The sequence below is a fragment of the Leptodactylus fuscus genome, chromosome 6 (genome assembly GCF_031893055.1).
Source record: "Leptodactylus fuscus isolate aLepFus1 chromosome 6, aLepFus1.hap2, whole genome shotgun sequence".
NCBI lineage: Eukaryota > Metazoa > Chordata > Amphibia > Anura > Leptodactylidae > Leptodactylus > Leptodactylus fuscus.
In genome coordinates this window covers 97,547,895-97,692,073 of record NC_134270.1, presented here as the reverse complement: position 1 = coordinate 97,692,073, position 144,179 = coordinate 97,547,895, and the positions used below count along the sequence as shown (strand labels likewise).

Below are 144,179 nucleotides of genomic sequence, written 5' to 3'. Positions count from 1 at the left end.
CCGTTCTCCCCCCTTCATCTGCCCCAGTGTCATGCCGTTCTCCCCCCTTCATCTGCCCCAATGTCATGCCATTCCCCCCCTTCATCTGCCCCAGTGTCATGCTGTTCTCCCCCCTCCATCTGCCCCAGTGTCATGCTGTTCTCCCCCCCCTCCATCTGCCCCAGTGTCATGCTGTTCTCCCCCCTCCATCTGCCCCAGTGTCATGCTGTTCTTCCCCCCCTTCATCTGCCCCAGTGTCATGCCATTCTCCCCCCTCCATCTGCCCCAGTGTCATGCCATTCTCCCAGATGGGGCAGATGGGTTGCCTGGCTCGCCCGGCCCTGGATCCGCCCCTGTTAACCGTGCTCAAAAGTAAAAAAGGAACAGCTTTACACAAACCTATGATAAAGCCATGGGGATCTGATGGGACTTGATGTTGAGTAGAAACCAAAAGAAAAACCTCGTATTAGCACGCCTGCTTCTTGGGGTACCTGAGCCAGGGGCATAGCTTTTTTTACACTCACTGGGGTCCCTCTGACTTAACCCGTACTTGGTTTGGGGGCCTTTTGGGCAGTGCAGAGCCGCATGGGCTCCCCTACAGATGTTGCACGCATATTTCTAAGAGCATGGGTGTAATCTACAAACTTCTTTATTGAACCCCCAGCAGACTCCAGTGTTGCGACTAGTTGCTCTGAGCCATGTTGCTCTGGACCATGTTGCTTCTTCAGGGGCTGCAGATTGAAAGAGCGTCCCTGCCAATTTTTAATTAGATGCATACACAAATGAGTGTATTTTGAGTTCCAACTAACCTCTGGGTGAAGCACTAAAAGGCGCCGGAATGTCTTATCATATTGCAACCATGCAGATCCCCATAAAAGTTACGAACTGTCAAAACGCTATCTAAATATACAAAGAGGTCATATCCCATTTCAGGATCAGCCGGCACAGTATAGATGAGAATGTAGAGAAGGCCTGCAACCAATTGGCAAAAGTCTTAGCCACTTTTGGCTTCTTACCACGTGTTTGCACTTTATCCACCTTGGCCTGGTTTGGCGATAGTAATGACCAGATGTCCACAAGGTCACCTCTCACAATTTTCTCTTTAACCATGCCCAACGGTGCCACACCACCATAATACGGATCTCTGAATGACAAACTATGGGCCGATGGAACAGTCTCGGGCTGTAGAGTAACCACTGAAGGTGTGCTTGCGTCTAACTTTTCCAAAATTTCTTCAATAATATCTAAAACATCAGGGTTAGGCCACCAAGCTTGAGAACATGTCAACCCATTGGTCTGCACATGTGGTGGCTGCGCCGGCCTGTCCAAGGGTGGAGGCAACAAAGCTGGTCCAGGCACCGCAGCTGAGTCCTGGGCGGCCCTGGGTTTTCTTCCAACACTCCGACTCCGAGATCGCACATGGTCGCGATAAGAATCTTGAGAAGAGTATGAAGAGCATGACACCGACCGTTCCCTGGGAGAGCGCCTCTTGCTGTGCAGGTGGGACCTTGAACTACGATGACTTGGCTGACTCCTGGCAGATGACCGGCCACGGGACTGACGCCGTCTACGGTGGGGGCTTGTACTGCTGTGATGGGGGCTACTGGGCCTAGCAGACTTAGACGCCAAGCCGGAATCCGAGCACTGGGAGTTGTGGGACCTTGAAAGTTTCTGGGATCGTGAAAGTACTGGTGCAACATTTTTAAGCTGGCAACGTGCTGACCAACGGGCCTGCAAGGCTCTTGCACGAGGTATGCCGTCCGACCGCCATTTCCTGCTCGCCATGTGGGGGTGGGGGACTTAGAGACAGCTGGTCCGGTGGTCTGATAGTCCTGGAGGTCACTGCCGGCAGTAGCGGGGTAAGGGAACCCTGGAATGGCAGGGACTCCAGCCAGCCGGTCCCCTCCTCACTCACCCGCCATTGCAGCTGCTGTTCCTGGCGCTGCTGCTCCATGTTGTTGCCTTGGCGGGAAAAACATGTGTGACTTGATGTTGAGGGTTAATTTCTTACCCTAACTGTACATACGTGCCCAGTTGAGTCCTTTTCTTTCAAGGACAGTCCCCAAAAGTTCTCCCTATGATTTCCCTATCAAAATTTCCAGCTCTTTTTTCCAGCGCATTTCGTGTCCCAAATCTATGGAGGGGCACTCATCAGGGAATCTGGAAGTAATACAGAAAAGAGGAAATACACTTACTACATGTCACATATCTTATTTTGTTGTGCACATGTTTAACCACATCATCCATGCATAGTAAAGCTGTAATAAAAGCTATGGTGCATGCATATTTACTGCCCATCAGCCCTACAATGCGCAATACCAGCTCACAGTTTACATATACCTATACATAGTTTAGGTGTACTACACTGAGTTACAAAAACAAAGCACATTGTGCTTCCAATGAGTTAGACAGCACAGTACTTACTGGCAGTGGCGTAACTAGGAATGGTGGGGTCCCGTGGCAAACTTTTGACATGGGCCCCCCCAACGACACCGAAGACCTCGACCGACCCCCACCTCCGCACTCTATTATGTCCCTTACTAAGCCCTGAACACGATATTATGTCCATTAGTGGCCCTTGCACACAGTATTATGTCCCTTAGTGGCCTCTGCACACAGTATTATCCCCCATAGTGGCCCCTGCACACAGTATTATGCCCCATAGTGGCCCCTGCACACAGTATTATGTCCCTTAGTGGCCCCTGCACACAGTATTATCCCCCATAGTGGCCCCTGCACACAGTATTATAGCCCATAGTGGACACCCATAAACAATTATGGGTCAAAACGCTATCTAAATATACAAACGGGTCATATCCCATTTCCAGATCAGCCTGGCACAGTATAGATGAGAATGTAGAGAAGGCCTGCAACCAATTGGCAAAAGTCTTAGCCACTTTTGGCTTCTTACCACGTGTTTGCAGTTTATCCACCATGGCCTGGTCTGGCGATAGTAATGACCAGATGTCCACAAGGTCACCTCTCACAATTTTCTCTTTAACCTCCGTTGGCAAGTGCATGCCCAACGGTACCACACCACCATAATACGGATCTCTGAATGACAAACTATGGGCCGATGGAACAGTCTCGGGCTGTGGAGTAACCACTGAAGGTGTGCTTGCGTCCAACTTTTCCAAAATTTCTTCAATAATATCTAAAACATCAGGGTTAGGCCATGTGACTCCGAGATCGCACATGGTCGCGATAAGAATCTTGAGAAGAGTATGAAAAGCATGACACCGACCTTTCCCTGGGAGAGCGCCTCTTGCTGTGCAGGTGGGACCTTGATCTACGATGACTTGGCTGACTCCTGGCAGATGACCGGCCACGGGACTGACGCCGTCTACGGTGGGGGCTTGTACTGCTGTGAGGGGTGCTACTGAGCCTAGCAGACTTAGATGCCGAGCCGAAATCTGAGCACTGGGAGTTGTGGGACCTTGAAAGTTTCTGGGATCCTGAAAGTACAGGTGCAACATTTTTAAGCTGGCAACGTGCTGACCAATGAGCCTGCAAGGCTCTTGCACGAGGTATGCCGTCCGACCGCCATTTCCTGCTTGCCATGTGGGGGTGGGGGACTTAGAGACAGCTGGTCCGGTGGCCTGGTAGTCCTGGAGGTCACTGTCGGCAGTTGCGGGGTAAGGGGACCCTGGAATGGCAGGGACTCCAGCCAGCCGGACCCCTCCTCACTCACCCGCCATTGCAGCTGCTGTTCCTGGCGCTGCTGCTCCATGTTGTTGCCTTGGCGGGAAAAACATGTGTGACTTGATGTTGTGTTGTGTGAAACAGCACAAAGATTAGGGAATGCACAATGGGAGCATACAAAGTATATATGTGGCACTTAGATATTGTAAAACAGTACAAAATAAAGCAATTTTTAGCAGCGAACATGAAAAATAGCCATGTGGAAGGGCTACATGTCCCATTTTTTGTCTGTTTTCATTGATCACTTAACAGACTCAAGTCTATGAGGGATCTGTGAAAACAGGCGCCCCAAGGATGCAAATTGGTTGTGAAAAACAGAACCTTTCATCTGTTTTTAATGACTGATTTCAATCATGGTTGTCTAAAAAAAGCATTAGTTGTAAGCTATGTATTTTTTCTGGGTAATGCCTTCTAACATCTGACACTGCTGGCACAAAGCAACATTCCTAACATGTTATTATCACGGCTAATGCAAAAATCTGCATTTAACCATGGCCAGCATGTCATCTTGCTAATTTTTGGGTCTTGTGCTGTCCATCGTTGATTTGTTTTTCACTTTTGTGAAAAACTGATCAAATTCCTTTTTTATTTCCGATGTTTTAATGTCTCTGGATGTTAAATATTATCATATTATAATATTAAGGCATACATAGGGTTAATACTCTGCTGACTTTTCTATATTTTGGTACACGGGTGCAGTTAGCATAGACCATTTTAGAGTTGTACTTACAAAGCAACAAGATGGAAGCCAACACCCCCTCTCATGAACATGTCTGGGTCATTGTGGGTGGTCGTGGAGGTGGTGGGTGTTGCTTTTCCATGGAGGATGTATGGCAGGTCTGCCTGCTATCTCTTTCCATCATACTGGACAAGACATTGTGAGCAGCCCAGAGTCCATCAACCAGATGATCAAGCATGAACCAGGCTGTCACTTTTCAAGATATCCAGATGAAGAAACCCAACAATGAGCTTCTCTGATGATGTAAGCTAATGAGACATTGACTGATATTTCTGTTATTCTGGAAGTTATCCCTGTTCCTGTGTTTTCCTTGGAGACATTAATAAACCACTACACGTGGACTATTAACACAAGTGATCACAAGTTTCACCGAAATACTGAATATTTTACACTGGGTCCATGAAAAACAGGCAGCACATAGATGCTGGTTTGTAGCATGGAACAAAACAGAGTATGTCCCTGTTCTCTTTCCACAGGCAACTGATGCATAGAAAAAGAATGCACAATGAGTGCTAAAAGTGAAGGTGTGAATAATCCCTAAGGACAGGGCCACACATTGTGAAATCTCAGCGTTTTGACCGTAGAAGATGCAGCAGCAAAATCACAGCTATGCGTTTTACATCTCCTGCAAAGTAGATAGAATTCTGACTAATTCCATGCACATATTGCAGAAAAAAACTGCAGCAGAAAAGCTACATTTTAAAAAAAACGCTGGCGTTTCTGAAAATCATAGCATGGTAATTATTCCTGGCGTTTTTCATATAGGTATAATAGGGGCAGAAAGTCCGACCAGGGAAAAGACTGTGGAAAAGAACATGAATGTGTCTGTCACAGTCTTTTCCCCAGGGTTTTTTTGCTGTGGCTCACTACATGGGTCCTTTGCCTATGGCAGGCTTCCCACAGGGCAATTTATTTATTTTTTTTGCATTTTCCTGGCTAAAAAACGCATATGAAAGTAGATGTGTTTGTAAATGAAATAATGCATAAGTAAACAAGCAGCAGTGGCACACAATGGCAAGATTAGCATTGTATATTTGTCATTTTATAGAGCAGCTGCTTTGTTCAAATGCATTTACCAAACACTAGAATAATGCCAACAACATACCCTGTGAGAACCTTGCCTAAAGGCCCTATTACACAGGACAATATCCAGAACTGGCATTAACAATGAGTGCTCTAAGGAATGCTTGTTGCCGATAATAGCCTTGTCTAATATTGCTATCCATCAGATGACCATTGATTCGCGCAGAGTGCGGAATTCCCTTCAGTTCCTCATACATTGGAAGGGGTATGGACCAGAGGAGCGTGTTTGGGTGGCAGCCAAAGACCTTCATGCTCCTAGATTGGTGGAGAAGCTTTATCCTTCTCGCCCTACTAAGCCAGGGGGTCCTCTTGAGGGTCCGGAGACCCCTCCTCAAAGGGGGGGTACTGTCAGGATACGGAGTCGCCGCGGTCTCCTTGCTGCGCGGCACCTCCCCGGGAGACGTATTAAGAGTTCTATTGGTTGTGCTTAGGTGATTAAGGGTTAATCTTTTCCTTGCTCTCAGTTCTCCATGCCATTAGTCATCACAGGTGTTGTGGATGGTTTTCTCTGCTGCTATTTAAACCCCACCCAGGCATGGATCCTTGCCAGCCATTCACTTAGTGTTTTCCTGGTCTCATGCTCTGTCAATTTTCCTGTCTGAGAGTCTTTCAGTCTGTGTTTTGGTTATTGTATACCTGGCTTGTATTTTGACTATTCCTTGTCTTCTGATTCGGTACCTTTATTATATCTCCTGGCTTGATCTCTGGCTCGTCTGACCTCGCTTTCTCTACTGTGTTTTTGCTGGAACTTGTGGTCCTCCCTTGTTCCATGCTGTTTTGTCTTTTGTTTTGCATTGCATGTTACACTGTGCTTTCTGTTTAGGTGTGACCCCGTGACTCCAGTCAGGCACTTTCAGGGCCTCCTCTCCCCTTATCCTAGCCGCCGGGATAGAAGTGTAAGGAGTCGTGGTAGGCGCACTTCAATTAGGAAGTGCATTGGTCTGCCTCATCTCAGATCTACAGCATAGTTATAGCTGCAGGGCCTACGACCCCTTTCGTCATTAGTTGCACAGTGTTGCTTTCCCAGCTGTGTCACTTTGCACTGCCTGACCCTGACTCCGGTCCTTACAATATTTTATTTGGTTGTGCACATCGTTAACCACATCATCCATGCATAGTAAAGCTGTAATAAAAGCTATGGTGCATGCATATTTACTGCCCATCAGCCCTACAATGCACAATACCAGCTCACAGTTTACATATACCTGGAGAAAGTACATCGTTTAGGTGTACTACACTGAGTTACAAAAACAAAGCACGTTGTGCTTCCAATGAGTTAGACAGCACAGTACTTACTGGCAGTGGCGTAACTAGGAATGGTGGAGTCCCGTGGCGAACTTTTGACATGCCCCCCCCCCCCACGACACCGAAGACCTCGACCGACCCCCTCCTCCGCACTCTATTATGTCCCTTAGTAATCCCTGAACATGGTATTATGTCCCTTAGTGGCCCTGCACACAGTATTATCCCCCATAGTGGACACCCATAAACAATTATTATACTCTGGGGTCTTTTCAGACCCCAGAGTATAATAATTGGAGACCCGGGGGAATAAAAACATAAAAAATTACTGTTTCTTACCTGTCCCCGGGTCCTACGCTGTCTTCTCCGCTGCCGTCTTTGTTCTATGACGTCGGACGTCACATGACCCGGGAAGCAGGCCGGGTTCATGTGACGTCAGACAAGAAGGAAGGAGGCCTGGCAGGATCGTGGAGAGGTAAGTAATAGTGTTTGTTACGTCCCCTTACCTCTCCTGGTCCGCCGATCATGATGGATCATGGTAGGGTAGAGGAACAAAATCGCATAAATGATTGCCACAAGCAACTGGTGCAGAATATGATGGAAATGTTTCCATCAACCCTCACTGGTGGCAGAGAGGAGATTTCCTCCAAGAGGCTAACAACTGCCATCCAGTCCACAACCACCAGGGAACACTCTCGGGACACGTTAATGGCCCCCCCTGGCCAAACTACTGCCACTGAGGGGCCTAGTTTCACCAGGAGGGAAAAGTATAGGTGCATGTTGCGTGAGTACGTGGCCAACCAGAGCCCTGTCCTCTCCGATTCCTCTGCGCCTTACACGTATAGGGTGTCGAAGTTGGACTTGTGGCCCTTGGGGTGAGTGGAGGCTTCACCCAGCTGAGTTTTGGGTGAGTTTGGCGAGGGGGTGCCAGTACGCCCAATAGTTAGCCTTTTTGGTTGCATAGAGTGTACACAATGAACCCCAACTGTCACTTGCTGAGCCACTCTTCTACTTGTAACATCATGATAGAACCTGCGTGTCTATGCTTTCTTTCGAGTTCTATTTAGATTTGTGCACCTGCATTTTCAGTATATGCCCCATTCTGTTGCTTCAGCCCACAAGCAGAGTTCTTTTTTCGTGCCCCTTTGTGCCAATTCTGTATTGTTTCCTTTTGTTGCTGCACTACCTTTTTGAGTGAAAATAAACTCTACCTTTGTTTCGGAGTAAAAGAAACTGGACTTGTGTGTCTATGCCACCCCACCTAGCAACCCCAGACCCTGACAGTGCCCCTTTGTGCCAATTCAGCCCTGCCACCCCCAGTTGAAATTCATTCACCCCTATCTTGGAGTTGTGACTTGCCCCAGCAGCGTTTAGAGTGTCAGGCCCATTCTGTTTCTTCAGCCCAGGTATATACTGTATACCAGCACTATGGAATTTGAGCCCTAAAAAGTACTTTTGAGAAATTGCTGCAGGATGAGCCTATAAGCTGATGGTGTTTATAGACTCTTCAAGCAGTGTTGCTGTTTTCAGAATATTTCCTGCCTAGCAGAAGCTAAAATTTCTCTCTGACGCTCAGCACGATGTCTCTCCCTAGGTCACCAACCACATCTAGCACAAATATGGCTGCCACTATTCTTATAAATCCGAGGTCACCTGATTTCTCAAGCCAATGACTTTTCCCTATTTTTTTTTTCGATGCCTATGTTTTCCTCCTTCCTGTCCCACCTCCCCTGCACAGTTATTGGTGCAAAAAAAGCGCCAGGGAAGGTGGGAGAGCATACAAATTTTTACTGCGTATACCGTGCAGTATTGGATCAAAATCGAATATGTCGAATACCCTGATATTCGATCGAATACCTACTCATTTGAACAGTGTTTGCTCATCTCTAAAGGTAATGCTTGCAGCCTCAGGGAAGTACACATGTTACGGTAACACAGCAGCCTCAGGGAAATACAGATGCTCTGGTAATGGTAGCAGATTAAGATATACACATATCCTATGGTAATGATCGCAGCCTCAGGGAAATACAGATGCTCTGGTATTACAGCAGCCTGCGGGAAATACAGTTGCTCTGGTAGTGCAGCAGCCTCAGGGAAATGCACATGCTCTCGGAATGGTAGCAGAATAAGATATACGCACATTCTATGGTAATGATCGCAGCCTCAGGGAAATACATATGCTCTGGTAGTGCAGCAGCCTCAGGGAAATGCACATGCTCTCAGAATGGTAGCAGAATAAGATATACACATATCCTATGGTAATGATCGCAGCCTCAGGGAAATACATATACTCTTATAATACAGCAGCATCGGAGATATGCACATTCTCTGGTGTGGAAAAGGAGAAAGAAAGTACTTACTATGCAAAGAAAGGCATTCTGCTGCCTGGCAATAAAGCATCCAGCACCACCGAAAATTGAAATCTCGGGCATGCGCAATAAGCATGCCCGAGCGCCATTTTCTTGTGTAGAACTCACAGCTCCACAAGAAAATGGCGCTCGGGCATGCTTACTGCACATGCCCGATATTTCAATTCCCTACTGCCCAGAATACAGACGCTAGAGGCGGTTACTCACAAGTAGGAGGAGGACTAATTAGAGCACAAGCAACAGAATTGGGCATGAGCAAGGTATGACGCTGGGGGCTGCACGCAACGCCCACGGTGCACGGAGGAACTCATTAGCATATCAGTTTTACCAGTAAATCATAAAAACGGGGGCGGGGGTCTTTTCTAAAACGATTAGCAGCACCTGAATAGCCTTTTTAAAGGCTACTCAGGCATATGATTATCTAAAATTGCTAAAATCTAATGATAGAGCCCCTATAATAAAGAGGTATTTTAATATGACCTTTAGATAGTATTTTGACTCACTTATTTGTTCTTCTATACTAGTAACAGCCATGCATACATTATATATCATAAGTATCACTGTCAGTCCTTTAAGCGCAAACAACCAAAATGCCTCCACCTAAAACCAAAAGAAGTGTGTGTGTGTGTGTGTGTGTGTGTGTGTGTGTGTGTAAGTGTGTGTGATCCATGTGTATGTGTGTAGTCCATGTATATGTATGCATGTGTGTATGCATGTGTATGTGTGTGCATGCTTGTGATCCATGTGTATGTATGCGTGTGTGCATGCACATGTGTGGTCTGTGTATATGTATGCGTGTGTGCACGTGCGTGCGTGTATTTGGGTGTATGTGCACACGGGTGATCCATTTGTATGTATTCGTTTGTGCATGCACGTGTATGGTCCGTGTATATGTATGCGTGTATGTGCGCATGTGATCCATGTGTTTCCGCGTGCACAGAGAAAGTGTCCATGTGTGCGGTAGTTGTGTGTGAGTACGCATGTGCTCTGTTCATCCGTGTGCGTAGTGTGTATCCATCTGAGTATGTTTGCATGTGTGTGTGGTCATGCATGTGTGTGAGGTATTTGTGGGGTGGTGGTGTGGTATTTGTGGGATGTTGTTTGTGTTGTGTGTCTAGAGCAGGGGTGCTCACACTTTGTAAGCATGTGAGCTACTTTATAAACTGACCAAGGCAAAAAATCTACTACCCACTTCTTGTGGGTGGGGCCAGGGCGGGTCTGTGGGCAGGGTGGGTGTGTCTGTGGGCGGGGCCGGACATGTGGACGTGGTCGAGCGGAGCGTGAGAGCAGGAGACAGCGGCGTTCTGTGGCCGCCCAGGGATCCCCAGTGTCTGCTTGTTCACAGCGCAGGCTGAGAGTTATCTCTGGACACTGGCAGGCTGGGGCTGCAGCAGGACCTTTGCCTTTAATATGTTGCAATTTTCAACAATCTCATTCTTGGATCGACAGCCATATCAATTATTTTACTAAGTTGTCTCTCCTGGCTTCCCCATGCATATGCACACTCAACAATACAATTTAGATGGTTGGCCAATCTCATATAATTTTTACAGTATCACGGAAGATCATGTAGGGAATCATAAGGAAGTGGTCAAGAATTGGGAGAGAATGTTTTGCACAGTGCTATACAGGGTCGGATTGGGATGTCTAGGGCCCACCAGTGGAATTGTTTCTAGGGGCCCACCGCCAGGACCCTGCAGATCAGCGGTACCGAGACAGGGCGGTTAAAGGTAATAACATGTTGGGAGCCATGCTACTCACGCACTATACCATGTGCACTACATATACCTACTGCTACAGCCTGTATGGCAAGTGAACAGCATGGCTCCTAGAAATGTTACCATTACCCGTAGCTGAAGTGTCCTGGAAAAGCTGATCTGCAGAGGACCTGGCTGTTGTATCATCGCAGATGTAATATTGATGGCCTATCCTAAGGACAGACCATCAATATTAGAAAGATGGATAAATCCTTTAAAGTGGTTGTCCAGGAATTGGAGCAACTCATGTGGTGGGAGGGAGGTGTAAAATAAAAAACAAATAAAAAAAGAATACTCATCTGTCCCCGGTGCTCCGTTGTCCGCCGCCAGTGTCCATTCAGTCTCGTACTGGCACTACTTGCTGGGAGTCCTGCACCTCATGTGATCGCTGAGACCAATTAGGTACAGGAACTCCAGAAATGAGGCCATGAGATCAAACACAGGCGGGGACAACAGGGGGCTGAGGACAGGGGAGAAGGCTCTTTTTAAAAAAAAAATATATATATATTTTTACACCTCCCTGGCGGCCACCACAGTGATCACTCCAGTTTATAGACAACCTGTTTTAAGGGGTTGTCTGGGCCAAATATTTTATGGCCACTTCACTGGTCCCCCATAATGTATGGGATACAGTGATGGGGCCATTATACTGTGTGGGAGCAGTGATGGGGCTAACATTGTGCGGAAGGGGCATATTAAAGGGGTTTCCAGGGTTAAACTTTTTTTATGGCCTATACTCTGGATAAGCCATAAATACCTCAAACCCCACATTGCAGAAACACAACGTCTTTGGCTACTACAGAAAAAAACAGCAAAGTGAATGAAATATAATCAAATTTACCTCATCCGCAGACTGCAGGAAAAAAGATGTGGAACAGCCACAAACTCTAAAATGTGAGCGCTTCTAAAAACATGGCCGGTTACTTTCAGCTGCGCAGTCGGGAGAAAGTGCGGGGAAAAAAACACTGTGGAAAAAATACATTGAGATTCGCCGCTATTTTTTTCCACAGCTATTTTTTTAGCCGCGTCTCACTGTTGGGCCTCATCCTTATTATCTCAATAGACTGAGCATCATACTATAAGGCTGAGCTCACACAGAGTTTTCTGGTCAGGAATTTGGTTCTATTGGGTTAGAGTTCTATTGGGAGGCTTTTTTGGAGGATGATTTTGAGGTGGATTCCTGACCAAACAACTCCGTGTGAACTCAGCCTTAGGACTCGTTCACATCTGCGCCCGGTCTCCGTTCTGCAGGTTTCCATTTCCTGCACAAAACAGAGGCAGGAGATGGAAACCTGCAGGACTCTTTCATTTGAATGGGTGAGAAAGATGTCCGGCTGTGAGCGGCGGTGAGCGTTTTATGCTCTCCGCCATGAAACCGGTTTTATTAAATCGGACACAGAGTCGGACATGCAGTACTCTGTGTCCGATTTAAAAAAAAAAAAACGGTTTTGCAATGTGTGGATGGGATTGCACTCACTGCGTTCAGTAATGCATTCGGGGAGTCCGCATGGGGACCCTCCCAAACAGACTACCGAACGCTTTAGCAAGCGGTGTGCAGTGAAAGCACACATAGACTATAATGGGGTCCATGTGCTTTCCGTGCGGTGTCCGCATAGAACATGCGTACAGAAAAGTACTTTACAATCTACTTTCCTGTCCACATGACTCGTGTGGACACCACGTGGAAAGCACATGGACCCCATTATAGTCTATGGGGTCCGCGTACTTTCACTGCACACCGCTTGCTAATGCGTTTGGTAATCCGTTCGGGGGGGAAGGGGGAGGGGGTTCCCATGCAGACTCCCCAAACAGATCACCGAACGCAGATGTGAACCAGGCCTTATACATATACCATATATACTCACACATATACAATACAATATACATATACAATACTATAACACATATACATTTATATACATTCATATACCATATAAGTCATATATATACTTGTATGAATACTATATATACACACACATATATACATATTATAGCATACTGTATATACTCACACATACCTGTATACAAACATACAGTACTCACACAGTATACAAGACACATACTTTACACAAATGTACACATATATACATATTAAACATACAGATTTTACAAAAAGAGTTTACTCACCTATTCCAGCAGTAGTGAACTTAGCAGTCGGCTCCTGTCCTCCCCACACGCTGCGATGTAAGAGCATTCAGTGTGAGGAGGAGGAGGAGGGGGAGGGGGAGGAAGTGCGTGCGTGCGTGCGTGCGTGCGTGCAGCAGGGGAAACCTCACAGGTGAGCAGCTGCAGGTAAGTGAAGGGGGAGGCCGTTAGCTGAGGCTGAAGAAGATACACATGCTGTACTCCGATGTGTACTTCTTCAGCATCAGCTAATGGGGGCCCCTGTGTGTGGAGGCAGATGCATTGGCCAGGTGCCCGGTTGGGGCCCTGGCCATCCCGATCGGGCCCCGACCAATGCAACTGCATTGGTAAAAATCAAAACTTTAAGTCAGGGCTCGGGGGCCCACCGGGGGATTCCCCTGTACACCGGTGGGCCAGTCCGAGCCTGGTGCTATAAGAGAACTGCTTTATGCTATTGATAACTACTTATGGTAATGTATTAATGCCGGCTTAATATCATTTTACTCAGTGAGGGGGCATTCACCCTTGTGCCGCTGTCTGCCCTGTGTGATTCCACCAAAAAGCCAGAAAAACTGCTTAAAGCTTGCTGGCGGTCAGTTTAAAAACCCATCATTTCAATGGGTTTTTAAAGCAAACCACCAATGTCCGTATACAGCCTCTCCACCGTGAAACTGTTTTTTTTTTTTTAGCATGGACACAAAGTCGGACATGTACTATGTGTGGTCCAAAATAAAGGGGGCATATACTGTGTGGGGGCAAAAAAAGGAGGTCATATACACTGATAAGTAAAAGAGTAAACATTTTTTGAACTTTTGCCTTTCCGGCACCATCCACTACATGTTCCACTACGGCTCAGAACATGAGACTACCATCAATTTATGGACAATCAAATTGGCTATCTCATACATAAATTTGATTTGCAATTACTTACCATATGATTAGTTATGCAGATTATTTTAATCTACCTGCATTCTTACTGTTTTGCTCCTAAAAATCTAAATTTAAATTTTTATTATTTTGTAAATCCACCTTTGGCTTCAACACTTCCTGAATCCTTCTGGGCATGCTCTCAATCAGATTCAGAACAAAAAGTAGACACCGAGAACACTCATAGTGCAGATAATCATAAATATTCTGTGGCAATTTGAAAAACCCACAAGTGACAGATAGACCTGATTGGCCTCTCACCTAATGTGACTGTGATCCCGTTCACAGTTACGTTTAGAAGATTGATGACTAGGTGGAGGGAGCAGCACGTCACAGGAACACCAATAGGAAAGGACCAGGTGTGAAAGAAATGTAAAAAACCAAAAGGACCGCGCTCACAGGTCAATAGATTTATTGGGAAAAAACTGGAGTGCACAACACAGACTCACCGTGTTTCGGGCCTAAATGCCCTTTATCAAGTGCATAAACTGTTTAAAAACACAAGACATGGAAAATATAAAACAGAGATATCACACAAAAATAACATAAAAAATCATAAAAACCAAGCCAGTAAAAAAACAAGCCAGTACAAGACCATATTTAAAATAATAGCAATGATCAAATCTAGAGATAGACTTAGTACACAATATGTGTTAACAGTAGATTAAAATAAAAAGGAATAAAAGACAAAACATCTTTCCTGAAACACCATGTTACAAGGTTTTCACAATAGCCGCAACCTGCTGCAACTCCCCGCAGCAAGACTACGCCCGAGAAACTAAGTCTTAAAAGAAAAGAACAGACAAGGAGCTGAGATTAGCCTCTTACCTTTACGCTGGATAGCTCAAACATAGTGGTTGAGGGGCTGAACCGTCCTATTTAAAGTAACGTGCCGTGTCTGTGCATAAAACCCGGCTCTCAACTCCACTTCCTATTTGGAAGACGGTGGGCCGGAAGTACGTCATATGCGTTTCACCTTGGAACGCATAGAAGATCTTACACATGTGCAGTGCATCTTTAACCCACGGGAATGAATGATATATGTTCTCAGCGTGTAAATTAGGTATTAAAAAAAAACAAAAAAAAAAACCTTAAGGTAAAAATAATAATATTTAGAGATGACTAATAGTGCAACAGAAAAAAGGTATTAATATAAATATAAACAAGGTATTTAAATGCACAAGATAAAACTAGACTTTGAACCAGAAGATATCCACACTCTGAATGGCTGGCATAGTTTACCTATTTATTCACGTCTTCTGACGCTATATTTAGTCCAGCTGGATGCATTGTGTTCAATTTAAAGAGCCAAAACATTTCCCTTTTATTCAGCGTTCCTAACCTGTCAGTAGTTTCAGGTGGAACCCAATCAATTGGTATAACTGAAAAACCACTAAAGTCCTTATTGTGAAATTTGGCTGCATGGCGAGAGACACTGTGGTTCATAAACCCATTTATAGTATTGGAGCGATGTTTGCTCAGGCGCTCACTTAATTGACGGGTGGTCCTGCCAATGTATTGGAGGCCACATGGGCACTCCAAAAGATAAATCACAAATGTGGAAGCACAGTCTAATCGATGTTTCAATCTATAAGTATCATTAGTAGTGAAACTAACTATTTCAGATGTTCGGTGTTTGATGTTACTACAACATTTACATCTATTACGACCACATCTGAAACTCCCTTTAGGGAGCTCAGATATTGTTTTCTTAGCTGGCTTAATTGGACGTAAATTGCTCGGAGCTACCAAACTTTTAAGAGTCCTTGCTCTTCTAAATGTAAAATTGGGTCTTTTCGGAAGAGTTTTCATAAGAAAAGGATCATTTAGTAATACCGACCAGTGTTTATTGATTATTTTCCTTATGTAATTGTGTGAAGAGCTATAGGCTGTAATAAAATTAAGATTAAAATTAGCTGTAGTTGTGGAGTGTTTAGGCACTAGACACTCCGTCTGGCTCATGCCATTGGCTCTTAGACATGCCGCTGAAATGATTCGGCGTGGATAACCTTTTGCACGAAATCTGTTGGACATGATCTCACTCTGTATTCTGTAATCTACATCCCTGGTACAGTTACGTTTGAGTCGACGGAACTGTCCAAAAGGTACATTACATTTCCACTTTTTGTAGTGGAGGCTGTTAAAGTCTAAAAGACTATTGCAATCAACGGATTTAAAAAAGGTCTTAGTATATATTTTATCATCCTCACTGATCAGGATGAGATCCAAATAGTCTATTTTATTAGGGTCCGATTTCCCAGACAAATGAATACCAAAATTATTGGAATTTAAATGTTCGGTAAAGACCTCAAAGGAGGCCTCTGACCCATCCCAAACAAAAAACAAGTCGTCTATATAACGTCTATAATATATCAAATTATTAGACCATTGATGTTCGCCATAGATCCACAGTTTTTCGAAATGCCCCATGAACAGATTGGCGTAACTAGGCGCCATTCTCGTACCCATGGCCGTACCTTTGTTTTGTATGTATATCTCTCCATTGAACTGGAATATATTTCTTTTCAAGATAAATTCGATGCTATTTATAATGAAGTCTCTCTGTACTCCTGGGATTGTACTGTCTGAATCTAAGATGGACCTGATCGCCATCAGACCAAGCTCATGCGAGATATTGCTATACAAACTAGTTACATCCAAGGTTGCCCATCTATATGTGTTTTTCCATCTAAATGGCAACATTTCTTGGATGAGTGTGGCGGAGTCTTTGAGAAAAGAGGGTAATTTGACCGCATAGCGTTGTAAAAGAATGTCAACATATTCTGAAAGATTACGGGTTAAGGAGTTGAGAGTTTTACCACCTCTGAAAGTCCAATCAATGACACTACACTCCTTCAAAACAATACCATCACCAAGGTATCTTTTTTAGCCCTTCCCCAAGAACTTCCGGCACGAACCACGCTTCATGCACGGGAAGAACCTCTCCTAACGAAAATATCAGATTATTTCACATCAATACAACAGAAAAGGAAGTTGAGGGACAACAGCCACTCTCCACCAAAAGAAAGAGAAGTAGGCGTGGTACAAGGGGGAGCCATAAGTCCGGGAGTAAAACAAGCCAGCCCAAACAGGAAAAAGACCAAGGGCCCCCCAAATGTGTATTCAACCTCTCCAAGCACACCCTGAGTGAGGCAGAAACAAGCCTCTTATCAAGGGGCTTATCATTTTGCCCCACACAGAGTGCAAATGAGGTCGAACTTTTTCTAGATTTGAATGCCTTTACTAGAAAGTTGACCCTCAAACGACATTTTGCAATAGTAAACATGGGGAAGAATGAAAATCAGATTATAACCCATGGAGACACGGACAATGGTCCAAGTACGTCTGTATCTAATGATAATGTACCTTTGGAACCTCAAATTATTCATACTAAATTAAGACCGAAATCTAGGTTTCATCCAATTCATCACCGTGGAAATAACATAGAGACTTTTTATTCTTTAGTTGCGGCTGACCTTAGGGCCTTAAAAAAGAATGAACAAATTATTCATAACAATCTCACTCTTGCTGAAAGACAAGCTGTGAAATCTTTAAGTAATAACACCAATATTGTTATAAGATCAGCAGACAAGGGAGGGGGGATAGTGATTCAGGATAGGGACGTTTATATGAGGGAGGCTGAACGTATCCTCTCCGATTTTGAATACTATTCGCCACTCCCTTCAGACCCCACAGAGATACATATAGTGGAATACCAATCTCTGATCAACAGGGCCCATAGGCAGGGAATCCTGACAGATAAGGAGAAAGCTTTTCTTGATATTAAAACACCAACGGTAGCACTGTTCTACCACCTTCCTAAGGTGCATAAAGATGCCTTAAACCCACCGGGTAGACCCATCATTTCGGGTCTCAACTCCTTAACCCGTAATCTTTCAGAATATGTTGACATTCTTTTACAACGCTATGCGGTCAAATTACCCTCTTTTCTCAAAGACTCCGCCACACTCATCCAAGAAATGTTGCCATTTAGATGGAAAAACACATATAGATGGGCAACCTTGGATGTAACTAGTTTGTATAGCAATATCTTGCATGAGCTTGGTCTGATGGCGATCAGGTCCATCTTAGATTCAGACAGTACAATCCCAGGAGTACAGAGAGACTTCATTATAAATAGCATCGAATTTATCTTGAAAAGAAATATATTCCAGTTCAATGGAGAGATATACATACAAAACAAAGGTACGGCCATGGGTACGAGAATGGCGCCTAGTTACGCCAATCTGTTCATGGGGCATTTCGAAAAACTGTGGATCTATGGCGAACATCAATGGTCTAATGATTTGATATATTATAGACGTTATATAGACGACTTGTTTTTTGTTTGGGATGGGTCAGAGGCCTCCTTTGAGGTCTTTACCGAACATTTAAATTCCAATAATTTTGGTATTCATTTGTCTGGGAAATCGGACCCTAATAAAATAGACTATTTGGATCTCATCCTGATCAGTGAGGATGATAAAATATATACTAAGACCTTTTTTAAATCCGTTGATTGTAATAGTCTTTTAGACTTTAACAGCCTCCACTACAAAAAGTGGAAATGTAATGTACCTTTTGGACAGTTCCGTCGACTCAGACGTAACTGTACCAGGGATGTAGATTACAGAATACAGAGTGAGATCATGTCCAACAGATTTCGTGCAAAAGGTTATCCACGCCGAATCATTTCAGCGGCATGTCTAAGAGCCAATGGCATGAGCCAGACGGAGTGTCTAGTGCCTAAACACTCCACAACTACAGCTAATTTTAATCTTAATTTTATTACAGCCTATAGCTCTTCACACAATTACATAAGGAAAATAATCAATAAACACTGGTCGGTATTACTAAATGATCCTTTTCTTACGAAAACTCTTCCGAAAAGACCCAATTTTACATTTAGAAGAGCAAGGACTCTTAAAAGTTTGGTAGCTCCGAGCAATTTACATCCAATTAAGCCAGCTAAGAAAACAATATCTGAGCTCCCTAAAGGGAGTTTCAGATGTGGTCGTAATAGATGTAAATGTTGTAGTAACATCAAACACCGAACATCTGAAATAGTTAGTTTCACTACTAATGATACTTATAGATTGAAACATCGATTAGACTGTGCTTCCACATTTGTGATTTATCTTTTGGAGTGCCCATGTGGCCTCCAATACATTGGCAGGACCACCCGTCAATTAAGTGAGCACCTGAGCAAACATCGCTCCAATACTATAAATGGGTTTATGAACCACAGTGTCTCTCGCCATGCAGCCAAATTTCACAATAAGGACTTTAGTGGTTTTTCGGTTATACCAATTGATTGGGTTCCACCTGAAACTACTGACAGGTTAGGAACGCTGAATAAAAGGGAAATGTTTTGGCTCTTTAAATTGAACACAATGCATCCAGCTGGACTAAATATAGCGTCAGAAGACGTGAATAAATAGGTAAACTATGCCAGCCATTCAGAGTGTGGATATCTTCTGGTTCAAAGTCTAGTTTTATCTTGTGCATTTAAATACCTTGTTTATATTTATATTAATACCTTTTTTCTGTTGCACTATTATCATCTCTAAATATTATTATTTTTACCTTAAGGTTTTTTTTGTTTTTTTTTAAATACCTAATTTACACGCTGAGAACATATATCATTCATTCCCGTGGGTTAAAGGTGCACTGCACATGTGTAAGATCTTCTATGCGTTCCACGGTGAAACGCATATGACGTACTTCCGGCCCACCGTCTTCCAAATAGGAAGTGGAGTTGAGAGCCGGGTTTTATGCACAGACACGGCACGTTACTTTAAATAGGACGGTTCAGCCCCTCAACCACTATGTTTGAGCTATCCAGCGTAAAGGTAAGAGGCTAATCTCAGCTCCTTGTCTGTTCTTTTCTTTTAAGACTTAGTTTCTCGGGCGTAGTCTTGCTTCGGGGAGTTGCAGCAGGTTGCGGCTATTGTGAAAGCCTTGTAACATGGTGTTTCAGGAAAGATGTTTTGTCTTTTATTCCTTTTTATTTTAATCTACTGTTAACACATATTGTGTACTAAGTCTATCTCTAGATTTGATCATTGCTATTATTTTAAATATGGTCTTGTACTGGCTTGTTTTTTTACTGGCTTGGTTTTTATGATTTTTTATGTTATTTTTGTGTGATATCTCTGTTTTATATTTTCCATGTCTTGTGTTTTTAAACAGTTTATGCACTTGATAAAGGGCATTTAGGCCCGAAACACGGTGAGTCTGTGTTGTGCACTCCAGTTTTTTCCCAATAAATCTATTGACCTGTGAGCGCGGTCCTTTTGGTTTTTTACATCTCAATCAGATTCAAGCATGTCTTGACTAAAATCTGATCCCAGGCCTCTTCTGCATGTACCCAGTGTTGGTGTATACTGGTCAGTTCACCTGGGTATGAATACAGCTTTTTCTTCAACTCTACTCACAAGTGTTCGATTGGGTTAAGGTTTGGGGATTGTGGGGGCCAAACCAGCATCTTTACTTCATTGTCATCAAATCATTTCTTTTCTAATCTCGACGTATTCTTTGGGTTGTTGTCCTGCTGGAACACTAGATCCTTTTCATACCCATAGCACTCAAGTATATGAAGTAACTTGTCATGCAGGATACTCACTGATCGTTCAGCTTTATTTCGTATTCTTCCGACTGTCATGGCACTGACATGGCACAGTTTTCTTGACATAGATGCTGCTATTGATGAGCTGGATGATGCTGTTTCTCTTTCCTTGATAAATCTTCCTCATGGCTGTTCCTCAGTTTGATTGGAAAACAACCTAATAACACTCTGAGCTATTAGGGAACGTGAGAACAGGTTGTAATTTGTAGTATAGAAGAAGAAGAATCTACACAACTAATCATAGAGCAGCACCCTGTCTACCTGGATGGCTTCAGAGTTCTTTGGGCAGTAGAACACAGTGGTAAGAAGACAGGAGGAGGGCTTGTGATGAAGGACCTTTGGGGCATTTTTTGTGGTTAATGGACAATAGCGCTGATGCAAGATACCGAACTATCAGCTGTGGGCATGAGATCTCACTACCTACCAAAGGAACTGCCACATGTTATTGTGATAGCGGCATATGTCCCCCACCTCTGCAAAAAAAAAACGTTTCTGCCTGTTATATTTACATGCTTGGACCCCTCCTTGTGTCCTCCAACCACGGTCGGGCTGTATTATCAACATCACTTCACACAGAGAACTAAATGATCCTGCAGTGTGTCTTTGTATTTTTTCATTTTAGTTGCTATGATTCCTAGTATTTCTCTATCTGCCATGAGCTTGTATGTGTTTCTCTCTTGTTATATACTACTGTACCATCTATGAAACTGTATCACTGAAATTTCCCCATTGTGGGACTATTAAAGGATTATCTTATCTTATATGCTAAATACAGTAGTTACAAGTCAAATTTATATATGAGATAGCCAAGATGATTGTCCATAAAATGAACCAGAAAAATGGATGGAATAGTAAAGATGAATCTGTGAAATGACAGACTCCAATGGATTTCAAGAAAACCACATTGACTGTAATGTAGTCCATTGGGTATTTTCTATGTTCTCTATCAATTTACTGTACAAAAAAGTCCTGCAATTTGGACGGACTCTACTCCCGACTGATCCTCTGACACAGATGTAAACACTGAATACTATTTTCTGATCTATAATGCAGTTTTGTGACTTTTAATAATATATTATGTTTACAATATTCATTTCATTGCTAAAACCCCTCATACTTAGTATAATAATCACCACTCCAGTGGCTGCAGATCCTTGTTGCCTCCACTTCAATGTTATTCTTTCAATACAAATCAAAAAAGACGTATTAGATGCTTTAATTTTTCAAGAAAAAGGTAAAAATAAAAAGTTACAAATGTTTAAAATATAACCATGATATTGTTTATTTCAAGAAATAAGTTAAGATGGTAAATAATGACAAAAACAGAACAAGCTGAAGCAAATTGAGCCCTGAAAGTAGAACACTGAAGCTAGAAGTAGATGAAGTGATATACAAGTATAAAAGATGAAGATTCAAGTAAATGGGCCTGTGTTGCATTTTCCTGTATAATGGACGTCTGGGAGCATCACTGTGCAGGGAAAGTTTGAGACGGAGAAGGTTTGCTAACACTGCTATTCCTTCATTTTGAGGATTGGAGGTGGTCATATGCCCCCCCAACCAGTAAACGGTCGCACGACCTAGCAATATGACATCACTTTTTTTAAGTTTTTTGCTGTTTCTATTATTTCACAAAAAAACAAAATCTTATAAGAATGTCACAAACACACAGTAATAAAGATAAATAAAATATGTAGATTGATACATTGTTATCAATTTATGCAAATCATCTTTCCTGTTACTGACTTCAGATGGCAAATTGTGCAGATTTACACCTCTCTAGAGACCTGCAGAACAACGCTCCACCTCAAACAGACACTGTACAAGATGTAACATATTTATGGGTAGTCTAACTGCTGAACCAGTGGATAGTAGCATCAGGGATGGATTAAGGGTACATGAGCCCCGGGCTGTTCAGAAAGTGCGCCCCCTCATCCTCATTTACATAAAAGATCCCTGTGACAGAATAATGTTACATAATAGCTCTCCATACAGTATAATATCAAATAGTGGGTCCTCCACACAGTAGACTGTCCCACAGTACAATATGCCATATTGGGACATGCACAGGGATAGCTGTATAGGTTCCCCTTGTGAATTTTCCAAAAAATTCAGGTTTAGGCAAACAGAAAATATTTGGGGTTCACCACCCACAAACTACTATTATCCTCTGCAGTCCCCTCTCTTGGGGCCTTTTTCCTCCAGGTGGATTCCATGGACCACTGAAGCCTGTGATAGACCTCAGTAGTCACTGACGTCATTAGGCTGGTCGAAAGAGGCCTGAAGAGGGTGAGGACCCACACAACGTAGAAAAGGGGAAGTGAGTAACACTGTTTGTTCTGTTTACTCACCTCTCTTGGCCCTCCGTTACATATACTCTGGGGTCTGAATAGATCCCAGAGTATGTAATGATAGTAGAAGCGCTTCAGACGTGTTTGATTCAAACTAAACGCCAAGTGAACCTTGTGAGAGGTCACCTCGCACTAAACAACTACTGGTTCCTGACTTTGGTGTACTGCTATTTCATACAGCTGCCCTTAGGGTAAATGCAATGTAATGAGATTTTTAGTTTCCATTTTAATTGTGACTGTATTAATTCCTATGCACTTAGCTCCCTCTAGTGGCAGCTGCACATGGCAGCTAGTTTTATCACTCAGAACTGTATAGGAAAGAATTATCATTCTATTTATTCTAGTTGGCTATAGTCAATACATTGAAAAATATGGTGTTCATAATGAGCACTATATTAATAAAGCACACAAGTGAGAGAGTATCTGTTATAAATATTTTTACAAATTCTCATTTTGGTATAAGACCTTATACGATTTCTGTACGCCCCCTGTCTGAACAGCCTCTTTCCAACTGCCTGCTTTACTGCCCTTGGTATTCGAGTTACACCCCTGGTTTCTATGATAAGGTTTCCTGTATCAAGTTCCAGCTGGCAGGTGGCTGAGTGAAACATTAGAAGGTAGCCTTGCCAGCTAGAAGGCCAGAGGCTGCCATATTGCTTCCTGACACTTCTACACATTTTGCAGAGAGAGATTAATTGTTACCTGTTAAATTTAAGGGAAGCTTTGGCCAACTCCATCCATCAGCCCTTGGTATATGTGTGTTTATTCTGACATATATTTCAGATTATTTTAACACTGACCCAAACATCTGCAGAACATTGTTCCCTCTACCTCCTGATACATAGCAATATAGTATATGCTGCAGACTAGAGATCTTCGTAACATTGCTCTGCCGCCTCTTCTTTTTAAAGGGGCTCTATCATTGGGAAATGTCATTTTTAGATAAGCACATCCTTACATAGCCTTTAGAACGGCTATTTCACACCTTTAGTATGTAAATTGCCTCAGTAGATTTTGAATAACGCCGTTTTTATTCATATGCTAATCAGCTTCGACCGTGCACTGGAAGTGTCTGCTCTGTGTATGCACAGCAGAGGCTGCTGTGCTGATGACTCACCTCTGCTGTGCATACACATAGAACAGACAGTGCATACAGACACTTTTGATGCATGGTCGATGCTCATTAACATGTGAATGAAAATGGACTTATTCAAAATCTACTGGGGCAATTTACATACTAAAGGTAGGTGTGAAATAGCCTTTCTAAAGGCTATGCAAGGTTGTGCTTATCTAAAAATGACATTTCCCAATGATAGAGCCCCTTTAACAGCTACATATTAATAAATTATAAAAATTACATCACTGCCATGCCCCCTCAAGAGAATATTGTAGAACATTGCTCTATCTCTCTGCCTACTGACTGATAAGTAGTGATGTATAGTATTCTGTAGACCATTATACCATCAATGTTTCTAGAGATCTTCAGAATATTGCACTCTCTCCTTTGCCTCCTGGCAGTTACATAGTCATACACGGTATTCTGCAGACTAATACACCACTGACATCTGCAGATTATTTCTCTGCCACCTCAACCAACTATACATAGTAATGTATCCTGCAGATTATTACATTATTGAACTCTCTAAAGATGTGCACAACATTGCTCTGCTCCTTCTCTGATGGTCTCTTGGTATTATCATTGATATAATATTGGTCATTTTAGATTTCCAAACAATTCCAGGGATTCCTAAACTCTTTGACATCACGGGGCAAATGATGATATCACATCGGACTCAAGTGTAAAGTAACCAACCTTGAAGATGAACATACAACACTCATAATCCAAATGAGATAATTGTTTTCTCCCAATAATAGCTTAAAATACAGTGTAACAAATATCTATGCAGGAATACAACTCCCAGGTATACAAATTTGACATCTTAAGAATGATCCTGTGGCTTTTCAGCTGTTGTAAAATTGTAACTCTCAGCATGTTCTCACAGAATGCTGGGAGTTGTAGTTCCACACTAGCAGGAGAGCTGCAGGTTTAGTCTAGTTGATATGAACAAGCTGATATTTCATGATGAAACAAGTTAAAATCAAAAAGTTCTTCCTGAATGTTTAAAGCACAATCTTGGTGTGGATAAAAAAAAGTTGCATTTTTGAATATATAAATATCCAGGGTGATAGTTTGTTCCTTGTCTCACTAATAACAGGAGATAAGTCCCGGGCATTCTCCTTAGCTCCAAATAGTTTATTGTTAAAGTGCAATCAAGAAGTCCGTGGTAGGGTCGGTCAGTGCTCAGACCGGTATGTAGGAAATGTATCCGTTCGATGAAGCTTCTGTGGATTAGAAAGGTCTTCTCACCATCAGGAAACGAAGGCAGACAAAATATAAGAAAAAGAAAAAAACTATTTAAAATTACTTTACGAATATTATAATATTTGTTATGACTGAGGCCCAACAAAGTGAGCACTGACTTATTATCTCAAAGCTCACAATAGATCTTATTTCAGGATTATGACATATTTTCTCAGACATCTAGACAACAAGATAGGCCTCAAGTCACAATTTTCCCCTAACACAAAACTTTGTTAAAAATGAAATGATAAACAAACCAGCAAATAATTGTTATTGCCATAAAAGGGATCAAAAAGTTAAATGCACCTTGAAAGAGTACAAATGTAAACTACTTGTAAGGTGCTTATCTCACAAAGAATACACAGCCCCTACACAGCTCGATCAATTGAAAAATTAAAAGTTATGCCTGTTTGAACATGGCAATGCAAAAAACGAAATTTCTTTTATAAAAGTGTCTTTATTGTGCAAAAGTAGTAAAATGTAGAAAAGCACTCTATAAACTAGGCCTTGCTTTATTTGTATGAACCCACAGAATGAAGTTAACATTATATATATACAGTATATACAGTCCTATGAAAAAGTTTGGGCACCCCTATTAATCTTAATCATTTTTAGTTCTAAATATTTTGGTGTTTGCAGCAGCCATTTCAGTTTGATATATCTAATAACTGATGGACACAGTAATATTTCTGGATTGAAATGAGGTTTATTGTACTAACAGAAAATGTGCAATATGCATTAAACCAAAATTTGACCGGTGCAAAAGTATGGGCACCTCAACAGAAAAGTGACATTAATATTTAGTACATCCTCCTTTTGCACAGATAACAGCCTCTAGTCGCTTCCTGTAGCTTTTAATCAGTTCCTGGATCCTGGATGAAGGGATTTTGGACCATTCCTCTTTACAAAACAATTCAAGTTCAGTTAAGTTAGATGGTCGCCGAGCATGGACAGCCCGCTTCAAATCATCCCACAGATATTCAATGATATTTAGGTCTGGGGACTGGGATGGCCATTCCAGAACATTGTAATTGTTCCTCTGCATGAATGCCTGAGTCGATTTGGAGCAGTGTTTGGACATTGTATTGCTGAAATCTCCATCCCCGGCGTAACTTCAACTTCGTCACTGATTCTTGAACATTATTCTCAGGAATCTGCTGATACTGAGTGGAATCCATGCGACCCTCAACTTTAACAAGATTCCCGGTGCCGGCATTGGCCATAAAGCCCCAAAGCATGATGGAACCTCCACCAAATTTTACAGTGGATAGCAAGTGTTTTTCTTGGAATGCTGTTTTTTTTGGACACCATGCATAACGCCTTTTTGTATGACCAAACAACTCAATCTTTGTTTCATCAGTCCACAGGACCTTCTTCCAAAATGAAGCTGGCTTGTCCAAATGTGCTTTTGCGTACCTCAGGCGACTCTGTTTGTGGCGTGCTTGCAGAAACGGCTTCTTTCTCATCACTCTCCCTGACAGCTTCTCCTTGTGCAAAGTGCGCTGTATTGATGACCGATGCACAGTGACACCATCTGCAGCAAGATGATGCTACAGCTCTTTGGAGGTGGTCTGTGGATTGTCCTTCACTGTTCTCACCATTCTCCTTCTCTGCCTTTCTGATATTTTTCTTGGCCAGCCACTTCTGGGCTTAACAAGAACTGTCCCTGTGGTCTTCCATTTCCTTACTAAGTTCCTCACAGTGGAAACTGACAGGTTAAATCTCTGAGACAACTTTTTGTATCCTTACCCTGAACAACTATGTTGAACAATCTTTGTTTTCAGATCATTTGAGAGCAGGTTGTCCATGTTCGGCGACCATCAAACTTAACTGAACTTGAATTGTTTTGTAAAGAGGAATGGTCCAAAATACCTTCATCCAGGATCCAGGAACTGATTAAAAGCTACAGGAAGCGACTAGAGGCTGTTATCTTTGCAAAAGGAGGATCTACTAAATATTAATGTCACTTTTCTGTTGAGGTGCCCATACTTTTGCACCGGTCAAATTTTGGTTTAATGCATATTGCACATTTTCTGTAAGTACAATAAACCTCATTTCAATCCTGAAATATTACTGTGTCCATCAGTTATTAGATATATCAAACTGAAATGGCTGCTGCAAACACCAAAATATTTAGAACTAAAAATGATTAAGATTAATAGGGGTGCCCAAACTTTTTCATAGGACTATATATATATATATATATATATATATATATATACTGTGTGTATATATATATATATATATATATACTGTGTATATATATATATATATATATATATATATATATATATTAAGAGCTCAACGGAAAAATGGCCTAAGTCCACATTTTGTCATATTTCAAATTATTACCTAGAAAGCTTCTTTGTACCTCGTTCTATGCATTGGGTTTACAAAGTACCTAGGATTAATGACCTAAGTCCATATATTTCAATGCAGAAGAATTTACATTCAATGGAATAATGGCCTAAGTCCAATACAAACTTACTTACTTCACTCTCGTTGGTCATTTTTTCATTGAAATCATGACTTCTGGTCTGTTGTTTATATTAGTGTAAAAACTTTGTCTTATTGTTTAAAAGGCTCTAAATCGACTTTTGCACATATTTAGCGCCGAAAAGGCAGGCAGGTAATTATTATTCTTCATCGTTTAATAATTTTACGGTATATTTGACGATATTAGCATAAGATTGCACTTAAGCCGACTGCTGCGGCAACCATAAAGATACGTGTGCTGTAGCGCCTTCGATGTGTAAGCCATATTTAATTAATTTTATTTATTTGCTTTAGGCTAAAACTTTAAATTTCGTTTTTCTCACAATATTGATTTTTGGACTTAGGCCATTTTTCCGTTGAGCTCTTCATATATATATATATATATATATATATATATATATATATATATATATATATATATATATATCCCTATATTATAAAAATGAATTTCTGTGTCTGTCTGTCTGTCTGTCTGTCTGTCTGTCTGTGCTCTAATGCGAACCAAACGACTGGACCGATCTTCACCAAATTTGGTACAGAGATACTTCAGGTATCCGGGAAGGTTTAAGACGAGACTCCAACTCGCTCGGACGTACCGTTGCTGAGATACAGCATTTCAAACACAGTGCCCCCCCCCCTTAGCCAATACAAACCTGCAAGACTTTCACTCATATTCCAACTGCAATACACATGGTCACTCCACATACACAATACAACACTGATATCCAAGCTGAGATACACGCATCAGAGGATTAGATACACAGATCAGCACACAGTATCACACTCCAGAAGATTAGATACACGCGTCTGCACACAGTCCCACAAACCAGAGGATTACATACGCGCTTCTGCACACAGTTCCACACACTGAAGGATTTGATACGTGCGTCTGCACACAGTTCCACATGCCGAAGGATTAGATACACGCGTCTGCACAAAGTACCACACCCCGGGGGATTGGATACATGCGTCTGCACACAGTACCACATGCCAAAGGATTGGCATCTGCACACAGTTCCACGCACCAGAGCATAAGATTTGCACGTCTGCACACAGTACCACATGTCGTCTGATTAGATACGCGCGTCTACACACAGTTCCACACTCCAGAGGATTAGATAAGCGCGTCTGCAGACAGTTGTACACGCCATAGGATTAGATACACGTGTCTACACACAGTTCCACACACCAGAGCATAAGATATGCACATCTGCACACAGTACCACATGCCGCAGGATTAGATATGTGTGTCTACACACAGTTCCCCACGCCGTAGGATTAGATACGTGCCTCTTAACACAATACCACACAGGTGAGGATTAGATACGTGTGTCTGCACACAGTACCACAAGCCAGAGAATTAGATACGTGTCTAAGCACACAGTACAACACGGGGAGGATTAGATATGCGCGTCTGCACAAAGTACCACATGCCTCAGGATTAGATATGTGCCTCTTCACACAATACCACACAGGGGAGGATTAGATACGTGTGTCTGCACACAGTATCACACTTTGGAGGATTAGATATATGCCTCTGCACACAGTACCACAAGCCAGAGAAGTAGATACGCGTCTCAGCACTCAGTACCACACGCCAGAGGATTAGATACGCGCATCTGCACACAGTACCACATGCCGTAGGATTAGATACACGCGTCTACACACAGTTACACACGCCGTAGGGTTAGATATGCGCCTTTTCACACAATACCACACAAGGGAGGATTAGATACGCACATCTGCACACAGTTCAACACACCAGAGGATTAGATAAGCACGTCTGCACACAGTACTACATGCCGTAGGATTAGATACACGCGTCTGCTTACAGTTTCACATGCCAGACAATGAGATACGCACGTCTTCACACAGTTGTATACGCTATAGGATTAGATACATGCGTCTGCATACAGTACCACATGCTGTAGGATTAGATACGCGTGTCTACACACAGTTCCACACGCCGTAGGATTAGATACGCGCCTCTTCACACAGTACCACACTTTGGAGGATTAGATACATGCCTCTGCACACAGTACCACATGCCAGATAATTAGATACGCGTCTCAGCACACAGTACCACACTGGGGAGGATTAGATACGCGCATCTGCACAAAGTACCTCACGCCAGAGGATTAGATACACCTGTCTGCACACGGTACCACAACGCCAGAAGATTAGATACGCGCATCAGCACATAGTACCACATGCCGTAAGATTAGATATGCATGTCTGCACACAGTTTCACTTACCGGAGGATTAGATACGTGCCTTTTCACACAATGCCACACAGGGGAGGATTAGATACACACATCTGCACACAGTACCACACGCCGGAGGATTAGATATGTGCATCTGCAAACAGTACCACAACAACAAGGATTAGATACTTGAGTCTAAACACAGTACTACACGGGGAAGGATTAGATACAGCTTTACTCCAGGTATCCATAACAACTGATCATAGGTTTTTCACTGATATCCAAAATGAGATACACATAATCACATGACGCTTATGGACATACACACAAACCACATACAAAATACACCAGTGCAAAATTGGACATTTCTTATGGGGCCACTACACAAACATAAAATGTAATATACCCGTGCGAAGCCGGGTCCTCCCTCTAGTATATATATATATCTCCCTATATTATAAAAATGAATTTCTGTCTGTCTGTCTGTGCTCTAATGCGAACCAAACGACTGGACCGATCTTCACCAAATTTGGTACAGAGATACTTCAGATATCCGGGAAGGTTTAAGACGAGACTCCAACTCGCTCGGATGTACCATTGCTGAGATACAGCATTTCAAACACAGTGCCCCCCCCCCTTAGCCAATACAAACCTGCAAGACTTTCACTCATATTCCAACTGCAATACATACGGTCACTCCACATGCACAATACAACACTGATATCCAAACTGAGATACACGCATCAGAGGATTAGATACACAGATCAGCACACAGTATCACACACCAGAGGATTAGATACACGGGTCTGCACACAGTCCCACAAACCAGAGAATTAAATACGCACTTCTGCACACAGTTCCACACACTGAAGGATTTGATACGTACATCTGCACACGGTTCCACATACCGAAGGATTAGATACAGGCGTCTACACACAGTTACACACTCCAGAGGATTAGATACGCACGTCTGCACAGAGTACCACATGCCTTAGGATTAGATACACGCGTCTTCACACAGTACCACATGCAGTAGGATTAGATACGTGCGTCTACACACAGTTCCACACGCCGAAGGATTAGATACGCGCCTCTTCACACAATACCACACAGGGAAAGATTAGATATGTGTGTGTGCACACAGTACCACACTTTGGAGGATTAGATACATGCCTCTGCACACAGTACCACAAGCCAGAGAATTAGATACGCGTCTCAGCACACAGTTCCACATGGGGGAGGATTAGATACGCGCATCTACACACAGTACCACATGCCATAGGATTATATACGCGCGTCTGCACACAGTACCACATGCTGGGGGATTGGATACATGCGTCTACACACAGTTCCACACACTGTAGGATTAGATACGCACCTCTTCACACAATACCACACAGGGGAGGATTAGATACACGTGTCTTCACACAGTTGTACACGCCATAGGATTAGATACACGCGTCTTCACACAGTACCACATGCAGTAGGATTAGATACGTGCGTCTACACACAGTACCACATGCAGTAGGATTAGATACGCGCGTCTACACACAGTTCCACACAGGGGAGGATTAGATCTGTGTGTGTGCACACAGTACCATACTTTGGAGGATTAGATACATGCCTCTGCACACAGTACCACAAGCTAGAGAATTAGATACGCGTCTCAGCACACAGTACCACATGGGGGAGGATTAGATACGCGCGTCTACACACAGTACCACATGCCATAGGATTATGCACCACATGCTGGGGGATTGGATACATGCTTCTACACACAGTTCCACACACCGTAGGATTAGATACGCACCTCTTCACACAATACCACACAGGGGAGGATTAGATACACGTGTCTTCACACAGTTGTACACGCCATAGGATTAGATACACGTGTCTGCACACAGTACTACATGCCGTAGAATTAGATACGCGCGTATGCACACAGTTGTACACGCCATAGGATTAGATACACACGTCTGCACAGAGTACCACATGCCGTAGGATTAGATACACACGTCTACACACAGTTCCACACTCCAGAGGATTAGATACGCGCGTCTGCACGCAGTTGTACACACCATAGAATTAGATACACGCGTCTGCACACAGTACCACATGCCGTAGGATTAGATACGCGACTCTTCACACAGTACCACACAGGGGAGGATTAGATACGTGTGTGCACACAGTACCACACTTTGGAGGATTAGATACATGCCTCTGCACACAGTACCACAAGCCAGAGAATTAGATACGCATCTCAGCACACAGTATCACACGGGGGAGGATTAGATACGCGCCTCTTCACACAATACCACACAGGGGAGGATTAGATACGCGCGTCTGCACACAGTACCACATGCCGTAGAATTAGATACGCGCGTCTACACACAGTTCCACACTCCAGAGGATTAGATACGCGCGTCTGCACACAGTTGTACACGCCATAGGATTAGATACACATGTCTGCACAGAGTACCACATGCCGTAGGATTAGATACACACGTCTACACACAGTTCCACACTCCAGAGGATTAGATACGCGCGTCTGCACACAGTTGTACACGCCATAGAATTAGATACACGCGTCTGCACACAGTACCACATGCAGTAGGATTAGATACGCGACTCTTCACACAGTACCACACAGGGGAGGATTAGATACGTGTGTGTGCACACAGTACCACACTTTGGAGGATTAGATACATGCTTCTGCACACAGTACCACAAGCCAGAGAATTAGATACACGTCTCAGCACACAGTACCACATGGGGGAGGATTAGATACGCGCGTCTACACACAGTATCACATGCGATAGGATTATATACGCGTGTCTGCACACAATACCACATGCTGGGGGATTGGATACATGCGTCTACACACAGTTCCACACACTGTAGGATTAGATACGCACCTCTTCACACAATACCACACAGGGGAGGATTAGATACACGTGTCTTCACACAGTTGTACACGCCATAGGATTAGATACACGCGTCTTCACACAGTACCACATGCAGTAGGATTAGATACGCATGTCTACACACAGTTCCACACGCCGAAGGATTAGATACGCGCCTCTTCACACAATACCACACAGGGGAGGATTAGATATGTGTGTGTGCACACAGTACCACACTTTGGAGGATTAGATACATGCCTCTGCACACAGTACCACAAGCCAGAGAATTAGATATGCGTCTCAGCACACAGTACCACATGGGGGAGGATTAGATACGCGCGTCTACACACAGTACCACATGCCATAGGATTATATACGCACGTCTGCACACAGTACCACATGCCAGGGGATTGGATACATGCTTCTACACACAGTTCCACACACTGTAGGATTAGATACGCACCTCTTCATACAATACCACACAGGGGAGGATTAGATACACGTGTCTTCACACAGTTGTACACGCCATAGGATTAGATACACGCGTCTGCACACAGTACCACATGCCGTAGGATTAGATATGCGCGTCTACACACAGTACCACATGGGGGAGGATTAGATACGCGTGTCTGCACACAGTACCACATGCCGTAGAATTAGATACGCGCGTCTACACACAGTTCCACACTCCAGAGGATTAGATACGCGCGTCTGCACACAGTTGTACATGCCATAGGATTAGATACACACGTCTGCACAGAGTACCACATGCAGTAGGATTAGATACACACGTCTACACACAGTTCCACACTCCAGAGGATTAGATACGCGCGTCTGCACACAGTTGTACACGCCATATAATTAGATACACGCGTCTGCACACAGTACCACATGCAGTAGGATTAGATACGCGCCTCTTCACACAGTACCACACGGGGGAGGATTAGATACGTGTGTGCACACAGTATCACACTTTGGAGGATTAGATACATGCCTCTGCACACAGTACCACAAGCCAGAGAATTAGATACGCGTCTCAGCACACAGTATCACACGGGGGAGGATTAGATACGCGCGTCTGCACACAGTACCACACGGGGGAGGATTAGATACGCGCGTCTACACACAGTACCACATGCCGGGGGATTGGACACACGCGTCTACACACAGTTCCACACACCGTAGGATTAGATACACGCCTCTTCACACAATACCACACAGGGGAGGATTAGATACAGGCCTCTGCATACAGTACCACATGCCAGAGAATTAGATACGCGTCTCAGCACACAGTTCTACATGGGGGAGGATTAGATATGCGCATCTGCACACAGTACCACACGCCAGAGTCATTAGATACGCACGTCTGCACACAGTTTCACTTACTGGAGGATTAGATACGCGCCTCTTCACACAATATCACATGGGGAGGATTAGATATGTGCATCTGCACAAAGTACCACACCAACAAGGATTAGACACGTGCATCTAAACACAGTACTACACGGGGAAGGATTAGATACAGCTTTACTCCAGGTATCCATAACAACTGATCACAGGTTTTTCACTGACATCCAAAATGAGATACACATAATCACATTACGCTTATGGACATACACACAAACCACATTACAAAATACACCAGTGCAAAATTGGACAATTCTTATGGGGTCAGTACACAAACATAAATTGTAATATACCCGTGCGAAGCCGGGTCCTCCCTCTAGTATATATATATATATATATATATATATATATATATATATACTGTATGTATATATATATATATATATATATATATATATATATTATATATCTATGGTGAGCAACCTAAAACGAAGGACTCAACCCGGGAGGGACTACCTGTAGACCTAAGTTTAACCAGCAGACCAGACAGAATATTAAAAGCGGAGGTTGTAGGTCACATGGGTAATAGTAACCACAAAATAATACATTTTCAAATAGCCTGTAATAAAATGTTTAGTAGAAGGGGTACAAAAACACTAAACTTCAGGATGGTCAATTTTCATCAGCTAAGGGCCTTGGGGCAATAAACCGTCTTTAAAACAAAAATACACAGGCTTACTGGGACATTTTAAAAGCATCTTAGATATGTCCTGTAAAAGATATGCAAGATACTGTATGGGAATAAATGTATTCAGAAAAAAAGAAAACCGCTGAGGTTAAACAAAACTATGAGGGGCACATTAAATCATTGCGTTTTTTTCTGCTTTAATTATACCTATATGGAAAACACCAGCGTTTCCAAAGGTATAATTGACATACTGTGATTTATAACAATCCAACGATTTTGGAAATCGCAGAATGTCCTTTGCAGATATTTTTCTGCAATGTGTGGATGGGATCAGCCAGAATGCCCTCCACTTTGCAGGTACATAATAAACTGTGGTTTTTGCCACAGAGTTTTGACCGCAGTAAAATAGACAATCATCGGGTACTGAAGGATTTACATATGATAATGTACAGCTCACTGTATCTAATATTTCAGGTTACTAGTCTAGAAACAGGGAAGCAATGTTTTTCTTTTAAATTAGCCCTTTTTAATGACGTGTAAGTGCTACAGGGGCTTATTGTTATTTAGGAGACAATTTGTGGTTGTGAGCCAAGTTGAAAAGTGAAAAAAAGACACTGAAAAAATATTATGTTTAAAGAATATGTATAGTAATGAAACTGCTCTGTTGCACAACAGTCAGACAAAATTATATGATTGCCAATGAAAGGGTTAACTGTCTGTGTAAGCAGCAGAGACTCACTCAGTCACTGTTTATGAACCTATCTACTGAATTCTAGCACTAATCTGCCTGTGTAATTGCTTGATTATTTAATTTGTCATTATCCTCTATTGCTGAAATTACTATTGTTTTTTCTGAACTATGCTAGTCTATGTTACAGTCAGATGGATCACACATCTATTTTTATGCCCACCATTACAGCAACTAAAGGCAGATCACAAGTGTCCAAGCTTTTATACTACATATTCATCAGCACTGTAATATATTGATGGAGTACATTAATACAGTGCATTACGTGTGCTCCAAAAGGCTAACATTTAAAAATACAACTTGTAGCAGTAAAATCAAGCAGTCAACTGGGTAAGTCAATGGAAAAATAAAAAAGTTATGGCTTTCAGAATTCAGGCGAAAAAAAGAGAAAAACGTATACCTCATCATGGAGGCCAATATAGGCTGTGTCATTAGGGGGTTAAAAACTCATTAGGTAAATAACAGATGGGGCGGAATTAATCAGGTTTGGAGCCCTAAACCCCAGTAGTATAATGACATGATGCTGGTTCAGTGGCCCCAGTCTTGGTGGAAAGTTGTCTCAATTATCTCATTTATACAGATATTACTTCAGGGCATGAGTTGGATTATCATCTCACAGCCCAAACCATTATTTCACAAAACTATTTTATTATTTAAAGCTACACTGCAGCCATTCTTTTTATTATTCTGTCCATTACTACAGGAAACATGTGGCCTCCAAGGCTATAATCTGTGGCCGATGGCCATCTCCTGGATTCTGTCAATCAACAAATGGGGAGTAAAGAATCCCTGATGCCGTTTTGGAGCTTCCCAGCTCGTATACTTACCTCTCTACTCCCCAGCAACTTCTGCTCTCTTCCTTTGCTCCAGGAGCACTGCAGTGAGATAAATATTGGGGCCATTGCTGGGGAGACATTAAAATGTGTGTGTCCACTGCTGGGGGGGACATTATACTGTATGAGGCCACTGATGGGGGTATTCAACTATGTGGTGCCATTGCTGGGGGACATTAAACTGTGGGACCACTTCTGGAGGACAATAGACCGAATGGGGTCACTGCTGGGGTTATTAACAATAAATCTGTATTGTAAAGAATTTGACCCTTCAAGGACTGTGTCTGCATCAATAGCAATACATAAGCTCCAATAGCAGTTATCTATTTCAAAGAGGACCTTTCACCACTTCCACCTTCGCATCTGTTAATATGTGCTGCTCCACTGATTCCAGGACAGTTGTAATTTTCTCTAGCCTCCACCATTCCCGAACAACAAGTGCAGATAGTTTTGGTGACTGATGATCTCTGTAATGTCAGAAAGGCAGTTTCAGGCAGTGTCATAGCTCCAAATCACACCTCTTGTCTGCTCCAGCCTGACATCACCCTCCTGACAGCAACATACCTCACAACTCTCAAAGGACAGAATGTATGGCGAACTTCCACTTTGACTCCACCCATTCCCATGCATTTCTGCACCCACAAAGTATAATGCCTCTACAGTCACCCTAACATATGCCCCCACAGTATAATCCTCTCTCCATCTGCCCCCACAGTGTAGTGTGTCCCTCCAGTTTCCTCAGTGTAATGTCACCCGTCCCCCAGCTACCCCCACACTATAAAGTCCCTCTTCATTTGCCCCCACAGTTTAATGTCCTCCTCTAGCTAAACTCACATTTACTGACCCCCCCTCCATCTGCCCCACAGTATAATATCCAGCCTCCAGCTGCCTGACAGTTTAATGCCCCCCCCCCAATTGCCTCCACAGTTTAATGTCCCCCTACATCTGCCCCCACAGTTTAAATGCCACCCTCCAGCTACTCTTTCAGTTAAAAGTCCACCTGCAGTTGCCCCAACAATATTATGTCCCTCTCCTGGTACCAAACAAACATAAAAAAACACTAATACTCACCTCACCCCATTCCCTGCTGTTCTTCCCTTTTGCCTCTGCTCCTGGAGGCTTCAAGGAACTGCAGACACAATGTGAGTGATGTCACTACATCGCGCCTACTACTCTCAGAGCAAAGACAGGGGCCGAATGGTGAAGCAGAGAGTGGATTGCTTGATTGTTACCAAGGACGTAGATGATTAGAAACTGGGATATATCTCCCGTGACCAACCATCCTGCTGGATGGTTGGGACGTATGCAGTAAAAAGACTGAATAGCATATCAGACACCAAAACTAACAGCATTTATTGCTCAGTAATGGCGGGGTCTAGAGAAAATAATCCAAGTGTGCCAGAATTGAAGGAGTAGCGCCTAGTAATTGATGAAAAGTTCTGGAGTTATTGGAGGTAGTAAAAGATCCTTAAGACTGTAATATACCAAACCACCACTAGATGGCGATATCGGACAATCACAAGGTGCACAGTCAGTATTTTACACTGAAGCCTCAGCTATAGTATAAGGTGGTGGGAGATTAAGGAGAAGGCTGAGGTAAATACACTTTTCTACTAGGAGGTGATTATAAATTCAAATAATGTATCCAAGTAAATGAGGCCAAATATGTTGGGAATCAATAATATGTCCACAGCCGACTTGTGTAATTGAGATTGATGCAGATCATTACCTGATGTATTTATGGCTGATATCATGCAGCATTTTTTATGTTTCATTTAATTGAATTATCCTACCTGATTTCCATGCGGAGTGGATGCCAGCGTCTTAATTTATAAACTGATTTACCTTTCATTAGAAGTGGAGTAATTAATAATTCTGTGCATATATTAATGACATGTGTGAACAGCAGCTGATTTCACCTTTGCTACAAATAACACAGCATTATGATCCAGTGTGTACCCTGGAAACCTGTGTCTGGCAATTGTGTGTGTGGTGAGTACGTAAAGCTCTGAGATGAGAAAAAGTGAGTGTGCTTATAAGTGAGTGCTCTGAGATAATATGTGAGTGCTCTATTAGACCAAGTCACTGGGTTACTGGTGAAAGTCCTTCTGATTTACCTTGCAGGCTGTAGAGTTGTCCTGTACTGTGCTGTCTCGTAATGTGCTGCCAGTATGCGCTGCGAGGTAATGGGACCATGGTGTTCAGAGACACTGTCCTCTCACTCATTCTCATCTGAAGCTACAAGAAAAATACAAGAAACAATAACAATGTGAACCTTGCTCCTTCTACTATGTAACTCTCAGTTTTTTACCTTCCACAAGACAACACATTATTCTCCTGAACTCGCCTGTGCTGCTAGAAACCCTGCTCATTTTACTATGTATCTCTCAATCTATCACTCCCCCATCTCCTGAAATCATCTGTGCTGCTGGACCATTCTGTTCTTTACACTGTAATTCTTAGGCTGTGACATTTCACAAGATCAGCATGTTCTTCCCCTTTAATTCTCCATCCTGCTGAAAAATAAGCACTGATATATGGGGCATTCCACATCCTGTAACTGTAGTATGTTGGGAACTGCTTACAGCACATGGTTGCTATACATATAAACCCTTACTTCTATGGTTTACAGTATCATTTGTAGCATCAACATCTACATTTATAATATGAAAGGTATCATAGCCCTATAGTAAACCTTAAAATGGAGCTACACTCCATTAGGACCACAGGCATATTTTACTCTCTAATGTGCTTTTTACTTATACCCTTTCCCTATGGCTCCCAGAGATCTGCAGTTACTTTCCCATTCTCACTGGATATGGGACCTTCTAAGGGTTGGTTCACATCTGCATACCTCCCAACTTTTGAAGAACTGAAAGAGGGAAATTTAGCGGCAATTTAGCCCCGCCCACTTTTGTGTTGACTCCGCCCACTCATTAATTTTTCATGTGCCCGCACACAGTATAATCCTCCTACAGTCACCCGTAAATTATATGTCCCCCCTCTATCTCTCCCCCAGTTTCATATACACCATTCATCTGCCCCCAGTTTCATGTCCCCCTTCCATCTCTGCCCCCAGATTCATGTCCCCACATCTCTGCCCCCAGTTTCATGTCCCCTCCATCTCTGCCCCCAGATTCATGTCCCCCCAGATTCATGTCCCCCTTCCATCTCTGCCCCCAGATTCATGTCCCCATCTCTGCCCCCAGATTCATGTCCTCCCATCTCTGCCCCCAGATTCATGTCCCCCCTCCATCTCTGCCCCCAGATTCATGTCCCCCATCTCTGCCCCCAGATTCATGTCCCCCCATCTCTGCCCTCAGATTCATGTCCGCCCATCTCTGCCCTCAGATTCATGTCCCCTCCATTTTTGCCCCCAGATTCATGTCCCTCCATCTCTGCCCCCAGATTCATGTCCCCCATCTCTGCCCCCAGATTCATGTCCCCCATCTCTGCCCCCAGATTCATGTCTCCACATCTCTGCCCCCAGATTCATCTCTGCCCGTCCTCTCCTTCATCTGCCCCCAGATTCACGTTTCACCTCCACATTAAACTTACCTTCTCCTCCGCTCCCTCGCCACTCTCTGCGCGCCTCTCTCGCTGACACATGCGGCTGAAGGAAGGAGCTGACACAGGTCAGCTCCTCGCTTCGCCGCTGTGTGTCTCTCTCGCTGACACATATGCGGCTGAAGCAAGGAGCTGACACAGGTCAGCTCCTCGCTTCGCCGCTACCGCCGGCTACTGGCTTGTAGATGCGATCATCACATCGCGTCTACAAGCCAGGAGCCGGCGGCAGCGGCGAAGCGAGGAGCTGACCTGTGTCAGCTCCTTGCTTCAGCCGCATATGTGTTCAACTCAGATCTGTGTCCTCTGGATGCAGATCTGAGTTGAAATCGGGACATACCTCCCTCCAACCGGGACCGCGGGACATGTCACCCAAATCATGACTGTCCCGTGGAAATCGGGACGGTTGGGAGGTATGCATCTGCGTTGGTATTCTGTTCGGGAGAGTCCGCATGGCGACCCCCATGGGGACTATAATGGGTTCCATGTGCTTGCAGAATGCTGCCTGCACAAATCATGTGGACAGGGAAGTAGATGATGAACTACTTTCCTGTTCGCATGATCCCTGCGGAGATCTGGTGGTAAACACATGGACCCCATTATAGTCTATGGGGTTCGTGTGCTATTACTGCCCAAGCGCTTGCACTTGCTTTTGGTATTCCGTTCGTTGGGGTCCCCATGCAGACTCCTCCAAACGGAATCCAGACGCTGATGTGAACGAGGGCTTATTTTCAGTACGGAGACAAAGTTCTGCAAGTTCTACTTTTCTCTCCGCACAAAAAACAAACAAACCTGAAAGCAGACGGAAATGGCACAAACTGATACATACGGATTACTTTTAAAACCCATTAAGATGAATAGGTTTTCATCCGGACCATTTGAAATCGTTTTGAAGATGTTAAATACTAATTACGAACAGAATGGCAAACGAAGATGTGAACCGGGCGTCAGTGGTTTGTTTCCACACTATCTCTTATCCTGTAACACCCAGCAGTGTGATCATATGAAAATAAAGATGTGTCCTTCTTAGATGTAGGTATTTTCATGTAAATTATTATCAAGCATGTGCACAACACTTAACACGTATTGTAGTCACAGTGACACCAGTTACAGCACCCGGGGTTGTAGCGCTACCATGAACAGCATGTTAAACTGAGTAGAGTTGACAGTATAGTACCAATTCCCCCCCGCTCCCCTGCTGTCAGTATATCTTTGGTGCTGTCATTTTGACATCTATCCTATAAAAACCACAAAATATTTTCTTGAGCTAAATCGTAAAGACTTGGCCTTGTATTGCAAGTTAAGGACCTTGTCCTCTGGAGTTAGAAGTTAAAAATGACCAACTTGTACAATATAAATACCTCTACAAAGCTATTGCATACTTAAAGCGTAATTAAATTTATAGACAACTTTGGGCAATACTCCATTTATATACAGTATATAGGATTATAGAGAGGAACAGTTACATCTTCCTGTACTGTAACTGGATGTTAGTACTGGAGGGTCACTTCTTATAGTTAACTCTTGGATATTATAAAACATACAAACTTGCTTTTGACATCATATGAAAGAGAAGATTCTTTTCTTTCATAACTAAAGTTACAGTGCTACCTAAATTACTTCCAGAGATATCACTGGTTGAAAACACAGTCAAGGTTAGTATTTTTCTAACATATATTATGTAGCTGCATGTAAATATCCTAATCTTCACTGAGTTTTCAAACAGTTATATCTCTGGAAATGTAACATATCAAATAGCACTGCAGCCTTATCACACGAAAAAAGATAACGCCATATGACACCAAAAGCAAGTTTGTATGTTTTATAGTGTCTGAGATATAACTGTTTGAAGGGACCCTCCCCCGCCCTCATTTTCTCTACTACTGTTTCTGTTGCTGTGCACAGTAACATTCAGTGAGAGGCAGGGACAACTCTCAGTACAGAAACAAGGGAAAAAATGAAAAAATACAGGATTTCACAGGAAAGATCCCAAATTTGTTAATAAGGTACACTGTTCAAATTTATTTATGGCACAGATACTACCAAAGTCTAAAAATTTTTTGAAAGATTAGTTACACTTTAAATCCAATAACCTTACGGTGTTCCCTCTATGACCCTATATATTAAATTGAGTTTTGTCCAAAAGTGGTGAACCTCTTCTGATCATGGTAATGCACTAAAAGTGGTGGTCCTTAAAAAAAAAAAAAAAACATTTTCATTTACCCCAATAGGAATTAGAATGAGGGACCAACAGAAGCTTAAAAATAGCACAAGTATTGGATTCAGTTTTATTAGGTCAATGGGACCCTTGTTGGGGACAGATGAATGGATAGATAGACAGACAGACAGACAGACAGACAGACAGACAGACAGACAGACAGACAGATAGATAGATAGATAGATAGATAGATAGATAGATAGATAGATGTAAGAATTTAAATTCTCTCCATATATACCATTGAATTTTTGACACTCTGCAGTAACCTCTCGTGTTGTTCGGCTATTGCCAGTGCAGCTGAATGAACCTTATGATAAATAGCTTCACCTTCTCTGGTTTGGAAGATAAACAGCCCCTCCCCGGTGTCACACATTCTGCCAAAAAACAAACACAACATCTCATGAGGTTTCTCGATTAAATCCATAACTCTTCCCCTTAACGTGTCCTCCCTCATGTGCCACCAACACATCAGTGACATTCCATCCCTGTGCAAACATACAGCGAGATAAGAATATTATCAACCTCTGAAGAATTACTTATCAGTATGAAAAATGTCCAAATTACTATGTGGGCCTTCCGGGATTGTGTCACATTAAATCCATGGAATGTCATTTAGAGATGAGCACAATGAGACACGATGCTCTTGAAGATTTTCTAGAAACCTGTTCTGTAGCGGCCTCCACGTTAAAGGGGCGCTATCATTGGGAAAAGTCATTTTTAACTAAACACATACTTACATAAACGTTGATAAAAACATCCAAAAGAATGGGCTCTTTTTGTCTCTTCATCCCAGATCCATGTTGTAAGATATTTTATTTATAATGAAGTAAAAGTTATATTTTATTATCAACGAATTTGGGCATGCTGGATGTTTTTATCAACATTTTTGTACTTACACTTCCAACCAGTCTGAGATTTCTTTGCAGCCTCTTTCACATATATAGTTATTCCTTGATACATATATATGGGTAGAGCGTTTACTTTTTTTTATTTTACATACTTACATAGCCTTTAGAAAGGCTATTCCACATGTACCTTTTGTATGTTAATTCCCTCAGCATTTTTTGAATGGGCCCGTTTTTTATTCATATGCTAATTAGCCTTCAGCGGGCATCGGAAGTCTCAGCGAGCACTGTCTGCTATGTGTGAGAACAGGGAGATGAATCTTCAGCAGCAGCAGCCTATGCTATACACACACAGCATAGAGTGCTCACTGAGACTTCCATGTGCATGCTGGAGGCTAATTAGCATATGAATAAAAATAGGCTCATTCCAAAACTACTGGGGCGATTTACATACAAAAGGTATGTATGGAATAGCCTTTCTAAAGGCTATTCAAGTATATGTTTAGTTAAAAATGACTTTTCCCAATGATAGAACCCATTTAAGCAGACACTAGATAAGCAAAAATTGTGCTGGAACTCCATAATGACTCTGCCTACATGGAGACTGGTTCATACCACAACCTTCTCCCTTCTGTAAGTTCATGTAATAATGGAATGGACTTTCATCATATAATAGACCTTTATGCTATGACTGATGAAACTTTAGCCAATAAGGGTTTTATTCCATAATGGATTATTATCCAGTGGCAGGCATTCATTCAATGAGGGACCTATATACAATAATAGATCTCTATTAGGTTGGGAGGGGGGTACTTTTTCACCAGAAGAGAGTATCAGGTAAGCCTTCAGAAACATATATACTATACAATGCTCCTCTGGTACAAAGGTGTATAAATTAAGCCTCTCACTTAGCCAACATTTAGGCTAAGGTCCACATTGCATAAACACGTCATTTTTTGTTGCATATTTGTTGCTTCAAAAAACAATGCGTTTCTGCAACGCTGAGTCTTAGCCTTACTCTGCTCTGCACAGACTAGGGTCAGGAAGCCCAGAACAGCTGTCTGCAGATGAATGTCTGGCTTGGCTCTGGCATGTTGCAAGGCCTGTTAAAGGGTTAGGTATAGAGTTACAGTAGGTTAGCTACATTTCAATATGTGGTGCTGTTGCCACAGCTAATGTAATTTGGACACTATTCACTGACTGATTCATCATTCAGAGACCAACCTAAATTTAATAATGGACCTAAAGCCAGCAAAGGACTTATTTTTAATGATGGACCTTTATTTAATAACAAACCTTCATTTAATGATAGATCTCCTTTTAATGATGGATTATTTTTCTATTATGCACCTTCATTCAATGATCATGACACAATAAAGAAAGCAGGCCATGTGAAACTTCTGTCTACATACCTGCCAGCTTCAAACGTGAACCAGGCTGGGTCACGCCCGTACCGCCGCAATGAGCTTAGTGGCCAAGACACCAGCTTCAACCTGGGATTCTGCACGTCCCATAAGCTAATGTTCTCAAATGTGATCTGCAGTGTGCACTCCCCATGGACATCTGTATTAGGGGATGGCATCAAATACACATTGAATCTCTCTGGGAGAAAAACAGAACTTCAGTCAAAAATCTTTAGAACAGAAATGGAAAGAAAACATCGAGCAAGAACAGAGCAGTTAGTAAGCAGACTGGCTGCAGCCATGAATTCCTGCACATACCATTCAGCAACTTAAGAAAGGCTTTGTTTGGAATAAATGAGAGGGATTTATCACGGCCAGGATTTCTCATGCTTGCGTTGATATTCCCTGTACAGGCTACGCCTATTTTATAATGAAGAACCTGCCTCTTCATAAGTTAGACACATCCTCTGGGTATTTGTGCACCTAGACCGAAATCTATTCGAGACCGTTGCTGTTGTGGATGTGAGTCATGATTTGCCAAAGACCTCACCACGTCTGTTTTCAGAAAGTGATAAGGGTGGTATTTGCAGCAATGATTGTTGCAAGCACCATTTAACATATGTAGTGTAAATGCAACGATTTGGCCACAGCAGAAATGCTGCGGTAAAAAAACACTTTTTTACAGTAGCTGCAAAGTGGATGGGAGTCTGGCTAATACCATTCACAAATGCAGAAAATATCCGCAGTGGAAATGCTGCAATTTCAAAAACTGTTGTATTGTTGGAATAGCAGCATGTCAATTATACCTACAGAAACAATGGCGGTTTTTCTATAGATATAAGAGGGACAGAACATTTGTAGAGGAAACTCTGCAGACTTTCTGTGAAAAGCGCTGTGGAAAAAAACTTGATGTGTTTCTGACGCGTTTTTTCTGCAGCACTTTTGGGCTGCTGCTCACTACATGAGGCCTTAGCCTTAGGCAGATAATAAATCGCCCTCACAGTACAGGGATACGGCAAACAGTGATGTCACAGTTCAAGGTTAATACACAAAGTGATGTCACAGTGTAGGAATAAAGCACAGTGATGCCACAGTACCAAGATAAGTCACACAATAATGTCACAGTACTGGAACAATGCACACATTGATGTCACAGTACACAAATAATTTACACAGTGACATCATAGCACAGAGATAATACACACACAAAGATCACTATGTACACTGACATCACAGCATATGAAGAAGGATATTACAATGATGTCACATGCAGGCATTATGATGTTCCAGTGAAGTCATTGAGTTTTCCACATACCCATCCAACATCCATAGTTAACACTAACAACACGCTATGTCTCTGGAGTGGGCTCCCCCATTACTGAGGTAATTACATTCATGCTCCCCATAATCTTTTATACTTCAATCACACTCACATCCTAAACATCCTTAATAGTCTTGTGCAGAATTTTATGTCTCACTGTAGCGTGAGGTAGTAATCTCATCTCCCATAATACAATGAAACATAAAATACATAAAATACAGGTACAGTTACAATGGTGTCAAAACTACACTGGAATAATCTGCGTGCAGTTTTGGGCCGGGACCCCACATAGTGCAAATGCAGTGTTTTACAGCATCTGCAAAGTGGATAGGATTCTGGTTAATTCCATCCACACATTGCAGAAAAAAAATCTGTAGCGGAAATGCTGCAATTTCAAAAACTGTTGTGTTTTTGTAAATTGCAGCATATCAGTTATATCTACAGAAACTCTGGCATTTTCCATATAGGTATAATAGAAGCAGAAAGTCTGCAGAGGAAAACTCTGCAGACTTTCTGTGAAAAGCACTGAGTCAGCTTTAAGGCTGAAGCTCCACAGTTTTTTTTGCAGATTTTGCTGTATTTTTTGGAGCCAAAACCATGAATAAGAAACTAATAATAGTTCTCAAAAGTGACAAGTCACATGTAATCCAAAATTCATCTTTATTAAGCCTTTACAAAACTGAATAATGGTTTAATAAAGATGAATTTTGGATTATATGTGATTTGTCAGCTGTAACAACTATTATTGGCTTCTTATTATTGCTATTTGGTGGACTCTATATTTGGATGTATTTTTGGGATTATGAGACCTGGTATTCTTTTTGTATCAAAACCAAGAATGGCTACAAGGAATGAGAAATATATAGAAAGTTCTTATCTTCTACTTTCTGCTCAATCCATTTCTCACTTGGAGTCAAAAAAACGCTGTAAACTCTGCAACAAAAAACGCTGCATTTCTGCAATGTGGGGCCAATAGCCTTAAGGTGGTCCTGTGCAGCATATTCAGCATATTTTTGCAATTTTGGATGTGATTGGAGTATTGGCAGCTGCTATGTATGCCGCCCATGAATTCTCTCACCATTCTGCTCTCTTTCTACACCAGTTGCCAGCAAATCCGGTTCTCCCAAACTGATGTCGTTAAGTCGGGTTCCAAGGCACTCAGTGTGCAGCACCTTATACCACTCATCTGCCTCCAGCTCTGCAGGACAACACAAAACATGGAAGTTATTTGGGGTTAATTATTATCTGCCTTTTTATGGTGTCTAACTATGCTGTAGGTGCACGCCTGTGTTAAATTGATCCTTTTTAATGGTGTCTGACATGAGCTTTTTACACTGCTCATGCACTGGAGTGCATTTGTAACTTTTAAAGGGTGCAAGTCATATACACTGAGAAAAGTCACTCACTTAGGCCACTCCCTCTTTGTCTGACAAAGCAAAAGTTGAAAAGGCAGCATAACATATAGGTAAAAAAGAGGCACAAATACATGATAAATAAAGTGCAGGGCAGAAAAAAACACAGAAGATGCAATTTACACCACATAAAGGCATTTTAGTAAATGTGCCCAATTGTATTGGTAATAGACGCTCTTAAAGTGTGTCTAAAGTAAATAAGAATTAAAGGGAGTCCCTAACTTGAACCCAGCAAACCAGGCCTGCACACATGGGTTAGGGTCACCTGGATACATTTTTTCCTTGTGCCCATCAAAGTACAATCCTATAGTGCCATTGAAGCTGGTTACCAGCCAGTACAGATTTTTAGTTTAAAGGGGTTGGCCACTTTCAGACCAATATTGACAAACAAATGTACAATAAAAAGATATACAATTTTCCAATATACTTCTGTATCAGTTCCTCACAGTTGCCTGCTGTCATTCATTCTGATTATCTTTAGTGGATGAAAGTCATGTGATATACGGTCCATGGTCATGTGATTAGCACACAGGTGCACAGCTCGTTACAGTCACAGCACAATAATCAGACATCTACCTGGTTATCAGCTGTGCACCTGTGTGCTAGTCACATGACCATGGACCATAAATCACTTGACCATGGTCAGAGTTTTATCCTCTAGAATGAATGACAGCAAGCCGAAATCTAGAAAACCGTGATTGATAACCGAAAACCGAATTGATACAAGAAGTATATTGGAAAATTGTATATCTCAAGCGACGTCTCTTCCATCATTGAACATGGCCGACATCAGCAGGGAGTGCACCGGAGCCCAGGAGAGGTAAGTAACATTGTTTTTTTATATACGTATCCTCCCCTAAATTTTTAGCAATATGTAATGAGTAGAGATGAGCGAAAGGCATTCAATCAAATTGATATTCGATCAAATATCAGGCCGTTCGAAGTATTCGATTACAATTGAATACCACGAGGCAAACGCACTAAAAATTTGTATCTCCTCCCACCCTCCCTGGCGCTTTTTTTGCACCAATAACTGCACAGGGGACGTGGGACAGGAACTACGACAACGGAGGCATCGGAAAAAAATCAGGAAAAATAATTGGCTGGCTAAATCAGGTGACCTCCAATTTATACGAACAGTGGATTTAAGATTCGGGTCATATGAGACTGTGAACTATGTGACTGTGAGACAGGGATAGATGTACTGGCAGGGTTAGCTAGGGATTACCTTTATTTAGGTGGGAATGTTACTCAAACAGCTCTTTGGGGCTCTATCTCATCCGGATCCCTGTCAGCTTGCAATATGCGGGAGCTGAATTTTTCCCATAGGAATGCATTGACCAGCATTGATTGGCTGAATGCCATACAGAGTACAGCATTCAGCCAATCAACGCTGGTTCTGCCGGAGGAGGTGGAGTCTATGATCGGTCCACAGCAGTCTCCATTGTGGTCTCAGATGTAGCAGTGCTAGTGTAGAAGAGCTGGCCGTGTGCTGAGCTCTGCTACACCAGAGATGTAGCAGAGCTGAGTGTATGCTGAGCTCTGCTACACCCGACACGTAGCAGAGCTGGCCATGCGCTGAACTCTGCTACACCAGAGATGTAGAAGAGCTGAATGTGCGCTGATCTCTGCTACACCCGAGATATAGCAGAGCTGAGTGTGTGCTGAGCTCTGCTATACCAGAGATGAAGCAGAGCTGAGTGTGCGCTGAGCTCTGCTACACCAGAGATGTAGCAGAGCTGAGTGCTGGAGGAGGCGGAGTCTAAGATCGGTCCACAGTCCGATCTCAGATGTAGCAGTGTTGAGCGCACAGCTCTGCTACACCTGGTTCTGCCGGAGGAGGTGGAGTCTATGATCGGTCCACAGCAGTCTCCATTGTGGTCTCAGATGTAGCAGTGCTAGTGTAGAAGAGCTGGCCGTGTGCTGAGCTCTGCTACACCAGAGATGTAGCAGAGCTGAGTGTACGCTGAGCTCTGCTACATCCGAGAAGTAGCAGAGCTGGCCGTGCGCTGAGTTCTGCTACACCAGAGATGTAGCACACTCAGCTCTGCTACATCTCTGGTGTAGCAGAGCTCAGCGCACAGCCAGCTCTGCTACATCTCAGGTGTAGCAGAGCTGTGCGCTCAATACTGATACATCTGAGATCGGACCACAATGGAGACTGTGGACCGATCTTAGACTCTACCTCCTCCGGCAGAACCAGCGTTGATTGGCCAAATGCTGTACTCTGTATGGCATTCGGCCAATCAACGCTGGTGGTCAATGCATTCCTATGGGAAAAAGTCAGCTCTCGCATATCGCAAGCTGACAGGGATCCCAGCAAGATAGTGGCGTAATACAGGAACTTGGGCCTTTTAGATGCCCCCAGACACGCTTCCCCTGCTGTCCCAGTTGCATTCCAGGGTGTTCGCATCATTTCCTGAGGTGTCATAGTGGACTTGGTGACTCTCCTGAGTCGAAGTGTGGCTTCCCCTGAAATGAAGCATTTTTCCCCATAGACTATAATGGGGTTCGATATTCGTTTGCATAGTCGAATATTGAGGGGCTATTCGAAACAAATATCGAATCTCGAATATTTCACTGTTCGCTCATCTCTAGTAATGAGTTTATTTATGAAATGACATATTTCTACGTTATGTTGGCATAATTTTTTATCACATTTTTTATTTTTAAGGATGTTAGAAGGCTTATAACGTTAGCAGCAATTTTTCAGATTTTCAAGAAAATTTTCAAAACCTATTTTTGTAGAGACCTCTTCAGTCCTGAAGTGACTTTGGGGAGTTTAAATATAGGGGATTTCTGGAGGTTTTCTATTTGAAAAACTGAACCCTTCAAAATATTCAGATCAGAACTTAGAGAGTTTGTTAAAGGGATTCTACCATTAAAGCAACTTTTTTTCTAATTACCATGTCAGAATAGCCTTAAGAAAGGCTATTCGTCTCCTACCTTTAGATGTGATCTCCGTCGCGCCGTTCCTTAGAAATACCGGTACTTACCGGTATGCTAATGAGGTCTCAGCAGCAATGAGGGCGTCTTTCTTCTTCATCTGCCTCCTCCCCTTGTCTGTCGTCTTCTTTCTTCGTCATGTCTGACGCCTGCGCAGTCGGCTCTGACAGCGAGACCCTGTTAGAACCGACTGCACATGCCGGCCGGCGGGCATATTTCCAAGGCTGCAATTGCGCGCATGAGCAGTATGCTCCTCACGTCTTCGCCAAACAGAGTGTACTACGCATGCTCAGTAAGGTCTGTACAGACCTCCAACGTGTGAGTGAACTCATCCAGGCGTCGGAGGGCTGTACGGACCTTACTGAGCATGCACAGTACACTCTGTTCGGCGATGAGTGTACTGTGCATGCGCACAATTGCAGCCTTGGAAATATGACCGCCGGCTGGCATGCGCAGTCGGTTCTAACAGGGTCTCGCTGTCAGAGCCGACTGCGCAGGCGTCAGACGTGACGAAGAAAGAAGACGACAGACAAGGGGAGGAGGCAGATGAAGAAGAAGGACGCCCTCATTGCTGCCGAGACCTCATTAGCATACCGGTAAGTACCAGTATTTCTAAGGAATGGCGCGACGGAGACCACATCTAAAGGTAGGAGACGAATTGCCTTTCTTAAGGCTATTCCGACGTGGTAATTAGAAAAAAAGTTGCTTTAATGGTAGAATCCCTTTAACCCCTAGGGTTAATAAGTCTCCACTAAGGTTATATGCCTGCATGAAATTACCTATAGGTAATGTTTTCTGATCACTTTTGTGTTTTTATGACATACACGCTACAGCTCCTTGTCATGGTGATTCTTCAAAGGGATTTAAAGGAAATTTAAAGAAGCCAATGGGGCCCACAAGCCACTTTTCCTTCACTTTGATCTCCTTTGATGTCTGGCAGTCTATGGAGAAATTCACTAATGTTTTTAGTTATTTTTATTGTGCAAAAGCGTTGCTTTGTCCACTTTCCAACCTGCTTATACTGGCATGAGTTAGACCTAAAATGTATGCCAGTTATTTCACTCGTGGTGCACAGGAGCTCCTGTGGTGTGGGAGAATTAAGAGGCTGGATTCATTCACATGCCACCAATACTAACAATATTAGGACTGGACCACGATGTGGCAGCATTAATAAATTCCTCATGTCTCCCTTGCTCTGTACGCTGAGATTTATAGCATGATACACATGTATCCCTGATCATTAACCTTTTAATGCCAGAAGTAAAAGTGGGTCATATATAGTAAAGCAAGAGAGGCTACAAAGAATGCAGCTGAAAGGTTTAGAGTAGGGGTGTCAAACTCATTTTTACTGAGGACCAGATCAGATTTATGGTTGTCATAAGACGATGTTAACATAATGTTAATACACATAGGTAACAGTATCTGCCACACATATGTGTGTTGCCTATTTGTCTCCCAACATAGATATTGTTGACCCCCACAGATAATAGTTCTCTCTACCCCATCCCAGATGACATCACATACAGTCCAGTCCACACAACTCCGGTGAATTGTATACTTACCTTTTGCAAAGCACTGATGTATGCCCCTATTGTCCTGCTGGCTAGCTGTCACCAGCACTATGATACCACAAGCGATACCATTGAGCAGGAGCATGGCTGGAAGGACATTAAAAGAGGTGCACAGCCATATCATCGCTTTGCAGAAAGAAAAGGTAAGTATTCAGCTCCCTACACCTGGAGACAATAGTGTGGTAAGGGGGCCCAGTCACAGGGGCAAATGTTGTGATCCCTATAGATGTTTGCTGTTTCTTTGACTGAAAGGTCCACAGCACTCTCCAGCTATAGAGTACTGGGCACCTGCCAGCTGAAGATAGAACACAGTAATGTCACATATTGAGGCTTACTAACCCAACACATAATATGGCCCCCTTTATGGACCCTACAAAGTATATTGCTCTCTTTGTTTTGGACCCCACCTATATAACACCTGAAAAGTACATGACCTAGAAGCAGCAGCAGAGACCGGCCAGGACAGGAACGTGAATAGGTGAGTAAATTATTGTCTATTACAATAAATCAATAGGTAGCGGGCAATTAAAAAAAGATTACCACCCCCAGTAAATGCAATGAAGCACCATCTGAGGCTATTGCATTTGTGGGCCACAAAAGAGAAGCTGTGGGCCTTGTGTATGACAGTTGTGGTTTAGAGTATTCTCATAGCATATCTTTGTGTTGAGCTATTGTGCACAGCAGGTTTTACACCATTTCCACCACAACAATAAAAAAAGACACTGGGTGCACTGCCCTAGTAACCACTTATCTCATCGGCCCCCTGACACATTGTTACTCCTCTCAGAAGGTGTTGATGCAAAAATAATAGTTTTTTTTCCCAAATAGATTTTTATTCTGAAAAACTAGTAATGCGTACAAAACCTATATAAATTAGGTATCACCATAATTGTACAGACCTATAGAATAAAAGTAAGACATTAATTATGTTGTATGTGGAAAGGTGAAAAATTTTAAATGATAATAAGTGATGCCAGAATTTATGTTTTTTTTCAATCCCCCTAAAAAGAGTTAATAAAATTTTGTAAGTAAGTTGTAGACACCCACAATGGTTTCATTGCAAAATGTATGTCATCCCACAAGACACAAGCTCTCGTATGGCTACCTCACCAGGAAGGTAAAAAATGTATGACTTGTACAATACAACAACAAAAAAATTGCCAAATCTGTAGGACAAAAATGGCTGTGGCAGAAAGGAAATATATCAGCTGTGCAAGAGTATATCAGGGTACATCCCAGATTTAGAGATTATGAGGGAAAAGACAACAAAAGTGATCCCAGAGTGACTCCCCATATTATAGGGGAGTTGGTGTTTATTCACTTTTCACCATCCCCTAATGCTCTCTCAAGCTAGCATGACATATCAGGCCCTGAAGTAGCAGATATCTGGGAATATTTGGGGCAAAATGCTCATCAACAAGTTAACTGAACTTGAATTGTTTTGTAAAGAGGAATGGTCCAAAATCCCTTCATCCAGGAACTGATTAAAAGCTACAGGAAGCGACTAGAGGCTGTTATCTTTGCAAAAGGAGGATCTACTAAATATTAATGTCACTTTTCTGTAGTGGTGCCCATACTTTTGCACCGGGCAAATTTTGGTTTAATGCATATTGCACATTTTCTGTTAGTACAATAAACCTCATTTCAATCCTGAAATATTACTGTGTCCATCAGTTATTAGATATATCAAACTGAAATGGCTGCTGCAAACACCAAAATATTTACAACTAAAAATTATTAAGATTAATAGGGGTGCCCAAACTTTTTCATAGGACTGTATATCCCTTGATATATTCTTTAAAGGTTGTAGTTTTCAAAACGTGGTCACTCCCTAGAAGATTCCACTTCATTGGCACCTCAGGGATTCTGCAAACATGAGATGGCGTCTAAATACCAAACACCTAAATCTCCACTCCAAACACCTCATTGTGCTCCTTTACATTTGCACCCTGCTGTTTGTCCAAACTGCAGCTAATGCCCACATGTATGTCACTGTTGAACCTAGTATTTCATGGATGACATACTTAATGTAGCTTTTGGTATGTGAAGGAGTGCTATGTGGCTTTCAGAGAGAAGGTTTAGATTGTTTGGTTTTTTGACACTAAAATGGCACCTATAAAATAGGATCACTTCTTGGGGAATACCAATTAACTGACACCTCCAGGACTCCACAAAAACAATATGGCATCCAAAAACCAGTCTCTATAAAGCTATATTTCAAAAGCTAAAAATGGCTCCTTCCCTTGTGTCTTCTGCGTCTCCAAACAGCTGTTTACATCCACATATGGTCCCCCTGACGAAGCCGTTGGGCGAAACGCGCGTCGGGACGCGGTACGGGTGAGTTTTTTCCGGCATCCATTAATTGTGATCCACATATAGAACTTTAATTTTATCCAGGGTAACCCACTTAAAAGTTTTAGGAGTTTGTGCATCAAGTGGGCACTAAAATTGTATATTTCTTTAAAAATTTCAAATTTCACTTTGCACATTAATTTTTGCTCTTTGGCTCAAAATGATGATGATGATTATTATTTGAATTATTTTTATTAGGGTCATTATGATTTATTTACTTTATCTTAGGACCTCTGTAAAGGCTCGCTAATGTAGTGTAAATGCCCAATTAGACCTCAAATGCGCATGGTGCTCTTTAACTTCAGGAAACAAAGCATAACTGGAGAGTTGTCTTTCCACAGTACCACAAGCTGGGCATGACATATAACACATTGAAGTAGCATATATAGGAATATTTCTATTTTCATTTTGCATCGTACATTGCACATTTCTTTTCAGAAAACCATCTCTTGCCCACTATATCCCTTGATAAATTCTGTGAGGAGTGTAGTTTCCAAAATGGGTTCACTTTTTGGAGGTTTCCATTGAACTGGTACTTTAGGGACTTTGTAAATGCAACATAGCACCCAAAAACTATTCCAACAAAATCTGCTCCCCAAAAGCCAAATAGCGCTGCCATGTAGCTATACAGCAGATTATGACCACATACGGGGTACTGCCGTATTCAGGAGAAATTATATAACAAAGAGTAGGAAGTTTTTTCTCTTTTAGTACCTTGTGAAAATAAAATATTTGGGGCTAATTTGACAGTTTGAATGTAAGTGGGTGAGTAACCCTAATTACTGGACGCATTAAAAAAAACTTCTTTATTAACAACGTGTTAAAAATAACTAAAGCTAACAAAACAAAAAAGGATGTGCAGGTATTTGTACTGAAAATTACTACCCACCAAAAAGGAAAAAATATACACTTTAAGCAAAAAGGTCTGCTAACCTACGTATGTCTTTACTGTACTCATTAATGGCTATATAGTATGGTTACAACCTTTACTAAAAGATAGTGGTATTAAAAAAGACCCCATGCAGGGGCCACACGGTGGCTCAGTGGTTAGCACTGTAGCCTTGCAGCGCTGGAGTCCTGGTGTTCAAATCCCACCAAGGGCAAAAAAAACATCTGCAAGGAGTTTGTATGTTCTCCCCGTGTTTGCATGGGTTTCCATCCCATATTCCAAAAAAGACATACTGATAGGGAAAAATGTACATTGTGAGCTCTATGTGGGGCTCACAATCTACATTTAAAAAAGAAAAAAAAAAAAAAGACCCCATGCTTCAGGAGCTTTAACCTTTCGCACCAAGCTCCTTATAGCAAAAAATTGAGTGATTTTTGAACATCTAAAAGCAGATTACTCATTACCAAAAGTCCAGAGAACATTCCTTTTGGAGGGCATACTGTTTATCCTAGAACATAATGTGTTCTCATTTGAGAATTAATTATTTCAACAATGCCGCGATGGGCACAAAATTTGCGCCCGGATTCACCAATTTATACATGGGGGTGTTCAAAAAAGAGTACATTTATTCCAAACATAAATGGGCAGAAAATATAGTGATGTATGTAGGTTATATTGACGATCTGCTTTTGATTTGGAAAAACTCCACAGTCTATCTGAGTTTAGTTCACATTTAAATACGAACAGTGGAGGACTCTAGAGATGAGCGAACAGTGTTCTATCGAACACATGTTCGATCGGATATCAGGGTGTTCGCCATGTTCGAATCGAATCGAACACCACGTGGTAAAGTGCGCCAAAATTCGATTCCCCTCCCACCTTCCCTGGCGCCTTTTTTGCACCAATAACAGCGCAGGGGAGGTGGGACAGGAACTACGACACTGGGGGCATTGAAAAAAATTGGAAAAAGTCATTGGCTGCCGAAATCAGGTGACCTCCATTTTAGACGAATAGTGGATTTCAAATCCGGGTCATATGAGAATGTGAACTTTGTGACTATGAGACAGGGATAGCTGTACAGGCAGGGATAGCTAGGGATAACCTTTATTTAGGGGGGAATGTTATTAAAAATAACTTTTTGGGGCTCTATCGGGTGTGTAATTGTGATTTTTGTGAGATAAACTTTTTCCCATAGGGATGCATTGGCCAGCGCTGATTGGCCGAATTCCGTACTCTGGCCAATCAGTGCTGGCCAATGCATTCTATTAGCTTGATGAAGCAGAGTGTGCACAAGGGTTCAAGCGCACCCTCGGCTCTGATGTAGCAGAGCCGAGGCTGCACAAGGGTTCAAGCGCACCCTCGGCTCTGATGTAGGAGAGCCGAGGGTGCACTTGAACCCTTGTGCACCCTCAGCTCTGCTACATCAGAGCCGAGGGTGCGCTTGAACCCTTGTGCACACTCTGCTTCATCAAGCTAATAGAATGCATTGGCCAGCGCTGATTGGCCAATGTATTCTATTAGCCTGATGAAGTAGAGCTGAATGTGTGTGCTAAGCACACACATTCAGCTCTACTTCATCGGGCTAATAGAATGCATTGGCCAGCGCTGATTGGCCAGAGTACGGAACTCGACCAATCAGCGCTGGCTCTGCTGGAGGAGGCGGAGTCTAAGATCGCTCCACACCAGTCTCCATTCAGGTCCGACCTTAGACTCCGCCTCCTCCGGCAGAGCCAGCGCTGATTGGCCGAAGGCTGGCCAATGCATTCCTATGCGAATGCAGAGACTTAGCAGTGCTGAGTCAGTTTTGCTCAACTACACATCTGATGCACACTCGGCACTGCTACATCAGATGTAGCAATCTGATGTAGCAGAGCCGAGGGTGCACTAGAACCCCTGTGCAAACTCAGTTCACGCTAATAGAATGCATTGGCCAGCGCTGATTGGCCAATGCATTCTATTAGCCCGATGAAGTAGAGCTGAATGTGTGTGCTAAGCACACACATTCAGCACTGCTTCATCAAGCCAATACAATGCATTAGCCAGTGCTGATTGGCCAGAGTACGGAATTCGGCCAATCAGCGCTGGCTCTGCTGGAGGAGGCGGAGTCTAAGGTCGGACCTGAATGGAGACTGGTGTGGAGCGACCTTAGACTCCGCCTCCTCCAGCAGAGCCAGCGCTGATTGGCCGAATTCCGTACTCTGGCCAATCAGCACTGGCTAATGCATTGTATTGGCTTGATGAAGCAGTGCTGAATGTGTGTGCTTAGCACACACATTCAGCTCTACTTCATCGGGCTAATAGAATGCATTGGCCAATCAGCGCTGGCCAATGCATTCTATTAGCGTGAACTGAGTTTGCACAGGGGTTCTAGTGCACCCTCGGCTCTGCTACATCAGATTGCTACATCTGATGTAGCAGTGCCGAGTGTGCATCAGATGTGTAGTTGAGCAAAACTGACTCAGCACTGCTAAGTCTGCATTCGCATAGGAATGCATTGGCCAGCCTTCGGCCAATCAGCGCTGGCTCTGCCGGAGGAGGCGGAGTCTAAGGTCGGACCTGAATGGAGACTGGTGTGGAGCGACCTTAGACTCCGCCTCCTCCAGCAGAGCCAGCGCTGATTGGCCGAATTCCGTACTCTGGCCAATCAGCACTGGCTAATGCATTGTATTGGCTTGATGAAGCAGTGCTGAATGTGTGTGCTTAGCACACACATTCAGCTCTACTTCATCGGGCTAATAGAATGCATTGGCCAGCGCTGATTGGCCGAATTCCGTACTCTGGCCAATCAGCACTGGCTAATGCATTGTATTGGCTTGATGAAGCAGTGCTGAATGTGTGTGCTTAGCACACACATTCAGCTCTACTTCATCGGGCTAATAGAATGCATTGGCCAATCAGCGCTGGCCAATGCATTCTATTAGCGTGAACTGAGTTTGCACAGGGGTTCTAGTGCACCCTCGGCTCTGCTACATCAGATTGCTACATCTGATGTAGCAGTGCCGAGTGTGCATCAGATGTGTAGTTGAGCAAAACTGACTCAGCACTGCTAAGTCTGCATTCGCATAGGAATGCATTGGCCAGCCTTCGGCCAATCAGCGCTGGCTCTGCCGGAGGAGGCGGAGTCTAAGGTCGGACCTGAATGGAGACTGGTGTGGAGCGACCTTAGACTCCGCCTCCTCCAGCAGAGCCAGCGCTGATTGGCCGAATTCCGTACTCTGGCCAATCAGCACTGGCTAATGCATTGTATTGGCTTGATGAAGCAGTGCTGAATGTGTGTGCTTAGCACACACATTCAGCTCTACTTCATCGGGCTAATAGAATGCATTGGCCAGCGCTGATTGGCCGAATTCCGTACTCTGGCCAATCAGCACTGGCTAATGCATTGTATTGGCTTGATGAAGCAGTGCTGAATGTGTGTGCTTAGCACACACATTCAGCTCTACTTCATCGGGCTAATAGAATGCATTGGCCAATCAGCGCTGGCCAATGCATTCTATTAGCGTGAACTGAGTTTGCACAGGGGTTCTAGTGCACCCTCGGCTCTGCTACATCAGATTGCTACATCTGATGTAGCAGTGCCGAGTGTGCATCAGATGTGTAGTTGAGCAAAACTGACTCAGCACTGCTAAGTCTGCATTCGCATAGGAATGCATTGGCCAGCCTTCGGCCAATCAGCGCTGGCTCTGCCGGAGGAGGCGGAGTCTAAGGTCGGACCTGAATGGAGACTGGTGTGGAGCTATCTTAGACTCCGCCTCCTCCAGCAGAGCCAGCGCTGATTGGTCGAGTTCCGTACTCTGGCCAATCAGCACTGGCCAATGCATTTCTATGGGGAAAAGTTAGCTTGCGAAAATCGCAAACTGACAGGGATTTCCATGAAATAAAGTGACTTTTATGCCCCCAGACATGCTTCCCCTGCTGTCCCAGTGTCATTCCAGGGTGTTGGTATCATTTCCTGGGGTGTCATAGTGGACTTGGTGACCCTCCAGACACGAATTTGGGTTTCCCCCTTAACGAGTTTATGTTCCCCATAGACTATAATGGGGTTCGAAACCCATTCGAACACTCGAACAGTGAGCGGCTGTTCGAATCGAATTTCGAACCTCGAACATTTTAGTGTTCGCTCATCTCTAGAGGACTCTCCTTCACTAGTCCAGATTGAATACCTCGACCTGATATTGAGTAGTGATAGGAATAAAATCACCACTAAAACATTTTTCAAGACGGTCAACAGTAACAGTCTGTTGGACTTTCAATGCGATTATTATCGAAAAAGGAAATTAAACGTCCCCTTTTCCCAATTCAAGCGTTTGCAAAAGGAAAGGTATCCTAAGAAGGTTTAGTAAAGGCTTTAACCATACTCTATAGCCATTAATAAGTACAGTAAAGACATACGTAGGTTAGCAGACCTTTTTGCTTAAACTGTATATATTTTTGTTTTTTGGTGGGTGGTAATTTTCAGTACAAATACATGCACATCCTTTTTTGTTTTTTGTTTTGTTAGCGTGGGATCTTTTAACAAGTTATTAATAAAGAAGTGTTTTTAATGTGTCCAGTAATTAGGGTTACTCACCCACTTACATTCAGATTTATTTTGGGCACACAATACCAGTTATCTATTCTATTATTTGGGAGATAATGTGACAGTTTATCAGAAAAAAAAGTCATTTTTATTTTTACATCCTAATCCTAATGTTAATAAAATGTGTAAGGGTGCATTCACACTACGGAACGCCAGCGTGTATCACAGCCGTACACGCCGGTGTTACAGCAGGGCTGCCGGACACTTCCCATTCATTTCTATGGGAGCCGGCATGCGAGCGCTCCCCATAGAAATGAATGGAAAAAAGCAGTCCATTCATTTCTATGGGGAGCGCTTGCATGCCGGCTCCCATAGAAATGAATGGGAAGTGTCCGGCAGCCCTGCTGTAACGCCGGCGTGTACGGCTGTAATACACGCTGGCGTTCCGTAGTGTGAATGCACCCTAAAACACCTGTGGAGTAAAAATGCTCAATATAAATGTAAAAATGCTCAATGAGGGGTGTAGCTTCCAAAATTGGGTCACTTTTGGTTGGTCACAAGCCCCAAGTAGATATGTCAAGAAACACCAAAGATGTGTCAAATTGCACCACATTTCTACCAGTTTCTAGTTGCAACCACAATACTAAATCTGCCCGTTGGCAAACTATGAAGACTGTCTGCTAAGATTACTAGACAAAGCTCTTCAAATTTTTAAATTATTTATACTTCCCACGGACCCCATAGACTATTCACATTAGTGTTTGCCTCCCATCTGGAAGGCAAACACGAACGGAATATCAGCACAACTGCAAGCGCTGGACAGTTAAGCACACGGACCCCATAGCATACAATCGGCTCCGTGTGCTTGCAGCGCACTGACTGCACGAATGATTATGCTATGTGCTTAACTGTCCAGCGCTTGCAGTTGCGCTGATATTCCGTTCGGGGGGGCCTCCTGCGGACTTCTTCTGGACAGGAGGCAAGCACTAATGTGAACCGACCCATAGTCTATGGGGTCCGTGCGCTTTAACTGCACAACACTCCTCAACTGCACAGCGCTCCTCCTAAACACTCTCCTCCTGCTACTCGTGGACTTGGTGACTCTCCTTTGGTCGAATAGTGGTTTCCCCTGAAACGAGCATTTTTTCCCATAGACTATGATGGGATTAGATATTCGATCGAGTAGTCAAATATTGAGGCTCTACTTGAAAAGAATATCAAATCTCGAATATTTCACTACTCGTTCATCTCTACTAGTATCCATTGCTAAACTCTTGTAATGGACAATAGCAATGCACACTACTGACGGTCACTAGCAGTAGTGTGAATGACACCTAAGTGGTTCCTGAAAAAAGTCAAGAATGGCAGTTTTTTTTTATTGACAAATCATGTCAAAGAGTTATAAGAATAGACTAGTTTTAGCATAGCCATGTGATGACTATTGAAAAAATAGCCAGCACACCCCATTTTACATGTGTGAATAGGATTTTAACGACACATCTAAGCTGCTAAAATGTATGGTTGGTATGATATGTATGATCGGTTGTCGTTGGCAAGTGTGAGTGAAAGTGTGGGGGAAGGGCCTTACCTGACTCACAGGCGAATGTTTTTGAGGTGTCATCACTAAAGAATATTCCCACTGCATGCTTCTTGGTGGTTTTGGGGAGTCTGGCAATGCTTTTTACATTGTTGAGCTCTGTGACCTGGAATAAAAAGTTATATGGATGGTTATCTTGTGACAACTGAAGGGAATTTTGCTGAAAATAGGGGAAAAAAAACCTATCCACAGTAAATATATGACCTTGAGTTTCTTAGTGATATCTGTGTCTTGAAAAGCAGGGTGATAATGAACATGGTCACTGTTATAGCTTTATAAATTTACCTTTAAAGGGGTTTTCCGATTTTATTTTTGTAAATATAAACCACGTAAAAAATGTCTACCCTTTTGCAGAATTGCGTGAGCAATGCAGTCCCTATTACAATCACTTCCTTACTTGTCCTTAACATGCGCCATTCATTATGCACATAATTTCAGTTGTCAGCCGCACTCACCATGAATATGATGTCATTACTGATGAAAACAGCATTTGTGTAAATGTTATTGACTGCCAGAGCAGCCAGGAAAAGGTGCGGGCTGGTCCGGATTATCTGAGAAGCTGGCACCTGCTTCACACATCTAGATGATCATTGCAATGATTAGTGGTCAGTAAACAAACGTTTTCAAGCTTTCAGGCCTCCTCCCTACCTCAAAGATATTCCTCTGTGATTGGGGGGATGGTTTTATGAACATTGTTTATTTCCCCTACAAAATATGTGAATACTTGATCAACAGCATCATGAAGGGTCCTGCTCAGGCTCTGTTTACACAGTGCAGTTTTGCCCAATAATCACAATACTGTTTTTAAACAACGTATACAACTGCATGATTTTTTTTAAAAATGCATGTGGATTTTGAACCTGTAATTGGGCAACAGCGGTCACATGGGTTACGCCAATTTCATTTTTTGTTGCGACCCTTATGATGTCGTTCAAGAAGCCAGAAGACCCAAGCCGGAGCACAGGGGAGGTAAGTAACACTGTTAGTTATGTTTAATCACCTCTCCTGGGCTTCGCTCATTATACTCTGGGGTCTGAAGAGACCTCAGAGTATAATACGGTAATAGTTTGTGGGTGGTGACCTCTAAAAACTTGCTTAACGAAAACTGTAGTGCCTCTGAGGACATTGTATTGTGTGAAGAGGTCACTCTGGAATACTATACTGTGTGGAGGGGCTACTGTGGCACATTATACTGTGCAAAGGGGGGGGGTCACTGAGGGACATTATACAGTGTGAAGGGGCTACAGTGGGACAATATACTTGGTGAAAGGGCCACTAGGTACATTATACTGCAAGTACTATGGGACGTTATGCTGTGTACACATTATTCTTAAACGGGTTGCCCAGGAATTGCCTGGGGCAGGTGTGGCCTAAAGTCATAGCATTAAAATATGGAGGCCTTTAAAGGGGGCATTTACTGCATGGAGGATAATAACGGGGTAGTATACTGCGTGGGTACTAGTATAGAAGTCAGCAAACTGTATGGGATGCAAAATATAGTGTGGAGAGTAAGGATATGCTTTATACCCTGTAAAAGGGGACATTATTTCATGAGGAGGCCAGTAAAGGGCATTATACAGTATGGGGGCCAGTAAAAGGAGTGTTTTAGCATGTGGGGAACAAGTAAAGTGAGATTTTTAGCGTGTGGAGCCAGTAAAGGTGCTATACTGTAAGCAGGCACTATACATTGTGGGCGGGGAGCCCCAAATCAAAAGATTGCTGTTGGTCCTAGTCTTTGCTAGTTAAGCCCCTGGACACAAGATAAATGGAGACACAATCTATTCAGGTTCCATGCCTCTCCATTGTGCTCACCTCTGTCTGTATCTTGAGGAGAGTTGAAGCCAAGACACACCACCTACTATCAGCTGGAAGCCCTACGGAGACGCCAACACAGATGTGAACCTAGCCATAGTGACAGCTCACAGACTGAGATTTGCAAAACTGAGGAACATTGTGCTGATTAGGTTTGCCAAATTTTGATGAATTACTTTCTATACCTATGAGCACGGCCCTGCACCTAGGTCGAGCTGCCTGTAGGTGCTCAGGCGCACATAGTTATGCAATTAAATTACGTAGAAGGAACGTTCTGTTATTGCATGGTTGCCTAAACTAATTGATCATCGAGTAACATAGCAGGAAAACAAAAAGTAACATTGAAAATTATCAATGTGCATCTTGTACATTTCCATTAAAGTGGGTAATAGAAATATTGTTTACACATCTACAGTCATGGCTGCAAGGGTTGGCACTACGAAATTTTTCTACAAAAATAAGTATTTCTCCCAGAAAATGATCACACTTACACATTTTGTTATACGTATGTTTATTTTCTTTGTGTGTATTGGAACAACACAAAGAAATTGGGGGGAAAAAAAGGCAAAGTGGACATAAATTCTCAAAGAAAAGAATACAGTACTAATATAGTAGAGGTTCAAAGAAGTTTTGGGGTTGTTTTGATGCCTTGTGTGCATAGCATCATGAAATCTGAAGATTACCAAAGGGTCGTAATTTAGGGCCCAGTGTCAAAAACTGGGTTTGCACCACTTGGGGTCATGGGTCTTACAGCAGGACAACCTCCACAAACATACTTCAAAAAGTACCCTGAAATGGATGGAAACAAAGTGCTGGAGAGATCTGAAGTGGCCATCAATGAGTCTGGATCTAAATCCCATTTAACACCTGTGGAGAGATCTTAAAATTGCTGTTTAGAGAAAGCACCCTTCAAATTTCAAGACATTGTGCAGTTCGCAAAGAAGAATGGCCCCAAACTCCAGTTGAGAGTTGTAAGAAGCTTGTTCGTGGTTATAGGAAGTGATTTATTTCAGTCATTTTTTTTCCAAAGGGTGTGCAACCAAATATTAAGTTGCAAGTATTTTTGTCCAGCCAATTTTTTGAGTTTTGCATGATATTATATAATTTTTTTTGCTTTTTTTCTCTGTTTTTTTGTGTTGTTCCAATACAAATTAAGGTAATAAACATGTATAACAAAACATGTGTAATTGCAATAATTTTCAGGGAGAAATACTTCATTTTCTGGAAAAATTGAAGGGTTGCCAACACTTTTGGTCATGATAGTATAGATTCCTGCAACCATACCTAAAATCTATCATGTGCCATTCTATTTACCGAGCTGTTGTATTTAAGCTAATCATATATGATACTTCATGCTGAGCATATGTAGAATCTATGTAGATATTTGCTGTTTTATATCCTTTTTTTACTTTGAGAAAAAGATATATTTTTAATTGCTCGCCTGATTATGTGTTAAATACATGATGACCATATAGCTAAAAGTATATAAGACAATGTATTAGGCAGGAATATATATTTGTACACACCCCTAGCTGAAGGCTCTATATAAACATAACTAATGCTTAAAGGCGTTGTCCTATCTCAAGGATCCTATCTGTACTAGTAGCTTAAGTAAATTGAAGACTTTTCCTAAATATATTGCTTTAGAAATTCTGCTTTCTTTGCCTGCAATGTGACCTTACACCTCCCATTGTTTACAAAGCGTTCGTATACCCACAGACCTGGGAGATAGGACAAGTGACGTCACTTACTCAGCGCTGGCAGGACAATCCATTCAGGTAATTGCAGTTTGATACTAAAGCCAGGTCTGTTACGAGGGGAGTTCAATATATTCTCGGTATAGGCATGAAGGAAAAAGCTGACAATTCAGAATATATTTTATTTTTCAATGTACTCCCCTATAACCTCAATACACTTGTTTGATCTGGAAACTAACTTTTCAATACTCTAAAAAATAATTTTCCTCTTTGTCCAAAAATCATTACCTAAATTGATCCAATACCAAGAATACATTGAACTTCCCTCATATCTTTCTATGTAAACACACAGACAACACTGAGTCCATTCTGTACAAGCTTGTACATATCTGATCTGCAGAAGGATTATGAGTCCCATTCAGCAGGTGAAGGAGGAGGATAAATACAGCAAGTAAGAAGCAGACACTGCAGGCAGCCTGGCTGAAACACTGAGATGGGAAAACCCTTTTAATAAAGGGGGAATCATTCTGAAATCTGCACAACTTCTGTCTCTGTATGATTTTCTAAGACGGGTCAGTCTCAGTCACACCCATTTGCGAAACTTGGGGAAACACTGAAACACCCACAGAAACATGGCACCCAAACAGGGACCAGAAGCTGTGTCCATCCATTCAAAGGAGAAGATTTCTTATACTGACAGTGAAATTAAAAATCAATTGCATGAATAAAGAATTTATTTTTATCTCACTCTCATTGTGGGGCGAGTCTTCTACATTCCATGTGAGTATGACATATAATCTCTGGTACAAGAACTCTGATTATTGTGTTCCCTCTGGTTTGCTGTGTAAATGTGAATGTCTTGTGTCTCTATGGCTGATATGTTCTCCTCGTATTTGCATGAGTTTCCTCCCATACTCCAAAGACATTAGAATGTGGGCCCAATATCTGTAAAGTGATGAGAAATGATAGCGCTATACAAGTAAGAAAAATAAATAAGGAGTTAGTGTCAGGAAACGCCTATTATAATCTAATTACTGCTTCGGCTCAGATAAAGCAAGCTGAAAACTCTGTGACTTTGACTGACAAGGTAAAGAGAAAGTCTATAGAGAAGTTCTTTGCACAGGTAAAGATTAGATGAACTGACAGCCAAGACCGTAGTGCATGCTGACCATGTGTTCCTCTATGAGTTGACTGATGATTATACTTCCTTTCAAGGGGTGGATGGAGAAGTTATGGACACACCCCTGACCAAACATCTTGAGGGTCAACTCCACCATAGCCATTCCCTTGTTACTCACTTCCTTGTCAGTGTCACTACCCTTTTCAAACTGATGGATACAGCCATTCTTCAGGCCATAGAGGCCCATTTAGGGTATCAGGAAGATGTCACATGTTCCTCACTTCAGTTTTCTCTGTGTCATTATATCCTGATTGTCAGTATTTGTTTGCCTTCAAAGGTTAGTAATATGGACAGTATTATCACAGAGTGCCAAAAATTTACCTACCATGTATTCTGTTGCTATGATGTCTGTACTACATGGATAAAACTTGACATTGTGTTGTTGAAATATCTTGATGTTCTCTTCATTTGTTCCCTCATCCCTAAAACTTGTCTGTAAACATCGAGAATGCTAAGTCTCACATTCTAAGTTGCAGCTCTGCCTGGAAAAAGTTGTGTTCTCTGTAGCACAGCACGTCACCTCACATGGGACATGATGCAAGCTGTTTGACCCTTACCTATCCCACAGTATAACATACATCGGATTGTGGACCCACTGTGCCACCTAACCGGTTTCACTATGGCTATTCCTGAGGGCATTATCTAAGTGGTCCCCTGATTTTCACCCTTAAGCCCTATACAGGGATCTGGTCTTTGCTGCACGGTACCATCAGGTCGCTACCTCTAGGAGTAGTTCTGGTATAGGTGGCGGCTGATTCAAAGTGGTGTCAGGAATCAACCGGGAGTAAGCACAAAACTCTCTCAGGAACTGAAATCCAAGGACCTTTATTGTTCAGGCACAGTTCACAGGAATGCACAGTAGAGATGGGAGAACCTTTCAAGATTTGTTTCGGTTTCAAGTACAAGATTTGTTTCAGGTCGAACAAGTTTGTTATGGTCCACATCTTAAATTGGCTTAAAACATAGTGTATAACACTCTTAGTCCTCCTACTCACCTATCTATCCAATTTCTAGGTAACTAAGGCAAACACAGATGAAGTTATGTTAAAGTGACATTTATGTCTATGGAAAAACAAATGGTAAGTAGTGGATACAAACTCAGAGTATAACCATACACTGCGCTGATACTCACTTTTACACATTTTAAAATTAAAAATGCTTCACAAATTATCCTTTTTTTTGAGAAAAGTTCTTGCCCGTAGAATTTTAGACACAATTGGTGGTCATATTGCAAAAAAACAATGATTGTGTAAAAATATTTTGTTGGCTTGTAAGTACCACTGGCTTATTGTTATTTGGGAGACAAATTCATGGCTGCAGCCAAGTTAAAAAGTGATGAAAAATTGGCTTTTCAAAAAAAAAAAAAAAAAAAGCCACCAAACATTAACCAGTGTTTGGAAGCAGATGGGAAAAATATATACATGTTTTATATCAACACCGTGGCACCAGTGGAAGATAATGGTGGACCAGAACTTAGTGGTGGCAGGCACTAGGCAGTTATGATAACATGTGTGGCAGTGCAGAAGGACATAATATGATGGCGTCTCTTAAAGCTTTAAACAAGGGTGGCAGAGTCGCTGGAAGAGATGTGCAGGTCACAGCTCAGGTGAAGACAATGGTGCAGCTTGTAACTCACTGTATGCATCTGACCAACTCGCCATCACACCCTAGAGATTCTGTCAGCACTTCATGGCAGCCCTGCTTCTAGCGATTGGCTGGGCAGAGCTCAAAGGTGTATTTGTTAAACACTCAAGTTACGGAGAAGGAGAACGTCCATGTCCTACAGGCTAGCCCAGGTGATTTGGAATAAGAAGGAACATGGGCTGCACTATGAGAAACAGAGGTAACCAAGGGACTGTGCTTGCTGGGAGTAGTAGTATGACAATAGTGTGTCATGCAACTTCGAACCTTTTTGGACCTTGTTCGCCTATTATCACACTTTCAAGCTTGCAACTGTTTCTGCACCAGATCTTGGCATTCCAAACTACAGCAAGCCTTTAAGTCTGCATTGCACTAAAATAGTAAGCCATGCAACTGCCGTCCTCACTGAACAACTTGATATAGCAGCAGTGACCATTGGCATATTACTGTGCTCATTTTGACCCTGTTGCTAAAGGAGCCCTCTCCTGTGCTAGAGTTGTTGTAGCTGTCCAGCTCCTCCTATTGTACTTGATTTCCCCACCACTCTGTGTACTCAGCATGATGTTTATGGGATCCTGTTTCAAGTACAGCCCAAACATATCTCCATGGCCCGCCAGCTTTGACTCCATTGTGCCCTCCTCATGCCACCACATGTCACTCTTAAACTCCAAACCGGATTCAAAGGGAACTTAAGGAAGTGCAAAGGGCTTTGACTTCTACTCTAGTTCATTGTCATCTTAAGAAAAAGACTGTTTACTAGAAGACTATGATTGTGTGGCCCTTATGGCCCAAGAAACAGCAGGATTTGAGGATGTTAAAGATGTGCCAAAGATGTGCAGTCAACAGGCCACCCTCAGTAAAGTGAGCACCCCACTTTTCCCGCACAGGTTTGGTGTCCCAGGTATTATTGAGAGCAACAGAGGTACATATTTTACTGAAGTTGTGCAAGCCCTGACTATAGAACACGCCTTTCATACCCCATATCATCCTCAGAGCACTGGGAAGGTGGAAAGGTTAAATGGCATATTGAAATTTTAGAAAGATTTAGAAAACTATGGAGGAAACTGAGAAGCACTGGGTGGATTGTCTCCCTTTAGACTTGTATTATGCAATATTTATGCTCACCAAAAGGCTGGCCTTTCTCCATGTGAGATTCTTTTTGGTTCAACCCCTATTATAGGCCTATACCTCCCACAGTTCCTCCAAACACAGTACAGCTCACTCTCAGACTACAGTATGTGCAGGCCTTGAAAAACCATTGTGATGTGGTGTATAAATATGTTTTTTCCTCCTTTCCAGGCTCAGATGGTGTTACGGATTCTCATGGTCTCAAGCCTGGAGATTGGGTGGTCCTAAAGCATCACATCAGGAAAAATATGTATCTCAAACATGACAGCCTATTCAAGTTTTTACTGGCAACTTTCTCTTCAGTTGAACTTGATGGAAAAGTCAACTGGATCTATGCAAGCCACTGTAAGAGAGTGACTGGCCCAGAGGATAAGCTGGATGACATCCTTCCTGCTAGTCCTGACCCTGTACTGGCCAGAGACAAGCCTACTAATTGATGTCCTAAATGAAGAATGGGACAATAAGTTGATTAAGCACCATCAGCTCCCAATTAGTAGTGTCCGTGACCAGGATAAGTCTGAGGGTCCATTCACACGATGTAACGTAAACTCGTGTCAGAGTCAGCTTTGCAAAACAGAATCCCATTGACTTCAATAGGTTCCGTTTAGCGCGCATAACACATTGAAATCAATAGCTTAAAAAGCCTCCCATTAATGTATTACGCGGCTAAACAGAACCCATTGAAGTCAATGGAATTCTGTTTTGCAGCACTGACTCTGGGACGAGTTTACGTGTAAGAATCAACGCTCGTTACATCATGTGAATGGACCCTAAGATTTGTACTCAAAACCCTGTCTCAGCTAAGACTATGTCATATCTAGCTCTCCCTCTTGAACCCGATCAGATTTTTTAATGAATCTTGCTGAATATGAGCAGGTATATAGCAAATTAATAACTTCAGTAATAAATAGCTTAAGAAACACCTGGAAAATTGGGACAGCTGGTGGTCAAATTCTCATTTTTAAACCCCACTTGGTATGATGGTCTGTGTACTTATCTATATTAGCTTCAGGATTCTTATATGTCTTACTTCTAATTGCTGCAAAAAGAAACGGATTAAGGCATGTCAGATGCATGTCACTGGGCCATGATTAAATGGTACGAATGACAAATGGATGTCATCTGTATGCCATTCATCTACCGCCCATGCTTCCGCAGCCCCATTCATTGACCAGTGAGAACAATCCGAAAAACAGACAGAAATAGGACCTGTCCTGAATTTTGGCCACAGCTCTCAGCCCCATACATCAGATCCTGAAAATACATGGTCATGTGTATGGGGCCATAGAAATAAATGGGTCAGTGTGCGAGCGCTGAATAATGTACAGTCGTGTGCATAAGGCCTAAAACTGTTGTGAGACTTCTCTCCTGGGCGTGATGATGTGTTGTAATTGTGATGCAGTTCAGGGTTACTGATAGGAACTGGGTGAACGAGGAAGAATAAGTTCGGAGACTGTACCTAGCACTGACCTACTGAATATACCTCCTGTAACATCAACATCACTTGTCACAAAAAGGGAGGAACGTGATAGACACAACTTAATTTTGTCTTCTATCTAGTATTTCATGTTTGACATGTGCAAGTGAATGATTCAAGGGATCACATCTGCTTTCTGTAGAAAGCTAGGTACTTCCTGCTTTGGTGTATCCTTTGTACCTACAGTGTTGGCCAAAAGTATTGGCACCCATGCAATTCTGTCAGATAATACTCATGTTCTTCCAGAAAATGATTGCAAGCACAAACTCTTTGGTATTAATATCTTCATTTATTTTGCTTGCAATGAAAAAAACACAAAAGAGAATTTAAAAAAAGTCAAATCATTGATCATTTTACACAAAACTCTAAAAACGGGCTGGACAAAAGTATTGGCACCCTCAGCCTAATACTTGGTAGCACAACCTTTAGACAAAATAACTGCGAACAACCGCTTCCGGTAACCATCAATGAGTTTCTTACAATGCTGTGCTGGAATTTTAGACCATTCTTCTTTGGCAAACTGCTCCAGGTCCCTGAGATTTGAAGGGGGCCTTCTCCAAACTGCCATCAAGAGATTTCTCCACAGGTGTTCTATGGGATTCAGGTCTGGACTCATTGCTGGCCACTTTAGAAGTCTCCAGTGCTTTCTCTCAAACCATTTTCTAGTGCTTTTTGAAGTGTGTTTGGGTCATTGTCCTGCTGGAAGACCCATGACCTCTGAGGGAGACCCAGCTTTCTCACACTGGGTCCTACATTATGCTGCAAAATTTGTTGGTAGTCTTCAGACTTCATAATGCCATGCACACGGTCAAGCAGTCCAGTGCCAGAGGCAGCAAAGCAACCCCAAAACATCAGGGAACCTCCACCATGTTTGACTGTAGGGACCGTGTTCTTTTCTTTGAAGGCCTCTTTTTTTTCCTGTAAACTCTATGTTGATGCCTTTTCCCAAAAAGCTCTATTTTTGTCTCATCTGACCAGAGAGCATTCTTCCAAAACATTTTTGGCTTTCTCAGGTAAGTTTTGGCAAACTCCAGCCTTGGTTTTTTATGTCTCTGGGAAAGAAGTGGGGTCTTCCTGGGTATCCTACAATACAGTCCCTTTTCATTCAGACGCCGACGGATAGTATGGGTTGACACTGCTGTATCCTCGGACTGCAGGGCAGCTTGAACTTGTTTGGATGTTAGTTGAGGTTCTTTATCCACCATCCGCACAATCTTGCGTTGAAATCTCTCGTCAATTTTTCTTTTCCGTCCACATCTAGGGAGGTTAGCCACAGTGCCATGGGCTTTAAACTTCTTGATGACACTGCGCACGGTAGACACAGGAACATTCAGGTCTTTGGAGATGGACTTGTAACCTTGAGATTGCTCATGCTTCCTCACAATTTTGCTTCTCAAGTCCTCAGACAGTTCTTTGGTCTTCTTTCTTTTCTCCATGCTCAATGTGGTACACGCAAGGACACAGGACAGACGTTGAGTCAACTTTAATCCATTTCAACTGGCTGCAAGTGTGATTTAGTTATTGCCACCACCTGTTAGGTGCCTCAGGTAAGTAACAGTTGCTGTTAATTACACAAATTAGCGAAGCATCACATGATTTTTCAAACAGTGCCAATACTTTTGTCCACTCCCCTTTTTATGTTTGGTGTGGAATTATATCCAATTTGGCTTTTTGACAACTCTTTTTGTAGTTTTCCATTGAAGACAAATTAAATGAAGATAATAATACCAAAGAATTTGTGATTGCAATCATTTTCTGGAAGAAAATGAGTATTATCTGACAGAATTGCAGGGGTGCCAATACTTTTGTCCAACACTGTATTTAGCAAAAGATAGCTAGCCTGATTATTGTGATGAATATGTGATGATCATACCGTATAACTAAAAGTATATAACATTTTTAAGTAGGAATATATATTTGTACTCATCCTCAGCTGTGAGTTCGATATAAATTTGACTATTGCTTAATAAAGGGGGGTTCATAGTGGAAACAGCACCAATGCTGTATGATTCTCCGAGCCAACTTGCATCAACCATACCCAATTTGGAAACTTGGGGCAACGCAGTTTTGTGTAATTTCAACCACACTGTCTATTAGTTGCTGTATCTAACCTTATATTATACTGTGCTGGAGGAACAGAATGGGATATATATCTTTTTACACAGCTTTAAGAACAAGGCAGATGATAAATAAGCCATATGAAACCTTTTACCCCTAGGTTTAGGGATCACAGACAGTGACTGAGCATAATTGGTGGCAGCAGTAAATATAGTGCAATAATAATCATCAACAGTATATACTTCAATTACTGCGCTCTCCACTAATGATTATGGCTGCTAAAATCACTTATAGAGCAAAGAGCATAACTAGGCGGCAAGCGTGCAGGGAAACGCTGCTGTACATTGTGTGGGGCATAATTATGTAGCATTAAAGGCTTCTCCTCCTTGCCTTTCAATAATATGTGATAAATGCCTTAGTAAATTGTTATGGCAAAATCATAGTTGTCAATTTAATTCTCCTACAAAGTTCCTGACTGCCCCTCCACAGTGTAAATCATTTGCTGAAAAGTAAAATAATCATAATTATAAACAATAATGGAATCCACATATCCAAAATTTGACTGTGCCAGATAAGATGTGTATTCTACAAAGAATCTACTAAAGAAATCAGAGGCTGGCACATATTTTTTCAATGAGTGGAAATGGTGTGTGAAATAACCTACTAATATAAATTTAATGCAGATTGTTATATGGCATATTTTCTCTTAAATCATCATCCAGTCCTGAAGTGTGAACATTGTACCCTTTATGCAAGAATTTAATTACTATACACTTTCCCTATGTACAAGAATATAACTCTTATATAATATTGCCTTATACACACACACATATAACTTCAATATTGCTTCTGTCTACAGCAGGGGTCGCGAACCTATGGCTCGCGAGCCAGATGTGGCTCTTGTCAGAAACCCAGACATGATTTCCCTATTTTGGCTGGTCATAAAAGAACATAGAAGCAAGCAAGGACATTGCATTCACAAGAAGATAACCTGACCAGAATAGGGAAATCATGGTTACTTTATGACATGTACCAGGCTGAAGAAAAATCTGATATTCATTGTTGAATCCATTGGCAACCTATCAAGACAAAAGATTGTCACTATTAACTTTTTTTTGGTATTCATTGAAGTAGATTCAAAATGTACTCCGGCCGATGCTTTCACCTATGTCTATTCCCTGTTCCTGCAAAATACTGTAGAGCTCATAATAGTTAGAGATGAGCGAACAGTAAAATATTTGATATTCGTTTTGAATAGTCCCTCAATATTCGACTATTCGAACGAATATCGAACCCCATTATAGTCTATGGGGGAAAAATGCTTGTTTCAGGGGATCCCACTCTTCGACTCAGGAGAGTCACCAAGTCCACTATGACACCCCAGGAAATGATGCCAACACCCTGGAATGCAACTGGGACAGCAGGGGAAGCATGTCTGGAGGCATCTAACATTCCCAAGTCACTGTATTATGTTGGGATCCCTTTCAGCTTGCGACATCAGTGCGGTCACGTCTGGTCACAGACATTTGTGATTTGGGTATTAACCCATGCTGAACTATAACTGATTGGCCCCTGATGATTCATAGTTGTGATGAAACGCAGCGTTGGGCTACCAAAGGGTCAGATTATTTAGTTACATGCCTTCTATTAGACTAATAGCAGACGTATCAGTGCCGCTCATCTAAGCACCTTCAGGCTTGCCAGATCCCGTTGGCGTGGCATTAGGCCAGTAACCTCGGGGGAGACAAGCACTGGAGGACTTATAGCACACTTGAGTCTGGCACAAGTCTACTACGTGCTATTTGTCTATTAGGCATGCTCTTTATGGTTGAGGGAGTCAGTGATACATTTAGGTAATGTGCTTTAAGCCTATTATGTTGCTAGACCCTCATACACAGTATTGTCTTATTACTGTCTGACCACAATAGGAGATTTATGATCGTTTGGCACACATGGTTACATCCAGGTGGACAGGGTGACCGAGAACATAGATCCACTGGTGTTTTCGGCTTTTTAAAACACCTTTTTGATACTCTTTTAGTCTGTTATTTAATAAAAGTTAAATTTTTATCTTTTTGTTCTAGATGTTTTTTCAGTGAATCTACTTTCTATCTAGATACACACATATTTTTGTGCACACAGTGAACTAATAATAGTGCATACCCATCAGAACCTTACTCTGTGAGATGATATCAGCACAGGTACTGAAACCTGCACAAACTGCTGTTGATAACACTTGGGGTAGGTAATAGGATCATGGTGACCTGACTGTGAGAAGCAAGAAACTATGGGCAGTTCAGGGCTAGGTTCACACTAGTGCTCGCTGTACATATTGGGCGGAAACCCGGCAAACCCCATTATACTCATTTTAAGCGGAAAACCAAACGCTAGTGTGAACCTAGTGTAAGCCTAAGTGAGAGAGGGAGGCTATAGAGAGAAGCAGGGGTGGACACAGACTACTGAGGGCCCACATGCAAAACAGTTATGTGCCCTAATTTCTGATATCTCAACGTAGAGCACCCAACACTCATGGAGATCCCAACACTCATGATATCAAGTACAGTACAACATATTTATTAAGAAATCCAAAAATACATAATAGTAGACGGTATGCAGAAACACAGTTTTAGCGTCCTCCTCATAAGAAATACACCAGTAATTATTAATACTTCTAAATTATTACCATTAAGAGGATGGTCTTTTAGACAATATAATGAGCCAAAGTGTAGCATTTTTAATTTACAGAGCACAGTAGAGGAATTATTTTAAAATCAGGTAGCAAGGTGTAGACATATAGGGGCACAGTGGGAGCTTGACTTTCAATTGGGTACAGTTGGGACCTTTTAATTGTCAGGCAGCATAGTGTATAGCACTGCTATGGTTGGGTTTCATAGTGTGTGGTCCTATTATTTTCAGGAACCCCACTGCGTTATGTCCCTTGCAGACAACTGTGGCCATGATCAGTGTGCTATCCATGAATTTCCTGGATAGCACACTGAGCCCTTCATTTCTATGGACCCATACACATGACCATGAATTACACAGTCACTTGAGAAGGCCGACAGTCCGGGCCATGAAATATAGAACAGGTCCTATTCCTATCCAATTTTCCTGTAGAGAAGGACATGGACCTGTTCTCTTTCATTTTGCTGGATAATATTTCATATTTACCTTATGGTAACATCGAAAGTATGCTGCTCGCTCATCAGAAAACTTCTCCAGCCGTTTTGGTCCTTTACTGGACGCTTTCTTGAACACTAACCAGCACCTTTGATAAATCTGCAGGTGGAGAAGCAGAAAACTATCACACATTGTTATGAACTTAATCCCCTCCTTTCCCTTAATAATAAATCACACTGCAAGTATATAAATGTATGTTATGTCTTATAATCCAATCACACCCTGCAGTTACAGTACATTTTCTTTGGCTAGTATTACATCACTCCTTTGACAGACACACCGCTAGCAGTCTAGCTCTAAGATATCATATATAGTTTTTGTACATTGCTACATTACATTGTGGGAGATGGAGAGGTGTTTAACTTTTGGTACAACAGTTTGTATAAATACACCACAGTGATTAATTTCATATTATTTATCAATAATTTACTTGGAGTGATACAAAATTGTGAAATGACCCAATGTATATCAATGAGCACAGTCATATATGAAGTCTCTAAGGAACTGTGATAATGAGCCTGACATGTAAGGACAGGTCATGAGAATAACAGCCAGCAAGCACAGCAGGACAGTGTGCACTATGCATATGTTATATACAGTATATAATAAATAAGATCAAATACTGAGAAAGTTGGCCATACACCTTAAACAGCTATCTCGTCTGACTCCCCTGTACACATGCACAGCTTGGGTATTATTCGTCTTTATTCCCTTTTATTTTCAAAGCTGTTTGCTAGGCTGTATTATTCTTGTGAACTTTTTTTTTATATGTCACACTGAATTCTTTAGGTATTAAATTGTTAAATTTAAGGTTATTTTGTATTGCTGTATGTATTCTATGACCCATACAAAACAGGTAACATGTCATTTTGGCCGCAAAGATAAGTCCATAAGAAACACAATTTTTCTCCAATTACACCCCTTTTTGATTTTTTTTTTCAAGCCTCCCAATATATCTTAAAGAATTTCAAATCGCACCATTATGAAGTACAATTTTTCCATTAACATTAAGTCCTTATATAGTTTTGTAAATGGAAAAATAAAAAATCTATATGGTAAATGAAATACAAAATCTTGTAGACAGAATTAAACCCAAGGAACAATGAAGTAGTACTGTGCAGTTTTTGCATATAAATTGTCACCAATTTCTGCAATTTACTGACGTTGCATTCTCAGGAGGCCCTACATTAAATGAGATGGGAGCTACTTGTTGGTTGGTCATGTGGTTCCATTCTTTCTGACCCCTATGCTGTACCATGGTGTGGTCTCTATGTGATGTCATCTCTCTTTTGCCCCTCCATTTGCTGCTTGGAGTTTATTGATGGGGAGATCTTCATTGTTTAAGAAATCTCTGTCAGAGTATAATGGACACAAATGTCATGTTATGAATTGATGTAACCGTCACTTTAAATATTGGTGGATTTCCAGGATGCAATTTCTATATTAACCTCATTCTGAGCCATCCACAATTCACTGCTGTGCCTGTGCTACAAAGTAGTGTTTGGGTCATGTGACCTTTAATTCTCCAAGTGAATTAGAGTGATGATGAGGATCAATAGCAGTGACCAATGTTATTAGAGATGGCTGTGCACCCGCTGCATCCCTGCTCTGAGGTCAGGGGTCTGTTGGCACATACTTTGTCTCTGTTGTATTATTCTCAAAGTGGTCAATAAAGATTATCTGGATTACTGCACAGTTTATATCTCAATACATTACAATTCTCTCTGGTTTTATGTGTTATAGAAATTTGATCAATAGCTGAGATAGGAACATGGAAGAACCATTTGCAGGGTAATTCATGAACAGCAGATCACAGCAAAAGTAGGAGGAGCCTTTTCTAGGGGTGTGGCCATTATGAAACTTTTGATTTTCAGGCTCCATATCTCACATCCACTACAGCTGGGAATATGAGACAACCATCGTTTTATAGACAGTCCTCTTGGCTATCTCATACATAAATTTGCCTTGCAACTATTTAGCATATGATTAGTTATGCAGATTCTTGCTATGTAACTGCATTGTTACTGTTTGGCTCCTAAAAATCTAAATTTATTTTTTTATTATTTTATTAATATTTTGTAAATCCAACTTTGGCTTTCAACACTACATGAATCGTTCTTGGCATGCTGACAATCAGATACAAGCATGTCTCAACCAAAATCTGATCCCAGTTCTCTTCTACACATTCCCAATGTTGGTGCATACTGGCTGACTCACTTGGGTACAAATACAGCTTTTTTGTTTAACTCTACCCACAAATGTATGATTCAGTTGGGATCTGGAGACTAATTCAGCACCTCTTCATTGTCATTGAACCATTTCATTGCTAATCTTGACATATGCTTTGGGTCATTGTCCTGCTGGAACACTATCTTGTGCTTTTCATACTCCTAGTACTCAAAAATAACTCTTCTTGTAGGATACTCACATATAGCTCAGCAGTGAGACCACCATCGATCCTGGTCAAGTATCCAGTGCCTTTGGCTATAAAACAACCCTATATCATCAGGCTTCCTCCATCAAACTTGACAGTTCATTCAATTTCTTGATCCATTAGTCCCCTTTTCCCTTGTTTCTTCCAAAACCTATTTGCAGCCATCAGAGCCCAGTCTCTTAACTTTTGTTTAATCACTCAAGTCCCCTTTTCCAATCTTCTACTGTACACTCTTTGTACTTTTTTTGCAAACTCGAACCAATGCTTCTTATGATAATATTGAAGTAGAGGCTTCTTCATCTTTTTTCAGGCCAACATTCCAGACTTATGTAATGCGCATAGCCGCATAGTGCTTGCATGGATGTCTGTGATCTCTCTATCACAAAGCATACAAGTCACCTCCACTACTGTGCTTGTTCCGCCTGTACTGATAGACCTTGTGATGAGCTTAATTATTGATTCAGATATTTTGCCTGGACGTCCACCTCTTGGCTACATGCTACTTTAGCAGAATGTAGTCTACTTAGGTCTCTTTAAGTGACATGGGCTGGATTTCATGCACTGGAGGACAGCTTGGTAGTTGAACTGTTCCAGTCCACACTCCTAGTCCACTATACATTTTTGCCTAGTCCTGGATATTCTCAGGTGAGGCTTGCTGCATCTTCATTACTGGGGAAGGAAGCCTGAAAAGGGCTGACAGGTTTGCAGCCTGAGAGAAAGCACCCTGGGACGTTTTACACAGTTTACTACTATGTTTAGTGACATCATCAAAACATTATTGAAGATTTCCAGTTACTAAGTGCTATCCATTTAAATCTTTGTTTTAATTTCTGTCATTAAGTGTAAGACAGAGATTGAACCCAGAACTTGGTATACACGAAGCTAACTCCCTATTTACTGAGCCACAAGCTCTATTAGACTCAAAGGCACTTTTTTTTTACTCTTTTACTTTTCTCTCTTAATGTATAATGTATTGTTATGCAGAGAAATATCTCTATATAAATATATATTTCCAGGCTCGGACTGGCCCACCGGTGTACCGGGGAATCCCCCGGTGGGCCCCCAAGCCCTGACTTAAAGTTTTGATTTTTACCAATGCAGATGCATTGGTCGGGGCCCGATCGGGATGGCCAGGGGCCCCAACCGGGCACCTGGCCAATGCATCTGCCTCCACACACAGGGGCCCCCATTAGCTGATGCTGAAGAAGTACACATCGGAGGACAACGTGTCTTTCTTCAGCATCAGCTAACGGTCGCTCCCTTCACGTACCTGCAGCTGCTTTGCTCCTCTCCTGTGAGGTCTCCCCTGCTGCACGCACTTCCTCCCCCTCCCCCCTCCTCCTCACACTGAGTCCTGTTACATCGCAGCGTGTGGGGAGGACAGGGAGCCATCTGCTGAGTTCACTACTGCTGGAATAGGTGAGTAAACTCTTTTTGTAAAATCTCTATGTTTAATATGTATGTATGTACATTTGTGTAAAGTATGTGACTTGTATACTGTGTGAGTACTGTATGTTTTATACAGGTATGTGTGAGTATATACAGTATGCTATAATGTGTATGTATATATGTGTGTATATATAGTATTCATACAAGTATATATATGACTTATATGGTATATGAATGTATATAAATGTGTATGTGCTATAGTATTGTATATGTATATTGTATTGTATATATGGTATATGTATAAGGCCTGGTTCACATCTGCGTTCGATGATCTGTTTGGGGAGTCTGCATGGGACCCCCCCCCAAACGGATTATCAAACGCATTAGCAAGCGGTGTGCAGTGAAAGTACGCGGACCCCATAGACTATAATGGGGTCCGTGTGCTTTCCACGCAGTGTCCGCATGAGTCATGTGGACAGGAAAGTAGATTGTAAAGTACTTTTCTGTCCGCATGTTCTATGCGGACACCGCACGGAAAGCACATGGACCCCATTATAGTCTATGTGTGCTTTCACTGCACACCGTCTGCTAATGCGTTCGGTAGTCTGTTTGGGAGGGTCCCCATGCGGACTACCCGAATGCATTACTGAACGCAGTAAGTGCAATCCCATCCACACATTGCAGAAAAACACACACAGCGGACACACTGCAATTTCCAAAACTGTTGCGGTTTTGGAAATTGCAGCATGTCACTTATATCTACAGAAACACCTGCAGTTTCCCTATAGGTATAAGGCTAAGTTCACACGGAGTTTTTTGGTCCGGAACCTGAGGCGGAGGCCGCCTCAGGTTCCGGACCAAAAATCGGGTAGCCGCGACTGAATGCCGGTGCACTGCACCAGTATCCAGTCACGCACTCTGCTCCAGATTAGGCCCAATAAATGGGCCTAGATGGGAGGAGGGAGTGTCTTCAGGCCGAATCGCGAGGCGAAACGACCTGAAGAATGAGCACCTCGCTTCTTTTTCTGGGAGCTGGAACAAACCGACTCCCGGAAAAAAAAAGAACTGACCGGCTCCCATTGATTTCAATGGGAGCCGTCTTTTTGGTCAGGATTTTGAGGCAGATACGGCCTCCTGACCAAAAATCCCCACGTGAACTTGCCCTAAAGGAAACAAAGTCCTCAGAGGAAACCTCTGCAGAGTTTCTGCAATAAGCGCTGCAGGAAAAACTGATGTGTTGCCGCCGGGGTTTTTCCCGCAGCGCTTTTTGCTTTGTCTTGCTACATGGGGCTTTAGGCTGACGCTAGGTTCACACTAGCGTTCAGCAGTCCGTTCTCAGCTTTCCGTCTTTCTGCATGTAGAAGACAGAAAGCTGTCAGACCGGGTGCGGCGGTGTGCGTTTTATGCTCTCCGCCGCAAAACCGTTTTTTTAAAAAAATCGGACACAGAGTACTGCGTGTTCGACTCTGTGTCCGATTTTAAAAAATCGGTTTAATGGCGGAGAGCATAAAACGCTCACTGCCGCTCACAGCCGGACATCTTTCTCACCCATTCAAATGAATGGGTATGAAAGAGTCCTGCAGGTTTCTGTCTCCTGCCTCTGTTTTGTGCAGGAAATGGAAACCTGCAGAACGGAGACCGGGCGCAGATGTGAACGAGTCCTAAGGCTGAGTTCACACGGAGTTGTTTGGTCAGGAATCCACCTCAAAATCATCCTCCAAAAAAGCCTCCCAATAGAACTCTAACCCAATAGAACCAAATTCCTGACCAGAAAACTCTGTGTGAACTCAGCCTTATAGTATAATGCTCAGTCTATTGAGATAATAAGGATGAGGCCCAACAGTGAGACACGGCTAAAAAAAATAGCTGTGGAAAAAAATTGAGGCGAATCTCAATGTATTTTTTCCACAGTGTTTTTTTTCCCTGCACTTTCTCCCAATTGCGCAGCTGAAAGTAACCGGCCATGTTTTTAGAAGCACGCACATTTTGGAGTTTGTGGCTGTTCCACATCTTTTTTCCTGCAGTCTGCGGATGAGGTAAATTTGATTATATTTCATTCACTTTGCTGGTTTTTTCTGTAGTAGCCAAAGACGTTGTGTTTCTGCAATGTGGGGTTTGAGGTATTTATGGCTTATCCAGAGTATAGGCCATAAAAAAAGTTTAACCCTGGACAACCCCTTTAATATGCCCCACACATTTTAACATCCCCCTTCTGCACAATATGTTACCCCATCACTGCTCCCACACAGTATAATGGCCCCATCACTGTATCCCATACATTATGGGGGACCAGTGAAGTGGCCATAAAATATTTGGCCCAGACAACCCCTTAAAACAAGTTGTCTATAAACTGGAGTGATCACTGTGGTGGCCGCCAGGGAGGTGTAAAAATATATATATATTTTTTTTTAAAAAAAAAGAGCCTTCTCACCTGTCCCCCGCACCCCGTTGTCCCCGCCTGTGTTTGGTCTCATGGCCTCATTTCTGGAGTTCCTGTACCTAATTGGTCTCAGCGATCACATGAGGTGCAGGACTCCCAGCAAGTAGTGCCAGTACGAGACTGAATGGACACTGGTGGCGGACAACGGAGCACCGGGGGCAGATGAGTATTCTTTTTTTATTTATTTGTTTTTTATTTTACACCTCCCTCCCACCACATGAGTTGCTCCAATTCCTGGACAACCACTTTAAAGGATTTATCCATCTTTCTAATATTGATGGTCTGTCCTTAGGATAGGCCATTAATATTACATCTGCGATGATACAACAGCCTGGACCTCTGCAGATCAGCTTTTTCCAGGACACTTCAGCTACGGGTAATGGTAACATTTCTAGGAGCCATGCTGTTCACTTGCCATACAGGCTGTAGCAGTAGGTATATGTAGTGCACATGGTATAGTGCGTGAGTAGCATGGCTCCCAACATGTTATTACCTTTAACCGCCCTGTCTCGGTACCGCTGATCTGCAGGGTCCTGGCGGTGGGCCCCTAGAAACAATTCCACTGGTGGGCCCTAGACATCCCAGTCCGACCCTGTATATTTCAGTATTTGAGATATCCCTATATACCAATGTACCATATAGGGAATGACATATACTTCCATTGACCCTAATGGAGCTTGTGGTTCAGTCAGGAGGGCTACAGCTTTGTATGTTTGTATGCATCATGTTCTGTGTTCCACCTAGCACTAAGTTCACACTAGCATCACCTCTCTATTGTGCAAGTCTGTTAGGGGACCTAAACAATGGAGAGGTGGACCGTTATAACAGTAGTTATACACAGAATCCAGGCAAACCTCATTGAGTATTTTGGGGTTCATCATTTTTAAACTGAAACCAGGGGAGGAAAAACTCCTTCATGTACAATCCAGTTCCCGAAAGTTCTACAACCCTGACGGTGCAATGGCCTACACCACTCATTCAACACAGTATATAGGACATCGTGGCATGCAATGCATTATCACTGGTAAACTCCAAAACATCAAGTTGTGATGTAAGCTATCATTCTCCTCTGCTATTGTAGAGGACAGTAACATAGGGCACTACTGCTTTATCTCTTTCACAGGCTTCACAAGTGCTTTGGGACAAAACCAAACCCTTTTGTAGGTTTCAACTATTCTATAATTTCTCTGTTTCTATTGATTCTCTATGAAATGGCAATTCTTAGGCCATAATTTCGGGGCCACCGCCCACTACACTAGCTCATTGTTACTCTGAGCTAGGTGCACCTTCCCCTACTCTCACCTATGCAAAGACAGCAAAATCAGATTCCGGCTTCTTTACTTTTTCTTTATTTGGTTTAGTTTACTAGTGTTGCAGCTAAGAAATCACTCTACTCACACAGGCACTTTGTTACCAAAGCTGAGGTAGAAGACGTTTGACCAAACAAAGGTTGATGTCAGATTCTCAGCAGTAAGAACCAGCCAACATCAGCCGTGCAAAACAACAGAAGCATATATCATATCATCTATGTTCCTGTATTGGTCTGCTGATGTTATCAGCTGTTTCTTTCCACTGAACTATTAACATTAACATGTGTTGTGTCAGCCATCATCTCCGTGAACAAATGCAGAATGCTTCACTCAATGGTCCCATGGCACACACAGCCACTACCCCAGTTCTCACAGGAGTTTGTGCTCAACACTCACAGTAATTGGTTCTTAGGTTAACAACATAAAACAACATATTGGCCATATGTAGCCTTTAGAAACATCAGGCTCCGCTCTGGAACTGCACTACAATGATGGAATATTAGACAGGTAGCAAAAGAAGTCCAGATGGAAGATCCAAAGGCATAGGAAAGCCTTGCTGTTATATGACAGTTTTCACACACAACCTGAATGCAACTTAGGCCTTGTTCACATCTGTGTTGGTAATCCGTTCGGGAGAGTCCGCATGGGGACAACCCCCCCCCCCCCCCCGAACGGAATGCCGATTGCATTTGTAAGCGATGTGTAGTGAAAGCACACAGATCGCCATACACTATAATGGGTTCCGTGTGCTTGCCGCAAGATCTCCGCATGTAACATCCGGACAGGAAAGTACTTTACAATCTACTTTCCTGTCTGCATGATTCGTGCACAGACTTCGCTGCAAGCACACGGACCCCATTATAGTCTATAGGGTCCATGTGCTTTTCCTGCACACTGCTTGCAAATGCTTTCAGTAGTCCATTCGGGGGGGTCCCCATGCGGACTCCCTGAATGGATTACCAAACGCAGATGTGAACCAAGGGTTAGCAACAACATAACACACAAAGATTGTACTTCAAGCGGCACCAAAGGGACACTACCTGCTTCACAGCCAACAGGTTACTCAGAAACAAACAGTTCACAATTGTCTATCTGCCCTTGAAAAGTCCAGCTCAGACTTTTCTTATGGGAGACAAATGTTCCTGCAGGCCAGACAAGGAGCAGGTAAAATAAACTCTCTGAGGTATAACAGCATTTCAGATCAAAGGAGTGGTATAGCAGTATAGTTAAGTTAACATGGAGTTTCTTGGTCAGGATTTTGACGCGGAATCCACATCAAAATCCGCCTCACAATAGAGTCCTATGTAATCCGCCATCTTTTTTCCCTCTAGCACTTTTTTCCGCTAGTAGAAAAAAGAAGTGACATGACCTTTCCTCAGGTGGATTCTGCCTGAAAAAAACAACAGGAGTCTATAGGAGGCAGAAAAACAGTTTGATGCGGTTTTTTTACGTGTTTTTTTCAAGGTCCATACACTGTGCTGGAGGGGAAAAAAACAAAAACTAAAAACACCTCAAAAAATGCTACAAAAAAATCCCTCATGTAAAAAAAAACACTTCAAAAAACCATTTCCTAATTCCTGAAGCAGATTTTTTTCCTCTCCAAAATCCTCACCAAAAAAACTGTGTGAACTCAGCCTTTGACTTCAGTATCTGCTCCTTGGAGGATGGCATGGAGTTGTCAATACACACACCACTGGACTTGAAGACTTACTTTCAAAGTGGCATACAGACACCCCTATCTGACATATGTATCAATGACAAATTAAATCAGTACATACAAGTTTGGCACATACTCAGTACACCAATGCATCAATGGCATGTAATACACAAGATGTACGGAGTGCACCGTAACAGTAAACATAAATATACAAGTTAAGCTCATATTCCGTACAATCTAGTACAATATAACAGTAAGGCCGGGTTCACACGGAGTATTTTGGCTCGTGACTTGGTACGTAGACGCCGCGGGAGCTTTTGCGGGCCGTATACGCTCCCATTGTTTTCAATGGGAGCCGGTACCGTATACGCGGCGCTATTTTGCAGCTGCCGCAAAATCACAGCCGCAAAATAGCGCCGCGTATACGGTACCGACTCCCATTGAAAACAATGGGAGCGTATACGGCCTGCAAAAGCTCCCGCGGCGTCTACGTACCAAATCACGAGCCAAAATACTCCGTGTGAACCCGGCCTAATGCAACAAAGTGTCATTTGGGGACTCATGCCTTCCCATAAAAGTTGCGCAGATAAACATGTGACTGCTCAGTTAAGGGTCCATTCACATGGAGGAAAATGGTGAGGAATTTGGTGTGGAATTTTCCAAGCTAAAAAAAAAAAAGCCTCTCTCTGATTTCAATGGGTTCTGCTAGCTTTTTTTTTTCCACTAGCAGAAAATTCCACTAGTGGAAAAAAAAGCTAGCAGAACCCATTGAAATCAATGGGAGCCGGAAAATTCCACACCAAATTCCTCACCATTTCCCTCCGTGTGAATGGACCCTAAAGGGAATTGTCTTCAGTTTCAGGGCAACTCACCCTTTAGGTTAAGGCCACAAGTAGAGGGCTGCAGCAAAAAAGAATTGTAGGATAAAACGCAGTGGCAACGAATTGAGGTTTTTCCCGCAGCACTTTTCATAGAAAGTCCACAGAGGTTTTTTTTTCCACCAGTGTTTTCATAGGTATAATTGACATGCTGTGATTTCCAAAACCGCAACAATTTTGGAAATCGCAATGTATCCGCTGTGTGCATTTTTCTGCAAAGTATGGATGGAATATTGTACTGTAAAACCGCGGTGGCCACATGGGGCCCTGGCTTTGAACAAACTTTACAGTCAGTAATGGGTAACCAGGGTTAGTTTTTACACAGAAGATACAGTCATGGCCAAAAGTTTTGAGAATGACACAAATCTTATATTTTCACATGATCTGCTGCCCTCTGGTTTTTATGTGTGTTTGTCAGATGTTTTTATCACATACAGAAATATAATTGCAATCATATTATGAGTAACAAAAGCTTATATTGACAGTTAGAATGAGTTAATGCAGCAAGTCAATATTTGCAGTGTTGACCCTTCTTCTTCAGGACCTCTGCAATTCTCCCTGGCATGCTCTCAATCAACTTCTGGATCAAATCCTGACGAATAGCAGTCCATTCTTGCACAATCAATGCTTGCATTTTGTCAGAATTTGTAGGTTTTTGTTTGTCCACCCGTCTCTTGATGATTGACCACAAGTTCTCAATGGGATTAAGATCTGGGGAGTTTCCAGGCCATGGACCCAAAATCTCTATGTTTTGTTCCCTGAGCCATTTAGTTATCACCTTTGCTTTATGGCAAGGTGCTCCATCATGTTGGAAAAGGCATTGTTGATCGCCAAACTGCTCTTGGACGGTTGGGAGAAGTTGATCTTGGAGGACATTCTGGTACCATTCTTTATTCATGGCTGTGTTTTTAGGCAAGACTGAGAGAGCCAATTCCCTTGGCTGAGAAGCAACCCCACACATGAATGGTTTCAGGATGCTTTACAGTTGGCATGAGACAAGACTGGTGGTAGCGCTCACCTCGTCTTCTCCGAATAAGCTGTTTTCCAGATGTCCCAAACAATCGAAAAGGGGATTCATCAGAGAAAATGACTTTACCCCAGTCCTCAGCAGTCCACTCCCTGTACCTTTTGCAGAATATCAGTCTGTCCCTGATGTTTTTTTCTGGAGAGAAGTGGCTTCTTTGCTGCCCTCCTTGAGACCAGGCCTTGCTCCAAGAGTCTCCGCCTCACAGTGCGTGCAGATACACTCACACCTGCCTGCTGCCATTCCTGAGCAAGCTCTGCACTGCTGGTAGCCCGATCCCGCAGCTGAAACACTTTTAAGAGACAGTCCTGGCGCTTGCTGGTCTTTCTTGGGCGCCCTGGAGCCTTTTTGCCAACATTGTAACCTCTCTCCTTGAAGTTCTTGATGATGCGATAGATTGTTGACTGAGGTGCAATCTTTCTAGCTGCGATACTCTTCCCTGTTAGGCCATTTTTGTGCAGTGCAATGATGACTGCACATGTTTCTTTAGAGATAACCATGGTTAACAGAAGAGAAACAATGATGTCAAGCACCAGCCTCCTTTAAAGTGTCCAGTGGTGTCATTCTTACTTAATCATGACAGATTGATCTCTACCCCTCTCCTCATCAACACCCACACCTGTGTTAATGGAGCAATCACTGAAACAATGTTAGCTGGTCCTTTTAAGGCAGGGCTGCAATGATGTTGAAATGTGTTTTGGGGATAAAGTTCATTTTCTAGGCAAATATTGACTTTGCAAGTAATTGCTGTTATGCTGATCATTCTGGAGTATATGCAAATTGCCATTAGAACAACTGAAGCAGTAGACTTTGTAAAAATTAATATTTGTATCATTCTCAAAACTTTTGGCCATGACTGTACATATCTACAGTCACTCATACTTGTGAGATGTCAGCCAGAAGATCAGCATCTTTTGACCCCTGTTCTCATCCATGCACTGATTTTCCATGTGTTGATCTTGAAAGAAATCCTAAGTACTGGTTAGCTAACAACTCTTCCCGAAAACATCCACTGTAGGGTCATCACAGATTTTATTGAATGCCTAATTTACTTTTCTGCACCACCAGTCAGATCCAGGACAAAACATCTGTTAGGGGGCGTTCACACTACCGTCGGTGTCCGACAGCTAGTGTCCGATGCTAATGTTTAGCACGGACATTAGCATCGGACACTAGCTGTGTCCGTTACATTTTGCATTATTTTAAATGGGATATCACGTGTGTCCTTTACTGTCCGTGTCTGTCCTTAACTGTATGTTCACAAAGATGTCCGATTTTTCAAGCGGACAGCAAAAACCTACATGTAGGATTTAGCTGTCCGCTCGAAAAATCGGACATTAGCAATGGACACTAGCTATCGGACACCGACGCTAGTGTGAACCCTGCTTTAGAGTTTAGGAAGGATCTGCAGAAATAGATTGTCCTATGTTATCTGCTTGCAGCAAGGTTAATTCACATATTCCACATCTAAGTGTGTCTGATAGAATAGAAGATCTCCGAGATCCACAATAAAGTCGCCATGGTGAGAAAGTCTTTATTACAAAAATGAGGACGACTTCATCCTGGCATTCCTCTGAATGGCGAGCACTTGCTATAATGAGCCCTGGGGGGAGGGGTGTCCTTCAGAAGACAATGTGCTCTGCTCATTCTCATTTCCTTTTATACTAAATCCTCCAATTATTTTTATCATGAGATTCACATTTTGAATATGAATTACACTTCAGTCCTTCCCCACATACTGACTCCATGACCCCAACTTTATACTGTTTTATTACAGATTTCTTCAGTGACATTAGATAAATCATTCTGAGTAGCTCCAGAGCAAGAAAGCTTCATATGCACTCACCGGCCACTTTATTAGGTACACCTGTCCAACTGCTCGTTAACACTTAATTTCTAATCAGCCAATCACATGGCGGCAACTCAGTGCATTTAGGCATGTAGACATGGTCAAGACAATCTCCTGCAGTTCAAACCGAGCATCAGTATGGGGAAGAAAGGTGATTTGAGTGCCTTTGAACGTGGCATGGTTGTTGGTGCCAGAAGGGCTGGTCTGAGTATTTCAGAAACTGCTGATCTACTGGGATTTTCACGCACAACCATCTCTAGGGTTTACAGAGAATGGTCCGAAAAAGAAAAAACATCCAGTGAGCGGCAGTTCTGTGGGCGGAAATGCGTTGTTGATGCCAGAGGTCAGAGGAGAATGGCCAGACTGGTTCGAGCTGATAGAAAGGCAACAGTGACTCAAATAGCCACCCGTTACAACCAAGGTAGCCAGAAGAGCATCTCTGAACGCACAGTACGTCGAACTTTGAGGCAGATGGGCTACAGCAGCAGAAGACCACACCGGGTGCCACTCCTTTCAGCTAAGAACAGGAAACTGAGGCTACAATTTGCACAAGCTCATCAAAATTGGACAATTGAAGATTGGAAAAACGTTGCCTGGTCTGATGAGTCTCGATTTCTGCTGCGACATTCGGATGGTAGGGTCAGAATTTGGCGTCAACAACATGAAAGCATGGATCCATCCTGCCTTGTATCAACGGTTCAGGCTGGTGGTGGTGGTGTCATGGTGTGGGGAATATTTTCTTGGCACTCTTTGGTCCCCTTGGTACCAATTGAGCATCGTTGCAACGCCAAAGCCTACCTGAGTATTGTTGCTGACCATGTCCATCCCTTTATGACCACAATGTACCCAACATCTGATGGCTACTTTCAGCAGGATAATGCGCCATGTCATAAAGCTGGAATCATCTCAGACTGGTTTCTTGAACATGACAATGAGTTCACTGTACTCCAATGGCCTCCACAGTCACCAGATCTCAATCCAATAGAGCATCTTTGGGATGTGGTGGAACGGGAGATTCGCATCATGGATGTGCAGCTGACAAATCTGCGGCAACTGTGTGATGCTATCATGTCAATATGGACCAAAATCTCTGAGGAATGCTTCCAGCACCTTGTTGAATCTATGCCACGAAGAATTGAGGCAGTTCTGAAGGCAAAAGGGTGTCCAACCCGTTACTAGCATGGTGTACATAATAAAGTGGCCGGTGAGTGTATGTGTATATATATATATATATATATATATATATATATATATATGTGAGTGTGTGTGTGTGTGTTACATGCTAGCAGCCCTGAATTTTTTCCAGAAAACTAAGTATTTTTCCCAGAAAATTATTTCAATTGCATGTTTTGTTATACACGTGTTTATTTCCTTTGAGTATATTGGAACAACACAAAAAAACAGAATTAGGCTAAGGTCCCACATAGCGAGCTGCAGCCACAAAGCACTGCGGAAAAAGCCAAGGCCAAAACACTTCGCTTTTTTTTGTAAAAACACGCTAATGGTTTTTCCGCCTCCCATTGACTTGTATTGATTTCCTGAGGTGGAATCTGCCTGAAGAATGGACATTTCGCTAGCAAATAATGGACATGTCGCTAGCTAAAATAAATAAAGATTATATAGGACTATATGGTGAGGCGTTTTTTGGTTAGGAATTTGAGGGTAAGTTCAACTGAGTATTTTGGTCAGGAGTTTGAGGCCGTATCTGCCTCAAAATCCTGACCAAAAAGAAGGCTCCCATTGAAATCAATGGGAGCCGCTCAGTTCTTTTTTCCGAGAGCGAGATGCTCATTCTTCAGACCGTTTCGCCTCGCAATTCGGCCTGAAGACTCTCCCGACTAGGGCCCATTCACTGGGCCTAATCCAGAGCATAGTGCACTGGTATTCAGTCGTGGCTACCCATATTTTGGACCAGAATCTGTGGCGGCCTCCGCCTCACATAACCTTCCCACAGTGGATGATGGGTGTCAATTGCAAGAGGAGTTGGTGGACGACGAAGCCACCAACCCGGCATGGACAGGGGTGATGTCTAGTGGGGAAAGCAGTGTAAATGTGGAGGCAAGCTAAGCAAGCAAAAAAGGTGGCTAGAGGCAGAGGCATGGACTGGGGTGATGTCTAGGGGCGAAAGCAGTGTAGATGTAGAGGCAAGCTAAGCAGGAAAAAATGTGGCTAGAGGCAGAGGCATGTCCAGAGGCAGCAAGACCCAAGATTTTTTGTGTATTAGCCACTCATGCAAAACTCGCCCATGTTGCCAGACTTATTCCTTCAACAGGCTAACAACTGCCATCCAGTCCACACCCACCAGGGGCACACTCTCCAAGGTCTGGGACACGTTAATGGCACCCCCTGGCCAAACTGCCGCCACTGAGGTGCCTACTGTCACTAGGAGGGACAAGTATAGGCACATGTTGCGGGAGTACCTGGCCGACCCCAGCCCTGTCCTCTCCTATCCCTCTGTGCCCTACACTTATTGGGTCTCCAAGTTTAATTTGTGGCTGGAATGTGTGCTGTTCGCCTTGGAGGTCCTTCCCTGCTGTCAGCGTGCTATCGGAAAGGGTCTTCAGCGCAGCCGGTGGCATCATCACAGATAAGCACAGCTGGCTGTCAGTGCTGACTGGCTGACTTTCATCAAAATGAACAGCCAATGAATAGACCCATCATTTACATGTCAGCTACATGACAAATTTAGTGCGGTTTGCACACTTTGCAAGTCTAAACTGAGTAGGGGCTCTGAAAAGAGCAACCTTACCACCTTTTGCGTGCGCTGTCATCTGGAAGGCAAGCCCTGGGCTCAGTGTGAGAGAACAAATGCAGGACAATCGTCGCCCGGCGTTGCCGACATTGCCTCTTCCACTGTTTACAGTGCTGGTGCTGCAGTCCAGACCACCAGCCTGGACACCTACACATCTGTCTCTGACACATTGGGGAGTCCACCCTTATCCGCCCTTTTGGCCTGCACCATCATGCGCCTCTTCCCATCCACTCCCCATCTCCCAGGCGTTTCATTGCAGGCAGAAGTACAGCGCAAGCCACCCACATGCCCAAGCCTTTAATGGCCTCATTTACAAACTGCTGACCCTGGAGATGTTGGCGTTTATGCTTCTGGATTACTCAGGAATTCCGTTACCAGATGGCAGCTGAGGCACCTCCCTATGCTGGGCCTAGCCGTTACTACTTCTCTTGGTGTGATGTCCCCGCCTTGCGCCTGCACGTGTCCCATATCATCAGTCGGGCCCAGAGTTCCGCACTTTGCTGCAAGGTCCACTTCACCACCAACGCATCAACAAGCGCCTGTGGTCAGGGATGCTGCTCCTCTTTAACCCCTTCCCGCCGATGGCACTTTTTGACTTCCTGACCAAGCTAAATTTTTTTAAACTGACATGTGTCATTTTATGTGGCAATAACTTTGGAACGCTTTAACTTACCAAAGTGATTTTAAGATTGTTTTTTCGTAACACATTGTACTTCATGTTAGTGGTAAATTTTGGTTGATATGTTTTGTGTTTAATTATGAAAAAATTGGAAATTTGGTGGAAATTTTGAAAAATATGCATTTTATAAAGTTTGAAATGATGTACATTACATACAGATAGTCAGACCGCCAAAATTATATCATAAATCTCATGTCCCAGATCTCTGCTTTATGTCAGCATCAAACTTTAGGCGCCCTTTTAATTTTTACAGACATTATAAGATTTACAAGTGAAACAACAATATTAAAAATTTTCAAGAAATTTCCAAAACCCATTTTTTAAAGGGCCTAATCCAGTTATGAAGGCGTTTTGAAAGACCCTTGTATTAAAGCCCCCCATAAATCACCCCATTTTCAAAACTGCACCCCTTAAATAAGCCAAAACAACATATACCTAGTAGTTTAACCCTATAAGTGCTTAATAGGAATTAATACAAAATGGAGGTGAAATTTTCAAATTTGAATTTATTTTACTAATATTTTCATTTAACCCTAGAATTTGCACATTCACAATGGGTTAAAGGAGAAAATGCATCCCACAATTTGTTAGGCAAGTTCTCCCGACTACCACAGTACCCCACTTGTGGGTGTAAACTAATATATGGACGCACAGTGAGACGCAGAAGGGAAGGCGCGCCAAAGAGCTTTTAGAGGGCAGATCTGGCTGCGATCAGTTTCAGCAGCGATGTCGCATTTACAAAGCCCTTGAGGTGTCAAAACAGTGGAAACCTCTAGAAAGTGACCCCATTTTGAAAACCGCACCCCTCAAAGAATTTATCAAGTGATGTAGTGAGCATTAGTAACCCCGAAGTGAATGTGTAAGCTGTGCGGAGTAAATTGGGTACACCAAATCCCATTCTATTTTCCCACCAGCTCCTATGACGCGGACGGGGAAGAGGGGCATTCTGGGGGATCAGCGCTGGTGTATTATCCCTCATAAGCTCTAAATATGGGGGGTCCCCTGAAAACACTCGCACCGCTTACACATTTCCTTCTAGTCGCAACCACTTATGTCCTAATGATTTGGCGACTTTTGGGGTTTTTGTCTTCACATTGTACAAGCTAGATTTTTATTTTTATTTTCTGGCAATGTGGCCATATGAGGGCTTGGTGTTTGCGGTATTAGATGTGCTTTTCAATGCCACCATTTTGGGGCCTGTAACTTATTGACTACATTTTATTAACTCTTTCTGGGTGGGATGTAAAAGGAAACATCAATTCTGGCATTGCTTTTTAGCATTTATTTTTTTTCCCATGCAGCGTACAGCATAAGCAACATGATACCTTTATTCTGCAGGTCGGTACGGTTACGGCGATAACTCATTTATATTATTTTTTAATGCTTTGCTATTTGTGCAGAATAAAATTCAATTTAGGGAAAAAAATCATTATTTTTGCATCGCCATCTTCTGAAAGGCATAACATTTTTATTTTTCGCTAGACAGAGCTGGTTGAGGGCTTATTTTTTGCGGGAACACCTCTTCTTTTTATTGGTACCATTTTGGTTTTCATCTGACCATTTGATTACTTTTTATTGAACATTTTGTAAGGGAAAGGTGGTGAATAATCATTATTTTGTGCGGTTTTCTACGGGTTTTTTTTACGCCGTTCGCCGTTCGGGTTAAATAATGTTTTAATTTTATTGCTCAGGTTATTACGGACGCGGCGATACTAAATATGTAATGTTTTTTTCTATTTTTCTTTATTTTACATAATAAAACATTTTATATGGGGAAAATGGGATTTTTGGGGCTTTATTTATTTCTATTTTATTTTAAACTTATTTAAACTTTTTTATTTTTACTTTTTTCTAACTTTTTTTTTCTGTCCCCATGGGGGATTGAAGCAGTGATCGGCTGATCATCGCTTCACTACATATACACTGCAATACACGTGTTACACGTGTATTGCATTGTATAGGAAGCTGTCAGCCTGTGTAGACGCACAGGCTGACAGCTTAATTTACGGCAGGATCAGCCAGGTGCGAGGACGGGGTAAGTGAAGGGGCAGACCCGGGGTCACTGATCAGACCCCGGGCTGCCCCCTACGAACACCGCCCCCCCCCCCCCCCCCGAAACCGGCGCGGGGGGTGCCGATCGGCAACATTTTGTAACGAAACCCCGGAGGTGCCGGTGGTTATGTTGACCGCCGGCATCTCAGGGGTTAACACCCACGATCGGACCCGGTTCCGACCGCGGGTGTTACAGGGCATTTTCAGCCGGGCATTGTCATGCTGACACCCGCTGTGCATGGTGCGCACACAAGTTCTGTGTGCGCACCATGCAGCCGCCGTAATAGTACGGCGGTTTGCGGGAAGCCCTTCCCTGCAGCGCCGTACTATTACGGCGAATGTCAGGAAGGGGTTAATGACAGGCCGGATGAATGTAGTGGAGTCTTGGCCTGTGGTGCAAACTGGGGTGGCCTATCTCCTCTCCCAGCCCAAAATTCATGGCAGGGGTTCTCTGAAAGCCAACTCCTGCGCTGCAACCTCCACCCCAGCTACGAGCTGGAAACGCTGTAACACTGGCGTGGGGAGATGTCAGCAGGCCCTGCTGAAGCTCATCAGCTTGGGGGACAGACAGCACACTGCCTCTGAGGTGAGGGATGCCATCCTGGATGATATGGCAATATGGTTTTCACCGCTGCACCTGGGACCAGGCATGTTTGCGTATGTGATAATGGCCGGAACCTGCTAGCAGATCTGGATTGACCAAAAATTGGATTGAGCTTATATAGCGTGACTGAATTGCTTTGTATCACACTTAGCATTGGGGGGTACAGCATTAAAAACAGGTTTAACCCTACATGGCCTGACTGAATGAACGGCTATCTCCCACTTAGCTTTGGGGGGTACAGCATTAAAAACAGGTTTGAGCCTACATGGACTGACTGAATGAACGGCTGTCTCCCACTTAGCAATGGGGGGTTCAGTGGAGGAAAGCTGGATGTCGCGTATATGGACTGACTGAATGAACAGCTGTCTCTAACTTAGCTTCGGGGGGTACAGCATTAAAAATAGGTTTGACCCTACATGGCCTGACTGAATGAACGGCTGTCTCCCACTTAGCTTCAGGGGGTAGACCCTTAAAAATTGGATTGAGCTGATATAGCCTGATTGAATTGATGTGTCTCCCACTTAGCTTTGTGGGGTAGAACCTTAAAAATTGGATTCAGCATACATAGTCTGACTGAATTTCTGTGTCTCCCAGGTAGGTTTTGAGTTTACACACCGTAAAAAACGGGATTGAGCGTACATAGCCTGACTGAATTTCTGTATCTCCCAGGTAGGTTTTGGGGTTACACACCGTGAAAAACTGTATTGAGCGTACATAGTATGAATTTCTGTGTATACCACCTAGGTTTTGGGGGTACACACCCTGGATATCTGGATTGAGCGTACATAGCCTGACTGAATTTCGGTGTCTCCCACCTAGGTTTTGGGGGTACACACCCTAGATATCTGGATTGAGTGTACATAGCCTGACCTAATTGCTCTGTATCCCTGTTTTGGGGTTACACACTGCCTGAAAAGCTGGTTTACACGTATATAGCCGGGACTAATTGCTCTGTGTTCCTGCTATTTTGTGGGGGGGGGGACCCCTTTTAAAAGCTGGTTTGCACGTACCAGTTTCCCCCAAAATAAGACAGTGTCTTATATTAAATTATCTTCCGAAATATATGACCTGTCTTATTTTCAGGGGATGTTTTATGCAGCGGCTGGAGCGGGGGACAATCGGCAGTCATGCCGATGCTTCCTTAGTGGAGCGCCGGCATGACTGCCGGTTGTAGGTGGTCCAGGAGGTGAAGGGGGAGTCTTATTTTCGGGGAAACAGGGTATATAGCCGGAACTAAGTGCTCTGTATTCCTGCTATTTTGTGGGGGACACCCCTGGAAAAGCTGGTTTGCACGTATATAGCTGGAACTGCCTGGTCTGTATTCCTGCTATTTTGTGGGGGACACCCCTGGAAAAGCTGGTTTGCACGTCTATAGCTGGAACTAATAGCTCCGTATCTCTGTTTTCCACCGTCCGTGGAAAGCTGGACTCCTCTCCCTGCAGTATATAGCTCTGAAAAGAGCTGTTGTTTTTCTTCGGTTTTTCCCTGCCTACTAGAAGCTAATGCCTATCTAGCCCTCAGCAGATCTCTCTTTCTCTCCCTATCTCTCACCGCAGATCTGACGAATATGGCGGTCGCTGTTCTTATAAATGAGAGGTCACATGTTTTCGACAGCCAATGAGTTTTTTCATTTTTTTTCAATGCCTCGGTTGTCGTAGTTCCTGTCCAACCTCCCCTGCACAGTTATTGGTGCAAAAAACGCTCCAGGGAAGGTGAGAAGGGATACAAATTTTTACTGCGTATGCCGCGTTGTATTCGATTGGAATCGAACACCTCGAACGGCCTGATATTCGATCGAATACCTATTCGATCGAACGGTGTTCGCTGATCTCTACATAGAACATTATCCCAAAGCAAATAAACAAGCTTCCTATAGAGCTCTGTCCTCACAGGAGAGAAATATCTTTGCCTGCTGCCTTCCTCTCATTCACTTCTATTGAACCTGCCAGGGATCAAGTGTAAATAATAGGTGCTTGCTCAAAGAGATGTAGAATGTCCTGTCTGGGGGAAGGTGACACTCCATCCCTGGAAGGTTCCGATTGTGTCTTTTCGCTCTGACAACATACTGAGCTCCTGGTGTTGAGATATGGAGGCGGCTGAACACTGTCTGTCTTCTATTACATAAACAGACGCATAGCTAGGCTTCTCTTCACCCTGGGCAAAGTTTTGGTTTGATGCCCCTATTTCCTACTTCGTATTTTAAACATGCTATCAACCACCACCAATTAATGTAACTAAGTAACTTTTCCTTTACATTGTTTCACTTAAAGTGTATCTGCTATTTCATGTCATTTTTTAATATAACCTGTTATGTGTATAATTGAGGAATAACATTTTTACTGATCATTAACCCCTAGGGAACGCAGCCCAAAAGTACTCTAAGTACACAGTCCCATTTTTTAAATCTGACATGTGTCACTTTATGTGGTAATAACTTTGAGATGTGTTAAAGGGGTTGTCCGGGATAAACTGACACTTGTAATCTACCCACCCTCCCCCACCACCTACCTTCTAAATTACTTACTATACCCCAAAAAATCTAGAATTACCTAGATCGCTGGCCATTCATGTGACCACCCCAGGGACATTTTCTGATTTTCTGGTGATGTTCTTTTTATGGAATCGGAATGTCACCAATACTAGGATTTACACATTCATAAGGGGTTAAAAGAGAAAATGTATGCGACAATCTTGCAATTTCTCCTGAGCATGAAACTATCCCACATGAGCAAGTAAACTGATGTATGGGACACACAGTAGGGTAAAGTGCAGAGGGAACACTATTTGAAAGTTGGAGGGCAAATTTTGCTAGAATCTGTTTCAAATGCCATGTTGCATTTGCAGAGCCCCTAGAGTACCAATATAATGGAAACCCTCAAAAAGTGACCCCCATGGTGTAAACTAGACTCCTAAATGAATTATCAATGGGTACAGTGAGTACTTTGGCATCTCATGTGTTATGCAGAATTTATTTATTTTAAATGTAGATTGTGAGCCCCACATAGAGCTCACAATGTACTTTTTTTTCCCTATCAGTATGCCTTTTTTTGGAATATGGGATGGAAATCCATGAAAACACAGGGAGAACATACAAACTCCTTGCAGATGTTTTTTTTTTTTGCCCTTGGTGGGATTTGAACACCAGGACTCCAGCGCTGCAAGGCTGCCGTGCTAACCACTGAGCCACCATGTGGTCCCCGTGTTATGCAAAATTTGGCCAGGAAATGGAAAGCAACATTTTCTTCTATAAAATATTGCTTTAATCCCAATATTTGCATTTCCACAAAAGGTTAAACAAGAAAGTGTACCCCAAAATGTGTTAAGCATTTCCTCCCAAATACAGAAATACCCCACATGTGGATGTAAACTGATGTATGGGCACATTGTAGGATCCAGAACGGAAAGAGTGGTATTGGGATTTTTGGAAGGCAGATTTTAGGCACAGGACTCATAGTAGCAGTCACTAGAGATGAGCGAACACTAAAATGTTCGAGGTTCGAAATTCGATTCGAACAGCCGCTCAATGTTCGTGTGTTCGAACGGGTTTCGAACCCCATTATAGTCTATGGGGAACAGATACTCGTTAAGGGGGAAACCCAAATCCGTGTCTGGAGGGTCACCAAGTCCACTATGACACCCCAGGAAATGATGCCAACACCTCTGGAATGACACTGGGACAGCAGGGGAAGCATGTCTGGGGGAATCTAACACACCAAAGACCCTCTATTACCCCAACATCACAGCCTAACAACTACACACTTTACACACTCAATACCACCTCTCTGACAGTAGGAAAACACCTTGAAACATGTGTATTTGGCACTTGCAGTGAGGAGAGCTTGTCACCAGCAGTGAATTTGGCCCTTGTAGTAAGTTGAGGTTGGCACCAACATTTGTTTTGAAAATCAGGGTGGATTGAGCCTCTAACCAGCAGAGTTTGGGCAAATTCATGGTGGAGGGAGCCTCTAAACACCCCAGTTTGGGCAAATTCATGGTGGAGGGAGCCTCTAAAAACCCCAGTTTGGACCAATTCATGGTGGAGGGAGCCTCTAACCAGCCCAGTGTGGGCAAATTCATGGTGGAGGGAGCCTCTAAAAAACCCAGTTTGGACCAATTCATGGTGGAGGGAGCCTCTAACCAGCCCAGTTTGGGCAAATTCATGGTGGAGGGAGCCTCTAACCAGCCCAGTTTTGGCAAATTCATGGTGGAGGGAGCCTCTAACCAGCAGAGTTGGTGGAAATCAGGGTGGAGGGAGCCTCTAACCAGCAGAGTTGGGGGAAATCAGGGTGGAGGGAGCCTAGTATTAGCAGAATTGTGCAACGCTTATGGTGGATGAGTATGAGGATGCGGAGGAATTGGAGAGGTTGAGTACAGACATGGAGTTTCATGTTGGGGTGCTTTACACAGGTGGGCACAAAAATGACGGCTCTACCCAGTGGTGGTTCATTTTTATCAAAGTGAGCCGGTCGGCACTCTCAGCTGACAGACGGGTGCGCTTGTCAGTGATGATGCCACCGGCTGCACTGAACACCCTCTCAGATAGGACGCTGGCGGCAGGACAGGACAGCACCTCCAAGGCATATAGGGCAAGTTCAAGCCACAGGTCCAACTTCGACACCCAATACGTGTAGGGCGCAGAGGGGTCGGAGAGGACAGGGCTGTGGTCGGAAAGGTATTCCCGCAACATGCGCCTATACTTCTCACGCCTGGTGACACTAGGACCCTCCGTGGCGGCACTTTGGCGAGGGGGTGCCATCAAGGTGTCCCAGACCTTAGACAGTGTGCCCCTCGTTTGTGTGGACCGGTGAGAACTTGGTTGCCTACTGGAGGAACTGCCCTCCCTGCCGCCAACGTCACATGCTGGAAACATCTCCATCATATTCTGCACCAATTGCCTGTGGCAAGCATTGATGCGATTGGCCCTCCCCTCTACCGGAATAAAAGACGAGATGTTGTTTTTATACCGGGGGTCAAGGATAGCAAAGATCCAGTACTGGTTGTCCTCCATGATTTTGACAATACGCTTGTCGGTTGTAAAGCACCCCAACATGAACTCAGCCATGTCTGCCACAGTGTTAGTTGGCATGACTCCTCTGGCCCCACCGGAAAGTTCAATCTCCATTTCCTCCTCATCCTCCATGTCTACCCATCCGCGCTGCAACAATGGGACGATTCGAAGTTGCCCGGAAGCCTCCTGTATCACCATCACATCATCGGACAACTCTTCTTCCTCCTCCTCCTCCTCCTCCTCCTCCTCCATTAAACGCAGTGAAGCGGACAGATGTGTGGACCTACTCTCCAGCTGTGACGGATCGGATGCTATCCCTAACTCCTCTGTGTGATCTGAGTTATCCCTGATGTCAATCAGGGATTCTCTCAGAACACACAAGAGCGGGATTGTAAGGCTCACCATCGCATCCTCAGAGCTCACCCTCCTTGTGGACTCCTCAAAGACCCGTAGGATGTCACAAAGGTCTCTCATCCATGGCCACTCATGGATGTGAAACTGAGGCAGCTGACTTTGTGGCACCCTAGGGTTTTGTAGCTGGTATTCCATCAAAGGTCTCTGCTGCTCAACCACTCTATTCAACATCTGAAACGTTGAGTTCCAGCGTGTGGGGACGTCGCACAAAAGCCGGTGTTGTGGCACATGCAGGCGTTGCTGGAGAGATTTTAAGCTAGCAGCGGCTACTGTCGACTTGCGAAAGTGGGCGCACATGCGCCGCACTTTCACCAGTAGCTCTGGAACATTGGGGTAGCTCTTTAGGAAATGTTGCACCACTAGGTTGAAGACGTGGGCCAGGCATGGAACATGTTGGAGTCCGGCAAGCTCCAGAGCTGCTACCAGGTTCCGGCCGTTATCACAAACGACCATGCCTGGGCCCAGGTGCAGCGGCTCAAACCATATTGCCGTCTCATCGAGGAGGGCATCCCTCACCTCGGAGGCAGTGTGCTGTCTGTCCCCCAAGCTGATCAGCTTCAGCACAGACTGCTGACGTCTACCAACGCCAGTGCTGCAACGTTTCCAACTCGTAGCTGGGGTCAATCTAACAGCGGAGGAGGAGGCGGTGGCGGAGGAGGAGGCGGTGGCGGAGGAGGAGGCGGTAGAGGAGGAGGAGGAGGGGGGTGTTCTTCTCGTGTCCCTGCCAGGAATGTTAGGCGGGGAGACGAGGTACACCGGGCCAGTTTGGGAAGCAGTCCCAGCCTCAACTACATTCACCCAGTGTGCCGTCAGTGAAATGTAGCGTCCCTGTCCGCATGCACTTGTCCACGCGTCGGTGGTCAAGTGGACCTTTGTGCAAAGCGCGGAACTAAGGGCCCGCCTGATGTTGAGTGACACGTGCTGGTGCAAGGCGGGGACGGCACACCGGGAGAAGTAGTGACGGCTAGGGACGGCATAGCGAGGTGCCGCAGTTGCCATCAGGTCCAGGAAGGCGGGAGTTTCAACAAGCCGGAACGCCAACATCTCCTGGGCCAGCAGTTTAGCGATGTTGGCGTTCAAGGCTTGCGCGTGTGGGTGGTTAGCAGTGTATTTCTGCCGCCGCTCCAATGTCTGAGAGATGGTGGGTTGTTGTAAAGAAACGCCTGATGGTGCCTTTGATGGTGCAGGAGAAGGAGATAAGACAGGACCAGGGGAGGATGAGGTAGAAGTCAACAAAGTGGCGGAGGCAGATGAAGTGGTGTCCTGGCTCGTCCTCTGGAGTGCATCGCCAGCACAGTCAGCAGTGGCAGTGGCAGAGGCAGAGGCAGTGGCAGTGGCGTGAACGGCAGGCGGCCTTTGTCCTGCCGTTGCTGCCTGCCACTGATTCCAGTGCTTGGATTCCAAATGACGGCGCATTGAAGTGGTGGACAGGTTGCTCTTCTCAGAGCCCCTAATCAATTTCGAGAGGCAAATTGTGCAGACAACACTATATCTGTCCTCGGCGCATTCCTTGAAAAAACTCCACACCTTCGAGAAACGTGCCCTCGAGGTGGGAGTTTTTCGGGGCTGGGTACGAACTGGAACATCTTGGGAGATTCCGGGTGTGGCCTGGCTTCGCCTAAGCTGCTGACCTCTGCCTCTGCCTCTAGCTACCCTTTTTGGTGCTGCACCTGCCTCAACATCCACACTACTTTCCCCGCTTGACATCCCCCCTGTCCAGGTCGGGTCAGTGTCCTCATCATCCACCACTTCCTCTTCCAACTCCTGTCTCATCTCCTCCTCCCGCACAATGCGCCGGTCAACTGGATGCCCTGACGGCAACTGCGTCACATCATCGTCGATGAGGGTGGGTTGCTGGTCATCCACCACCAAATCGAACGGAGATGGAGGAGACTCTAGTGTTTGAGCATCTGGACACAGATGCTCCTCTGTTAGGTTCGTGGAATCGTGACGTGGAGAGGCAGGTTGAGGGACAATGAAAGGAGCGGAGAACAGCTCTGGGGAGCAGGGACAGTTTGGGTTATTGTTCTGTAAAGCTTCGGAATTTTGGGAGGAAGGAAGACAAGACTGTTGGGTAATAGGAGGAGAGGAGGCAGAGTCTGACTGGCTGCTGGACAATGTGCTGTAAGCGTTCTCTGACAGCCATTGCAAGACCTGTTCCTGGTTCTCGGGCCTACTAAGGTTTGTACCCTGCAGTTTAGTTAATGTGGCAAGCAACCCTGGCACTGTGGAGTGGCGCAATGCTTGCTGCCCCACAGGAGTAGGCACGGGACGCCCTGTGGCTTCACTGCTACCTTGCTCCCCAGAACCATTCCCCCGACCTCGCCCACGGCCTCGTCCACGTCCCTTTCCGGGAGCCTTGCGCATTTTGAATTCCTAGTTAGAAATTGGCACTGTATACCAGTAGTAAAAATTGTGGGTGCACGTAACCCCAATATATTCTTTGAATTCCCAGTCAGACACTGGCACTATATGGCAGTAGCAAGAAATGAGGGTATTTGTATTCCCAATATATTCTTTGAATTCCCAGTCAGACAATGGCACTGTATACCAGTAGTAAAAATTGTGGGTGCACGTAACCACAATATATTCTTTGAATTACCAGTCAGAAACTGGCACTATATGGCAGTAGCAAGAAATGAGGGTATTTGTATTCCCAATATATTCTTTGAATTCCCAGTCAGACAATGGCACTGTATACCAGTAGTAAAAATTGTGGGTGCACGTAACCACAATATATTCTTTGAATTACCAGTCAGAAACTGGCACTATATGGCAGTAGCAAGAAATGAGGGTATTTGTATTCCCAATATATTCTTTGAATTCCCAGTCAGACAATGGCACTGTATACCAGTAGTAAAAATTGTGGGTGCACGTAATCCCAATATATTCTTTGAATTCCCAGTCAGACACTGGCACTATATGGCAGTAGCAAGAAATGAGGGTATTTGTATTCCCAATATATTCTTTGAATTCCCAGTCAGACAATGGCACTGTATACCAGTAGTAAAAATTGTGTGTGCACGTAACCCCAATATATTCTTTGAATTACCAGTCAGAAACTGGCACTATATGGCAGTAGCAAGAAATGAGGGTATTTATAACCCCAATATATTCTTTGAATTCCCAGTCAGACAATGGCACTGTATACCAGTAGTAAAAATTGTGGGTGCACGTAACCCCAATATATTCTTTGAATTACCAGTCAGAAACTGGCACTATATGGCAGTAGCAAGTAATGAGGGTATTTGTATTCCCAATATATTCTTTGAATTCCCAGTCAGACAATGGCACTGTATACCAGTAGTACAAATTGTGGGTGCACGTAACCCCAATATATTCTTTGAATTACCAGTCAGAAACTGGCACTATATGGCAGTAGCAAGAAATGAGGGTATTTGTATTCCCAATATATTCTTTGAATTCCCAGTCAGACAATGGCACTGTATACCAGTAGTAAAAATTGTGGGTGCACGTAACCCCAATATATTCTTTGAATTACCAGTCAGAAACTGGCACTATATGGCAGTAGCAAGAAATGAGGGTATTTGTATTCCCAATATATTCTTTGAATTCCCAGTCAGACAATGGCACTGTATACCAGTAGTAAAAATTGTGGGTGCACGTAACCCCAATATATTCTTTGAATTACCAGTCAGAAACTGGCACTATATGGCAGTAGCAAGAAATGAGGGTATTTGTATTCCCAATATATTCTTTGAATTCCCAGTCAGACAATGGCACTGTATACCAGTAGTAAAAATTGTGGGTGCACGTAACCACAATATATTCTTTGAATTACCAGTCAGAAACTGGCACTATATGGCAGTAGCAAGAAATGAGGGTATTTGTATTCCCAATATATTCTTTGAATTCCCAGTCAGACAATGGCACTGTATACCAGTAGTAAAAATTGTGGGTGCACGTAACCACAATATATTCTTTGAATTACCAGTCAGAAACTGGCACTATATGGCAGTAGCAAGAAATGAGGGTATTTATAACCCCAATATATTCTTTGAATTCCCAGTCAGACAATGGCACTGTATACCAGTAGTAAAAATTGTGGGTGCACGTAACCCCAATATATTCTTTGAATTACCAGTCAGAAACTGGCACTATATGGCAGTAGCAAGAAATGAGGGTATTTGTATTCCCAATATATTCTTTGAATTCCCAGTCAGACAATGGCACTGTATACCAGTAGTAAAAATTGTGGGTGCACGTAACCCCAATATATTCTTTGAATTACCAGTCAGAAACTGGCACTATATGGCAGTAGCAAGAAATGAGGGTATTTGTATTCCCAATATATTCTTTGAATTCCCAGTCAGACAATGGCACTGTATACCAGTAGTAAAAATTGTGGGTGCACGTAACCACAATATATTCTTTGAATTACCAGTCAGAAACTGGCACTATATGGCAGTAGCAAGAAATGAGGGTATTTGTATTCCCAATATATTCTTTGAATTCCCAGTCAGACAATGGCACTGTATACCAGTAGTAAAAATTGTGGGTGCACGTAACCCCAATATATTCTTTGAATTCCCAGTCAGACACTGGCACTATATGGCAGTAGCAAGAAATGAGGGTATTTGTATTCCCAATATATTCTTTGAATTCCCAGTCAGACAATGGCACTGTATACCAGTAGTAAAAATTGTGGGTGCACGTAACCCCAATATATTCTTTGAATTACCAGTCAGAAACTGGCACTATATGGCAGTAGCAAGAAATGAGGGTATTTATAACCCCAATATATTCTTTGAATTCCCAGTCAGACAATGGCACTGTATACCAGTAGTAAAAATTGTGGGTGCACGTAACCACAATATATTCTTTGAATTCCCAGTCAGACACTGGCACTATATGGCAGTAGCAAGAAATGAGGGTATTTGTATTCCCAATATATTCTTTGAATTCCCAGTCAGACAATGGCACTGTATACCAGTAGTAAAAATTGTGGGTGCACGTAACCCCAATATATTCTTTGAATTCCCAGTCAGACACTGGCACTATATGGGAGTAGCAAGAAATGAGGGTATTTGTATTCCCAATATATTCTTTGAATTCCCAGTCAGACAATGGCACTGTATACCAGTAGTAAAAATTGTGGGTGCACGTAACCCCAATATATTCTTTGAATTACCAGTCAGAAACTGGCACTATATGGCAGTAGCAAGAAATGAGGGTATTTATAACCCCAATATATTCTTTGAATTCCCAGTCAGACAATGGCACTGTATACCAGTAGTAAAAATTGTGGGTGCACGTAACCCCAATATATTCTTTGAATTACCAGTCAGAAACTGGCACTATATGGCAGTAGCAAGAAATGAGGGTATTTGTATTCCCAATATATTCTTTGAATTCCCAGTCAGACAATGGCACTGTATACCAGTAGTAAAAATTGTGGGTGCACGTAACCCCAATATATTCTTTGAATTACCAGTCAGAAACTGGCACTATATGGCAGTAGCAAGAAATGAGGGTATTTATAACCCCAATATATTCTTTGAATTCCCAGTCAGACAATGGCACTGTATACCAGTAGTAAAAATTGTGGGTGTATATAGCCCCAATTCTATTGCTAGGGGACTTGCAGGGTATTTCTGGGGTGAAGGTGGGGGGGGCACACCGTTGGAACGGGTATCGGGGTATATATCGGGTATACGGGAATACACTGACAGTGTATTCCATTCAGGATCCTGGGAAAGCTGGGTTGCGGCGATTGAGCCCGTCAGTGCCACGTTACACTGACAAGCTTCTCCCTGGAATTTAGCTCTTATAAGAGCTGTTGGTTGTCTTCTCCTTCCTATCCTAGCCTGTCCCTGCCTACCCAGAATCTAAGCCCTAGCTAGCTGGACGGAAACCTCCGTCCTCGGTGAATTGCAAGCTCAGAATGACGCGAACCTGGGCGGCGCTGTTCTTTTAAATTAGAGGTCACATGTTTTCGGCAGCCAATGGGTTTTGCCTACTTTTCTCAACGTCACCGGTGTCGTAGTTCCTGTCCCACCTACCCTGCGCTGTTATTGGAGCAAAAAAGGCGCCAGGGAAGGTGGGAGGGGAATCGAGTAATGGCGCACTTTACCACGCGGTGTTCGATTCGATTCGAACATGCCGAACAGCCTAATATCCGATCGAACATGAGTTCGATAGAACACTGTTCGCTCATCTCTAGCAGTCACCTTTTCTCGCAAGTGACATTTGCACCAGCCTCGCCAGTTTTGTAAAAGTGGCTGTGGCTGTTGTCGGGTATAGGTTGGGCCATAACCCATAACTTATTCATCATCATTTATGCTGGCGAAGATCTGCCATAGATTTACACCTACCGTGTTTCCCCGATAGTAAGACACCCCCGATAGTAAGACGTAGCGGGGGGTTTTAGGGAGGTCGTCTAATGTAAGACATACCCCGAAAGTAAGACATAGTGGGACTTTCGGGGTAAAAAGAATGTAAGACACTGTCTTACTTTCGGGGGGGTGTTACTGTGTTACTGTATTGGGGAAACACGGGGCTCCGCTGTGCTGTGAGAGCCGGGGGGAACTCCCTGGAGAGGGAGGGGGCGTTCCCCCCGGCTCTCACAGCACAGCGCTGTGAAGAAGGACTTTGCCGGCGGCCGCTTAACCCCCCACGTGCCAGCCGCTTCTATTCATTTCAATGGCACGCTTCCATTGAAATGAATGGAAGCGCTCGGCACGCGAGGAGTTAAAGGGATTCTTCCATTAAAAGAAGTTCTTTCCTCTGACTACGTCGGAATAGCCTTAAAAAAGGCTATTCGTCTCCTACCTGTTGCCATAGCCAGCGCCGCCTTCTTCCTCAGCTGCGTCCGCCCCGTCTGTGTCCCCGTCGGGCCTCATGGATGACGCATGCGCAGTCGGCTCTAACAGGCTCTCGCAGCCAGAGCCGACTGCGCATGCGTCATCCATAAGGCCCAAAGAAGAGACAGACAGGGCAGACGCAGCTGAGGAAGAAGGCGGCGCTGGCTATGGCAACAGGTAGGAGACGAATAGCCTTTTTTAAGGCTATTCCGACGTGGGCAGAGGAAAGAACTTCTTTTAATGGTAGAATCCCGTTAAGCGGTGACACTGTCTTACTTTCGGGGAAACACGGTAGGCACAAATACGCCAGGAGGCTGTGCCTCATGACATAATCACGCCCTTTGCTGGTGCAGGGGACAGGTGGACTAGCATAAAATGTTAAATCCCCTACCTGTGTTTAGTACAGGCCTGGATTATTGGGAGGGCAAAAGGGGTGAACCCCAAGCTCTTCAAGATGATTAGTATTTGACAGTTGAATAATTACATTATTTGGTCACTGCCTGATGCTCCTCAATGGGTAGATCTGCATGGAGAAATAACAAGGAATGCCCCAGTTCTGTTTATAACATCTATTCACTTCATAAGGTTAAAACTAGTGTTAGGTCCCCTTGAAATGTGAACCTGTGATGTATAGCATCTTGCAGGTTATATTCCACTTGCTATATTTGTCCTGCAAGCTGTTCCTTGCTGTCCTCCCCCACATTGATTCTTGTTGCAGCATTGCTTGGCTGTTTAACACATCTGAATTTAGTGTTTTTATTTTCAGGGTAATCCACAGAAATGGATTGTGCTCCTGCATTTCCAGATTATAAGAAGAGCATTAATAAACAAGGTTGATCTAAATACCAGTACTCATAATGTTATATTATCATAAATGTTCAATAGAAGTCCCATCTGTTTTTGCAAACCAGATCAAACTGCCCTTGTGATTCAACAACCCTATTATAAAATCCCTTATGGATTGGTGGCAAAAAATTGCCCAAGGTTAACTTGTGCTCTACTTTGGCACTCCCATTGAAATGAATGGCAGCACCAACCACCACCAGTCCTGCCCACATTCAGCTTGCCTGTGCTCAGGTGGAATGTGGAGTGGAATAAAGTACCTACTGAGTGTATTTGAGGGACAACCCCTTTAAGTGAATGAGGCAAAGCTACAGTACCTATTAAAAGCACTGCTAAATTGACGCCTGGTGATCTGACATTGACTATCAGTCCAGGAGAACTCCTTTAACAAGCTCTAATACAGGGGTATATAGTGGCTACAGGGGTAATTGTCTAAATGATTTAATTAATTATGTATTTATTTGCCATATAAATAAAATGTATTTATTTAAAATATCCTTTAAAAAACTTCCGTGCGGTCCTTTTCAGAATAGATACACGCCATGCGAGTAACACGCCGAGGGTGCGGTTAAACTCAACAACAGGTCTGTTTATTTTATTATATATTGTATTTGCTGTGTTTGTTGGAGATGGTCATGTGTGGGGGGTGGTTCCCTAAAAGCCAATTTATACTCTGTTTGAGCAGTGTTTGTAACATTGTCCTTTGTTCACTTGAAGAAGAAACTTGTATGGTTTCGAAACGCGTTGTGTGAAAGGCTATTAATAAACGAATATAACAAAAATACAGCTGGTAAGCGCGGATCTATTTGTCCATTGGTAACTTCTATAGAAGGTTTTTCCTTGGATTGGTCTTTATTATTGCATTCCTTTAAAAAACCTGTCCTTTTATGAAATGGGAGGAGCTTCAGATGCCAAATTCCTGATTTAAAAAGTGCATGTACAACAAAGAGTTTCCTATCTTGAGAGACTTTGGGAGGTGGAGGCGGCAGAAAAACAAGAATTACTATAATTTCCTTCTTCTCTTTGTCTTGTGTTAGTCACTTTCTAATTTGAGCTGTAAATCCAGCTGAAGGATCTCATGTATTAGACTAAATATACAATTTAGAATTTTAGTTCATTGTCATGAAAGTTCTTCAATACTAGAGGATTATCCTTAGAATGGGCCACCAGTTCTTGACTGGAGCAGTAGCATATGCTTTTGTTCACCATACAAATGAACTGAACTGCAGTACCAGACAAGACCACAAAAATATTCTGTTCATTCTGCTGATTGATACTGGAAGTCAGATCGCTGCCCGGGAAATATTAATGTTCCAATCTCCAGACAAACAGTTTCATCAGAAAAGATATCATGTTATTTTACCACAGAATTTCTACTAAACTATTAATACAAAGACTTATTATAATGCTTTATAGTAAAACTTGTAACATTCTTCTTACATTAAATTAATCCATTCTCATTGCAGCCATTTTTTTATTTTTATTTTTGTTTTTGAACTCTCGACTTCCAAAAGCCATGACCTTTTTTTTCACAAAGCTGGGACAAATTTTACTTTGTAATGGCACCATTTAATATTCTGAATGATGTACTTTGGAAGAAGAGAAAAATTCATAATAGGGTGGAATTAGAGAAAAACTGCATTTGTGCAACTTTCTTATAAGCTACATTTTTATGGTGTTCACTGTACAGTAAAAATGACATGTCACCTATATCCTGTGAATCAGTACATTTCCAGGGATATCCAATTTATATTGTTTGTTGGTTATATTTACATTGTTCTTTATTTCTTAATTCTTTAACCCTTTGACGTCGATGGCATTTTTTGATTTTTGTTTTTTTGGTTTTGACTTCCCTCCTTCTAAACCCCATAACTTTTTTATTTCTCCGCTCCCAGATCCATATGAGGTCTTAATCTTTGCGGGACAAATTTTTCTTCATGATGCCGCCATTAATTGTTCTGTATAATGTACTGGGAAGCTGTAAAAAAATACAGAATGGGGTGAATTTGAAGAAAAAGTGCATCTCTGCTAATTTCTTACGGGCTTCGGTTTTACAGCATTCACTGTGTAGCCAAAATGACATGCCCCCTGTATTCTGTGTTTTGGTACGATTCCGGGGATACTAAATTTATATGGTTTTATTTACATTTTAACCCCTTTAAAAAAAATCCCCAATTTTTTTTTTCGTAACTTTTTTATACATCCGTGTACGGGAATGCATAGGGCGTCTTTTTTTTGCGGGGCGGGGTGTACTTTTTAGTTCTACCATTTTCAGGAAATGCTATTGCTTTGATTACTTTTTATTCAAATTTTTATCAGAATCAAAACAGTGAAAAAACGGTGGTTTGGCACTTTTGACTACGGCGTTTACCATACAGGGAAAATATTTTTATAGATTTGTAGAGCGGGTGATTTTGGACACGAGGATACCTAACATGTATGTGTTTCACAGTATTTATCGACTTTTATATGTGTTCTAGGGAAAGGGGGGGTGATTTGAATTTTTAATACTTTCTTAAAAATTTTATATTTTTTTTCACTTTTTAAAAATTTTTTTTTGCATTTATTAGACCCCCTAGGGGTCTTGAACCCCAGGGGGTCTGATCACTAATGCAATGCATTACAATGCTAATGCATTGCAATGGATTGCAAAAAATCATAATTTCTTTTGCAGGCTGCATAGACCAGCCTGCAAAAGCAAATCACTGCAGACAAGCAGTGCTTGTATCCCGACTGTCATGCCAACGTGACGTCGGCCCTGGAGCTTGCTCCAGGCACCGGCGATCACCGCCAAAATGGTCGCCGGGAAAATGACTCCTCCGGCGCCTATGAACGGGGACCGATCAGAGACATAAGCACTAGTTGTCTACTGCGTAAAACAGTAGACACCCAGCGGCTGCCATAGTTACACACCCGGCATGCGCCGTAATAGTACAACGGATGTCGGGAAGGGGTTAAAAAATACTTTGGAAAAAAAAAATTCTTGGAGTCGCCATATCTTTTTAGTATTTCTGTGTGCAGTGCTGCGTAAGATCTATTATTTATTTATACCATTTTGGGGAATGTCTCATATTTTGATTGTTTTTTATTAAAATTTTTATGAAAGGTAAAAGTGAAAAAACAGCAGTTCAGCTCTTTTGATTTGTTTTCTCTGCTATTGTGTTCACCATATGGGATAATATTTTTATCAATTTGTAGATTGAAGGTTTTTGATTACAGGCATATCTAATGTGTTTATGTTTGAATTATGTATGTGTTATATGTGTTCTAGGGAAAGGGAAGTGATTAGAATTTTCAATTATTATTTTTTTTACTTTTATTTTTTATTTTTATTTTTTTACTTTTTTCCCCCTTTTTTCTTACTGTCATTTTTAGACCCCTAGGTATCTTAAACCCCAGGGGTCTGATCACTAATACTATGCACTGCAATGCTAATGTACAGTATTACAATGCATTATAAAATAGAGCAGCCTGTAATAGAATAAGATAAGATAATCCTTTAATAGTCCCACAATGGGGAAATTTCAGTGATACAGTTTCATAGACGGTACAGTAGTATATAACAAGAGAGAAACACATACAAGCTCATGGCAGATAGAGAAATCCTAGGAATCATAGCAACTAAAAAGGAAAGAAACACAGACACACTGCAGGATCATTTATTTCTCTGTGCGGACTGATGTTAATAATACAGCCCGACCGTGGTTGGAGGACATGAGGAGGGGGGTCACAGCATGTAGATATAACAGGCAGAATTTTTTTTTTTTTGCAGAGGTGGGGGACATATGCAGCTATCATGATAACATGTGGTAGTTCCTTTGGTAGGTAGTGAGATCTCATGCTCACAGCTGATAGTTCGGTATCTTGCATCAACACTATAGCTCCTTCACCACAAAAAATGCCCCAAATGTCCTTCATCACAGCCCTCCTCCTCCTCCTCCTTTCTTCTTACCACTGTGTTCTACTGCCCAAAAAAGTCTCAAGCCATCCAGGTAGACAGGGTGCTGCTCTCTTGCCAAGCTTCCATAAACTCATGGGGTAGGTGGGTGATGATAGGTTCCCAGGCTGTAACAGAGTCCCATGTGTCCACAGTGATAGAAAGAAATACCAGTCAGCTGTAGCATCTTCACACATCAGCAATAGACGCCAAAAATCATCTCCTTGAAAGAAGAAGTCCACACTTCCATGCAGGTTTCTCCTCCAGCTTTCTCTACCTCATGGTGAAACATGCTGTCCTTAGCTTGTCGGGGGATGGTAACAGGCACATGTGCACACAGGAAATTCGAGGTCTTGAGTCTTGTCTATGCTTTAACAATTGAAACAAAAGGAAAAAAAAATACTCCACAGGGTCTTCCATTCGATTTATAGTTGCTAATTCATAGTGCTAGGTTGCTTGAGTAGAGGATTCTTGAAGATACAGACAAAAAGAGTGAAAAGGAAAGATAAAGGTTGCTCTCAGTTTGGAGCTCTCTATCAAGGCAGCCACTGAGTGCGGCGCCATCTTAATGTATACAATGACAATCCTGAAAGCCTTCAATATGGCATAGTAATGGATCAACCCCAAAATAGCACCTCTGAGCAGCCGCCATATTTAAATATCCAACATCCATCAACTGCCATCACTGCATTAACAGAGCACATTACAGTGGCAAATAATAAACCTTTGTAATGTGTGTCACTTTGTACATTTGGAGCTGGTGCACTGGGGTTGGGCCTTCAGCCCTAGGAGCACTGTTTTTGCTGCTCAAGTTGGATGGATAATTTTACATTCCATTCATTTGATCCATCAGACTCATAGAACTAAGTGTAAAACTATCAGGATGATTGATGCAGACGGAACACTTTATATTTTTATCATTCATTGAACACTTAACAGGCAAGATTTGCATTCCTTTTTTAGCCTTTTTTGATGATGGCTCAAAACACTGCTGCTAAATCTGCTACAAAAAAGCAGCTTTTCTGGAACATGGGGCTTCAACCTAAAGTGGTATACAAATAACAAGAAATTACTAGGGGATAAAATGACAACTGGTCGAGGCCCAACTGCTGGGGCCTCCTACAGATCATCAGAATTGGGTATGCATGAACCAGCAGATTAGGTAACATATACACATCTCCAATCATTTCAATAGGACCATTAGAAATAGCTGGCTATCTCCAGCGATCCGACTGAAATCAATGGAGAAGTGTGCACACAACCTAAGGCTAGATTTACACCTGCGCCTGTCTCCAAATCCACTTAAAAAATGCATTTTTCTGCATTACGGTCTATGGGGTCTGTGGGTAACTTCAATTTAAGTGGATTAGGTTTGGGGGACACTGGGAAAAAGCCAAATGCTAGTTGCAACCTAGCATAACTCAGAATTTGCTAACCTTTTCAGACCCAGACTCCCCTATACTCATACCTCTCAACTTTTGAGGAACAGAAAGAGTGACAAAATGTGCAGAGCACTACGCGCACTGCGGCAAATTTAGCTCCGCCACTTTTTTGTTGACTCCGCCCATTCTCATTCATTTTCCATGTGCCCCCACACAGTATAATCCTCCTACAGTCACCCGTACATTATATGTCCACACATTATAATGTCCCCTTTCAACTGCCCCACAGTATTAAGTCCCTCTCCTGGTGCCCCAGTTTAAACTGCGGGAAACTAGAGGGGAGATGAAAGTGGAGCAGCTGGAGGGGTGACATTAACAGTGGGGGTAGTTGGAGGGGGACAATAAATTAATGGCAGATGAAGTGGGACATTAAACTGGAGGCAGCTAGAGGGGAACATTAAACTCGGGCAGCTAGAAGCAGACATTAAACTGTAGGGGTAGCTGGAGGGTGACATTAAACTAGAGGCAACTATAGGTAGACAGGTCCAGCTACCTTTATGGTTTAATGCCCCCTCCCATTGTCCCCAGTTTAATGTCGCCCCAGTTTAAGTGTCCCCCTTCACCTGCCCTATTTCATGTTCCCCACTCCATCTCTACCCTCGGTTTCATGTCCCCACCTCCATCTGCCCCAGTTTCATATCCCCCCTCAATCTGCCCCCAATTTCATGTCCCCCCTCCATCTGCCCCCAGTTTCATGCCCCCCCTCCATCTCTCCCCCAGTTTCATGTCCCCTCCATCTGCTCCCAGTTTGATGTCCTCCCCTCCATCTGCCCCCAGTTTCATGCTCCCCCTTCATCTCTCCCCAAGTTTCATATCCCCTCCATCTGCCCCCAGTTTCATGTCCTCCCCTCCATCTCTGCCCCCCAGTATAATGACACACACACACACTCTCTGTCTATCTCCATCCTGCATCTCACATCCCCCTCCCCCCCTCTCCTCTCAGTACCTTACACACATCTCTTCACTGCATAGGACACTGACATGCCCACCTAGTCACGTGACGTCACATGATGTCACACAAGGTCATTGAACAATGGTGAAGCGTTCCTCCGATCACCGCAGCCTTTTACCTGTTATAAGAGCAGGCAGTGATCAGAGGAATGATTGTTCAGTAAAACATTAAAGGGACATAGCGGGATATGCAGGTAGCTGCACGGGACCACGGGACAGGGGTATGAAAGCAGGACTTTTCCGCTAAATGTGGGACGGTTGGGAGTTATGTTTACTTTCCACTCAGCACATACAAAAATTCACCTTTTACTATCACCAAGCTCTCTTAGTGGCCCCACATTGTATCATGCTCCCCACTGCCCTCAGACACCAAACAATTCTCTCCATCAGCCATTTTTCTGTGGCTGAATGGGAGAGGCCACAGGAAAATGGCCAACGGACATGCGCAGTCGACGCTTTTGAATGACGACGCGATGGGAGCGCGAGAAGTGGCAGAGGCGGAGAAGAAGATAGAGGCTGTCCCCAGTGCTGCTTCAGCACAGGAGAATGCCCTCAGTGCTGCGGATCTAGTTACCTTTTAGTAGTAGGTCCAGGATAACACCTCCTGCCAAAGGACTCCTTTTCTTCTCCTGACACAGTATCCAAATGACAGACAGTAGGTTTTCCCTGTCTCAGGGCTGTCTTTGGTAGAGCCTTGGGCTGAATTTTCTTCCCTCAGGGGCTGTGTGAAAGCCATTGGGACTCAAGTACATAGAACTGGCTTATTCTGTCTTCACTGCAACAACTAACTGCCAGAACCTGAACTGAGGTTCTGACGGTTACCCTGGAGACAGAAGTCCCCTCAAATTCCACCCAACAGCCTGTGACAGGTCAGTTCTGTACCAAGTGTGGGGTAAGCTAGACATTAGGGAGAAATAAACAAGGGAAATTACAAAGGGGGAGCTGAAAACAATACAGTGAAATGTAATATAGAACATATAGACAGGACATACGACCATACCAAGAGGCACAAAGACAAACACAATTAAAGCAGGATCGCTCTAAGATCCTTCACACACATATCTAATCATGATCCCCAGTGGCCCCCAGGCAAGTAGTAATGTTCTCCAGTAGCACCCAGTTAAGCAATAATGTCCCCAATGGCCCTAAGGCAAGCAATAATGTTCACAAGTGGCCCCCAGGCAAGCAATAATTCTCCCCAGGTACCCTGAGACAAGTAATAATGTCTCCCAGTGGCCCCCAAACAAGTAATAACATCCTGCAGTGGCCCCAAGACAAGTAAATGTCTCACAGTAACCCCCAGACAAGTAATACTGTCCCTCTAGTGGCCCCCAGATAACTAATAATGTCCCCCAGTGGCACCTAGACAAATAATAATGTCCCCTAGAGGCACACAGACAAGTAATAATGTATACCAGTTGCCCCACACAAGTAATACTTTCCCCTAATAGCCCTCAAACAGGTAATAATATCCCCTAATAACCCCCAGATAAGTAATAATGTCCCCTAGTGGCCGCCAGACAAGTAATAATATTTACCAGTGGCCTCCACACAAGTAATACTGTATCCCAGTAACCCCTCGACAAGTTTTAACATCCGCCACTGGCCCCCAGGCAAGTAAATTTCTCCTAGTAGCTCCAAACAAGTAATAATGCCCTTCCAATGGCTCCTGGACAAATAATAATGTCTTTCCAAACAAGTAATAATGTCCCTCATTGGCCCCCAGACAAGTAATGCCGTCCCACAGTTCCCACAGTGGCCTCCAGACTAGTAAATGCCTCCTAGTAGCTCCCAGACAAGTAATATTGTCCCTCAGTGCCCTCCAGGATAGAAAACGTCTTACAGTAGCCCCCAGATAAATAATTATGTCCCCCAGTGGCCCCCAGACAAGTAATGCTGTCATTCCAGTGTCCACGAAGGCAACTAAAACGGTCCATGAGTAGCCCCTGAAGCAACTAATAATGTCCCCAGTGGCCCACAAGTAAGTAGTAATGTCCCCCCAGTGGCCCCTGACATCTAATAATTTTCCCAGTGGCCCCACACTGTAGTTGTGCTATATAAATAAAAACATATAACATTTACCTATCCTCAGTCCCCTAAAGCTCTTAGGCCCTCCAGCTTCTTCTCTGCTGATTGTTGCAGCAGGTCTTCAGGAGGCATCACTAGCTGATGCCTGAGTAATGGAGTAAAAAGCGATCATCTTCTTTCTACGCTGTTGTATTCATCTAGATCCAAAGGATATAGTTAAAAAGTTACCTCCTATCCTTTAAATAAGAGGTAATTTCCTGTAACACTAAACACCAAAAAAGCATTAAAAATAAAACATAAGTTTTAATATAAAAATTTACATATTTTCCCCTAATTTCCTGTAACCTTTATATTGTGACCTGTACTCCAGTCAATTCTATGTTTCTGGGGTATATGTCATATTTGGGAAGTACTGGTTGGGGAAATACTGATGTACATACATGGCATTAAAAATGCATCAACAGATGGCTTCTTGAATGGAGCAACATTGTGTTACAAACTACATATATTTAATATTGCCATAACTATATTGTTCCATAGAAAGTTAGTTAGCTATATGTACCCCAAAATGCAACATTGGCTACATTGGCAACTGCACCATAAGTCTCCATTTGTAGCCTTCAATGCAGAATCCATCAGAAAACCTTGAATGAAAAAGTCCTTCAAGCCCAACTGTTCTGTCCATCCGTGCCTGTGAAAAATTCTACTCATCCTACTATGGGAAAACCACTTTAACATTGCAGTAATACAAATGAAAAGTGTTCTAGCTGCATCAGTCATTCTGACAATTTTACAGTTTGTTCTTTTTGATCCTCTGATTTGAGGGTTTGCGAAGGTAATATTGTTGGTGCCATTTATGCTGCAACGTCAGTTTTATGCGATATCCATGATGACCATAAAATTTATTTTGAAAAATAAACTCGTCAAGGAATTTATCAAGGGGATAGTGAGGACAAGTTTTCCAGATGTGAATGGTGAAAACGGAATATATAAGCTGTGCAGTGGACATTGGCTACACCAAATCTCACACTCTTTTCCCACTAACTTCTAGGATGAAGGCAGGGGGGGCATTTTGTCATGGAAACAGCTCAGCCAGGGTAGTTGATCAGAAGACACTTCTTTGTAAAGTCCCTTAGATGCCGCGCTCATGATTGACTGGAGTTTATATCCGCAATTTGAGATTACATCCAAGCACAGGTGTTACCGGTTTGGAATTTTTTAATACAAAAATGTTCCTGTATTTGACAAGAAAGGTAACACATAGCAATCATAATATCAAGTACAATGAACAATGGCGCAGAGCAGTCACAGCATGGTGTGAACCCACATAAGGTGGTGCATAGAATGGTACAATGTGAGAGTATAGAAAGTCCACAGCATGCAGAAAAAAAACTACATTTAGTAGTAACTGCGTCCCAATAAATTGTCTATTATTCAGGGCATTATAGTACTCCGTAGTAATCTGGAATCCAGGACTGTCACACTAAATTCGAGGGAGGGATGCATTTAGCTCTTGAACAGGTTTCATTGCCATAACGTAATAGTACGTTGGGTGCCTTAACTGGCAAAGCTCCATGGTGAACTATTACATCATGGTGCATCAAGGGATTAAACACAGTGACAACACAATTTTAATTAAGTTTTTAGTTTTGTTGAAATTGCAATCCCTTCATTAAATCCACTTGAAACTGTGTGAGCTCAAAATAACTTATTTTTATACAGATAAATCTATATAAATATTGTAAAGAGAATGTTAATACTTGGATATATCTCACTTCCTGAGAAGCCTGGGCTCTGAAACTGACCAGATTTTCCTTTCTTTTCAGTTCTCAATTACAACTGCTTCCTCTTTATTGCTGAGGTTTCTGCAAAGGTACAAACTTCTCTATAAACACATTTATATCCATAGATCTGAATCATGTCACAAATGCCAATATAGCGAACATGAGAGAGAGATTTGTAGATTTTCCAAGTGCCCTAAATGATGATTTATAAGGTCAATCGTATCTGCCATTACTGAATTATTAGTCTTACATTTGTTGTAAGGATCGTTCTGCAAAATGTATCAAAGCTCTTGTTATGGATCTCAACAGGCAGTATTACATATCATCATATGGGCTTAGATACACCAGTTCAGCAGACATTATTACATGATAGACTTAGACCTAGATACAGCAGTCCAGTACACAGTATCTTAAACAGTGGGCTTAGAATTATCTTATTAACTCCTTCCCGGATTTCACTAACGCAGATGTGAACCAGGCGTCACGTTCACTTTCACGCCACTTCTGACATACATACACATTCCACTTCCCTTTGTTGTAGCCCTATCTTTGTGTAAAAATGTGAAACCCTGAATATTACCAGTCCAATCATTGGAGATATCTAGCCGGGTCAAATACATCATGTACATACATGTTTTCCTCCTGGACCAAGGCCTCAAGCTCCCCCAGTTTGATCGCCAGGCTGCTGGCATTTGTGAACATACACTTTAACTTTCCATAATAATAATAATAATACATTTTATTTATATAGCGCCAACATATTCCGCAGCGCTGTACAATTTGTAGGGTTAAAATACAGACAGATACATTACAAAGAGAATCATTTCACACAATGGGACTGAGGGCCCTGCTCGCAAGAGCTTACAATCTATGAGGTAGAGGGGGTGACACAAGAGGTAGCAGGGGCGGCATTACTTATACAGGGGTCAGACACTTCTGTAATAGAGGTGACTGTCATTACACAAACATCGAAGTTCACACATTTATTTCCAGAAGTTCTATGGCCAGATTAGTCTATACTGTTCAAATGTAACAAATGGATCTACCTATCAACTGTTATAATCCCCCCACCAGAATCCACTTTTCCACCCGCCACTACAGTCTGTCTCCTCTGTGATCTATCTACCCCTATATCTGCCTGTCCCTCCCCCCTTGATTAAATGTTCCACCACCGCCAGAAAAATTCTCTCCCCCAGCACAACATACCCCCTTCCAGTTAGTTGCAAGTTATCTGTGGAAAACAGGTTGCATTCCAATGAAAAGTCAGCCCAGTGCTCTATGAACCCAAACCCGTTTTTCTGCACAATGACATCAGCCAGATACTGAAGAGGATGTCAGGTACTACCAGATGCCACAAGGATGTCAAGGTGAGGTGAGTATAAATATTTGTTATGATTCACTTCCCTTTGACTCCCACTTATTATACTTTGTAGACTGATAAGATCCCACAGTAAAATAGTGTTACATAGGTGATAAAACCCAAAAGTTTTAGGTCGAGCCTGAAACTATTACAAAATTCATGTTATTTCTGGTTTAATCCAAATCAGTTTGGTCATTCCTAGTCATGAGTATAAAAATCCACCAGGGACCAGAAAACCCCTTTAAGTGATTCCATCATGTGCCTCATATAAGTGCAACAATAAGGCGATGCTAAACAGAACTGCAGCTGAACACTGCTCCGAGATGCCATCTGTATAATGTTCTAATAAACTGTAGAGGGATTGTTTTACCTGCAGACTTGTATGGCCACTGTGGCTAGTATGCCTGTTTACTTGCCAAATGTATGTGGGTGTAGTCTACCTTTAATTTAGGGTCAAAACCACACTTCTATTGCTTGACCATTTCAGGAACATACTTTAGTCTACACTCCCAATCTTCTTTGAGGTTCTCACCCAGGCCAAATTTAATGTCCAATCTTTGCCTTCTTTCAGCCCCCTTTTGAACTTGATCTTGTTGACTTTGGATTTGCATAGCTAGGAATAGTTATATAGCCCAGGCACCAATCACTCAGCCAACTATCCTGACAGATGACCAACCTGACGCTGCAGTACCCCAAAATCTGTAATGGGGCCCCTACCTCCTTTGTGCCATTTAGAATGCTAGTATATTTTATAAGGCAGAGTGACCTTTAAGGCCTTCTCTGGGCCCAGAGCCCAGTATTGATGCTGCCTCTTCACCCCCTATAGCTATACCCCTGTGTCCTGAGGATACCAGAACCTTTGCATATTCCACAAGGGCCATCGTGAACCATTATGGACCATCGTGAACTCCCACCAGTGATCTCCACTCAGTCCTCCTAAGGACTGAAAACACGTACTGTAAAATGGTAAGCTCAGAGGATAACCTTGGTAGACAAATTTCTAAGGCATGGAGTCTAAACAACCTTGCTGTGAATATATAGAAAACTTAGTGATATTTTACTAGTACATAATAAAATGCAAAATATATTATGTTTGTAGGTGGAAATGAACAGGTCAGTTCACCCAAGAAGCGGATTTACTTATAAATGTGATTTACTTCCAGGGAAGCAGACAAGGCAAATTGAGTTGCCACATCTACCAACAGGGAATCCACAACTTGGCAAAATAGTGGGAAGATTGTGAAATAACTGGTGAATCGGCAAGACTCAAAATACATAGATCGATCCACTTGTCTCTAATTGCAGGCGTACAGTGAATTATCCCATAAACCGTCACAGCTTTCTCGTATATTGAACCTGACAGCCTCTGTCACAAGCACCAATGTAATTAACCCTTTGGGTGCATTTTAAAAGGAATACAGAGAGTATAATTCACTTACATTTGTGCTGTTCATCTTTTGAACACCATTTGATTAAGATATAGATCGTCAGCGTCCTCCAAGGCCTGCCATTAATCTAGGAAAGCAATATCCCCTCTGCCTGGGGAAATATACATCTCTTTAAATCTTTAATCATTGTTAAAACATCTGGCAGCCGATGCATTATATAACAAGATCATTTATTATCACAAACATTTCACAAACACATAGAAACTTAGAAATAAAATTACAGAAAAAATGAAACCAAATATTTTTCTTTTTAATTTTTTAAATGGTAATTTGACTTAATTAATGGTCTACAAGCAATATATAAAGGACCCCATGGGATATTCCCCTCCCTCGATTTTCAAGCACATTGAGATTTTTCCTAATTGAACCTGCTGCAAATTCCGTCTATGTTTTAATAGATGAGGCACGAGCTGATGCGTGACTCAATTTGTGATCGCTTGTTGGTAGAAGTCTTTCCATGGTATAAATTAGAAAACTAAATGAGGGTTTATTGCATAACATGCTAAATAGGGAAATATGCAAATCAGATTGCTCACCTGTTGAGTAAAACACTCTTAAAGGGAAAGTAACAGCATCCCTTTAGTAACAGCATTGCTGTTACGTACACAATCATATATGGAGTAGATGCTCACATTACGTGTTCCCTTACAAGCCATGTGCTACTTTCTTATAATAATAAGCGAGCGTCCACAAACAGTGATGTCATGCTTATTATCTCTGGACTTGCTGACTCAGCAAAACCGTTCCTCATTACTAAGCATTCCTCTGATGTCTCAAACTTTCAAACACTAACTTTTTTCAGCAGTCTAATGAAGTCCATGAATAGATTATTGCTGTACATATGGCGATGATGCAAATTCCACCCACTAAAGTTTTAGGCCAAACAGTTTAAGTGGGGTAGGGAATAAAATTGGAGATGACCCCTATTTGCGGCAATTTGTCAAAGTGTCTTCAGACTAAATGTGCCATAAAGAGTAGACCCTAACTTTGTAAGATCGTTGGGTGCTACAAATGTTGATGCCTGAGCAAAAAACATGACATGCTTAGAGAAAATCCAGGAGAATGGATCTACTACCACACGAGGTCACCAACTCCAAAGAAACTTTGTGTGCAGCAATCAGCTGGAAAGGTCATGGCAACAGTTGCAGCACTGTGCCAACGTCAATGTGCCAGCCTACAAGTCTTGAATGCGGCTTCATGGAGCTAAACCATCCACTTTACAGTCCAGACCTGGCTCCTATTGATTACTATATCTTTCATAACCTGAAGAAATTTCTGCATGAGAAACGATTTCCTGATGATAATGCAGTCAAAAAGGTGGTAACAAAAATTTCCTTCTGTTCTGGGGGCATCTAAGGGCAAAGTGGAATAAGTGTGTTGAAATCACACTGAAAAGTAGAAAGTAGTAGTTTTCATATTCAGGTAGATAACATTGAACAACCCTCACATTTCACTATTGTCCCATTCACTTTACTGGTTACTGGGACAAAGCTGCAATGTATTGATTAATCCATTAGTGATCAATAAATAGTCTTTCTATGTTGCGCAATAATGGACCTTATTCCACTGCAAATTACTTTATACATCAGTTGCGGATCTGCTCATTTATATGCCACAAGCTGGCATAGATTTCAGAGAACATTTATGCCAGTGAAATGGTAGAGCCATTCCCTTTCAAGAAAGTGATGAGAGCAGCATAAAAGAAACGTTGCAAATTTTTTCAGATTTTTGAACAAATAATTTGTGACTTTTTCATGCCTTGGACTCTTTGTTGTGGCATTTATGGCTGTGGGAGGATTGTTTTTGCATGTCATAGTGGAATCAATTCCCACTGGACAGGCTGGCACAGCAGAAGATGACTGCACCAATACTCCAGGGAGCTTGTACCATAGATTGCAATACAACTGTATTACAATCTATGACAGACTCACTCTCAATAGTTATATTCCTATGATTTCTGTACCGGCCTCTAAATGTAAGAGGAGGGACATGGACTGGGTCCCGGAGGGCACAAATGTACTAAACATCTGATAGTATTAGATAATATGCATAACACTTTTCTCAATGCATAAAACCTTTTACAGGCATCTATGACACCTGTATATGCATTATTTTAATCTCTGATTTAGAATAATGTTTAGTATAATATTAGTTATACTTTATATTTACCTACTTGTATAATGATATATACTGAGTTTTCGCCCTTTGTTTGAATTGTGGATTACTTACCATTGATACATGGTTAATGTCATACTGTCTTTATATATTGATGACAAAATCTTGTCTCTCTTCTTTAAGGAAACTTAGTGCAAGGGAATTGCAATAGGAGCAATTCCTCAGTAGCTGCTGGTGAACCATGGGGGGAGGGGCACAAAAGACAGTGAGTCCTAAGCTGAATTTGCCCCATTGTCCCTTCCTGCTTGCCAGTCCTATCCTAAGCAATAGGCAGCAACTGGTCAACGGGCCCTTTCTCTATAAGTGACAACACAGAATGAAGACAAGACAAAAAACACCAAAGGGAGGTCAGCTAACCAAGGCTCCGGTAACAGTTGATCAACGCAGTATAGAATCAAAATCCAAGAGATTAGTCAAAGGGTAAACCAGAGTTCGGAGGTCAGCAATACAATAGTAGTAGAAGAGGAGCTTAGCAGGGACAAAGTCACAATAGCCAGTAAGTCTATGAGGACTGATGACCAGTATATAGGAAGCCCAAGACTCGCTCTAGGCTTGATTGGAAGACAGGCTGTCAATCACACAAGCAATACAAGAATTAACTATTTGATAGACATAGGGAACAAGGTGCAGGAGATGGGTGTGGTGGAAATTCAATTACAGAGATAGAGCAGTGTTCACACAGTGCACCAAAAAACACTAAGCAAAGAATCAAACTGAACTCGACTCCTGCGCTTCAGCGTGCGAGCAGAGGGTGGTGCAGGGACCCAAACAGCCTTAAATTGGATCTACACTATAGCACAGACACTCCAGATATAGCACAGACACTCCATATACAGTATTATCAGAGGATTGCAGCACCCATTTACTATTGTTCTCTGTTGTCAAACATTATCACAGGGCAGCACCTGTTTACACTCACTCACTGTAGTTCTCTGTTATCAGTAATGATTAGAGGATTGTATCCAGAGGAGATAGTTACTACTGGTCATTACTCCACAGGATTACATAATATTGCCACAAGCATGGCCTGTGTTAAGCCAACAGTGTGAACAGTGTTCACTTTTTATTTTTTAATCTGCCAGTAGCAGGTTGTGCAGTTTACTACTGTGGGGAAGTTAGCTCGGTAGAAGCAGTGGTGTATACGCTCCACTTCAAGTAGTTTGTTCGAGTAGTTTGGGTCTGACGGTGCTACATATCGACACCTCGGTTTTGTTCTCCAAACGCATCATCAATGAAGTGCTGTTTCCTATACAAACCAGTAAAAAGTGCATTGATCTAAATCAGTAGTGGGACCTAGAGACTTTTTGCACTTGTGGAAGGAAACAGTATTGATTTAAGGTACTCCTAAACTTGGTAGAGTAAACTACTGGTTCCAATTATGATAAGTGCGTAATAATGATTGGGTTAAGGGAGACCGAGGGGCCCTACACCTATGTTGCTATAGTATTTTACATGTTAGTGAGTCTGTCTATCACTCTGTCTATCTAGCCATCACTTACCATTAATTGATTACATTTCCTATCTCTTATGGATATTTGCCTATTTATTATTTGTCTATTTATCTATATTATATCTATCTCGTATACAGAAGGGAAGGTTACACAATGTTGAATGCATAACATTTTCCATCTCTTGCTATGTACAGATGCAGTCTCTTTCAGTCTCTTTACATGTCCATGTTTGGAGTGGGTTTTTTGTTCTATATTAGTACAGAGTGTTATTAGTACTTGTCTGCGTCTTGAAAACAAGAGTATTATTGTCTCAGTTCTGCAGCTGTCCTCACCCATGCTGAACCGTAGGCAGACAGACCTAGGAGTTAAGTTGGGGTCATTGGTTGGGAGATGTAAGCATGGTATAAAAAAAATATCCCTATTTCTAAAAAAAAAAAAAAAAGTACAGAAATGCTTCAACGTTTATTTATTTTCAGTCAAAACTCTATGTTCTCAGTTTGACAGTCTGTTTCTAAGATGGTGGAAGGGAATGTGATCATTTATGGCAGACACTTACTATAAGTATCATGTAGATATTTTGCTGTCCCTGAATTTATTCTAAAATAATGTTGAAATGAGTCTGACTTAAGGGGACCGAACCCTTTTAATAGCCTCACGGACCGTATTATCAGAGGATTGCAGCACCCATTTACTATTGTTCTCTGTTATCAAACACTATCACAGGGCAGCACTAACCTGTTTACACTCACTCACTGTTGTTCTCTGTTATCAGTAATTATTAGAGAATTGTATCCAGAGGAGATAGTTACTGCTGGTCATTACACCACAGGATTACATAATATTGCCACAAACATGGCTTGTGTTAAGCCAACAGAAAATCGGCCTTCATCTGGTACAGTCTCCAGGATTCGCCAGTGTTCACTTTTTAGTTTTTAATCTGCCAGTAGCAGGTTGTGCAGTTTACTACTGTGGGGAAGTTAGCTCAGTATAAGCAGTGGTGCTGACCAAGATAGTCAAGGCAGGGACACAAAATATGCAGCAAACTGGTTTATTTAGAAAAAAAAAAAAAACAGGAAAATAAATAAACCTTGACTTCAGGCACAAAATAAACAAAACAAAATACAGCCTTAACTTTAGCAAAAACAAAATAAAAACCTGCTCGTCTGAGCAACTAACTAAACAGAACAGATAACCTAACTCTACGTGTGGCTTAATTCCAGCCACACGAACAAAACAGGAGCAATATTGTCTCACTGGACTCAGGGTTACAGGACAGAACCACACACCTCCTTTCACTTCATGGAACTGCAGCCTTTTCTGGCCCAGTAACTTATCATATTAACTAATCATTTTAACTCATATGATCAGGATTGTCTTTCATCCCTTACTTCTTACCGTGCCTATAAGAAGAGATACAAAAGGATATCCCCGTATTCCTAACAGAACGTAAGATCTTATGATTGTAGCTCTTACTGACCCCTCACCTCTTGTACTCCCCCATTCATTCATAGTCATAATAGAAAGAAATGGGCAAACCTCTCAAGATTCATTTCATTATGAGTTCAGGTGGGTCAAAATTTATTTCAAGTCGTACAAGTAAAGTAAGGCAAACACAGCTGAGGTTATGCAAAGTGAAAGCAACATATATGTCTATTGGTTATATTGCAAAAAGCAATGGTTTTATAGAAAAAATAGCCTGTCTTGAAGACTTGTAAGTTTACCAATAATGTGGGGCAGTGGCATGTAAAAGGCCAGACCGGAAGACATGCCTGGCTGAGTGGTGGAAGTGGTGGTAGCTGTGGCAGTATGGACTCACAAAACTGACTTTGTCAGTAAAACCTATGTTAAACAATTTGTATGGAGGCACTCGTCCACATTAGGGAGAGTGTTCGCCTACATAGGCAGTACGGAGACTTACAAGTCATTCCTGCTCCGCTAGGGATTATGGGTAAAAAATATGCAAATCTAGTCTCCTGGATGGAATTAGGAGAACAGAGTGCACTCTGTACACCACCCTATAGAGGGCAGCATCCTTAACATCATGAACGACTCAGTTATAAAGTCTTTTAATCATAATGTGGATTTAATTGCTAAATCAGTATTTCTGTCCCAAAAGGAACAGATTCCCAACTATGGACAGCGCTGTTTCGGCCTATTGGGCCATCCTCAGCATAGTGTAGGGATACTGATTTAGCATGGTGAGAGACTATAGACCAGGGTATGGGGGCACTCGTCCACATTAGGGAGAGTGTTCGCCTACATAGGCAGTACGGAGACTTACAAGTCATTCCTATATAGAAAGGTATAATGGATGTTGCTGGATGGATGGTGGGTAAGGGTCCCAATCCGTACGTGGTATAATAAAGAGTCCCACCAATAATAATTTCTTTTGCGTGAGTACTTTAATATTTGAAGATTTGAACAAGGTTTGGTGAAAACGATATATAAACGTTTTCGGCCAGGATGGCCTTCTTCAGACTCTACAAATGAACAGAGTGCAGAACAAAGCAAAAAGTGAGTATTCCACCAAAACATCTCGTTTTCAAGTATACAAAGAGATAATTTGACCATAACCAACTGTACAAGATATACATAATGTACAAAATATATACAATCATCACTTGAGCGTTCATATCACGAAAAACCCGAAGAACAAGGCGATATACCAGGAGATTTCCCAGAAAACATAGATAACATAGAATCAAGATCGCTGTTATACAAACATAGTCGAGGTCCTTGGTCATGCGTAAGGAAAGAGTGAGCCTTAGAGTGAGACGAGAAGTAAGTGACCCTTTCTTGAGCAAACTGAGATGATCCCTCGAATGCCATAATATCCCTGTGATAAGCAGATAGTGATAGTTACTAGATATAGAGTAATTGTAAAACATACCGTTTCAGGTATAATGAAAAGAGTAGAAAATTAGGGAATGCCCAAATGAGAGGGATGAGCCTGTTGAAAGAGATGTGACATGTTACACGGGATATGTGTTATGGAGAGTTAGTCCAGAGCGCTAGATCTATGTAAAGATGTATAATGAATCCGATGCTCAGCCTTGAAACTGCACCTCTCGGGAGGAAACCAGGTAGTAGAATTAGATAGGAGCAGGGACAATGGCCCTAGTGTCAGAGTAGACAGTTACTACAGTAGTACATAGTCAGTGTGGGCAACCATAATATGTAGTGACAGTATAGTGTAAAGTTCCAGCTTACCCTAGTCAGAACTTAAGCAGTGTATTACACAAGGTAGCTGTATAGTTGCGGATGCAGGGTCAGCTGGAATGAGAAACATAGTCTGTGTGTGGGCTAAAGCAGGCTTAGTAGATATATACATATAGGTTTGTATCCACAGCTAATGTGGGCAAGGTGTTTTACCTGCAAGATGACGCTTTATGACATCAGGAGGAGTTAGCATTGGTGGTGCAGTGTCTCCTATGAGATGTAAACAAATAGTCGTTGGTCTGATCAATGCCTTACTGATAGGTAGTGGTGAGATGCCCCTAACTCCCCTTTACCTCATATCAGCGTTGTCCAGTATGTCCTCTGTCACTGGTGGCGTGGTAGATACTGCGGGCGGTCAGCGCTTTATCGTGCGCTGAGCCGGCCCGCCCAGTCATCACGGCGCATGCGCGCCGTGCGTCATCGCCCGCGTCCCATGTAGAGTCTATGGGAGCGAGACGGAGCGGCCACGATAAAGCGCTGACCGCCCGCAGTATCTACCACGCCACCAATGACAGAGGACATACTGGACAACGCTGATATGAGGTAAAGGGGAGTTAGGGGCATCTCACCACTACCTATCAGTAAGGCATTGATCAGACCAACGACTATTTGTTTACATCTCTTAGGAGACACTGCACCACCAATGCTAACTCCTCCTGATGTCATAAAGCGTCATTTTGCAGGTAAAACACCTTGCCCACATTAGCTGTGGATACAAACCTATATGTATATATCTACTAAGCCTGCTTTAGCCCACACACAGACTATGTTTCTCATTCCAGCTGACCCTGCATCCGCAACTATACAGCTACCTTGTGTAATACACTGCTTAAGTTCTGACTAGGGTAAGCTGGAACTTTACACTATACTGTCACTACATATTATGGTTGCCCACACTGACTATGTACTACTGTAGTAACTGTCTACTCTGACACTAGGGCCATTGTCCCTGCTCCTATCTAATTCTACTACCTGGTTTCCTCCCGAGAGGTGCAGTTTCAAGGGTGAGCATCGGATTCATTATACATCTTTACATAGATCTAGCGCTCTGGACTAACTCTCCATAACACATATCCCGTGTAACATGTCACATCTCTTTCAACAGGCTCATCCCTCTCATTTGGGCATTCCCTAATTTTCTACTCTTTTCATTATACCTGAAACGGTATGTTTTACAATTACTCTATATCTAGTAACTATCACTATCTGCTTATCACAGGGATATTATGGCATTCGAGGGATCATCTCAGTTTGCTCAAGAAAGGGTCACTTACTTCTCGTCTCACTCTAAGGCTCACTCTTTCCTTACGCATGACCAAGGACCTCGACTATGTTTGTATAACAGCGATCTTGATTCTATGTTATCTATGTTTTCTGGGAAATCTCCTGGTATATCGCCTTGTTCTTCGGGTTTTTCGTGATATGAACGCTCAAGTGATGATTGTATATATTTTGTACATTATGTATATCTTGTACAGTTGGTTATGGTCAAATTATCTCTTTGTATACTTGAAAACGAGATGTTTTGGTGGAATACTCACTTTTTGCTTTGTTCTGCACTTTGTTCATTTGTAGAGTCTGAAGAAGGCCATCCTGGCCGAAAACGTTTATATATCGTTTTCACCAAACCTTGTTCAAATCTTCAAATATTAAAGTACTCACGCAAAAGAAATTATTATTGGTGGGACTCTTTATTATAACAAGTCATTCCTGCTCCGCTAGGGATTATGGGTAAAAAATATGCAAATCTAGTCTCCTGGATGGAATTAGGAGAACAGAGTACAGATCAAACTGCTCTATCGCAAAACAGACAAAATAAGATTATTATCAATGAAAGGGGGAAACTGGAAGCATGGGCGGAGACTTGGCAAATGAAGTTTAATGTTGACAAATGTAAAGTAATGCACTTTGGGCGAGGTAATAAAATGTATGACTATGTACTAAATAGTAAATTACTGGGTAAGACTGCCAATGAAAAAGACTTAGGGATTTTGGTGGACAGCAAGCTTACCTTTAGTGACCAGTGCCAGATAGCTGCTGCCAAGGCAAATAAAATTATGGGATGCATCAAAAGAGGTCTAGATTGTCATGACAAGGACATAGTTATGCCTCTATACAAATCACTGGTACGGCCACAGTTAGAATATTGTGCACAATTTTGGGCCCCGATATAAAAGAAAGACATAAGTGAACTTGAAAAACTGCAAAGACGGGCAACCAAAATGATTAGGGGAATGGGTGGACTGGAGTACAACGATAGATTAACAAACTTGGGGTTATTCAGTTTAGAGAAAAGACGTCTACGGGGAGATCTAATAACAATGTACAAATACATGAAGGGACAATACAAAGAACTTTCTAAGGATATTTTTACTCCTAGGCCAGTGACAGTGACAAGAGGACATCCTCTACGTCTGGAAGAGAGAAGGTTTCACCAGAAACATAGAAGGGGATTCTTCACAGTAAGAACAGCGAGGCTCTGGAACTCTCTGCCCCAGGAAGTGGTGATGGCGGATTCACTGAACAAGTTCAAAGTGGGCCTGGATGCCTTTCTTGAAGAGAAAAATATAACAGTTTATGGACTCTAGATTTTAAGGACACGATCCAGGGTTTTTATACTGACTGCCAGATTTGGAGTCGGGAAGGAATTTTTTTCCCCTGAAATTGGGCAATTGGCATGAGCCTCATGGGGTTTTTTGCCTTCCCCTGGATCAACACTGTGGGGATTGTAGGATTATAGGTTAGACTTGATGGACTAATGTCTTTATCCAAGCTCATCTACTATGTAACTATGAATTGTCCTTTGATATTCTTCCTCACTTGCATCTATAATTTCTATTACTAATCTGCCTGTAACTGAGTAAATCTGACTAAACTGTGTTCAAATTCTCCAACTCATGGCTATATTGCAAGTTTTGCAGCATTTAGTGCTGCAATAGCACATCCATCTTCTACTTCCACCATCAGAGATATGCCGTTTTCCAGCCCACACAACATTATATACTGTATATGACATCAGCACTGTAAGGTATCCAGCTACCTCTGACTAATGGCTGAGAGGCTGTCAACAGAAAATCACATGGCTCACAATGCACATGTCTCTTCTGTATTTTTAGTGTGCAATAAATGTGTCGGTAACTATTTTAGGTAGTCTGAGACAAATCGTCCTTTATTTGGTTTAGCTAAAAAACTATTTACTCTGGGCCTTGCCCCTAGAATGTTACTGGCAGACAGGGCTGTGCAATCACTTTTGGGAAGTGACTCAACCAAGGTTCTCCTGACTGTGTCTATGTAACCATAAATGTTGTGATAACTGTAACTCCCCCTCCCAGTTAATTCTTCTCCTGTTGTTTATGTTTTGCGGAGGGGCACTGAGGCCCTTTTTGCACCAAAACACGTACATATTTACAAAGATCTCTAGGCTCTTGAAAGTGAAGGTGATAAAAGCCTCTGAAGATCTGGGCCTCTGGAACCATTCCTTCTAGCTGGGTGGAACCAGGGCCGCACCTCACCTGGATCCGATGTTAATCCTAGAAGGCTTCAGGCCTGTATGGTAATGTACCAGGCGTCACGTGGTCTTAGACATTACCATACAGGCCAGAAGCCTGAGCTAGCAGTACCATACAGGCCCGAAGCCTGTGCTACTTTTTTTTTCCTATCAGTATGTCTTTGTACAATGGGAGGAAATCCACGCAAACACAGGGAAAACATACAAACTCCTTGCAGATGTTGTTCCTGGCAAGATTCGAACCCAGGATTCCAGCACTGCAAGGCTACAATGCTAACCACTGAGCCACCATGTTGCCCCTCAGCTTTTATGGTATGTATAGCCTAGTACAGGCTTCAAGCCTGTATGGTAATGTCTCATATATGACAGGCCCAAAGCCTGATAGGATGCTGCTAGCATAGGCTTCGGGCCTGTATGGTAATGTCCCAGAATACGTGATGTCTGGACCATTACCATACAGGCCTGAAGCCTGCTAGGATTAACATTGGATCCCGGAGAGGTGAGTAAAACTGTTTATTATGTTCCCTCACCTTCCCTGGGTCTCTGATTATTATACTCAGGGGTCTGAAGAGATTCAGGATTTGCAATGTGAGGAGGGGCTCCACCCTGCATAAAGGTGATCATCTGCAGACACTGCCGCTGTTGGAGTTGGGGAACGACCACTGTTTTCAGCATTGTCCGGTACCTCGCTGCTGTGATGGAACAGGTGGCAACCCCAGTTGGGCCCAAGTCTTCGAAAAAGAACGGTCCAATCATGAACGATGAGGTGAACCCACACCAAACGGTCACCTAGGGCGAATGCAGCAGAACCCCCTCGAGCGTACGCGGGTTTTCGGTGGCCCATATGCGACAGTTCTGTGTGTGTTGACCATTCCATTCAGGTAAAAATGCGCTTCGTCGCTCCACAGGATATTCCATGGCCAATTGGTATCCACTTCCACTCTGGCCAGAAACATTAATGCAAATGTCATGCGGGTGTTATTGTCATGAGGAAGCACTTGGTGATGATTTTTAGGGTTTTGTTTTTTTTTTCATGCCGTCCGTTTCCCCATGCCTTGATTAGCACACATACACATTTTCAGGCAATTCCGTCCATTGGGCCAGCCTACACATGACTCCAAACACCTGAGGTTATATTATGGCCACCCTGTATATATATATATATATATATATATATATATATATATATATATATATATATAAGGGTTGGGTGCATGAACAAGTGAGGAGTCAAAGATGTCTGTGTTGCAAACTTTACAGAGTCAATTCACAGCTGGAAGAAGTTTTCATGGTGGTCCAAAGGGAAGAGATGAGAAATGTGGGAAGACGTCTCCTGTGAGTATTACTGCACAAAATATTACTGCATTATATTCACTGTAATGTTACCACTGCAGTTACCACTATGCCTCCCACTCCCCGCTGCCAGAGGCGGACGATCAAAAGATGATCCCCGCCCCGGTATTCAGTCTTTTGATGGTCCGCCTCAGGCAGCAGAGAGTCTAGGTTCACCAGTGGGTAGCAGGGTGAGTTAGATTGGTTGTCCTATCTGGTATTGTATGTTTTTTGGTTATTTGTAATATTCGAGTCAAATCCAGTTCATGACGACTCGGCTTGCCATCACTACCAATAGAATGTAAGTTTATCTGGTCTGTGTCTTTATTATATCATCATCATTGACAGATCAGAAGGTGACTTTTGTCCTGAGTTTGCACTTTGTAATGAATTCAGAAACATATACAGCTTTGACTTCCTGAATACTTGAGAAGTTTTGCCCACTTTGACAGCGTGAGTAAATTGCTGATGCCTTTGTTACCTTGCACCATTTGTTTTGCTTTGCAGCGTTGCAGTATTCTCGGTTCTGTCTGCAGAAGAACTACAAGGCCAACATTTACGGTGACATTTGTTTGTTAATTGCTGATTTGTCTGTGCAGACGGAGAAGGAAGAGGATTATTCTGTGTACACTCTGTCTCATTTTGTGTATTAAAGGTAAAGTGTCATCAGGGAAGACACCATTAAATGAAACCATCTATAAAATGACTTAAAGCGAGTCATTCAATTTATGTATCACATTATTTGTCCTACACTGATCCTGAGTAACAGCCTGCGTTATATGCCAAAGCCGCTCACCACTCTGAGGCAGAGGCACTGTGTAAAGTCTGAATTATATTATATTATATTCTGCTGGGAATATCTCACTATATCAGGGAATATCTCACTATAGAGCACTATCTAATCTTGTGTAGAAAATAAGGACTAATCGACAAGCCTCTCTAAATCAGAGGTTCTCAAACTTATTTTGTCTACCGCCCACTTCGAGAATTAATTATTTTCTAGCGCCCCCCCCCCAATTTTTTTTACTTTACTACATCTTAAGAATCACAATCGCAGTCATTATGTTAATAATTAAATTATGTGTGTCATGTGAAAATAAGTCACTAGAAACTTCTCGCTTCGCATTGTAGCTTACCGCCATCTATGGTACAGTTTGACAACTTTTGGACAGGAAATAGTTACTGTCTAGTCCCCTAGATGGCGTTACACGCGAAAATGCGAGTTAAGCGTAAAGGAGCGGTAAAGTTTGTGTTAAAAGCAAAAAAAACTATTTTGGGCCACACGGTGGCTCAGTTATACGAACAAGCCATTGAACTCAATGGCTAACTACATTTTACACGTGTATTTTTACACGTGTAAACTGGACAGAATACACGGAGCGTAAACAGCTGACATCCTTATAAAATATTTGGCTGTAGTACACTACCTATAGAATCTTATAGGCTGACAGTCTTTTACCTCTAGCTGGTCATATTTAAGGGTCTATTATCTCATAAAAAGAGTATAGCCCGAGTCTTTTCTACATAGTTGACATCGTTGAACACTATTTGCAGCATTCACATTAACTGTGGAGCTGTGGAATAGTGATTTTCCCCTGGCAGAATCCGGGCATGACCCTCACACACACACTTGTTATTGTTGTCATGGAGCCACGGAGACTTAACAGAATTATACTATTTAGGGTGGGTTCAAATCTGCGCCCTGATCTCCGGTTTCAGGTTTCCATCTTCTGCCCGAGTAACTGGACAGGAGACGGAAACCGGAAGTCACTTTTCAAGCTCATTCTTTTGAATGGGTTTGTAAATTGTCTCTTGACTTCTCAAGCGGACAAAAGAACCCTGCATGCAGGGTTTTTCTGTCCGCATGAGAAGTCGGACATCTTCACTTGCGGACAGGGAAGGACGGGCACGGAGTGCAAAAGAACGCACCCGATGCCCATTGAGATGAATGACAGGTGTCACGGACACAGCTAGTGTCCGCTCCTAGTGTCCGTGACAGATTTTGAGCGGACACTAGGAGCGGACACTACATGTCGGACACCGACGGTAGTGTGAACGCCCCCTAATGTGTTTGAAGTGGAAGACTGAAGACAATCAGTACAAGTGACGCGTAGCAAACTTACACAACATGAGGACCCCTGTATTCTGCGTGCATGGGATCAGTGAGTACACGGGATGTACAAGGATCAGTTCTTCAATAGTACTATGTTTTTTACATATCATAAATCATTGGCGAGACGGGGATCTATTAATAATTCAGAGCACTACCATTGATAATTAATAGTTCTTCCTGTGGGTCCTGGCAGGGATAGAACGTTTTGAGGGATATTTAATGCAGTGATTAACTAATACAGGGCAGCAGGAAAGCAAAATGATGCTGCGGGAGATGTTTTTAGCTCTTTCCTTATTAACACCGATAACACAGATACCAGTTTAGGGCTTATTCAGATGATGTAATGCCATTTGAATTCACCATGAAATATATATTGTATTAAATGCTAAGAAGACTTTTGCAACCATTCCTGTATATCTGAAATAAACACTCCAGCAATTTTTCAAATAGTCTTAACAAAAAACAACCATTTTGAGAGCACACAGTTTCCATGCTGTATGCATCTCTGTGGTTACAGACTACTCTACATTAACGTAGTCTGTAACCATGGAAAGCTCTGCATAGGAGATGTACTAATTGTAAAGCTGCTTCATTTTTATACTTCAAGGAGATAAATCAGTTCAATGTACAGTCAAATTAAAGTTAAGCAATTCTTGATCTATCTCATGTATTTTACTTTGGTACCAGCCAAACAAATCTAAAAATTCTTATAGTCAGGATTCTGTCTATCACTTGGATGTGACTAAAAAATAAAGTGTCATCTTATCCAAAATCAGTACAAGATAAGTAAGGCAAAATATTGCATAGCTAATTCCTGCACCGACTAAACATAATTTGGGCAGGGAAGAGTTAAGCAGATGATGTGTACTGATAACAGGACCCAAATATTGGCTATAATTCTTTTCCTCTTTTTTAATCTTTGGTTGAATCCGATGCCAAGTCTGAGTTGGTATAAATTGTCGACTGGTCAGATCTTACTAAAATATACATTTTGCAGTAGAGCTGCGGGGTGAAGTCACTTGAAGGGTTGTCATAGGGATCTGTATATCATGATAGTGTGACATCCTCATGATATATGGGACTCACAGGAGAAAGGAACTGGGAAAGTAATCAAAGATGCCGAGGACTAATGGAACCTCTTAGAGGTTCTGCCAAGGAGCCCTCACTATTATCAATACGGCAACAACAACAAACACTAAAGATCAGAGCTCAAGATTTTTTCATTTCTGAGAAGAAAATCTAAACTGATCATTTTGGGGGGAAATGAGCATGTTGCCCTATCGGTAGCAGTCATAAGAAGGAGCCATCCTCGAGACCATTCCTTTCTGCATCCACATTTCTTACATAAGTAACTGTTAGCTACATTAAACCTGACAGTCATTACAGATTGGTCAACAAATTGTCATGTAAAGGGGGCCACTGCTGGGCTAAAGATGTGGTTGCCTTATGCTGGTTTCAGCTATCATAAAACTCCAAAGGGCAATGCAGCTAAACTGTAGTCACTGACCGTATGTGTATTATATAAGTGGTGTCTAATTAGGTAAAGCTAGGGTGCAAAATATAAGGGAGCAGATACCACCAGGGTACTTGCATATGGAATATATTTGTCATAGTAACTGGCAGTTCATGAAGTGCCAAATACAATGTTGTCAAAATTTGGGGAAAATGTTACATTTAGAAAATTACAGTTTTTTTAGATAACCACTCACAAAGATATCCACAAGATATATACATTGTCAGGGGGTGTATATAGGACTTTTTCATGAGTGGAAGTGGGTCAGTAATATAGACATATATATACAAACTTGAAAGCCAGTGTCCCACAATAAGATAAGCCACCAGTGTTTCACAATAGTGACATCCACAATGCTAACATAACTGTTATACCCAATGTTCAATATTAGAGATAGCCACAACAATGCCCCATAACAATGATATCAACGGTGTCTTCTTTACAATGTTGGCCTCAATACCCCCATAATAGCAACAGGTGGGGATTCCTATAACAGCCACTTTGCCCCATAATATTATAAGCTACATTACCTCATAACAGAGTAAACAGTGCCACATAACTGTAGCGACCACAGTACTCCTATTACAGTGTCCCATTAGAAGTGACATCCACAGGAGCATGCACAAGGGGTGGCTTCTCCTTGCTAAATCTGGCTGTCCACTGTTGTCCTGAATAATAATAATGACCATCATCAGGAGAGCAATGCTGCCTTAGGAGAAGGGGCACTCCACTTCTATTCCCTCCACAACCCACCAGAACAAAGGACGTATTACATAGTGTAGCTGTTGGATGTGTTAGCCTAAATTCACACTACGGAGGTGCAAAACAGTTGTGGAAAATGTCCACAGATCCCTCATACATTGCAGGGTACATTGTATGAAGGAATCTGTGAAAACTTTCTCAAACTCAACATGGAGAAAACAGAGTTTATCATCTTCAGCCCATCCTGTATGGCCCCTCCACCTGACCCATCTATCAAAGTTAATGGAACCCCAATTACCCCTGTCCCACAGGCCCGATGCCTTGGGGTAACCCTGGATTCCGACTTATCCTTCAAACCACATATTCAAACCCTCAACACCTCTTGTCGCCTCCAGCTCAAGAACATCCACCGAATCTGCTCCTTCCTCACCCCAGAAACTACCAAGATGCTCGTCCAGGCCCTCATAATCTCCCGCTTAGACTACTGCAACACCCTTCTGCATGGACTCCCGGCAAACACCCTCGCCCCCCTCCAGTCCACCTTAAACTGTGCTGCTCGCTTAATCCACCTCACCCCCCGATCTTCATCGGCTGCTCCCCTCTGCCAGTCCCTCCACTGGTTACCCATAGCCCAGCGAATTGAGTTCAAGCTACTAACGCTAACATACAAAGCCATCCACAACCTGTCCCCTCCATATATCTCTGACCTCATCTCCCGCTACCTGCCCACACGTAACCTCAGATCCTCCAACGACCTCCTACTCCGCTCTGCTCTCATCCGCTCCTCACACAACCGTCTCCAAGACTTCTCCCGTGCATCCCCCATACTCTGGAACTCCTTACCACGACACATAAGACTGACCCCCACAATCACAGGATTCAAGAAGGCCCTGAAGACTCACCTATTCAGGAAGGCCTACAACCTCCAATAAACACTATCACCGCACTGCCATCTGTACAGTCTCCCCCTCTCCTTCTGTCTCTACCCCCCTTCCCTCACAGATTGTAAGCCCTCGCGGGCAGGGCCCTCTACCCCACTGTGCCAGCCGATCACTGTTAGTATGATATGTACCTGTATATTTTGTGTATTGTATGTAACCCCAAATGTAAAGCACCATGGAATTAATGGCGCTATATAAATAAACAATAATAATAATAATGATAATAAAGAGGACATGACCTATATTTCGATGGTCTGTTACAATGGACTGTCAAAATATCAGTCATGTTAATGGTCCCATTCACATACAGTGATATTTACTCAGCCATTAACGGACATCAAATGGCCAATTTTCACTGTCGTGTAAATATAGGTTTAGATGAGGTTGTGTTTTCAGCCCCTAAGAATAAAGAGAAAAAGCAGAAAATTTGGAGGAACCGAAGCATAGTATATATTAAAAAGGTGTTAAACTTTAAATTCTATGACAAAATTTTATTTGTACTAAACTGTTATTTTCTGCATTACACATTACAGACAACCTCATAGTCCAGCATTGAAATTCATGCAGATTCTGTTGGATCCTTGGTGTTTTATGTTGGGGTTATCCCTGTGTGATGGTAAATTCTCAGACCCTGATCATATTCAGCAGAGATGTGGCAGATGGGATTATTTTAATCAATGCACTTTATATAAATCTGATGTGTCCTAGAAATAACCATGTCACGGGTGGGGAGGGGCAACCAGCAGACGGGGGATTTAATAGATCTCTTTATAGACTCAAAATTCGGTGTTCCCTTTCATCTGTGTCCATGTGGGAACCCTCAGAGTCAGGGTAAGGAATGTCTTCTCAATGCAGCATTTGGCCCCTAGCCCAGATAAAACGAGGAAAGTCCATGTGTTGTAATAGAAAATGATCTAATATTACTAATTGTTTTGTCAGGAGAGGAGGACAGTCCTCTAAAAATAATGATCACATATTTATGTGTGTGTCTTTCCCTTAAATAGTATTGGCATGTTTTACATTACATTGATAACCGCTTTGGCCCAGACCAGTCCTTCAACTCACAGTGATGAAGTCTCCTAATTTCCCCATATATAATACTCTCTTAGTGCCCCCACACCATGGTATAATGCCCCATGACCCTGAACAGTATAAAGTCTCCTAAGTGCCCCCATGCAATATAATGCCCCTTTAGTGCCCCTATACAGTATAATGTTCCCTCAGTGCCCTTACACAGTAAAATGCGAAAAAATGTATTACTCTTGTTGCCGAGTTCCCCTGCAATCACTCTAATCTTTTCCTTGAAGCAGCAAGTGCAATGTAGAAACAGCATTACAGTATGTCTGCCTTCATCCACGAAGGTAATACTGACAGGGTAAATGATTGTATAGAGAGCTAAGGACACCGTTAAACTTGACTTTGGGACAGGACAACACGGTGGCTCAGTGGTTAGCATTGCCGCACCAGAGTCCTGGATTCGAATCCTGCCCGGAACAACATCTGCAAGGAGTTTGTATGTTCTCCCCGTGTTTGCGTGGGTTTCCTCCGAGATGTGTGCACTGTGGTAACAATATGTTGTATAATAGGAGGAACAAAGTCCTTCCAGTAGAACAGAGTATTTCCAGCGAGGAGTGTCCTGAACTTGTGGAGAGAAGTAATCTGTCCACACTACTCATCTTCAGTGACTTGATGTGTAGGCTACATTCATACGACTGATGGTCGAAGTGGCTGTTTTGCATGGATCCCTCATAGATTGGGGCACAGTAAATCTAATCTAATTAAAGGCGCATCTGCAAAAAATATGGCCAAAAAAGGAGCAGATGATAAATAACCCCCAATAAGTGTATTGTTATCTGCGAAAATGGACAGGAATAAAAAATCTTCCATTTTACGATGGTCTGTGGAAATTGTGTATTGAATGTAATGCGGCCATGTATTAGCTGTAAAAAGTAAGAAAAACATCCATGTCATGGCCGATATTCAGTGTTGTGTGAATGCAGGATTAATGAGAGAAGTCAGCTAGTTCATATTTAGATCGAGCAGAGTTAAATTTAATATATCCAATGCAGGTGCAAAATCAGACTATGTTCACACAGTATATATAACTGGCTAAAAAGTACAGAGCTGATTCCAAAAGAAATCAGCTTGTGAAATTCCGGCACTATTTTGGTGTATTCCTTCTTTCAGCATTATTTGCAGCTGCATGAACGGCTGCAAAATACACAAAATAGAAAAAAGTGTATTTTGGAGTGTATTTTCTGCAGATCAGCTTCAAGAAGTCACTTCTTTTTAATCAGCTGTATAAAAATACACACCTCATGTACTATGACACATATCTGCCTTTGTAAGTGTTTTTTTAAGTTCATTTCACCAGAGGAAAACAACTTTAGCTTACATTTACTTGAACATGGTCTAAAACGGACACAAAAAATGTCATTCTTCATGTCCTTTCTGCCCCCGGGGGCCCAATTTTCACAGATTCCCTCATATATTTGAGTGTATTGAGGGCTCTGTGAAAAACAGAACATGACAGACTAAAACCCGCTTCACATCTGTGTTCAAGTGTCTGTTCGGGATGGACCACCGAACGGAAACCTATACACATTAAAGAGCAGTTACCTAAGGAAACCACATGGACCCCATAGACTATAATGGGGTCCGTGTGGCTTCCACTCAGTTTCCACATGAATCATGCAGAGAAAAAAAGTGCTGTTGCAGGACTTTTCTCTTCGCATGTTTCGAGCGGAAACCACATGGACCTCATTATAGTCAATAGGGTCTGTGGGTTTCCCAGGTAATCACTTTTTAATGCATATAGGTTTCCGTTCAGGGGGTCCCCAAGCGGACTCCTGGAAATCTGAATGCAGACGTGAATAGGGCCTAAGGATTAGGCCCCATGTTGTGGAAAGCTGCTCTTTTCCGCCGCCGTATTCATTCGTGGGATTGTTGCAACAGCTTTCCTCAGTTGATTAGGCCTGGATGAATGGGCCTAAACAGGGAGTATTAGGCAAGATCGAACAGGACAATGTTTCAATGAAAACAATGCGAGACAGATTCGGGATGGAATTCGCCCCTAAATCTGTGTCAGATTCCTATGTGAGGCTAAAGCCCCATGGGACGTCCTGCAGCAAAAAAGCGCTGCGGGAAAACCTGTGGCGGTAACGCTTTAGAAAGAAAGTTCGTGGAGTTTTCCTCTGCGGACTTTGTGTTACAATTATACCTTGGGGGCAACTGCTGGCATTTCCATAGGTATAATTGACATGCTGCGAATTCGAAAACTGCACCTGTTTTGGAAATCGCGGCGTGTCCGTATCGTGGTTTTTTCCGCAAAGCGGGCATGGGATTTTCTAGAATCGCATTCACTTGGCCCTTACTGTAAAACGCCACAATTTTTCCATCCCGTGGGGCCCTCAGCCTGAATGTACCCTTAGGTGAAAGCCCCACATAGCGGACCGCAGCAAAAAGGTTTTCCTGCAGCTTCAACACATCGCAATCTTTACCAAAGTGCTTTCCACAGAAAGTCTACAGAGGGTTCCTCTGTGAACTTTCTGCTTCAGTTATAGGGAAACCTCCATTGTTTCGGTAGGTATAATTGACATGCTGGGATTCACTGGCTGTGACATAGCTGCCACAGACTTCCTTCCATATGCCAATTTATCATGTGGGTTTTCACAACAGTTTCCATCCTTTGCAAAGCAAAGGGTGACAGTTGTGGCTAAACTATGGCGATTACTATATTAATTATGCCATAAAAAACAGCCTGTTGTTCTTTTTTTATGCTGCAGTACATTTCTGGAAAATCTGCTGAGTATTTCCCACAATGGGAAATTAATCATGGATTAATTTGTGGATCCAGCCTAAAGCTATATTCACACGACAAGGAATAATTGCCGTATAACATCTGTATTTTTATTGGACGTAACACGACAGCAATACATTTAATTCAAGTGAATGGGATTATTCACATGACTGTTATTTGGAAGGTGCATTGTAACAGACTGTTAAAATAGAGGGCATGTCCAATTTTTGTCCATTTTCACAGATTCCACCATGCACTTAAATATATGGGGTATCCATGAAAACAGGTGTCCCTCAGGTCACATTGTAAAAAAGAGAAAAACCGCTGTGGAATATGCAGAATCCTATAGAATTACCCGTGGGAGGCAAAGATGAAAAACAGAGTAGAAATGCAGTGAAAAATGCAAGTATTTTTGGGATTGTGGTTTTTTGTTGCTGCATTTTCTTCTGCATGTTTTTGGCTGTTCTGCTACTTTTGGCCTTAACATAAAAGCTCATATGGCCACTATATCACAGTTTGCCCTTTGTGAGCAGTGTAATGTGTGCTCATTCTATACCATTTTCAGTATTGTCACATATTCATTTTATCAGCATAGTTAATGGAATACAACATTGCAATTACATCATAAACTATAATAAGTCAGGCAAACCTTTCAAGGTTGTGATTTCATATAAAATATAGAATATATTATCACACAACATTCCAAATAATTGCAACCTTCTATACTGCATTGGATCCAAGCATTGTGTTATTCCGATGACTATTGGTAATATTATTTACTCTGCAATTTCTGCAGTTTCCACCTAGATCAGATATCAACAGACTAAATATCCAGATCAACCCCTAGAGTAATGGAAAGCAACCTGTGGCTCTAAAGCTCTTGTGAAACTACAACTCCCAGCATTCCCTGCTTATATCAATAGACCAGGAGCATCACAGTCCTGTCAGCTTCCCTTCATTCATAAATCTCTATTCTTCCCCGATGACTGAGATATGTGCCCCTCCTTCCTCAGCAACAATATGGCAAAAGGCAGCAAATTCAGACATATACCCACTCGGTACAGCTCTAACATCGAGGCACCAGCTATCAGTCACCCTATTAGGTAATGTCAGGAGTAGCTTGGACAGAATTATTGTTCCCTTTAAGTTGGATTATTGACTGTGAATGAGACAATTCTGTAGACCCTGCCTACATGTGCAACAGTCCTCCTGTCTAGGGCAACATAGTTGCTATCAAGCAGCAGTAACCTGTTCACAACCATTGTGTGGATCCAAAGGAAACACATTTACAGTGAGTCAATGAAGCAGTGCTGATCTCTGCTGGGGGCTAGTTGTGTGCCCAGGGCATCCTCAGCATAGAGTTTGGATATCCTACCCATTCTCCCTTCTCCCTGACACCAAACTTGGGTTAAACATTCTAAATATAGAGATCCTACGGGAGAAAGTGCAATATTACTTTACAAAACCCTTGTACAGCACTGTGGAATATGTTGGCACTATAGAATTAAGACAGTTCATTTGGAGCAGGCTACTTACCCCAAGTCTCCGGCTTCTTATCCTGACATATCCCTGTTTGACAATGTCATTAAAATTTGAACCCATCCCAGACAGATGTCAGTGGAAGTCAGGAGCAGGAAAGTTGGGGAGATGGAACTCAGCCTGAACGGTGTGTGGAGAGTAGGGGAAGGCACATTGGATTCTTCGTCCTCTCACGACTTGCTCTTTCGCTTTTTTAAATCCACTTTTGGGAGAAGGAAAAAAACTGAGATGTAAAAGAAGCTGCAAAAACTAATGAGACTGGAGCAGGCAGCAGTGTCGACAGTGGAGAGATCTGCCTGGTTTCTATTCTGGCCTGTACCATTCTGCTGCAAGTCGCTGCTGTGTAGGGGGGAAGTCGTTGTGCATTGTGGTAACCTGCATCAGTCATGGCAGCATCCTCCCTCTGCTCCTCATTGTGGGAAGCACTGAGGGAAAGCAAACACTCTCTCCCTCTCTCCTTCTCTCTGATTAACATAGACGCAAAGCAAACAGTAGCATTCAATGTATCTTCCACAAAGGTCAATGTAAAATTCCTGATATCTGAGCTCTGGGGTTGCAGTGGTTCTATTGCTGTGGCTGTGATCTAACATTTTACTCTAATCTTATAAAGCCGCGCTTGTTATTTTACAGTATCTAAATAGTGTATCTAGTACATGTTTCACAAGCGGTTTGCATTCTATGCTCCTCCAGAAGCAGTAATGTAAAAAGCCTGTATTGTCATGTATTTATTCATTTCTCTTACTAGTATAGCGACAATATATTCCGCAGTGCTTTACAAATATTGTTAGTCTCTGCTCCATATAAGGCTCACAATCTTAAATCCCTATCAGTATGACTTTGGATTGTGTGAGGCAGCCAAAGTACCCAGAGGAAACCCACACAAACTTGGGGAGAACATACACATTCCTTGCAGTTGTTGTCCTTGGTTTGATTTGGATCTAGGACTCTAGCACTGCAGGTCAACTGTTACGATAGAGTCTCTGAAGCAAATATCACAATTTACAGGAATTAGCTGACAACAGAGAACAATAGATGATCTGCAAAGCCAGATTAACCTATGCTGAATTTCAGGCTCAAATTATCACCAAAGAAACTGTACAAAACGAAAACCTATGGTACCATACAAGACAAATCAGAATCTGGGGGATGAAACAGGAGAGTGAAAGTCCAAGCCAAGAGTCAGTCCATAAGGTAAAGACAGAGGCAACATCGTAGGAAAAGTGGATTCCCAGTAGCAAGCCAAAGGTCAGTTCCCTGGAGGTAATGTCAGGATGGTAATGTCCTGGAGGTAAAATCAGTTCAAGTTCCCAGTAGCAAGCCAAAGGTCAAATAGACCAGTTGAATACACGCAAGCAAGATATGAAAGCCACTCTAAGCACAATTAGCAGACACCTGACTGAGGAGAAAGAGGGTTTAAATATACCTCCTCAGCTACTACGTGAATAATCGGAAGCGAACTCTGAATGCTGCAAAAGCTCCCCAGGTATGTGC

At 42.7% G+C, this 144,179-nt stretch overlaps 1 protein-coding gene across 2 annotated transcripts; it reads right to left on the bottom strand.

Annotated features, from left to right (window-relative positions):
• Positions 1 to 25,082: 25,082 nt before the first annotated feature.
• On the bottom strand, positions 25,083 to 143,024 carry DOK5 (docking protein 5). 2 transcript variants are annotated; one of them, XM_075276874.1, is made up of 8 exons: positions 142,686 to 143,024; positions 75,281 to 75,388; positions 61,108 to 61,222; positions 46,909 to 47,028; positions 44,519 to 44,708; positions 42,500 to 42,635; positions 38,597 to 38,717; positions 25,083 to 25,261 (listed from the first exon to the last, which is right to left on the bottom strand). In XM_075276874.1, exons 1-8 carry the CDS (start codon positions 142,749 to 142,751, stop codon positions 25,194 to 25,196), a joined length of 924 nt encoding a protein of 307 aa, XP_075132975.1. In that variant the 5' UTR covers positions 142,752 to 143,024; the 3' UTR covers positions 25,083 to 25,193. The 2 variants fall into 2 exon arrangements, with proteins under 2 accessions (XP_075132975.1, XP_075132976.1); XM_075276875.1 differs by having other exon boundaries at positions 25,083 to 25,258.
• Positions 143,025 to 144,179: the final 1,155 nt, after the last annotated feature.

What these genes read in the sequence shown, in the direction of transcription:
- DOK5 (XM_075276874.1), bottom strand. Translation starts at nt 142,751, where the DNA reads ATGGGTTCAAATTTTAATGACATTGTCAAACAGGGATATGTCAGGATA. An exon ending in TAAGAAGCCGGAGACTTGGG is followed by an intron (nt 75,389 to 142,685) that starts GTAAGTAGCCTG and finishes CTCCACCTGCAG; the next exon opens with ATTTATCAAAGGTGCTGGTT. An exon ending in AACATTCGCCTGTGAGTCAG is followed by an intron (nt 47,029 to 61,107) that starts GTAAGGCCCTTC and finishes GTTGTCCTGCAG; the next exon opens with AGCTGGAGGCAGATGAGTGG.